The following is a 130,903-nucleotide window of genomic DNA, read 5'->3' on the forward strand; positions in this document are numbered from 1 at the left end:
TCACTGTCGATTGTGCTATATTTTGATCACTGTTGGTTGCGCTATTATGATGACTGTTGGTTGCGCTCTTTTATGATGTCAGTTGTGCTGTTATGACTGTCGGTTGCGCTCTTTTATGATCACTGTCGGTTGCGCTTTATTATGATGACTTTTGGTTGCGCTGTTATGATGACTGTTGGTTGCGCTCTTTTATGATCACTGTTGGTTGCGCTCTGTTATGACTGTTGGTTGCGCTCTTTTATGATCACTGTTGGTTGCACTCTTTTATGACTGTCGGTTGTGCTGTGATGATTGTTGGTTGCACCCTTTTATGACTGTTGGTTGCGCTCTGTTATGATTGTTGGTTGCGCTCTTTTATGACTGTTGGATGAGCTCTTTTATGATCACTGTCGGTTGCGCTCTGTTATGACCGTTGGTTGCGCTCTTTTATGATCACTGTCGGTTGCGCTTTATTATGATCACTGTTGGTTGCACTCTTTTATGACTGTCAGTTGTGCTGTTATGATTGTTGGTTGCACCCTTTTATGACTGTTGGTTGCGCTCTGTTATGACTGTTGGTTGCGCTCTTTTATGACTGTTGGATGAGCTCTATTATGATCACTGTCGGTTGCGCTCTGTTATGACTGTTGGTTGCGCTCTTTTATGATCACTGTCGGTTGCGCTTTATTATGATCACTGTTGGTGGACTCTTATGATCACTGTTGGTTGCGCTCTTTTATGACTGTCGGTTGCGCTCTGTTATGATTAAATCTGACAGGGAGAAGGACTTGGGGATCCTAGTTAATGATAAACTTACCTGGAGCAGCCAGTGCCAGGCAGCAGCTGCCAAGGCAAACAGGATCATGGGGTGCATTAAAAGAGGTCTGGATACACATGATGAGAGCATTATACTGCCTCTGTACAAATCCCTAGTTAGACCGCACATGGAGTACTGTGTCCAGTTTTGGGCACCGGTGCTCAGGAAGGATATAATGGAACTAGAGAGAGTACAAAGGAGGGCAACAAAATTAATAAAGGGGATGGGAGAACTACAATACCCAGATAGATTAGCGAAATTAGGATTATTTAGTCTAGAAAAAAGACGACTGAGGGGCGATCTAATAACCATGTATAAGTATATAAGGGGACAATACAAATATCTCGCTGAGGATCTGTTTATACCAAGGAAGGTGACGGGCACAAGGGGGCATTCTTTGCGTCTGGAGGAGAGAAGGTTTTTCCACCAACATAGAAGAGGATTCTTTACTGTTAGGGCAGTGAGAATCTGGAATTGCTTGCCTGAGGAGGTGGTGATGGCGAACTCAGTCGGGGGGTTCAAGAGAGGCCTGGATGTCTTCCTGGAGCAGAACAATATTGTATCATACAATTAGGTTCTGTAGAAGGACGTAGATCTGGGGATTTATTGTGATGGAATATAGGCTGAACTGGATGGACAAATGTCTTTTTTCGGCCTTACTAACTATGTTACTATGTTACTATGATTGTTGGTTGTGCCCTTTTATGACTGTTGGTTGCGCTATGTTATGATTGTCGGTTGTGCTCTGTTATGATTGTTGGTTGTGCCCTTTTATGACTGTTGGTTCCGCTCTGTTATGAATGTTGGTTGCACTCTTTTATAACTGTCGGTTGCGCTCTTCTATGATCACTGTCAGTTGCACTTTATTATGATGACTGTCGGTTGCGCTCTGTTATGATTGTTGGTTGTGCTCTTTTATGATCACTGTCGGTTGCGCTGTTATCACTGTTGGTTGCGCTCTTTTATGATCACTGTCGGTTGTGCTCTGTTATCACTGTTGGTTGCGCTCTTTTATAATGACTGATGGTTGCGCTTTATTATGACTGTCGGTTGCGCTTTATTATGATGACTGTCGGTTGCGCTCTTTTATGATCACTGTCGGTTGCACTTTATTATGATCACTGTTGGTTGCACTCTTTTATGACTGTCGGTTGCGCTGTTATGATTATTGGTTGCGCCCGTTTATGACTGTTGGTTGCGTTCTGTTATGATTGTCGGTTGCGCTCTTTTATGACTGTCGGTTGCGCTGTTATGAATGTTGGTTACGCTCTTTTATGATCACTGTCAGTTGCGCTCTGTTATCACTGTTGGTTGCGCTCTTTTATGATGACTGTCGGTTGCGCTTTATTATGATGACTGTTGGTTGCGCTCTTTTATGATCACTGTCAATTGCACTATATTATGATCACTGTTGCTTGCGCTGTTATGATGACTGTTGGTTGCGCCCTTTTATGATCACTGTCAATTGCACTATATTTTGATCACCGTTGGTTGCGCTATTATGATGACTGTTGGTTGCGCACTTTTATGATGTCAGTTGCGCTGTTATGACTGTCGGTTGTGCTCTGTTATCACTGTTGGTTGCGCTCTCTTATAATGACTGTTGGTTGCGCTTTATTATGATGACTGTCGGTTGCACTTTATTATGATCCCTGTTGGTTGCGCTCTTTTATGACTGTCGGTTGCGCTCTTTTATGATCACTGTCAGTTGCACTTTATTATGATGACTGTCGGTTGCGCTCTGTTATGATTGGTTGCGCTCGTTTATGATCACTCTCGGTTGCGCTGTTATCACTGTTGGTTGCGCTCTTTTATGATCACTGTCGGTTGCGCTGTTATCACTGTTGGTTGCGCTCTTTTATGATCACTGTTGGTTGCACTCTTTTATGATCACTGTCGGTTGCGCTGTTATCACTGTTGGTTGCGCTCTTTTATGATCACTGTTGGTTGCGCTGTTATCACTGTTGGTTGCGCTCTTTTATGATCACTGTTGGTTGCGCTCTTTTATGATCACTGTCGGTTGCGCTGTTATCACTGTTGGTTGCGCTCTTTTATGATCACTGTTGGTTGCGCTGTTATCACTGTTGGTTGCGCTCTTTTATGATCACTGTTGGTTGCGCTGTTATCACTGTCGGTTCCACTGTTATGACTGTCGGTTGCGCTCTGTTATGATTGGTTGTGCTCGTTTATGATCACTGTTGGTTGCGCTGTTATCACTGTCGGTTGCGCTCTTTTATGATCACTGTTGGTTGCGCTGTTATCACTGTTGGTTCCACTGTTATGACTGTCGGTTGCGCTCTGTTATGATGACTGTCGGTTGCGCTCTGTTATGATTGGTTGTGCTCGTTTATGATCACTCTCGGTTGCGCTGTTATCACTGTTGGTTGCGCTCTTTTATGATCACTCTCGGTTGCGCTGTTATCACTGTCGGTTGCGCTCTTTTATGATCACTGTCAGTTGCGCTGTTATCACTGTCGGTTCCACTGTTATGACTGTCGGTTGCGCTCTGTTATGATGACTGTCGGTTGCTTGTCTCCCAACGAATCTCTGCCCACTGTTCAAAAACGTCACTGCTGTGGACAGGACTGGTGACAGACGGGAAAAGCCACATTCTGGCAAACCTGAACAATCAGCGCTGAGTGTAAATATTTATATTACAAAAAGCCACAAAAAAAATGTCATGAGTTGATTTTTTTGAGCATCTCACTGTAGCCACCTCAGCACTCAAGGGATTAGGCCGGAGTTGTTAAAATGAGGTCCTCAAAAAATCAACTCCGATCTAGACGCAACCGTAACTCAGCGCCACCACTTCCGTCACACACAGCACAGTACACACAGCCGACAGCCGAGCCCACTAGGCCCAGGGCGGACAATCCAGCGCCGACGTCATCGCTCCACGCGTCTGTCTGAGTGTGCGCAGTATCGGCGCTCGGTTACTCAGGTCTGGTTCCGGGAGTTGGTATCAGCGGCTGGCTGTGTTACACGTGACTTGGTGGCAGGGACTGGCGAGGGTGGCTGAGGGATGCTGCCCGTCCTGCCATGCTGCTCAACTCCGTGCTGAAACTCCTGCAGAGACAGACCTACACCTGCCTGTCCCACAGGTATGGCCTCTACCTCTGCTTTGGGGGCATGGTGCTGATGATCGTCTCGGCTCTGCAGTTTGGAGAGGTGGGTAACCCTTTCCTTGACAGCTGTGTGTGTATATGCGTGTGTGTGTATATATATATATATATATATATATATATATATATATATATATATATGTGTGTCTGTCTGTCGTCTTGTAAACTTGCAGTATGTGTATAATATATATATATCACAGCTAAAATGAGTTCATACAGTATGTTGCTGTCCCCAGTACTTGCAGATAATATATATATATATATATATATATATATATATATATATATATATATATATACATTATATTTGGGTGGAGGTGTTGTGAGCAGCTCCTGCTGTGTGATCTCATTTCTTGCGGTCCGTCTCGTCCTTTCCGCCGCCGATGCCACTTGCTGTTGACCTGTGCTCCATTTGCTGAATATTGCGTTTCTTTGCTCGGGATGACTACCGACCACCTTTAGATGTTTTTCTCTGCAGTTGAGTAGGTCTGACCCCATTTTAGTGTTTCTGCAATGATCTGCCATATGGAGCAGCGCGAGATGATGATTTCTGGCCGGTTCTCACGGGAAAGTAGTCTTTATTGTTTCCTGTTCGGTGGGAAATTCAGCAGAAGCGGCAGATTTATTAGGGGCTTTATCCTGATCTGTTGTCATCGTGAGCCTCCGTGGATGACGGGCGCTGGATCCTCATTTTCAGTGCAGGGATGGGGCTTTTATTCCTTTGGTTCACCCACCGATCCTCCGGAGGTGCAAGGATATCTAGGGCGTCCACCCCTGATTATTGTGTGGTATTGTCGTGTTCAGCGTGAGGTTCTCCTGCTGTCTTACAACGGCCATTGGTGCAGCCTGTATTCTGTATGTGGCAGCTAGCAGAAAGGGTGTTCTGTAGTCTGTGCGTATAGGGAGCATCATTGCATGATTGCGTCAGTATATATCCAACCTAAGACTCCGACACATCATACCCAATGGCACTTTTTTTTCTTTTGCTGACAGATTGTCGGCAAAAATAATATGAATGTCAATGCAAGCTTGAGTTTGGTCTGATTTGCATACCAAACATTGACTGTGATGTTAATGGACAACACATGGATGCCAATAAGGGCTGGGAGTCAGAGTCATAGTTGAGTTGAAAGTGGTATGAAATGGACCAACTCCTGAGGGTACGTCCCCACGGTCAGTGAATGCTGCGTCCAGATGTTACAGCACAGTGGATGGGATTTCAAGAAATCCCATGCCCACTATGCGTGCACCGACGCCAGGGGATCACCCACAAAGACAGACATGCCGCGCATTTTCCCTGACCGCAGCATCTGTATTTATCTTGTGGATACGCAAGTCTCCGTAAGATAAATATCACAGTCAAATGTATTGGGCGCGTTGTTTCCGCACGTTCAGTGATCACATGCAGATTCACCTGTGAAGCGCTTTGGAAGTAGCGAACATGTGCTGCATCCAAAGCGCTGCCTAGTACTAAACCTGTGCACACGGCCTAAGATACAGTTGTGGCCAAAAGTATTGACATCCCTGCAATTCTGTCAGATAATAGTCAGTGTCTTACTGAAAATGATTGCAATCACAAATTATGTTATTATCTTCATTTAATTTGTCTTAAATGAGAAAGCACAAAAGAGAATGAAGCAAAAAGCAAAACATTGATCATTTCACACAAAACTCCAAAAATGGGCCAGACAAAAGTATTGGCACCCTCAGCCTAAGGCTGCCGTCACACTAGCAGTATTTGGTCAGTATTTTACATCAGTATTTGTAAGCCAAAACCAGGAATGGGTGATAAATGCAGAAGTGGTGCATATGTTTCTTTTATACTTTTCCCCTAATTGTTCCACTCCTGGTTTTGGCTTACAAATACTGATGTAAAATACTGACCAAATACTGATAGTGTGACGGCAGCCTAATACTTGGTTGCACAACCTTTAGCCAAAATAACTGTGACCAACCGCTTCCTGTAACCATCAATGAGTTTCTTACAATGCTCTGCTGGAATTTTAGAGCATTCTTCTTTGGCAAACTGCTCCAGGTCCCTTATATTTTGAAGTGTGACTTCTCCAAACTGCCATTTGTAGATCTCTCCACAGGTGATCTATGGGATTCAGACTCATTGCTGGCCACCTTAGAAGTCTCCAGTGCTTTCTCTCAAACCATTTTCTAGTGCTTTTTGAAGTGTGTTTTGGGTCATTGTCCTGCTGAAAGACCCATGACCTCTGAGGGACACCCAGCTTTCTCATACTAGGCCCTACATTATGCTGCAAAATTTGTTGGTAGTCTTCAGACTTCATAATGCCATGCACACGGTCAAGCAGTCCAGTTCCAGAGGCAGCAAAGCAACCCCAAAACATCAGGGAACCTCCGCCATGTTTGACTGTAGGGACCGTGTTCTTTTCTTTGAATGCCTCTTTTTTTCTCCTGTAAACTCTATGTTGATGCCTTTGTCCAAAAAGCTCTACTTTTGTCTCATCTGACCAGAGAACATTCTTCCAAAACGATTTAGGCTTTTTCAGGTAAGTTTTGGCAAACTCCAGCCTGGCTTTTTTATGTCTCGGGGTAAGAAGTGGGGTCTTCCTGGGTCTCCTACCATACAGTCCCTTTTTATTCAGACGCCGACGGATAGTACGGGTTGAAACTGTTGTACCCTCGGACTGCAGAGCAGCTTGAACTTGTTTGGATGTTAGTCGAGGTTCTTTATCCAACATCGGCACAATCTTGCGTTGAAATCTCTTGTCAATTTTTCTTTTGCCGTCCACATCTAGGGAGGTTAGCCACAGTGCCATGGGCTTTAAACTTCGTGATGACACTGCGCACGGTAGACACAGGAACATTCAGGTCTTTGGAGATGGACTTGTAGCCTTGAGATTGCTCATGCTTCTTCACAATTTGGTTTCTCAAGTCCTCAGACAGTTCTTTGGTCTTCTTTCTTTTCTCCATGCTCAATGTGGTACACACAAGGACACAGGACAGAGGTTGAGTCAACTTTAATCCATGTCAACTGGCTGCAAGTGTGATTTAGTTATTGCCAACACCTGTTAGGTGCCACAGGTAAGTTACAGGTGCTGTTAATTACACAAATTAGAGAAGCATCACATGATTTTTCGAACAGTGCCAATACTTTTGTCCACCCCTTTTTTATGTTTGGTGTGGAATTATATCCAATTTGGCTTTAGGACAATTCTTTTTGTGTTTTTTCATTTAAGACAAATTAAATGAAGATAATAATATCAAAGAATTTGTGGTTGCAATCACTTTCAGGAAGAAACTGAGCATTATCTGACAGAATTGCAGGGGTGTCAATGATTTTGGCCACAGCTGTATATAATAAATTGGGTGCAGTAGTTCAGTTAAGGATGTTCTGTAAATGTTTTCATATTTGGGAAAGTTATGAAATGTCCTATCAATGTCTGTTCTGTTCCTGATATAAGGATTTCGGCTTTTAGTGGAGTTGAATGTGTGCTGTACTTTATATACAGTGGGGCAAAAAAGTATTTAGTCAGTCAGCAATAGTGCAAGTTCCACCACTTAAAAAGATGAGAGGCGTCTGTAATTTACATCATAGGTAGACCTCAACTATGGGAGACAAACTGAGAAAAAAAAATCCAGAAAATCACATTGTCTGTTTTTTTAACATTTTATTTGCATATTATGGTGGAAAATAAGTATTTGGTCAGAAACAAACAATCAAGATTTCTGGCTCTCACAGACCTGTAACTTCTTCTTTAAGAGTCTCCTCTTTCCTCCACTCATTACCTGTAGTAATGGCACCTGTTTAAACTTGTTATCAGTATAAAAAGACACCTGTGCACACCCTCAAACAGTCTGACTCCAAACTCCAATATGGTGAAGACCAAAGAGCTGTCAAAGGACACCAGAAACAAAATTGTAGCCCTGCACCAGGCTGGGAAGACTGAATCTGCAAGAGCCAACCAGCTTGGAGTGAAGAAATCAACAGTGGGAGCAATAATTAGAAAATGGAAGACATACAAGACCACTGATAATCTCCCTCGATCTGGGGCTCCACGCAAAATCCCACCCCGTGGGGTCAGAATGATCACAAGAACGGTGAGCAAAAATCCCAGAACCACGCGGGGGGACCTAGTGAATGAACTGCAGAGAGCTGGGACCAATGTAACAAGGCCTACCATAAGTAACACACTACGCCACCATGGACTCAGATCCTGCAGTGCCAGACGTGTCCCACTGCTTAAGCCAGTACATGTCCGGGCCCGTCTGAAGTTTGCTAGAGAGCATTTGGATGATCCAGAGGAGTTTTGGGAGAATGTCCTATGGTCTGATGAAACCAAACTGGAACTGTTTGGTAGAAACACAACTTGTTGTGTTTGGAGGAAAAAGAATACTGAGTTGCATCCATCAAACACCATACCTACTGTAAAGCATGGTGGTGGAAACATCATGCTTTGGGGCTGCTTCTCTGCAAAGGGGCCAGGACGACTGATCCGGGTACATGATAGAATGAATTGGGCCATGTATCGTGAGATTTTGAGTGCAAACCTCCTTCCATCAGCAAGGGCATTGAAGATGAAACGTGGCTGGGTCTTTCAACATGACAATGATCCAAAGCACACCGCCAGGGCAACGAAGGAGTGGCTTCATAAGAAGCATTTCAAGGTCCTGGAGTGGCCTAGCCAGTCTCCAGATCTCAACCCTATAGAAAACCTTTGGAGGGAGTTGAAAGTCCGTGTTGCCAAGCGAAAAGCCAAAAACATCACTGCTCTAGAGGAGATCTGCATGGAGGAATGGGCCAACATACCAACAACAGTGTGTGGCAACCTTGTGAAGACTTACAGAAAACGTTTGACCTCTGTCATTGCCAACAAAGGATATATTACAAAGTATTGAGATGAAATTTTGTTTCTGACCAAATACTTATTTTCCACCATAATATGCAAATAAAATGTTAAAAAACAGACAATGTGATTTTCTGGATTTTTTCTTCTCAGTTTGTCTCCCATAGTTGAGGTCTACCTATGATGTAAATTACAGACGCCTCTCATCTTTTTAAGTGGTGGAACTTGCACTATTGCTGACTGACTAAATACTTTTTTGCCCCACTGTACATGTTCAGTAGTGAGGCTGGGCTATGGAGTCAGGTGAGATGAATCTGTGCTGCACTTTATATACATGTTCAGTAGTGAGGCTGGGCTATGGAGTCAGGTGAGATGAATCTGTGCTGCACTTTATATACATGTTCAGTAGTGAGGCTGGGCTATGGAGTCAGGTGAGATGAATCTGTGCTGCACTTTATATACATGTTCAGTAGTGAGGCTGGGCTATGGAGTCAGGTGAGATGAATCTGTGCTGCACTTTATATACATGTTCAGTAGTGAGGCTGGGCTATGGAGTCAGGTGAGATGAATCTGTGCTGCACTTTATATACATGTTCAGTAGTGAGGCTGGGCTATGGAGTCAGGTGAGATGAATCTGTGCTGCACTTTATATACATGTTCAGTAGTGAGGCTGGGCTATGGAGTCAGGTGAGATGAATCTGTGCTGCACTTTATATACATGTTCAGTAGTGAGGCTGGGCTATGGAGTCAGGTGAGATGAATCTGTGCTGCACTTTATGTACATGTTCAGTAGTGAGGCTGGGCTATGGAGTCAGGTGAGATGAATCTGTGCTGCACTTTATGTACATGCTCAGTAGTGAGGCTGGGCTATGGAGTCAGGTGAGATGAATCTGTGCTGCACTTTATGTACATGTTCAGTAGTGAGGCTGGGCTATGGAGTCAGGTGAGATGAATCTGTGCTGCACTTTATATACATGTTCAGTAGTGAGGCTGGGCTATGGAGTCAGGTGAGATGAATCTGTGCTGCACTTTATATACATGTTCAGTAGTGAGGCTGGGCTATGGAGTCAGGTGAGATGAATCTGTGCTGCACTTTATATACATGTTCAGTAGTGAGGCTGGGCTATGGAGTCAGGTGAGATGAATCTGTGCTGCACTTTATGTACATGTTCAGTAGTGAGGCTGGGCTATGGAGTCAGGTGAGATGAATCTGTGCTGCACTTTATGTACATGCTCAGTAGTGAGACCATTCTGTGGAGTTGGAGCTGTGGATTCGGAGTCAGGGAAATTGAGGAGTCGGAGTGAGAGGTCTGGCTTACTGACTGCACAGCCCTGGTGCCAATATACACAAACACAATGTGTCAGCATGCTGCAAGTAATCAATACACAAACTTTTTGTAAATGTTAACCCCTTCATGACCTTGGGATTTTTCGTTTTTCCGTGTTCGTTTTTCACTCTCCTCCTTCCCAGAGCCATAACTTTTTTATTTTTCCGTCAATTTGGCCATTTGAGGGCTTATTTTTTGCGGGACGAGTTGTACTTTTGAACGACATCATTGGTTTTAGCATGTCGTGTACTTGAAAACGGGAAAAAAATTCCAAGTGCGGTGAAATTGCAAAAAAAGTGCAGTCCCACACTTGTTTTTTGTTTGGCTTTTTTGCTAGGTTCACTAAATGCTAAAACTGACCTGACATTATGATTCTCCAGGTCATTACGAGTTCATAGACACCTAACATGACTAAGTTATTTTTTACCTAAGTGGTGAAAAAAAATTCCAAACTTTGCTAAAAAAAAAAAAAAAAAAATTGCTCCATTTTCCGATACTCGTAGCGTCTCCATTTTTCATGATCTGGGGTCGGGTGAGGGCTTATTTTTTGCGTGCCGAGATGACGTTTTTAATGATAGCATGTTGGTGCAGATACGTTCTTTTCATCGCCCGTTATTGCATTTTAATGCAATGTCGCGGCGACCAAAAAAACGTAATTCTGGCATTTCGAATTTTTTTCTCGCTACGCTGTTTAGCGATCAGGTTAATGCTTTTTTTTAATTGGGCGATTCTGAACGCGGCGACACCAAATATGTGTAGATTTGATTTTTTTTTTTATTGATTTATTTTGATTGGGGCGAAAGGGGGGTGATTTAAACTTTTATATATTTTTTTTTTTTCACATTTTTTTTTACTTTTTTTTTTTTTTTTTACTTTTGCCATGCTTCAATAGCCTCCATGGGAGGCTAGAAGCAGGCACAGCACGATCGGCTCTGCTACATAGCAGCGATCTGCTGTTCTTTGCTATGTAGCAGAAAATCAGGTGTGCTGTGAGCACCGACCACAGGGTGGCGCTCACAGCTGCCGGCGATCAGTAACCATAGAGGTCTCAAGGACCTCTATGGTTACAATACTGAAGCATCGCCGACCCCCGATCATGTGACGGGGGTCGGAGATGCCGTCATTTCCGACCGCCCGGTTGGATGCGGTAGTTAAATGCCGCTGTCTGCGTTTGACATCAAAGCGGGGTTTCTGACCTCGGACGTAGGTCAGAAAGGGGTTAAAAACACAAGGTACTTAACATTTTTTGATCAAAAAGCGCAAACGTAACCCTCTAAAAACAGTAATATTTTATTTATATTCATTAAGAAAAACACCATTACTTGTGTAATGTGGATGAAAAAATTACAAGAGAAGGATCACCGTGTTATTAGTAATATTGACAGAAGTCCTTCACTTTAAACAATACAGCTGAACAACAATATTCCTATAATTCCCTATTCTTTGCCTCAACTGACACTGCCTATCACGGAGGTTGTCATTCTTGTATAGGTGGATAGGCGCCCCCGCTTGTCGGCGGCCGTTTCTCACTCTTCTTATGCCCTGATATCGGTAGGTAAAACAGAGAACAGGTAACAAATCTAATACAGAGACCTTTCTCACAATAAATCATCAAACAAGACTTGGCGTTGGTTGTGGAAACTGCCTCAGCGCGTTTCGCCGTCTATTCGGTTCATCAGGAGGCTCGATATATGGATGGTATGTACAATAGCTGCAGGTCCATGATCAACAGTCACAGGCTAAGATGGACCATTTAGCTTTATTGTTGAAGGTGAAGGACTCCTGTCGATATTATTAATACATCCAAAAAGAAAACAGGAGAAAGCTATAGCCTTAAAATAATTAACATACTTTATTTCAGACAATTAGTAAACAAAAGAAATAATTCAGATTAAAATAACTAAGCGGAAACAAGGTGCAACTGATATAATCGAACCAGGCTAAGGACAGGCAATGCAAAGGGTCATCAGATATCAAGTATCAAGTATCAAATATGTAAAGTGCGAAGTGCAGATGAAAGCGAGACAATGCTGCTGTTAGCTAGAAAAAATGTTGATGTGCCTCGGTGCACAAATATCAAGCACCAAAAAGGGGCTGGCAATGGATGGACTACAACGCTACACCTAAGTGGAAGTAATCTATGCAGTAGAGTGCGGCCTAAGCTAGGCTCCAGGAGGGTGAGCAGGTCCGAATATAACAAGCATAGGAGATGGCCCTAATATAAATGAAGCACAGTGGCAGAGACATTACCTGTAGCCGTGGAACGATTCCCCGACGCGCGTTTCGCATGTAGCTTTTTCTAGGGGTGAGGTGCGGCGATAGCGTGTGTGCAGCTTTTATCATAAGCGGACAGGATGGGCAGCGGCTGAGGCGGCGCTCCCGCCGGGGGAATCCGCCGACGTCACTGGGCCTCGGCGTCACGTGGCAACGGCGCACCTCCCCGCTCGACGCGTCAGAGCGTGGAGGCGGCACCGCGCCACAAGAGACGCGTTGCCCCAGCAACGCCAGAGCAAGAAGCCCAGCGGGAGCGCACACCGCTGCAAGAGCGGCTTAGGACCATAAGGAGATGTGCGCAGCGGACAGCGATCATGGGGTTGGAAAGGAAATAATGCTGCCTAATGTGCAAAGTTCTGTCAACGGAGGCCAGATAAAGTGGGTGGATTAAGAGTCCACGGGTGGGCCTATGATAGGTTTAAAGTGCATGATATCAAAAGGGAAGGGGTGACGTGGGTGGGACGTGTGTATCTTGAGGGAGGCAGACCTATAAATAAAGAACTGCAAAGGGACACTAGATGAGGTGTAAGGTATAGGGAAGATATTATTAATAATAACAACACGGTAATCCTTCTTCCTTTGTTACCATTTGCATGTTATTTTTTCGTTTACATTACATGTCTTTTTTTTAATGAATATAAATAAAATATTACTGTTTTTAGAGGGTTTCAATTTTATTCTAGTCAAAAAGCACAAAAGCCATGCAACCACATCAAGGTGTGCCTAAATACGGATGGACCCTTTTGCCAAACCAGGCCTCATCTGAATGGGGAGTGAAAGAAATCCAGGCACAGCTCACAATTTACATCTTGAGAAGGAATGATGGGGTGGATAAGGGTGCCGTCTGTTTGGAACATGGACATACAGTGGGGCAAAAAAGTATTTAGTCAGTCAGCAATAGTGCAAGTTCCACCACTTAAAAAGATGAGAGGCGTCTGTAATTTACATCATAGGTAGACCGCAACTATGGGAGACAAACTGAGAAAAAAAAATCCAGAAAATCACTGTCTGTTTTTTTTAACATTTTATTTGCATATTATGGTGGAAAATAAGTATTTGGTCAGAAACAAAATTTCATCTCAATACTTTGTAATATATCCTTTGTTGGCAATGACAGAGGTCAAACGTTTTCTGTAAGTCTTCACAAGGTTGCCACACACTGTTGTTGGTATGTTGGCCCATTCCTCCATGCAGATCTCCTCTAGAGCAGTGATGTTTTTGGCTTTTCGCTTGGCAACACGGACTTTCAACTCCCTCCAAAGGTTTTCTATAGGGTTGAGATCTGGAGACTGGCTAGGCCACTCCAGGACCTTGAAATGCTTCTTACGAAGCCACTCCTTCGTTGCCCTGGCGGTGTGCTTTGGATCATTGTCATGTTGAAAGACCCAGCCACGTTTCATCTTCAATGCCCTTGCTGATGGAAGGAGGTTTGCACTCAAAATCTCACGATACATGGCCCAATTCATTCTTTCATGTACCCGGATCAGTCGTCCTGGCCCCTTTGCAGAGAAACAGCCCCAAAGCATGATGTTTCCACCACCATGCTTTACAGTAGGTATGGTGTTTGATGGATGCAACTCTGTATTCTTTTTCCTCCAAACACAACAAGTTGTGTTTCTACCAAACAGTTCCAGTTTGGTTTCATCAGACCATAGGACATTCTCCCAAAACTCCTCTGGATCATCCAAATGCTCTCTAGCAAACTTCAGACGGGCCCGGACATGTACTGGCTTAAGCAGTGGGAAACGTCTGGCACTGCAGGATCTGAGTCCATGGTGGCGTAGTGTGTTACTTATGGTAGGCCTTGTTACATTGGTCCCAGCTCTCTGCAGTTCATTCACTAGGTCCCCCCGCGTGGTTCTGGGATTTTTGCTCACCGTTCTTGTGATCATTCTGACCCCACGGGGTGGGATTTTGCGTGGAGCCCCAGATCGAGGGAGATTATCAGTGGTCTTGTATGTCTTCCATTTTCTAATTATTGCTCCCACTGTTGATTTCTTCACTCCAAGCTGGTTGGCTATTGCAGATTCAGTCTTCCCAACCTGGTGCAGGGCTACAATTTTGTTTCTGGTGTCCTTTGACAGCTCTTTGGTCTTCACCATAGTGGAGTTTGGAGTCAGACTGTTTGAGGGTGTGCACAGGTGTCTTTTTATACTGATAACAAGTTTAAACAGGTGCCATTACTACAGGTAATGAGTGGAGGAAAGAGGAAACTCTTAAAGAAGAAGTTACAGGTCTGTGAGAGCCAGAAATCTTGATTGTTTGTTTCTGACCAAATACTTATTTTCCACCATAAAATGCAAAAAAAATGTTAAAAAAACAGACAATGTGATTTTCTGGATTTTTTTTTCTCAGTTTGTCTCCCATAGTTGAGGTCTACCTATGATGTAAATTACAGACGCCTCTCATCTTTTTAAGTGGTGGAACTTGCACTATTGCTGACTGACTAAATACTTTTTTGCCCCACTGTATGTAATGCTTGTTGCATTTGTGCAGTTAGCTGAACATATAAGCCTGGAAAGAGGAATACTTTAACTTTGCCATAGGCTCTTGTTCGTCAAACAGGGGTTATAGATTGTCCTTTTGGCCTCTGTTTCATCTGTTTTTGTCTTTCTACTATTTATACAACAAATGGCATTGTCCTGTACAGAGAGCCCTCTTTAGAAGAGATAGAACGAGTGGCATACTTCCTTTTTCTCCCCACCACATCCATGTAGACTATAGGCACCGTCCGACATAAATGTTGGGCTGTGGCCGCTAACTCCTTGTGCATTAGCTGTACACAGTGATACAAATGTTTCTGCTTTTTCCATTGTTTTTGGAAGATTTTTTGTTTTAAGGGGGCTGTGCCTTGGAAAAAAAAAATCCTGCATCCAGGGAGATCTTGATATAAACATCCAACTTTATTTACCGTAAATCATGTTAAAATCCACATGGAGCCAGTGTGTATGGTCTAGTCGAAATGTTTTGGATGGTATCAGTAATGAATGAAACATGTCGGCTAGACCAAACACGAGCTCCTTGGATGCTGGATTATCTGTTTTTTTTCAGTTTGTCATCTTTATCTCAGGTTTTCCATGCATGAGAGGAACTCTCCTGTCAAGTTTTATCCAGAGAAGAGGCCTTTGCCACCCAATAATCACTTTATACTACTTAAAGGGAACTTGTCAGTAGGATTGTGCTCAGTAACCACAGTGTTATGTCGGCGCTGTTATACTGATTACAATGATACCTTGGTTGATGAAATCCGTCTTGTGGTTGTTCTTTAACCTGAAGTTTCAGTTAATGATATGCCCGTGCTTCGGGGTGGCCTGTGAGGGGTCTTCATATGGTGCTCGGATTAGGTATTTATCTGTATGGCTTCTGACTGATCCCTCACTGACCTTCCCCCTAGTTTACATAATGAGTATATGTACATACTGGAGAAAAAAAAGAAAAACCCTTCTGCAGGGAGGCTGACAAGTTCCCTTTAAGCAGGCCATACACATATTTGAAAACTTGTCTGGACCACCAATATTGATGAAATTAATTAACAAAGATGTGTAGGAAGTCATAATGACTGTCTGCCATTGGCAGATGTTAGCTGATAGAGGTGTATAGGTTTTGACTTGCCCAGTTTTTTGTTCCCTCACCTTTTGTGGCTTTTCCCACTCACTCCATTAATTTGAACTAGATATTCTCATCTACATGTACACGTTAGGGTATGTTTCCACAGTATTGGCAGCAGCACATGTTCACTTTGTCCGTTCGCTGCCGGCTTTTGTGCACACGGTGATTCCGCATTTGTTCATTGAACACCGCGCCCAATACATTGGATGGTGATAATTATCTTGCGGAGATGGAGCGTCTCCACAAGATAAATAGACATGCTGCGGTCTTGAAAGACGCGCCGCATGTGAATATACGCAGGGTTGCCAGAGGTGTCCCTGCACACATAGTGGAGATGGGATTTCATAAAATCCCATCCACTATGCTGTAACATCTGGCCGCTGCATATGAACGTAGCATCCAATCCGCAGCGTTTACTGACTGTGGGAACATATCCTAAGTGGATGGACCAGCAGTTTACGCTTTCTGATCACCTGTGATTCCAGCAGCTGGATCAGATCAAATTCAGATTTGACTGCCGCTTAAAAAGTTTAAAGGGACACTGTCACCTGAATTTGGAGGGAACAATCTTCAGCCATGGAGGCGGGGTTTTTGTGTGTTTGATTCACCCTTTCCTTACCCGCTGGCTGCATGCTGGCTGCATGCTGGCTGCAATATTGGATTGAAGTTCATTCTCTGTCCTCCATAGTACACGCCTGTGCAAGGCAAGATTGCACCTTATGCAGGCTTGTACTACGGAGGACAGAGAATGAACTTCAATCCAATATTGCAGCCAGCATGCAGCCAGCAGGTAAGGAAAGGGTGAATCAAAAACACAAAAACCCCGCCTCCATGGCTGAAGATTGTTCCCTCCAAATTCAGGTGACAGTGTCCCTTTAACCAAAGTTACAGGAAAGAAATATATCTTGGTACCATGTTAGCCAGTAGATAGAAAAATATTTAGAATTGAGAGTCCTCAGTGGATGATACCTTTTAATGGCTAACTGAAAAGATGGTAATAAATTGCAAGCTTTGGAGACTACGCAGGTCTCTTCATCAGGCAGAGACTTGTCTTTGCCTGATGAAGAGACCTGAGTAGTCTCCAAAGCTTGCAATTTGTTACCATCTTTTCAGTTAGCCATTAAAAGGTATCAACCACTGAGGACTCTCAATTCTAAATATTTTTCTAACCAAAGTTACAATTTCTAAAAATGCAGAAAGGAAAAATGTGGCCCTAAGCGAATGCATGGGCAAAGTGCTCCATGACTGGGTTTGTAGGGCAAGCAGGGGTTAAAATGAATATGGTTTGAAGCGCGGGCTCAGAGGGTTCAAAAATTTAGAGGGGTTGGACGTAAAGGTGGGGGTGTTTACAGTTGAATAAGGTTTATCTGTCTGAGAAAGGATTGGGGCTATCAATCGGCACGAGGCACCAAGAGCAATGGTCCCGCCCTCCCGCCCTTTAATTTAGGGGTGCAAGTTTGCTAAAATTATCAAAATGTTGGATGATGTTTTCATTGGGTCATATCGGCGAGCGGCGGTGGGGTTTTTTGGAGTTGGTGGCAAAATTGTGGTGGGGGGTTGTACATCAGGTGGATGGTAACCTCCCCTTTATGTTTGGATTTGGGTTAATTGCCTGCCGGATTTTGGGGCTCTACAGGGTGGGGTCCCTGAGAGTCGGTGTTTATGGAAAAGCTTTTCTGGCAACAAAGGTGCTCCGAGCCCGTGGTCGCGGCTGGGGGTAATGCTGGATCTTTCATTATTATTTACTGCTTTCTGCCAGGTTTTGGAGCTCCAATAACCTCCTTACAAAGAACTTATTTATTATAATCTTTGTTAATAAAAGGTCGATTTGGCCAATTTTATCCAAAGAAAAAGGTGTACGAGTGTTCATTTTGGGGGGAAGGGGCGTTCCGTGGGAGCAGAGTTGTTAAATTGTGGGGTTAATGTAGAAAGGAGTCAATTGGAAGAAAGCATCTACAATACCACAGTCATGTAGTGTTTAAAGGTCAGAAATAATATGATGTAGCAACTTTGGGGCCAGAAACACAGCATGCATCACATATTTTGCGCCATCTAAATGGCAGGAACACCGACGGACCATAAACAAGTCAATTTGTTGACCTTGTATGAAGCATCAGCACAGTGTTGTGGCTTCCATCATAAACTGAAGCCACCGCTAAAATGTGAGCAAAGCCTTGGGAAAGAAAATCACTGGTGTTCTCTCCATGTCACATACACGCACAGAGGCAGTATGATTGTAAGGGGCTGTGGGGACGTCTTAAAGGGAACCTGTCACCCCCAAAAAGGTGAGCTAAGCCCACCAGCATCAGGGGCTTATCTACAGCATTCTGGAATGCTGTAGATAAGCCCCTGATGTAACCTGAAAGGTAAGAAAAAAGAGGTTAGATTATACTCACCCTGGGGCGGTCCCAGTTCTGTTCGGGTCCGATGGGCGTCGCGGTCCGGCGCCTCCCATCTTCTTTGGATGATGTCCTCTTGTCTTCACGCTGCGGCTCCGGCGCAGGCGTACTTTGTCTGCCCTGTTGAGGGCAGAGCAAAGTACTGCAGTGTGCAGGTGCCGGGAAAGGTCAGAGAGGCCCGGCACCTGCGCACTCAACAGGGCAGACAAAGTACGCCTGCGTGAGAGCCGCAGCGTGAAGACAAGAAGAGGACGTCATCCTATGAAGATGGGAGGCGCGGGACCGTGACTCCTATCGGACCCGAACAGAACCGGGACCCCCCCCCCCCCCCAGGTGAGTATAATCTAACCTCTTTTTCTCATCTTTCAGGATACATTGGGGGCTTATCTACCTGCCCAAATGACCAGCACTTCTTCTGATTTGCAGGCCTGATGTCATCATTGTCGCGTGACTTATATGTGATGATGTACTGGGCTTGTTAATCAGAAGAGGTACTGTGAATACTGGAAACGAGGAGGAGGCTCACAGGTCTTCCATCCGGCAGTCAGTGATTACTTTTGTGCCTACTGGATCGGGGTCCTGCAAATAGATTTACTCATCTAGCTTGTCTATATTCTCTAAGGTGACCTTACATTTTAGAAGTAGAAAGCTTGCAGTTTATTGCTTATATATTGTGGGGGTTTAGCATCTGGCATTCTTATCAAGCAGCAGTTTTCTTTTGGTCTCTCTTAACATTGTCAGATGGCCAGATAGATACGGTAATCTGTTTATCAGCTTAAAGCAGGCTTGTGATTTGTCAGTATGTATATGAGATCTATCAGAAGTGTTAAACGAAAAAATAAACGGTTTTATTAAAGAGGTTCTGCACGAGTGTAATATTGCTGACTTTGTGGTTATGGATTTTTACACCATTTACATATGGCCAGTGCTGATAACAACAGATCAGTGCCAGGTAATGGGCCCCACTGATCTGATATTGATTAATATCACAGTTCTAGACAAATACATTTTTAAAGTCATATGTCTCTTTTCATCTATCGATTTTTACAGTTACAGACCCAAAGATTGCATACCCATAACACATGAACGATCTCAGTGTTATCTTATGGGAAGAAAATTAACTGCACAGCCGCAAGGGTTTCAGCAGAATGAAAACTTTTGTGATCATCACTTCCAGCTACCGTATTTCCTTCAATGTTCCCCTGTTGAGCGCTAGACAAATATTTTTTTTTTTTCAACCCCCCTACCAGAATTCTGGTACAGATGCCATGATGCACATTTATTAACAGGAATCTGTCAGTAGGATCAACCCTCCTAAGGCCGGGTTCACACTTGTCTACCGGGGCTTTGCGGAGGGCCACGTACTTCCTCCATTAAGCTGCGCCCACTTCCGCACATCTTCCGTTTAGCTTCGCCTATTTCTGCCTATCTTTAACATTGGGTACGCAGGACATGCGGATGTATGCGGATGCGTCGTTTTGATGCTCCCGCCGTCTGCACAAAACTCAACAAGTTGCGTTCCCGTGCGGTCGGTGGGCGCGTCAAAACAACGCATCTGCATACATCTGCTTCAATCCATCAAATCAAATCCTTTATTTCATGATTAAAATTTGCCTAGGTATGATTTGGAGTAAGGTGTGTATTTCGTGGCTGCAGGACGTGAGACCTACGAACCGCCTCCCACCTGCTGTTCTCCACGCTCTTCCTATGGTTAGTCGGCCTGGTGTGACGTCTTTATTGTAGGGTGTCACACACATGGCTATCCATTAGAGGTGCTGGGATGTTGGTACTTACGGACAGTTTGTAGGGCTCCCGTCCAGAAGCCACAAAATACTGACCTGGCTGCTGGACCATGGTTCTGTAAACTTGTTCGCTAATCTCTAGACATTAACTTTGGATTGCTAGCCCATTACAGTCTTATTACATGATATTTATGATACATACTAGGAGATACTATGTGGTCAATAGATTCAAGGCAGAGCACACAATCTTTTATTCTTACATTTTTTCTTTCGAGTTATATATTTATCATTCTAATATACCCATGCTTTAATTGTGCTTTTCCTGAAGGAAAGAGTTGTCTGGTCAGATATTGATGACAGGTTATCAATATCTGATCGGTGGGGGTCTGACGCCCCAACTTTTGCAAGCTCTGGAGGTGACCGGATGTAAGCACATTGAATGGAGCTGCACAGTGTAGTGGCCACTGCTGGGTACTGCAGAACAGCTTCCATTCTTCCAAATTTGATCTTATTTGAAGTACCCAGAAGCAGCCACTTTATACTAAATGTTAGCTACATAGTGCAGCTCCATTCAATGTTATTGCAACTGCCCATCGCCTGAACTTGGAACAGCTAAAAGGTGGGGTGCCAGGTGTCAGACCCCCGACCAATCTGATATTGAAGACATATCCTAATGATAGGTCACCAATTAGTGATAAGTAAATGTGCTCGAATAAGGTATTATCTGAGCATGCTCTTGTGTTATCCAATTATTTTGGGCGTGCTCGAAAAATATGTTTGAGTTCCCGCGGATGCATGTCTCGCGGCTGTTAGACAGGGATTGCTCAACAAGCAGACAATCTCTGCATGTGTTTCGGCTGTCTAAGCTGTGAGACATTCAGCTGCAGGGACTCGAGCATAGTTTTCGAGCACGCCGAAGTCCCTCTGTTAGCACACGGATAATGCCTTATCCAAGCACGTCATCACTATCACCAATATAGCCTGACTGAACAATGTAGCTAATGTATATTCTTAATTGGACATATACTCTGCTGCTGTAATATATGCCAGTTATATAATTAGGAAGTTATACAGTACATGCAGTTACCTAATCTGTTGTGAAAAATATTTCTCCACGTTCAGTTTTGTCATTTCCTACCATTCTGGACATAAGATAGTTACTTGTCCAGCATTAAACTCCTGCTCTTGATGTACCATATGCTAATTTATATATCTGGGTAAAATAACTTGTATTGTCATTTTTGCATATACCGATTATCTGGGACAAGTCTGGCAGGGTGTAACCTTCACAGTTTAGTCCAGGTTCACAGTCCCTAATCGACGGACCTTCTCGAAACTGCAGTCAGCAAAGATGATGATGATGATGTGGGCAATCTCAAGCATTTTAGGTGACTGCAATGTGGAGAATGTTAGTCAGTTTGGGACTGTGAAGCTGGACTAGTCTGTGAAAGCAATACCTTGAGTAGTCCAAGATTATAAGCATATCTGAGTCAGGATGATAAGTTATGATTGTGAAAATGAAATGTTTTTAATTGCATGCCAAGTCAAATCTAGCTTTAGATCATTGTGGGACAGTTTGGAAGTCTTGGGGGGACCTGACAGATGCTTTTCTGGCTCCTCCATTCTTCCGCAGGCTTGTAGAAGAGCCATGTAGGACATTCTGGCTTGGAAATTTATTTTCGAACATCGCCAATGTTGCCCCGTAAAATCTTAACATTGCAAGCAATCTCACGTGTGCAACATTTTTGTTTCAGTTGGTGTTGGAGTGGAGTCGAGATCAGTATCATGTTTTATTTGATACGTATCGGGACAACATTGCTGGAAAGTCATTTCAGAACAGGTAATGTACACTTGAGATAAAAACGCAAATTACCTTTAAAAAAATTAAAATAAAAACCAATACATATTTGTAGAAATTCACAATTAAATATTCATAAATTGTACAATACATGGAAAGAGTAGTGTTCAGTCCTCAGAGTTATCAGCCTCCAAAACTGTGAAACAGTCACATCCAGTTGTATACACAGTGTCTGTTGTTCATGCAATGGTTCTTCTTGTTCTTATTGGAATGGGCACATTGTAGATTAAGACTGAAGGGAGCAAAACCACAAAAGAAGACATTTGGAAATAAGGAATAAAGGAACATTTCACAAACTTTTAGTTTTCTCAAAATATCGCTTTTCACTCAGATAACAGGTTTATACACCCTTTGTAGTCTCTCAAACAGAGTTATCAGGTAGTTACCTGGAATGGCTTCCAAGAAACAGGCATGACTTGTCTGGAGTTCATGTGTGGAATCAACATCCTTCAGAAAGGTTTCGTGACGATCAGCTGTGTTTTCTATAGTCAGTGTTAATACACAGTTCCATACAGTGCAGAACCCTTTTTCAGTATGTTCTAAGCCAGAATATTGCAAGAACCACTCAGCTAAATAAAGAAAAACAGCCCATCATTACTTTAAGACATGAAGGTCAGTCAATTGGGAAGATTGCTAGAACCTAGAAGTCTAAGGGGGAACGTTTCTTCTTATGGAGAGTGCTAAGCTGGCGTAAGGAGACTTATAGGCCATTCAATGCTCCTGTGTGAATTTAAAAATGTAAATATTTTTTTGTTAAAAGAGCATAAGATTTCAACTCTAGGGCCACCTATTGGAAGTAGCAATTCTAAGTCAATCTCGTCCCGTTAACAAACCTTGCTATATATGTCTTAGGATAAGAATTCAAACCAAACCCTCCATTTACAGACTCGTGTTATGAGAAGACCCCGAAACGTGTGTATGCTTATGTAATGTTTGATTTGGTATCCTAAGGCTACTTTCACACTGGCGTTTTTTGCCAGACGTCGCAATGCGTCGTTTATGGCAAAAAACGCATCCTGCAAAGTTGTTTGCAGGATGCGTTTTTGCCCCATAGATTAACATTAGCGACGCATTGCAACGCTTTGCCACACGTCGCAACCATCTTGCGACGGTTGCGCCGTGTTGTGGCAGACCGCCGGGAGCAAAATACGTTACATGTAACGTTTTTTGCTCCTGACGGACCGCTTTTTCCGACCGCGCATGCGTGGCCGGAACTCCGCCCCCACCTCCCCGCACCTCACAATAGGGCAGCGGATGCGCCGGAGAAATGCATCCACTGCACCCATTGTGCAGTGCGTCAAACGCTAGCGTCGGAATCTCTGCCCGACGCATTGCGACGGGGAGATTCCGACGCTAGTGTGAAAGTAGCCTAAGTCATGTGGCAAGGCTTGCTAACCCCTTCATGAACTTGCGATTTTCCATGTTTTCATTTTTGTTTTCTCCTTTTTTTCCAAAAGCCATAACATTTTTATTTTTCTATCAATATAGCTGTATGAGGGCTTGTTTTTTTTTTTTTTGTTTTTTCAGGACGAGTTGTACTTTTGAATGACACCATTTATTTTGTCGTGATGAACTGGAAAGAAGGGAAAAAAAGTCAAGTGCATTGAAATTGCAAAAAAGTGCAATTCCACAATTGTGTGTTTTTTTATTTTTTTTATTTACCGTGTTCACTATATGATAACACTGACCTGGCAATGTGAATCTCCTGGTCAGTACATGTACGCAAATACCAAAGATGTATAGATTTTTTTCTTTTTCCTTCACTCATGACAGCACCACCTGAGAGGACCCACCCCTCCAGGGTAGGAAACCCACTGAAATAAAAGGGTGGCACCTCTCTCACATCAATTTGTTTCCCTGTCCTTGATTCGAGCCCTCAAGATGGAGAGGAGTGGCTGAATATAAGGTTCAAGGCCTGACTCTGTGGCTGGAGGAGCGGCTTACCTGGCCGTTGCACCAGTGTATTCGGTCCTGGAAGCGCCATCACAGAGTTTGAAAGCTAGTTTGGTTACGCAAGCAAAAGCAGCAGAGGCCTCGGCATGATCTCCAGCCACTGCAGCTGCTTGGACGCATGTCGTGCCACGAGATGGTGCACCAAGTGAAGTGGACGAAATTGAGAGGGCTCCAGCTGCGCATGTGCACAGCTCAACACAAACATAAAAAAATGATATACATGAGTTATTTCTATAATCGTACTAACTCGAAGAATAAAACTGCTTTATCAATTTTACCACACGCGGAACGGTATAAACGCCCCCCCAAAAGAAATTCATGAATTGCTGTTTTTTGTTCATTCTGCCTCAAAAAAATCATAATAAAAAGCGATCAAAAAATGTCATGTGCCAGAAAGTGTTACCAATAAAAACGTCAACTCGTCCCGCAAAAAACAAGACCTCACATGACTCTGTGGGCGAAAGTATGGAAAAATTATGGCTCTCAAAATGTGGTGATGCAAAAAGTATTTTTTGCAATAAAAAGTATCTTTTAGTGTGTGACAGCTGCCAAACATAAAAACCCGCTATAAATAGTAAATCAAACTCCCCTTCATTACCTCCTTAGTTAGGGAAAAATAATAAAATTAAAGTCTTTATTTCCATTTTCCCATGAGGGTTAGGGTTGGGGCTAAAGTTAGGGTCCAATTACTCCTGTTACCCTTGTGAAAATAAAAATTTGGGGGCAAAAAAATCATTTTGTGGAAAAAAAAAAAAAAAAAATAAAAAATAAAAAAAATGATTTTTTATATTTACGGCTCTACGTTATCAACTTCTGTAAAGCACTTGGGGGTTCAAAGTGCTCAACACGCATCTAGAGAAGTTCCTTATGGGGTCTAGTTTCCAATATGGGGTCACTTTTGGGGGCGCTCCTTCCCTTCCAAGCTCTGCCATGTGCCCAAACAGTGGTTCCTCCCACATACGGGGTACCAGTGTACTCAGGACAAATTGACAACTTTTGGGGTCAATTCTCTTGTTACCCTTGGGAAAATAAAAAAAAAAATTGGATCAGAAGTATATTTTTGTGAAAAAAAAAAAAAAACATTTAAAACATTCCAAAAATTCCTGTGAAGCACCTGAAGGGTTGATAAACTTCTTGAATATGGTTTTGAGAACCTTGAGGGGTGCAGTTGTTAGAAAATACCCAAGTGTAACACCATTCTATCATATAGACCCCTCAAAGTGACTTCAAATGAGATATGGTCCCTAAAAAAAATGGTGTTGTAAAAATGAGAAATTGCTGGTCATCTTTTAACCCTTATAACTCCCTAACAAAAAAAATTATTGGTTCCAAAATTATGCTGATGTAAAGTAGACATGTGGGAAATGTTATTTATTACCGTAAGTATTTTGTGTGACATATCTCTGTGATTTAAGGGCATGAAAATTCAAAGTTGGAAAATTCCGAAATTTTCAAAATTTTCACAAAAATTCTGTTTTTCTTCACAAATAAACGCAAGTCATATCAAAGAAATTTTACCACTAACGTGAAGTAAAATATGTCACGAGAAAACAGTTTCAGAATCACCGGGATCCATGGAAGCGGTCCAGAGTTATTGCCTCATAAAGGGACAGTGGTCAGAATTGTAAAAATTGGCCCGGTCATTAAAGGGAATCTGTCACCCCAAAAATCGTATATGAGCTAAGGCCACCGGCATCAGGGGCTTATCTACAACATTCTTTTATGCTGTAGATAAGCCCCTGATGTAACCTGAAAGGTAAGAAAAACAGGTTATTATACTCACCCAGGGGCGGTCCTGCTGCGGTCCGGTCCGATGGGTGTCGCGGTCCGGGGCCTCCTATCTTCATAGGATGACGTCCTCTTCTTGTCTTCCTGCCGTGGCTCCGTCGCAGGCGTAATTTGTCTGCCCTGTTGAGGAGTGTACCGTATATCTCTGTTGTCTGAGGTGTGTCTTGTTTTGTATTTTTCCAAGATGTTGGGTATGTTTTACTGGTGCCATATGACTTTTTGATCGCTTTACTGTTGTTTTTCTTTTTCTTCTGGCCTGATGAATAAAAACAGTCCTTTTGGCCATTCACTGTTTGGGATACATTTTGTAATATTGTATAATCTTGGTCTATGATTCCGGCTGTTGCAGCAAAAGCCCAGTTATATATACTTCTGGCTCCTGCGGCATCACCCTCCACCGTACATTTACATCGTGGTGCAGGTGGTCACTTCTCACAAAGATGTTTGGCATTTCCTTGATTTTTACGTTGCTCTTTTAGAAGAGATATTGAATAATAAGTCAACCTTTTAAATAGTTTCTGCTCATTCATAATTCTTTTTATGTTTGCCTGGGCTTCATACAGGCTTTGTCTCCCCATGCCCATAGATGTTGTATATACCTGGGTTAATGGCACTGATCCAGAGCTTGTAAAGCAGCTACGAGATGTTCGAGAACAAATGGAAGAAGAGCAAAGGGCTTTGAGGTACCCTTTTAAGCAATAATTTAACAGAAATTTTTAGTAGGAAATGATACTGTATGTAAAATTGTTGCTTGATACTGCATTGTGCATTTTACTGGCATGCTTTAATTTTCAGTATTGTTTCTAGTGTTCTTCTAGCCTATATAATATTTGTGACTTTTCTATTGTGTGCAAAGTATTAATTATTTCATAATCTCTATCAAGGGAACTTATTGGAAGTAACAGGACAGAGCCAACAAAGAGAGTGTAAGTATATATGAGTTTTATTAATTTTTAATCCTCAGATGTCTCCAGATCTGGTAGCTTCTTAGATTGCAACAGTGGCAGACAACTGGTTGATGAAAAATGTCATGTAGATCCAACAATTTGTGTAACAAATGGTTTATTCGTTATACTCCCAAACATAAGTAAAATAGCGCTTTGATAACACTTTGAACGTCAATTTCACAGTTACATTGTAGCAATGCAGATTGATTAGCCTGACCAGGGTTTCGCCACAATTCTGGCTTCTTCCAGGGCATCGGTCTATACAGTGGGGGAAATAACTATTTGATCCCTTGCTGATTTTGTAAGTTTGCCCACTGACAAAGACATGAAGAGTCTATAATTTTAAGGGTAGGTTAATTTTAACATTGAAAGATAGAATATGAAAAATAAAACCCAGAAAATCACATTGTGTAACTTATATAAATTTATTTGCATTTTGCAGTGAGGAATAAGTATTTCATTTCTCTGGCAAACAAGACTTAATACTTGGTGGCAAAACCCTTGTTGGCAAGCACAGCAGTCGGATGTTTTTTGTAGTTGAGCCCACATCTTTCCTGGCACATGTCCGCTGTCAACTATTAACCCGTTAAATGCGCTGTCAAACTCTGACAATGGCATTTAACGTGCTTCCGGCCATCGAACCGGAAATCCGCTCATCGGTGACCCCCGTCGCATGATCGCGGGTCACCGGTGGTTTGGCATGACAACCAGAGGTCTCCTGGAGACCCCTATGGTTGTCACTGCTGGATTGCTATGAGCGCCACCTGGTGGTCTGCGCTTATAGCAAGTCAGTAAATCTACATACAGGTGATCTGATCAGGTTATGGCAGCCTATAGTCTCCCATGGAGGCTATTAAAGCATGCCAAAAAAAAAGTGTTTAAAAATATAAAAAAAAAATATAAATTAAATAATAATATAAATAAGTTTAAATCCTATGTTTATTGATGTTTTCTCAAATAAAAACTATTGAAACTAAAATAAAACAGTAAAAAGAAACCAAACCTATACATATTTGGTACCTCTGTGTTCAGAATCTCCCAATGTCAATTGCTGCTCACTTTCCCCAGTCCCACATACTCGGTGCCGCTGGGTGATCCTCGACTCTGCCCTCTCTTTTAAGCCACATATCCAAGCCTTTGCCTCCTCCTGCCGGCTCAAACTCAAAAATATTTCCTGGATCCGTGCATTCCTTGACCATGAAACCACAAAAACACTAGTGCACGCCCTTATCATCTCCCGCCTCGACTACTGCAACCTCCTACTCTCTGGCCTCCACTCTAGAACTCTGGCACCACTCCAATCCATCCTACACTCTGCTGCCCGACTCTACCTGTTTCCCCATTAGGCTGGAGTCACACTCAGCGTAAGACAATACGGTCCGTATATTACGGCCGTAATACGCTGAAAAGTCCCCAAAAAAGTGGTCCGTAGCTCCTCCGTAGGCAGGGTGTGTCAGCGTATTTTGCGCATGGCATCCTCCGTATGTAATCCGTATGGCATCCGTACTACGTGTTTTTCTCGCAGGCTTGCAAAACCAACACACGGCTATACAAGGGATCCATGTGTTAAAAAAAAATAATTATATATATATTTATCGGTCGTCCATGACAGCACTACGGCTACGGAGAGAGGGGATCCGCCCTTCAGGAACAGGAAACCTACAGATACATAAGGGCGGCACCTCTCCCACGCATCAGTTGGTTTCCTGTTCCTGGAGGACAGCATTCAGATACGACGACTTCGTTCACCTATCAACACCCAGGCCGGCTAGCCGACCCAGGTAACGAGGGGGTCTCCTACCTCGGGCAGTGCGGGTCCCTGGAAGTGCCACGGTGGGTCCGGGTAGGACTCCACGACAGTGAGCGGTGCAGGCTGGAGCGACGTCCGGAGGAGGTCCGTCCCCAATGGCAGCAAGGTGAGTATGTCCCCCCCAGGGCGGTTCACCCTCCTGGGCCTCGGTCTTTCCCACCTCTGGCCCCTGTCAGTACAGTGCAGTGCAGGCTTTCCGGGAGCGCCCTGTGCGCTCCTTTCAGTTCGGGGGCGGGACCGGAGCCGGGGGTCGGGCGCTGGCTTCTGCCGCGATCGCCGCTGTGCTGCGGCCGTGAGCGGCGGTAGTGTAGCGGCGGGCGGCTGGGGGGTCCGGCGGAGCCGTCCCCGGCTTCTGGGAGCGTCCCTGAGCTCTCTGCCCGAAACCGGAAGTGACGCACAGGGGGCGGGGCCTAAACCGGAAGTGAAACGCCAGCCGTTTTTTTGCTTACAGCGCCGCTGTCCTGCATGCGGCGGGGGAGGGGCGATTGGGGGTGGGGGAGCGTTCTGCACGTGGGGGGGTTGATTCGGCCACACAGCTGCACATGTTCCGGATCCGGGGGAAGGGCTATTTGTAGCCGAACAGAACGCTGCAGGGCTGCTTGTGTGCCCATCTGCAGCTATGGATGAGCCGAAAGCTGCCGTCGGTCTGCTGGAGCAGGAGCAGGACAGATCCTCGGAGAAGTCCCATGCGAACCCCCAGCCGAAGACCCACGGACGCAGTAATCAGCCCAGTCGCAGATCTAGACAACCGGATCTGGACCGACCCCCCCAGTGATCCGGTACCTACCGCTACTGCCTGGGTAAGAGATCGTCGTGAACGTACCCTGATGCAGTCTTTTCCTATGTTTATTTCCTTAGGGGGAAAAATGCACTGGTAAAGTAAAAAACAGAGTGCGCGCTATGCGCTTGCCCTTTGCCAGACGCCTACCCTAAGAGACTTTGTCAGTCGTGTGTGCGGCAGATGGTAGGAAATAAATTGATGGGAACACGGTTTAGCGGTAGCACCGGGGTAAAATTACATAGCCTTTTTCTCCGCTCCCATAGGTGGCGGAAGAGTCTCCTGATTTTACATCAAACCTTAGGGAGATTATCAGGAAGGAGGTGAAAGATTCCCTAAAATCCCTGTCCCGGGGGAAAACTTCCAAAAGAAGAAGGGAGCCTAGCGCCTCAGATTCGGATTCGTCCGCTGGCCCTAGAAAGGAGAATGATTCAGACACTTCTGTTTCTTCAGCGTCCTCTTCAGAAGAGGATTCTAATCGTTTCTGTTTCCCGCTGGACCAGATGGACAAGCTGATCAAATCAGTTAGATCCACCATGGGGGTGGCTGACGAAAGGCCAGAACTTTCAGCGCAGGATCTAATGTTTGGCGGTCTAGACCCAAAAAAGTGTAGGTCTTTTCCGCTTAATGACAAGGTTCAGAACCTTATCAAAAGGGAATGGAAAAAGCCAGAGAAGAAAGGCTCCTTTCCACCGGCCTTTAAACGCAGATATCCCTTTGAGGACCCCCTGGTGAATACGTGGGATAAAGCACCAAAATTGGACGCAGCAGTAGCTAAGGCATCTAAAAGATCATCTATCCCCTTTGACGACATGGCTTCCCTAAGAGATCCCCTTGATAAGAAGGCTGACTCTTTTCTTAAAGGGACATGGGAGATGTCGGCGGGTGCCCTAAGACCTGCAGTAGCGGCGACATGTGCAGCCAGATCAATGATGGTTTGGCTGGATCAGCTAGGATCCAAATTGGAAGAGGGAGTCTCCAGGGATTCTATGTTAAAATTCCTGCCAACAATTCAGAACGCCGCTGCCTTTCTCGCGGACGCATCTGCAGATTCGGCAAGGATGGCGGCCAGAGTGGCTGGATTATCAAATGCGGCACGCAGGGCCCTGTGGCTGAAATGTTGGCCGGGTGACCTTCAATCGAGATCCCGTCTGTGCTCTATCCCATGCGAAGGGGAATACCTGTTTGGTCCAGTCCTGGATGAACTGCTGGAGAAAGCCGGAGACGAGAAGAAAAAATTTCCCAGTCTACCGACCACTTCTTACAGGCGTCCCTTCGCAGGGAAAAGGTTCTTCCGAAGGAGACCGGCTAGAGACCAGAGCAGATGGGACGATAAAAGGATGAAAGGTACTGGATTTATGTTTGGAGGTGGGGGACGTCAGGAACCATCCCGGGAAGTCAAAAAACCACCCCAATGACTAGTCGCCCCGGTGGGAGGTAGACTTTCTGCCTTCTACCCGGCCTGGTCTAAAATCTCCAGTAGCGATTGGATTTTGGGAATAATAGCTACGGGTCTGCGGCTAGAGTTCTCCTCTATCCCTCAGAATTGCTTCAGAATTATGCCACTCAGGTCCTCTCCAGCAGAACAGGCGGCCCTGGAAATGGAAGTTCGCGACCTGCTCGTTAAGAATGTCCTATCAGAGGTTCCGGAAGGAGAACAGGGTAGAGGGTTCTACTCTCCTCTATTCCTGATACGTAAACCTGACGGCTCCTTTAGAACTATTATTAATCTTAGGGCTCTTAACAATTTCCTGACCGTACAGTCATTTAAAATGGAGACTATTAACACCGCAATAAAGCTACTGTTTAAAAACTGCTTTATGGTAGTATTGGATTTAAAGGACGCCTATTACCATATCCCCATTTATGCAGGACACCAACGATTCCTGAGGGTGGAGGTGCGGTTGGATGGGGTAGTCAGACATTTTCAGTATAGGGCCCTCCCTTTTGGTATATCAGTCGCCCCTCGGGTGTTTACCAAGGTAATGGCTGAGGTTATGGCACACCTACATGAGTCTGACATTCTAATAATCCCCTACCTGGACCATCTCCTTATCGTGGGTAAAACGGCGGATCACTGTCTGGAACAATTACATAAAGTGATATCTGCTCTGGAGCGTCTGGGGTGGATGCTAAATGTTAAAAAATCTCGGTTACAGTCCATGACGGTGCAGCGATTTTTAGGCCTGACCCTGGATTCTCAGGTTCAGGAATGCCGTCTGCCTCTCGATAAAATTGATCGCCTGCACCTTCAGGTGCTGAATGCCTCTAAAAACCCCACCATGTCCCTTAGAAGAGCCATGTCTCTGTTAGGCTCTCTCTCGTCCTGTATTCCAGCGGTCCGATGGGCCCAGTATCATACGAGGATACTTCAGGGCGAGGTGCTGTCACAACAAAAAAGGTTGGGGGGATGTCTGGAGAGCCTGCTGACCCTATCCCAAGACGCTATTGTATCCCTCGAATGGTGGCTAGACCGAGAGAACCTGTCCACGGGGGTCCCCTGGGAATATAATGTAACCCGTATAGTCACCTCAGACGCTAGCCCTTCTGGGTGGGGGGCTCACATGGGGGATATATTGGTACAGGGGCGTTGGGATCAGTGTCAGATGGAAATGTCCTCCAACCTGAAGGAGTTAACGGCAGTGGAACAGGCTGTTAAATCACTCCTTATCTATCTACAGGGCCACCACGTGCGGGTTTTCTCGGACAATCGGGTCACCGTGGCATATATAAACCACCAAGGCGGGACCCGTTCCAAATCCCTAATGTGCGTAGCAGATCGTCTGTTCCAGCTAGCAGAGCAACATCTCCTCTCATTGTAGGCTCTTCACATAAGAGGAGCAGAAAACACTATGGCGGATTTCTTAAGCCGCAACACATTAAAGCAGGGAGAGTGGTCCCTGAACGGCTCCATCTTCAACCTCATCGTGGAAAGGTGGGGTCAACCAGAGGTAGACCTGTTCGCCACAAAAGAAAACAGAAGAGTGACTCAATTCTGCTCTCTGAACCCGAGAGAAAATCCCCTGTCAGTAGACGCCCTCCTCATAGACTGGAACTTCAGGCTAGCTTACGCCTTTCCTCCCCTGTCTCTAATTCCTCTGGTGGTGTGGAAAATCAGGAAGGACAAAGCCACAGTGATTTTAATTGCCCCCTCCTGGCCCAGAAGGACGTGGTTTCCATGCCTAAGGGCTATGTCGATATCCGACCCATGGGTCTTGCCAGACATCCCGGATCTCCTATCCCAGGGCCCAGTCTACCATCCTCGAGCGGTTGGCCTTCATCTGACGGCGTGGATTTTGAGCGGGCGCTGTTAAGATAGGGGGTTCTCTCCGGGCCTCATTAACACTCTGCTGAAGAGCAGAAAAATAATCACCACAAAAATTTATGTCCGGATCTGGAAGAGATTTCTTCAGAACTCAGGGGTAATAGCTGGTCAGTCAATACCGATAAACCAGATTTTGGAATTCCTACAGAAGGGGTTAGATATGGGGTTATCCCCAAATACTCTTAAAGTGCAGGTATCAGCCTTAGGGGCCCTCTTTGGCTGTAATATGGCTGAGAATCACTGGGTCAGCAGATTCATCAGGGCGACAAAACGGTCTAGGCCAATGGTAAAGAATAGGGTCATGCCATGGGACCTGAACCTAGTCCTCTCAGCCATGACAGAGGCCCCATTTGAGCCGATTACTTCAGCCTCTATTAAAAATCTATCCCTTAAAGTAGCCTTCCTGGTGGCCATAACATCGGCGCGTAGGATAGGTGACATACAAGCATTATCCAGGGTTCCCCCTTACATGCAGCTTAGGGATGATAGTGATACTGTCCCCTGATCCAGCATATCTTCCTAAGGTAGTGTCCAGATTCCACAGAACACAGGAAATAGTTCTTCCATCTTTCCTCCCTAATCCTACTAATGATAAAGAAAGGAAACTACACACTTTAGATATAAAAAGATGTATCCTGGAGTATTTAGCGGTAACTGATCCCTGGAAGATGGATAACGCCCTATTCGTGTACTATCAGGGTAGTAGGAAAGGGTATAAAGCATCGAAATTTACTTTAGCTAGATGGATCAGGGAGGCTATCTTGCTGGCATACGTCTCAAAGGGCAAGCCGGCGCCTGAAGGTCTTAAAGCGCATTCCACTAGAGCTATGGCGGCTTCGTGGGCGGAAAGATTGGAGGTTTTGATCGACCAGATTTGTAAGGCTGCTACTTGGTCTTCCCCAAACACATTCTATAACCACTATAGATTGAACCTGGGTGCCTCTTTTGACCTCTCTTTTGGTGTAAGGGTGCTGCAAGCTGTAGTCCCTCCCTAGTTAGTTACTCTCTGTAATTCTCTCCGTAGTGCTGTCATGGACGACCGATAAAGTCTTAGTTACTCACCGGTTAACGGTGTTTCTCGGAGTCCATGACAGCACCTGTACATACCCTCCCGTCTTCTTAAGTTCTGGGTGTACACCTCTTCCTTTGTTTATATAATTCACGGGTAGTGAATAGTTAATATTGTATTATTCTTTTTTATGTATGCTATTATCCTTGGTGGTCCTCTTGTGCTCTGTAAACCAACTGATGCGTGGGAGAGGTGCCGCCCTTATGTATCTGTAGGTTTCCTGTTCCTGAAGGGCGGATCCCCTCTCTCCGTAGCCGTAGTGCTGTCATGGACTCCGAGAAACACCGTTAACCGGTGAGTAACTAAGACTATATATATATATATATATATATATATATATATATATATATATATATATATATATATATATATATATATATATATATATATATTTTGCCGGCTTTTGCTATCTCCTTCCTAAACCCGACATGATTTGTGACATGGTTTACATACAGTAAACCATCTCATATCACTTTTTTTTTTTTGCATATTCCACACTACTAATGTTAGTAGTGTGTATATGCAAAATGTGGCCGTTCTATCTACTAAATTAAAGGGTTAAATGGCGGAAAAAATTGGCGTGGGCTCCCGCGCAATTTTCTCCGCCAGAGTAGTAAAGCCAGTGACTGAGGGCAGATATTAATAGCCTTGAGCGGTTCCACGGTTATTGCCCCCCCCCCCCCCCCCCCGGCTAAAAACACCTGCCCCCAGCCACCCCAGAAAAGGCACAATTGGAAGATGCGCCTATTCTGGCACTTGGCCACTCTCTTCCCATTCCCGTGTAGCGGTGGGATATGGGGTAATGAAGGGTTAATGCCACCTTGCTATTGTAAGGTGACATTAAGCCAAATTAATAATGGAGAGGCGTCAATTATGACACCTATCCATTATTAATCCAATAGTAGTAAAGGGTTAAAAAAAACACAAACACATTATTAAAAATTATTTTAATGAAATAAACACAAAGGTTGTTGTAATATTTTATTCAACGCCCAATCCAGTCACTGAAGACCCTCGTTCTGTAACAAAAAAAAAATAATAAACCAACAATATCCTTACCTTCCGAAGATCTGTAATGTCCAACGATGTAAATCCATCTGAAGGGGTTAAAATATTTTGCAGCCACGAGCTTTGCTAATGCAACGTTGTTCGTGGCTGCAAAACCCCGGGGAATGAAGGTAAAGTAGGTCAATGACCTATATTTACCTTCATTTGCGGTGAGGCGCCCTCTGCTGGTTGCCCCTAGATCGTGGGAACTTTCCTAGAAAGCTCCCAGGCTCGAGTTCATATGAGGACAACCAGCAGAGGGCGCCTCTTATGAACTCGAGCCTGGGAGCTTTCTAGGAAAGTTCCCACGATCTAGGGACAACCAGCAGAGGGTGCCTCACCGCAAATGAAGGTAAATATAGGTCATTGACCTACTTTACCTTCATTCCCGGAGTTTTGCAGCCACGAACAACGTTGCATTAGCAAAGCTCGTGGCTGCAAAATATTTTAACCCCTTCAGATGGATTTACATCGTTGGACATTACAGATCTTCGGTAGGTAAGGATATTGTTGGTTTATTATTTTTTTTTTTTGTTACAGAACGAGGGTCTTCAGTGACTGGATTGGGCGTTGAATAAAATATTACAACAACCTTTGTGTTTATTTCATTAAAATAATTTTTAATAATGTGTTTGTGTTTTTTTTAACCCTTTACTACTATTGGATTAATAATGGATAGGTGTCATAATTGACACCTCTCCATTATTAATTTGGCTTAATGTCACCTTACAATAGCAAGGTGGCATTAACCCTTCATTACCCCATATCCCACCACTACACGGGAATGGGAAGAGAGTGGCCAAGTGCCAGAATAGGCGCATCTTCCAGATGTGCCTTTTCTGGGGTGGCTGGGGGCAGGTGTTTTTAGCCAAGGGGTGGGGGGCAATAACCGTGGACCCTCTCCAGGCTATTAATATCTGCCCTCAGTCACTGGCTTTACTACTCTGGCAGAGAAAATTGCGCGGGAGCCCACGCCAATTTTTTCCGCCATTTAACCCTTTAATTTAGTAGATAGAACGGACAAATTTTGCATATACACACTACTAACAGTAGTGTGGAATATGCAAAAAAAATGGTGATATGAGATGGTTTACTGTATGTAAACCAGGTGTCATATCATGTCAGGTTTAGGAAGGAGATAGCTTTAAAGCCGTTAATTCAATTGCCGGCTTTTGCTATCTAGCGCTGTATGAAGTAATAATATATATTCATATATGTGTCTCGATATATATATATATATATATATATATATATATATATATATATATATATATATATATATATATATATATATATATATATATATATATACACCTATTCTATGTGTACACACTTATTCTACCTATTCTACTGTAAGCTGTCAGTGTGATTTTACTGTACACCGCACTGAATTGCCGGCTTTTCTCTCTAACACCGCTGCGTTTTTCTCGCAAGTTACACTGCTGGTCTGTGTGTGATCCGTATTTTTCTGGCTTCCATAGACGTTCATTGGCGTATTTTTTGTGCAGTTCGGTGACAAACGCAGCATGCTGCGATTTTCTACGGCCGTAGAAGCCAGTATAATACGGATCAGTAAAATACGGCAGATAGGAGCAGGGGCATAGAGAATAATTGTGCCGTTTGTTTGGCGAGTTTTACGGATGTATTTTCTGCGCTCTTACGTCCGTAAAACTCGCTAGTGTGACTCCAGCCTTATTCCTCAGCCTCTCCTCTCTGCCAAGCCCTTCACTGGCTTCCTATTGTCCAGAGGCTACAGTTCAAAACCCTTACCATGACATACAAAGCCATCCACAACCTGTCTCCTCCATACATCTGTGACATGGTCTCCTGGTACTTACCCACACGCAACCTTCGATCCTCTCAAGATCTTCTCTACTCCCCTCTTATCTCTTCTTCCCACCGCCGCATACAAGATTTCTCCCGTGCTTCCCCCATAATCTGGAACCCTCTACCCCAACACATCAGACTCTCACCTACCATAGAAACCTTCAAAAAGAACCTGAAGACTCACCTCTTCCGACAAGCCTACAACCTGCAGTGATCCTTAGTCTGCTGAACCACCGCACGACCAGCTCTACCCTTTACTTGTGTATCCTCAACAATCCCCTGTAGACTGTGAGCCCTCGTGGGCAGGGTCCTCTCTCCCTCTGTACTTGTGTGCCTTGTTTTGTTCACGTTTATTAGACTTGTCTATAATTGCCCCTTCCACGTGTAAAGCACCATGGAATAAATGGTGCTATAAAAAGGAATAATAATAATAAATCAATAAAAAAAAGTGTTAACCTGATCGCTAAATGGCATATCGAGAAATAAAGTCAAAACACCAGAATTACTTTTTTTTTGGTCGCGGCAACATTACATTAAATGCAGTAACAGGTGATCAAAAGATTGTATCTGCACCAAAATGGTATAATTAAAAACGTCAGCTCGGCACGCAAAAAATAAGCCCTCACCCAACCCGAGATCACGAAAAATGGAGACGTTACGGGTATCGGAAAATGGACAATTTTTTTTTTTCACCACTTATATAAGAAAGAACCTAGACATATTTGGTGTCTATGAACTCGTAATGACCTGGAGAATCATTTTATCAGGTCAGTTTTAGCATTTAATGAACGTAGTAAAAAAGCCAAACAAAAAAACAAGTGTGGGATTGAACTTTTTTTGCAATTTAACCGCACTTGGAAATTTTTTCCCGTTTTCTATTACACCGCATGGTAAAGCTAATGGTGTCGTTCAAAAGTACAACTCGTCCCTCAAAAAATAAGCCTTCACATGGCCATATTGACCAAAAAATAAAAAAGTTATGGTTCTGAGAAGGGGAGTAAAAAATGAAAAATACAAAACCAAAAATACCTTTGGTCGTTAAGGGGTTAAAGTCCCATAGAGGACCTTTAGTAAAAAAAAATAAAATTGTAAAAATATTTAACAGTAAGGGTGTGTGCACACGTTGTGGAATTTTCTGTGCAGATTCTTCCTCTATCATTAAACGCAGGAAACATCCGTGCGGATTTGATGCGGTTTTCATGCTTTTTTGATGCGGATTTTCATGCGGATTTGTATGTGTTTTTGTAAACTAAAGATCTACTATTTAACGAAAAAAAAATTGTGATGTCATTTCTTTGTCCAACCTCTTCTTTTACATACTCCATTGAATACCATAATATCACATACCATGCTCACATATGTTTACGCACACAAAGCAAATGTTAGTGAATATCTATAGATAGAATAAATCTGCGTTAGGCCGGGGTCACACTTGTGAGAAACTCGCAGGAGTCTCGCACCTCAATACCCGGGTATAGGGTAATTCTATACTCCCTCCCCTATACAACCAATAGTGTTGGCTGTGTGTAATGGTTTTAATTATACCAATTTTTTTAAGCTAGATTCATTAAAAATGTTTTAAACCTTGTTATTTGTAATATATAGTGCTTAAATCGGTGATTCCAAATGCCCCCTTCCTTCTGAGCCCCAGTGATGGCTCGCTTAATTTTTGGATGCGTTTCTGCAGTAGCATGAGCTGGACATAGTGTACCGGGCACTATATTGTACTGGTCGCTTACAAATTTGCAATGTTCACTCCGCAACATCCCTTGCTGCTTGTTGCTGGAATACACATATGGAGACAAAATCATCACTACACCTGTGGATAAATTCCCAGAGTGGTGTAATTTCTAAAATGGGGTCACTTCAGGGGGGATTCTGCTCTTCTGGCACTTAGGGGCTCTGTATATGGAGTCAGCAAATTGTCCAATGATGACTTGTTCTCCAAGAGTCTAATAGCACTCTTTCCTTTCCGTGTGGCTAAGCAGTACAAAGCAGCCACAGATGGGGTATTACCACGTTAAGAAGAAATTGTGACAAATTTTGGTGCCATTTTTACACACTTGCCTGAAAAGAAAACATTTGGGGCTAAAACAACATTTTTTGCGGTAAAAATGTTTTTTTTCTTCACTACCATATGGTATATAATTTTTTGACAGGTCTGTGGTGTCAAGATGATCACTTCACCCTTGGATGAATTCAATGAGAGGTGTAGTTTGTAAAATGAGGTCACTTATGGGGGGGATTCTGCTGTTCTGGCACCTTGGTTGCTCTTCCAGTGGGTCATGGCACCCGCAAACCAACCGTAACATTCCCCCAATTAGGCATCAGAAGCCGGCTGTCAATCAGCATGACACCAGTAGTCCCGCCCTGTCAACCGGAAGAGAAACTGCTGATCTGTTGACAGGGAGTAGCTGAATCTCTGGCAGGAGCGGTCAATAAATGGCGCCAGGTACAACAGGTAGTTAGTTGCCTCTGTTAGCAACTACATGCCTTTTTTCTAAAGTCCCGGATATCCTCTTTAATAATGATGATGTGCATACGGCATGTGACAACTTGAGCACATCACAAGCCATAGAAATAATGCCATTAATCTGGCATACATGTGATAAGTGACAGTCACATGATCACTTCTAGCGTGTAAACAGACTGGCTGGGTACCATTGGAGCATTGTAATAGCGGTGGGAAATTAGAGCAACCTAATGAGTTCAGAGCTGATGGAAAACCTTAGACTGTTAAAATGTGTATAAAACTTATCAGGGTTACATAAGTTATTCATCATCCATATTACTGCAGCTATTAATATTGTATTTCATGTCTTTTAGTTCTAGTGACAAGATGCTGGAGTGTCTCCTTACACATTGCATTCGTGTCCCAATGATTGTGTTAGACCCAGCCCTTCCTGCCAACACCACTGTGAAGGACTTGTTGGCCATGCCATACTATCATGCTGCCATATCAATATTTCATGTTGCAAAACCCAAGAACCCATCAACCAATGTCACTGTGATAGTCTTTGAATCTCAGCAGGATGGTAAGCATTTTATTGAACATACGTAATTTGACATTTATTGGATAAATCAAATTATTCTAGTCACTTTCACAAGGCATTGTCTCCCAATGTATATTTTATTTGTAAGCCTGGTGCAGAATGTCTCTGTTAAGGTCTTCTTGCTTCTTTCAATTACATGTCTTCTTTTTGTAAAGTAAAGTTCATTTGGTTTGCTATTTGGGACATCTGGATTAAAATGTAATTGTAGTTAGTAAAGTCACAATTTAACTAAGAACACAGATGAGTCACTTCTTAAAGAGGTTGTTCACTACATTAGCAATGATGACCTATCCTTAAGAGAGGTCATCAGTGTCTGATCGGTCGGTGTCCGACACCCAGTATCCCTGTCAATCAGCTGCCATCAGTGTCAGCGGCAGCCGCCGGCTGGATAGTGGACGCCGCAGGGTACTGCACATCTGCCTCCTTCTGAATAGGAGGCGGTTGTATAGTACCAAGCCCTGGTCACTATCAGAAGATGGCAAGCTCTGCAAGTGAGTACTTCCGGCTGGTGGCTGACGCTGCGCCGACCGCAGCAAAATGCAACATGTTGCATTCGGCGCAGCGTCAAAACGACGCATGCGGAGGTATCCGCATACATTCGCATGGCCTGCGTACCAAATGTTAAAGATAGGTACGCAGGAAGAATGCTGACGTAGGCAGAGCTGAATGGAAGAGGTGCGGCAGTGGGTTGGGCTTAACAGAAGAACTACACAGCCCTCCGCAGCTCTGCCCAACGCAAGTGTGAAACCATCCTAAGAGGATTGGCATTAGTTAGGTCCGAGAAACGACTTAAGTGGCTTCCAGGTATACATGAATTGTCCAATTTGTGTGCTAAGCTTTCTCAATTTTTTAGTTTTTTATTCGCTCCGTTTTGTTATTGAACTAAGTTTAACATCCTCAATAATCCAAACTTCCCACTCCCCTCTCCAAGACTTCTCGTGTGCTGCGCCAATTCTTTGGAATGCACTACCCAGGACAATTTGATTAATCCCCAATACCCACAGTTTAAGCGTGCCCTAAAAACGCATTTCTTCAGACTGGACCACTGCCTCAACATATTTTTCTAACTATTCCTGTGTTGCCCATTCAAAATTTTCTTCAAAATCAGGACCCTCGTATCATGTTCTCACATGCTTTATGCATTTAACTAGATGGTGGCCCGATTCTAACGCAATAGCCCTCTGTGTCTGTACTCTTACACATACCGGTTGGTTACCGGTTCATGCAGCATCACATGAACACCCTATTTATTACATTGATGGCTGGACCGTACAATGTACCATATGTACCATCCACCTCTCGTGTCTCCCCAACTTCCTCATAGGCTGTAAGCTTGCGAGCAGGACCCTCAATCCTCTTGGTATCTGTTGTTTTATGTGATTATTGTTATTCTGTAATGTCTTTTATTGTCTGTACAAGTCCCGTTTAGAATGTATAGTGCTGCGGAATATGTTGTCGCTATACAAATAAAATGATTATTAATTATTATTATTGTTGTTGAGACAAGTATTTTGACTCTCAGTAAAAGAAACAAGGGATCTGAAACAATGCACCATATCCTATAAAGATATATTTTTTAAATTAATTGGCACAGAATGACCTATAAAGATACGAAGGCTGTAAATAAGGCGTTTACTTTAAGAGAAATTTCATGTTATGTCTCTTCTGGTTTTGAAAATATCAAGCAGGAGAATGTAATATACCTGTTACACTTAGGCGATTCCTTCTAGAAGCATAAATAAGAGTATTTCTTCAGTGCTAGTACTTCAGCTTGGTACCTTCCAGGAGGCATGTAGTGGGACAATGTATCTTGATAATTAGCTGTCTGATGCATATGGATGAGTGATTTCTTTTATGACATTTTAAGGGTTTGGAAAGATCTTCAATGACCAGTCATTTCAGGCTTTTTTTGAGGCATGAAGTGCATAGCTCTTTACTCTCTCCCTTTATTTCATCTGTATTATTTTTTTGCCTTGCAGCCGAAACTGCACAAGTGAATGCGCTATTTGACGCCAGAAAGGAAACGATTTGGCGAGCTTATATGGTAAGTTAATTATACAGTGGTGACCATATATATATATGAAGATGGTTATTTCTGAACTTGTTTCTCAGTCTTTTATTACATTGCTGTCCATACACATTCAATAATGAAATTATAGTGTTCTGCTAAGTTATTTCACTCAACTCTGCTGTAGACTTATTGACTTGGCCAAGCACATCATTATCTTTTGGGGACCCAGTTCCTAGGCCCCAGTAATGTGATTCCTTCTTCTCATTGAAGTCATTCATTAGCATTTCAATACTAAATATATTTTCAAGGTGCTTTCTCATCTTGTGTTGTGGAGCACACTCCTCCTCCTCTTCTTCACAGTGCCTTTCTTGTCATGAGTTGGTTAACTCCTGTTCAAATTTCGAACCATAGTCACCATCACGCTGCGGGCCCAAAGTGAGTATTTTCCAATGCTGCAAGCAGAGGCAACTTTGCCTATACGTCACCAAAGGTGCATAGTTGCACTGAACTTGGCTAGATCAGGAGCAAACAGTAAAGTTGAGCAATCTGACCAGCTTCAGCAGTGCTTACATTGTCTCTCCCTTGTCTCTCTCCTCGCCCTTCTGTCTCTCTCTCCTCGCCCTTCTGTCTCTCTCTCCTCGCCCTTCTGTCTCTCTCTCCTCGCCCTTCTGTCTCTCTCTCCTCGCCCTTCTGTCTCTCTCTCCTCGCCCTTCTGTCTCGCTCTCCTCGCCCTTCTGTCTCGCTCTCCTCGCCCTTCTGTCTCGCTCTCCTCGCCCTTCTGTCTCGCTCTCCTCGCCCTTCTGTCTCGCTCTCCTCGCCCTTCTGTCTCGCTCTCCTTCGCCCTTCTGTCTCGCTCTCCTTCGCCCTTCTGTCTCGCTCTCTCCTTCGCCCTTCTGTCTCGCTCTCCTTCGCCCTTCTGTCTCTCGCTCTCCTTCGACCTTCTGTCTCTCGCTCTCCTTCGCCCTTCTGTCTCCCGCTCTCCTTCGCCCTTCTCTCTCCCGCTCTCCTTCGCCCTTGTCTCTCTCGCTCTCCTTCGCCCTTCTCTCTCTCGCTCTCCTTCGCCCTTCTCTCTCTCGCTCTCCTTCGCCCTTCTCTCTCTCGCTCTCCTTCGCCCTTCTCTCTCTCGCTCTCCTTCGCCCTTCTCTCTCTCGCTCTCCTTCGCCCTTCTCTCTCCCGCTCTCCTTCGCCCTTCTCTCTCCCGCTCTCCTTCGCCCTTCTCTCTCTCGCTCTCCTTCGCCCTTCTCTCTCTCTCGCTCTCCTTCGCCCTTCTCTCTCTCTCTCGCTCTCCTTCGCCCTTCTCTCTCTCTCTCGCTCTCACTCACCGCTCTCCTCTTTCCTTCCTCTCCCCTCTTTGCAGTTTTAACTATTAATGAGAATAACACTTTACATTGTACGTACTGCTGTTCATTTACATACTGTTCATTATAGACTTGAAGCCCTTCCAATCACCAAATAGTCAGAGTTGCTGTATTTTATTGTATTTTATCTTTAGTTGGACAGAAAAACTATTATATATAAATGAGGGCTCCCTGGTGCATCCCCTCAATCAATATGCCACTTGCCTCCCCTTAGTATTTGCTTGCCCAGGTACAGCAGAAGTTTATCTCTCTGTCTTGTCTTCAGCACCCACTCTCTCAATATAGGATCACACAGTGCCTACTCACTTGTATGTAATCCTTCCTTGTTAAGGGTGCATATTTAGAATATTGTGTACAATTTTGGACTCCAGTGTATAATAACAATATAGCTGAACTAGAGCCGGTGCAGAGAAGAGGGAATGAATGTTGACTGCAGTACCAGGGTAGGTTATCAAACTTAGGCTTATTCACTTTGGAAAAATGAAGGCTAAGAGGTGATCTTGTTACACTGTGCAAATATCTTAAAGGGATTCTGGCTGTCACCCCCAAAATCGAAGATGAGCTAAGCCCACCAGCATCAGGGGCTTATCTACAGCATTCTGGAATGTTTAAGATAAGCCCCCGATGTATCCTGAAAGATGAGAAAAAGAGGTTAGATTATACTCACGTGGGTGGTCCGATCCGATGGGTGTCGCGGTCCGGTCCGGGGCCTCCTATCTTCTTAAGATGATGTCCTCTTCTTGTCTTCAGGCTGCTGCTCCGGCGCAGGTGTACTTTGTCTGCCCTGTTGAGGGCAGAGCAAAGTACTGTAGTGGGCAGGCGCCGGGCCTCTCTGACCTTTCCCGGCGCCTGAGCACTGCAGTACTTTGCTCTGCCCTCAACAGGGCAGACAAAGTACGCCTGCGCCGGAGCCGCAGCGTGAAGAATAGAAGAGGACGTCATCCTATGAAGAAAGGAGGCTCTGGGACCCGGACCACGACGCCCATCGGACCGGACCGCAGCGGGACCGCCCCTGGGTGAGTATAATCTGACCTCTTTTTCTTATCTTTCAGGATACATCGTGGGCTTATCTACAGCATTCTGGAATGCTGTAGATAAGCCCCTGATGCTGGTGGGCTTAGCTCACCTTCGATTTTGGGGGTGACAGGTTCCCTTTAAGGGACAGCACAGAGATCTTTCTAGTGATATTTTGATAGCTAGGCCTGTATTGATGACAAGGGGGCATCCTCTACATGTAGAAGAAAGATTCATACATGGCGATCCTTCACTGTAAGAGCAGTGAGACTATGGAACTCTCTGCCACATGATGTTGTAATGGTTGATTCACTAAAAAAGTGTTAGTAAGACTTGAATGCCTTGATTAATATGATATTACAGAGATTAAGAGTACTAGATTGAGTGATGGGACGTTGATCCAGGGAACTATTCATATTGCCGTATTGCTTCAATCGGATAATATGGAGCAATTCGCATCTGACTCATGGGGTTTTTGTATCTTCTGGATCAACACATTACGCTATAGGTTGAACTTTATGGACTTGTGTCTACTTTCAACCTTAAAAACTATAAAACTAAATCGTTGTCTACATATATAGTGACGTTTTTCAATTACCTATTATAAACTATATGTATACATTATACCAGTTGACATTTTTTTTTTTTTTTCAGACCACTGACAAAGATTCTCCGGGGATGGTACTCATGCAGGACCTGGTTTTCCTTAGTGGATTTTCCTCATCTTTCAAAGACACAAATCAACTAAAGTCAAAACTACCAGAAAATCTGTCCTCTAAGATTAAACGGGTAAAAAAATCTATTCAGTTTTTATGTGTGACTTCTCATTTACTACTTAACCCCTTCACGACATTTGACATAAGCTTACGTTATGGTTGGGAAGTGGTGTAAATTTATGTCGTAGCGATCATGTGGGCACTGGAGCTGTGCCTGCACGTTCAACTGGGAGCTTGGCGTGAGTTATAGCACGCACCGCCTCTGGCCTTTTAACCCCTGAAATGCTGCGATTGTGGCATTTAGAAGGCTGGAAGAGGAAGGAGGGTGGCTCTCCCGTGCGATTGGCATCCCAGTGACGTCAACACGAGGACCCGATCGTTTTGATCATTGCCATGGTCTGCCAGCTATGGAGGCCTGTTTAGACCATGGTGCCCGGAGGCTTCTGGCAGCGCAGCAGAGACGGGTATAATGCATTATAATGCAATTGCATTGCATTATACTACTAATCAGAGTAATAAAAGTTTGTATCAGAGAGAGATTTAGTAATTATGTAAAAAAAAAATTGTACAAATGTAAAAAAATAAATATAGCATTAATAAAAAAATGGAAAAAAAATATTAAACCAATAAATACATATATGTATGTAAAAAACACCACATACTTGGTATCACCGCGTCCGAAACGACCTGACCTATAAGACTGTCACACTATTTAACCAATTCTTCACCTAATGTTGATTTGTTAATTCTGCCTCCTAAAGATCGCAGTAAAGCTCTGCTCACATCTATCCTTGGTTTCTGTGTAAATCTCTGAAATACGTGATTCAGATGGTATCTGTGGCAGAACATTCCCTATAATGAGGCAAATGGAGGCACTGTGGATGCCATCTGGCCTATGATCCAGTGGTGTCCTTTAAGTGTGCATAAAAGCACGTTCGGCCACAGTTTTGTGCACCTCCGAAAAGTAGAACAACACTGAACAGAGGCCAGACGGAGTCCAGAGTAGCTTTGCTACCTCATAGTGAGTGGCTCCCATGGGGGTTTCATCTAAATCATTTCACTCAGAGATTTATATGTAAACCCCAAAGTAAAGTGCTCAGAGTAGAGTGCCGGATAAATGTGATCCCAAATGTTATGTAAAATGTTCCCAATAAAAGCTTCAACTCAATCCACAACAAAAAGTTCCCACTCAAGTCTGTCATCTGTTAATGTTAATACAAAAGCTATGGAAAAGCTTCTCACCCTCTCAAAAGAATTCCAGCCAATCCTGCTCTCCCAAATTCCTTCCTCCCTTCAGAGCCCCACAGTGTGCCTAAACCACATTTAGTGTCCACATTCTGTAAGGAGTCTGCAAACTATTCTACGATAATTTGGTCTCCAGCCACGAATCATATAGTGTTTTTTCCCTCCCGAGTGTCGCCGTTGGGCTAAGCTGTACTGTACAGCCACATTTGAGGTATTGCCACGTTCAGCAGAAATTGTATGACAAATATTGGTGCTATTTTTACCTCTTTCCCCATGTGACAATGTACAATTTAGGGCTAAAACTAAATGTTGTGGTAAAAATGTAATTTTTTTTCTTCACTGCTCAATTTTATTAAACTCTGACACACTCATGGTGTCAATATGATCACTGCACCCACATATGAATAAATTGAGAGGTGTAGTTTGTAAAATGAGGTCACTTATGGGGGGGTTCTGCTGTTCTGACAACTCAGGGCCTCTGCCAATGTGACATAGCACCCGCAAAACATTCCAGAAAAACCTAAATTCCAATATGGCTCTCCTTCCCTTCTGAGCTTTCTACTGTGCCTCAAAAGTTGTGTGGTTTTTTTTTTTACCACATATAAGGTATTGGCATACTCAAGAGAAATTGTGTACAAAATTGTACTGTTCATTTTCTCCTATTATCCCTTTTGAAACTTAAAAAATTGGGGCCAAAGCAACGTGTTAGTAGAAAAAAATGGTAATTTTCCATTTACTCAGCCTCATGTTATATAATTCTGTGAATCACCTGAAGGATAAAAATGATCATTACACCTCTAGATGAATTCCTCAAGAGGTGTAGTTTCCAAAATGCAGTCACTTGTGTGGTTTCTGCTGTTTTGGTGTGTCACTTGCTCTTCAAATGTCAGGTGGCATTCACAATCTATTCCAGCCAAATTTTAGCTGAGCTCTAGAATTCATTTGCCGCTCGTTCCCTTCCGAGCCCTGCCATGCATCCAAACGGTAGTTTTACACCACATATCGGGCATAGGTGTACTCAGGAGATATTGCAAAACAAATTATATGGTCCATTTCCTCTTGTTACTCTTGTGAAAATGAAAAATTTGGTGCAAAACCAACATATTTTTTGCTGCAAAATTTTTTTTTAAATTATCACTGCTTAACATTATAAAATTCTGTCAAGCATCTGTGGGTTCAAGGTGCTCACCACTAAAGATGAATGAACATCGCCGGCTCCCTCCTTTTTCGGCTTGTTAATAGAGCTTACCGAATAGTTGTAGCGGGAACCAAGATACCTGGATCGCTCCCGATAGTCAGGTGTCCGGCACCGCTGCTGCATGGGTCGCGGCTGTGTGACAGTCACAGTACACGCATGCTGAGCCTGTGTGTTGTGAGTGTCACACGGCGGCGACACATGCAGCTACGGCGCCGGACACCTGATTATGGGGAGCGCTCCAGGTATCCAGGTTCCCGTTGCAGCTATTATGTCAGCTCTATTAGCAAGCTTAATAAGGAGGGAGCCGACGTTGTTAGCTCATATCTACTCACCACACCTCTAGATAAGTTAACTGTGGGGTATAGCTTTCAAAATGGGGTCACTTGTGGGGAGTTTCCACTGTTTAGGCACATTAGGGGCTCTCCAAACGCAACAGACAATATTCCAGACAATTTTGCAGTCCAAAAGTCAAAAGGTGCTCCTTCCCTTCTGAGCCCTGCTGTCTGCCCAAACAGTTGTTTTCCCACCGCATACGGGGTATTGGAATACTCTAAAGAAATGGCACAACAAATTGTTTAGTCCTGTTACCCTTGTGATGATGCAAAATTTGGGTCTAAATCAACATTTTTGCGTGAAAAGTAAAATTAACATTTTCTTCTTTCCACATTTGCTTTAATTCCTATGAAGCACCTGAAGGGTTAAAAAAACATATTTAGTGTGTTTTTGGGCACTATGAGGGGTGCAGTTTTTTAAATAGTGTCATTTTGGGAGTATTTTCTCTCATAGGCCCCTCAAAATCACATCAAATGAGATGTGGTCCCTAAAAAAAAGAGAAAAAAATTGGTTTTGTAAATTTTGTTTGAAAAACTGAGAAATCGCTGATCAATTTTTCCCCATATAACTTTAAAACAAAATAAAATGGTTTCAAAAATTGTGCTGATGTGAAGTAGACATGTGGGAAATGTTATTTAGTAACTACCGTATTTTGTGTGACATGACTGATTTACGGGCATAAAAATTTCCACATTTTCACCTAATTTCTCATGTTTTCAGCACCAACTAACAGTATCAGCGCTGCCGGCCGACCTCTGTGACCCTGTCCGCATCTCAGTACCACTTTGCAGTCCCCAAAGGCTCCGCACTGTGACCCTAAAACTCCTTTATCCTTATCCATTTGCAAGCGCCCAGGAGGGGAGGAGAGGAGACATCACACACATGATCAGACCTCGTCCACTTTCACTGCAGTCGTCAGAGGAGTAAGCAGTACACTAGATTTTCATGGCAAATTTCAGCACCTGCTCCCCAAAGTGTTCAAAAGTGGAAATATCAAACCTTTTTAAAGGGAATGTGTCATCCCCAGACGATTTTGAGCTATTACTATGGGCAGTGAGAAGCCATGCCCCCACACTTCTTACGGCAGCTCCAATTAACTGCTCCTGTTCTTGAAATTAAATATCCCAATGATAGAGAAACACCATCTTCTCTGCTACATCCCCTGAAATGTAGTGTTAGTGGCTGAAATTTACCACATCCGCAGCTGCACCGTCAATGGGCCAAGACGCTGAATAGGTGTCCTGAGACAAGTGTGTTTCTTGCTTTGACCACTAGGTGGGGCTCTTTACCTACGTCTATAGCCACAATGGCTTCTGCAAGGGCTTTGAAGATTTTAAAATAAAAACTGAAGGGAGATGTCTAGCCACATAAGGATACAAACATTCTGCATCATGGCTAATCTTCAGACACCTACTTTGTCCATGTTCTGCCAGTAATGAGGGTTATGTAGTATATCGGCACTCTATAGTGCAGAGTAACACGGGTTCCCTTCATGTCAGATTGTTGCATTTGCGGATTGATGGCATTTACAAGCTGATGGACATATAACGTATGATTTGTACAATTTAGGTTTTTCTGTTCGTTTGTCCTTTTAGCTTAAACCCTTCCTGTGATTTCTGACATTGCCGTACGGCTGCAATGTCTCTGTTGTACGTGCGGCTACGGAGTGATCCGCAACTTAAAAAAAAAACCTTTTCTGCTTTCAGTCATGGACAACCATACGCTGGTATATGATGTTCGTGAAACCACTTTAAACTGGTGCTATAGAGTTACTTTATTGAAGGTTTAGTGATCAGAGCTGTGAAGTAAATCTAGTCCTAAGCCGTTATGGACGTTGGACACGGTAGATTTAAAGTAGACCTGTTACCAGATTTCACTAAACATACTGCTTTTATTCATAGATCATTTACACTTGATGGTACTGGTGTATTTACTTTGAAAATCCAAGTCAGGATTGTTGTCTAATCCTGATATTAAGATGAGCATGTTAGGAGTCCAGCTGGAATGGACTAGCTAATGAGTCTAAGTGTATTAAATCGCCACCTACCAAGAGTTTTCTATAAGGCTAGATGGAAAGAGATTACCGTAAGTAAAATTTTCATACAGCATTCTACAACATTCTGCTTGGATTTTCATGGTAAGTACACCACCCTCGTCAGGACTGATGAGATTTACTTATTAAAGGTGTTGTCTAGTAATTTAATGTTAGTGGCCTACCCTTAGGATAGGTCATCAATACCTGATAAGTGGAGGTGCTTGGGCCAGCAGCTGTCTTTTGCTGGTCCTTTAATTTCTTCTTGCTTTGCGCACGCATGCAGTGTACACTACTGAATGCTCAGACGCACGCAGTGTACACTACTGACCACTCAGGTGCACGCAGTGTACACTACTGACCACTCAGGTGCACACAGTGTACACTACTGACCACTCAGGTGCACGCAGTGTACACTACGGAATGCTCTTGTGCAAGCAGTGTACACTACTGAACGCTCCGGCTCAAGCAGTGTACACTACTGAAAGCTCAGGCGAAAGCAGTGTACACTACTTAATGCTCAGACGCACGCAGTGTACACTACTGAACGCTCAGGCACCAAACGCAGTGTATACTACTGAACGCTCAGGCGCACGCAGTGTACACTACTGACCGCTCAGGTGCACGCAGTGTACACTACTGACCGCTCAGGTGCATGCAGTGTACACTACTGACCGCTCAGGTGCACGCAGTGTACACTACGGACCGCTCAGGTGCACGCAGTGTACACTACGGAACGCTCAGGCACACGCAGTGTACACTACTGACCGCTCAGGTGCAGGCAGTGTATACTACGGAACGCTCTTGTGCACGTGTAGTGTACACTACTGAATGCTCAGGCGCAAGCAGTGTGCACTCAGTGAATGCTACTGATGCCTCAGGTGCATAACAAAAAAGAAGAGGAAACAGGCAGCCATATGGTCCCATAAAAGATAAATATTTATTATAACATATTAAAAACACCAGACAAAATACAGGGATACAGAAGGGGATGGAAGTACACTCCTAATGGCCATAGAAAACGGGCCTGAAAGCCAACCCACAGACCGTGCTGCTATAGTGGCGTAATGTTGCAACGCACTCCCCCATGCCGAATAATAAATAATCGGATAAGTATAGGGCAAGTGCCCTCGCATGGGAAGTATAACATGTAATACTAATAAATCAACATACCCACAGCAGGCACCACGGATCCAAAGAGCAGGCCCGACCCCGACGCGCGATTCGGAGCAAGCAGCTCCTTCATCTCCTTTTGATCTCTCAAGCGTATGCAATGAAAGATTGCATCCTGACACCAGTGCCAGCGTCAGGACGAACTTTGTGGGCAGAGTTAGCAATTTGTACGACCCCCGAAGGATGGTATAAATATCCAAATGGCTCTTGGCAGGAAAATAATTGCCCAGCCCTGACCTTGAGTATTAGCTAAACGTATGCATAGCCCCCTATTATCAAAACGAAGGCCAAAAGTGTGAGCATTCTGCTTGGTAAATATGACTGTGTTTTTCTTTCACTGACTAGGGAAGCCAAGTGTGCTGCACCTTCTGTATACTAGACTGTGGTATCGGCTGCATATGCCAAACGTAACGGGAAAACCTGGTGTGAACTGGCCCTTATTTGTTGTGTGAAATGCTGCTGCATCTTCATGCATTAATGGCCATACCAGTGGAGAATGTGCGCACAGACAACGTAGCTGACTGTGAGACACACTTATTAGCACCAAGTACAAATTCTGTAATATTAGTTCATGGTCCGCTGCTATCTGTGTGCTCTGCAGTAACTTGAAATGTAATCTGCGCCTGTCCAGTCTTTGCCTGCCCAGTTGCTCTTCCTGGATAGCAGAAGCGTCCGTGCCAGATATCGGGAACATTACACCGCGGGCAGCTGCTTCCCCACGTATTGTCTGCTCGTCTCAGCGCCAATGTTATGCTGTTTTTAGAAGGCTTTTGGATGCCGCTTTTCCCTGCCCTACTTCCATGAGAGAATCTGTCCGTGTCAGATGACAGTCACAATTCTGCTCTTTTTATAGCTTTTTTTTTTTTTAATCTTAAAAGTCTAAAATCTTGGCGTTTGTTGGAAGCGGTGTGGTTTGGATCATGGAAACAGAATTTCACCGAACGGAACCGGAAAAATCCTGCCACTCTGATCGGCCAACAACAATCTAATGTATGTCGGGTTTTCGAGGACACTTTTACAACCATTTTTATGGGTTCAGTTCTTGAATTATAAGAAAGGTTGAAATTATTATTCATTAACCTAGCCTGCTGTTTTGTGTATGCAGCTCCAGTGCAGACAATTGTCTCCTTGTTTATAGATCATATACTTTGTGGAAAATTTATTACAGCTTTTTCATTTTTTTTTTTAATTGTCAGATTGTCACAAACTTTGTCACATGCCATTTTTGCCCCAACGTTTAGGACTTATTGCTATTTTCTCTGTTCTCACCACTTTTGAAGAGTGGGTCTTGTTGGCTTTGTAAATAGTTAGACTAGATTTATGAGTTGTAACTTTATTTTTTCTTGGTTGCTAACTCTTTCCAGTAGGGTCGATAGTATGAAAAGTCAAAAAAACAACTCTAGACTGAAGTTTTATATCTAAAAATACACCAGTACTGTTCTACATTTTGATAAATGTGGCAAAATAATGACAACACCGTCACATGTAAAACTACAGTAACTTCAAAAATGTCTCCTGATGAATTTTCCCCTTGGTGTTTAGTGTGATCTTACAGCCGTGAGTTACCTCTCCTCCAAAGGAACCGGTTATACTGTCTGTCGGACAGCAGCATTACATGGAGGCGAGAGGATGGAGGGAGAAATGACTGCATTTCTCAGATACTTTGGCCTCACCATGTAGTGGGTCAGTGGCACATGGATCATCCAAAAGCACGTGATAGAAATCGGTGGCGTCTATGGCGAGCCGAATGTTGTCAGATACTAGGAGTTATGGACTCATGGGACAGGGACATGACACTTACATGCTTATTTTTTTAAATATGAAAATACTTGTGTAAAGCCTGATCCACACGTGCCAAAATGGCCTTGCTTTCTTCTATCTAGATCAAATAGAGCAGATTTCTGAAATGTTTACCCTTCCCTCTTCCTTTCCTTCATATCCCCTCCCATTTTCAGTCATACGAAGTCTTTGTCTTCCCAATGTCCTTACAATATTAGTTCGCTTTTAATGGGATTGTCCTGTTTAAATGATGTTAGTTCTTTGTCTCTCAGAGATCATAACTGAAGTGAGTCGTGACTTCAAAGCAGTAGCGGAGGGACATCGCTGTACTGGGGAGATTGAATAACCTCGTAGCTCATTATCTTATAAGTCTATGAGCCTATGGACTAACACATTTGAAACAGGACAACCCCTTTAAAAATGACTTCATAAATTTTAGCACATTGAGTCCTCTCGTATAGGGTCCCAGCTTTATCTGCGGAGGGGTGTTTTCAGGGCTCATGATATGTCACCCATCACTTTTTCAATGTTTTTCCCTTGCTAGATTTTCGCGTTTTAGTTTTATGTCTCCTGTGTCCCTCGTGATATTGCACTTTCCGCTCCTATTTCCCTCTTTATTGACTTCTACAGTGCTGTAATAAACCGTGTGAAAGAATAAACTGCCCACGTTTTTTTTTTGTAGTCTGAAATCACAGACTCCCTTTATAGGCGTTTTCCCAGACATTGATATTGTTGACAAGTGATAAAAATATATGTATGTGACATCAACCTTCTGTTCACATCAATCCATGGATGTAGCATGTCATAAAAGTATATGATCATAAAACCCATTAAGAGGACCTTTCACTGGATTTTTTTTTTACTTTAAACCGAGTACCTGCTCCAATTGGTGCACAAATATATATGCGTCTTTCCCCCTCCCGTAACCAAGCCCCCTGACAAAGCAGGGCGAAACATACGTTGGGGCACAGGACAATAACTTCATACAAGAGCAAAGTATGGGACACTGCATCTGTAGTAATTCCTGCTTAGTTAGCGTTATGTATTAGTTGAGGCTTTCTTCTGAGATATTTGTATATACCAATTCCAGGAGACACATTTTGTCTGTAGGTTAGGCCCAATTATGTGCATGATCACATATATGCAGGAATTTCTTTGGCACCATCAACAATACTACCTCTTTATCTACATGTGCAATTTCATACATCTGGATCTCCATAATTGTTGACATTTGTTTTTTGGACACATGTTGTATGTCTGTTGGGTGTATACAGATTAAATATATTACAGTTAGTGTTCGCATCGGCAATTGTTTACATTTGTTTTCTTGTCATACGTCTTTTGTGAGTGTGTATATATTTGTATATGAAATCTATCAGTTAGTGATTTTATTAATATTTTACTTGCTACTTTTAGAACATCATTTATTTTGTACAAACAAGTTATTCATAGAATTTTTTTCCACTCACTTAGCCTAATGTGGCTATCAATGCTTTAAGTTTTGTATTGGGTACATGTGTATAAAAAAAAAGGTATTAGAAATATCTCTATCTATCTATCTATCTATCTATCTATCTATCCTATATATATATGAATGTGTGTATATGATATATATATATATATATATATATATATATATATATATATATATATATATCTACTATATACAGTAATTGTCTAAGGGTCACTTCCGCCTGTCTGTCTGTCACGGATATTCATTGGTCGCGGCCTCTGTCTGTCATGGAAATCCAAGTCGCTGATTGGTTGTGGCAAAACGCCCACGACCATTGCCACGACCAATCAGCGATGGCCATAGTCTGGCAGTGAAATGGCCGCTGCTTTACTGCCCTGCAGTCAGTGCTGAGCAATCACACAGGGTTAATGCCAGTGTTACCGGACCGCGGTGTAACGCACTCCGTTGCCGCAGCTATTAACCCTGTGTGACCAACTTTTTACTATTGATGCTGCGTATGCAGCATCAATTGTAAAAAGATCTAATGTTGCAAATAATAATAATAAAAAAAAAGGTTATTCTCACCCTCTGACGTCGCGCTGTCCTCGGCAGTGCAAGCGGCAGGTTCCGGTGCCAAGGATGCTATGCGAGAAGGACCTGCCATGACGTCATGGTCATGTGACCGCGACATCATCACAGGTCCTGCGCTCATACCAATCCTGGGACCGGAAGCTGCCGAGTGCACCGCACACAGGCGCCAGGTCTTCAAGGGGTCTTCGGAAGGTGAGTATATGTTTATTTTTTATTTTAAGTCTTTTTTAGCCACGCATATAGTGCCCACATTGATATATACTACGTGGGCTGTGTTACATTCTGCGTGGGCTCTGTTATATACTACATCTCTGCTATATACTGTGTAGCTGTGCAATATACAACGTGGCTGTGCAATATACAACGTGGCTGTGCAATATACTACGTGCTCTGTGTTATATACTATGTAGCTGTGCAAAATATACTACATGGCTCTGTTATATACTACGTGGCTGTGCAATATACTATGTAGCTATGCAATATACTACGTGCCTCTACAATATACTACGTGACTATGTTCTATACTACGTGGCTCTGCTATATACTACGTCACTGACCAATATACTATGTGGCTGTGCAATACACTACGTGACTGTGTTATATACAACGTGGCTGTGCAGTATACTAAGTGCCTGTGCAATATACTACGTGGCTCTACAATATACTACGTGGCTGGGCAATATACTACGTGGCTGACCAATATACTACATACCTGTGCAATACACTACGTGGCTATGTTATATACTACGTGGCTGTGTTATATACTACGTAGCTATGTTAAATACTATGTTAGTTGTCTTATATACTACGTCACTGTGCAATATAGTACATAGCCTGTGCTGTATACTACCTACATATTCGAGAATACCCGATACGTTAACGTTAGAATCGGGCCACCATCTAGTATATATGTGTGTGTGTATATATATGTGTGTATATGTGTGTGTGTATGTATATATATATATATATATATATATATATATATATATATATATATATATATATATATATATATATATATATATATATATATATATATATATATATATATATATATATATATATATATATTTATTAGATTGTGGCCCGATTCTAACGCATCGGGTATTCTAGAATATGCATGTCCCCGTAGTATATGGACAATGATGATTCTAGAATTCGCGGCAGACTGTGCCCGTCGCTGATTGGTCGAGGCAACCTTTATGACATCGTCGCCATGGCAACCATTATGACATCTACGTCGATACTGTGCCCGTCGCTGATTGGTCGAGGCGAATTCGCGGCAGACTGTGCCCGTCGCTGATTGGTCGAGGCAAACTTTGACATCATCGTCGCCATGGCAACCATTATGACATCATCGTCGCTGTGCCCGTCGCTGATTGGTGGAGGCAACCTTTATGACATCATCGTCGCCATGGCAACCATTATGACATCATCGTCGCTGTGCCCGTCGCTGATTGGTCGAGGCAACCTTTATGACATCATCGTCGCCATGGCAACCATTATGACCTCATCGTCGCTGATTGGTCGAGGCAACCTTTATGACATCATCGTCGCCATGGCAACCATTATGACATCATCGTCGCTATGCCCGTCGCTGATTGGTCGAGGCAACCTTTATGACATCATCGTCGCCATGGCAACCATTATGACATCATCGTCGCTGTGCCCGTCACTGATTGGTCGAGGCAACCTTTATGACATCATCGTCGCCATGGCAACCATTATGACATTGTCGCTGTGCCCGTCGCTGATTGGTCGAGGCAACCTTTATGACATCGTCGCCATGGCAACCATTATGACATCGTCGCTGTGCCCGTCGCTGATTGGTCGAGGCAACCTTTATGACATCATCGTCGCCATGGCAACCATTATGACATCATCGCCGCTGTGCCCGTCGCTGATTGGTCGAGGCCTGGCGGCCTCGACCAATCAGAGACGCGGGATGTCTACGTCCTTTGACATCATCGTCGCTGTGCCCGTCGCTGATTGGTCGAGGCCTGGCGGCCTCGACCTATCAGAGACGCGGGATTTCCAGGACAGACAGACAGACGGAAAAACCCTTAGACAATTATATATATAGATATATGTATATATATATTGTAGTGTGGCTAAAGGTTGGATAGTCAACGGGAGGTATGTATCACAGAGAAGGCTTGTTGCTGTGATGTGACCCAGAGTGTTTTCTGTAATGCTCATAAAGCAATAAGAAATTGTTTAGTATGTTTGGGTCCGGGTTACGGATAGCTATGAGAGATGGGTGGGTCTGGCTACCCATATACCTCACCCCTGGGTAAGGGGCATAACCGTGTCTATCTATGTTTGTTTCAGGACCTGTGGTGATGTCAGAACCACATGTCTAATCATGTGATGGGTTCCTGGGTGTGGTTTCAGGCTACATAATGGAGATGTGTAGCACATAGAGAGAGAGTGTTTGGGAGTCTGTCAGGGTGGACACACTTCCATGTGTCCTGGCTGGACACTGCAGAGTGGCCTGTGTGTTGGACGGTTCCAAGTGGGGACAGACGTCCTGAACAGCACACAGAGACCATATTTAGGCTGGAGAGCCTACGTGCTGGACATGGCACAGCCTGTATGCCTACAGGTCTGAGAGAGAGCGGAGCTCTAATATGGGCATTGAGGATTCAACTGTCTCAAGTAAAGGTACCGTCACACTGAACGATATCGCTAGCGATCCGTGACGTTGCAGCGTCCTGGCTAGCGATATCGTTCAGTTTGACACACCGCAGCGATCAGAATCCTGCTGTGATGTCGTTGGTCGCTGCAGAAAGTCCAGCACTTTATTTCGTCGCTGGACTTCCTGCTGACATCGCTGAATCGGCGTGTGTGATGCCGATTCAGCGATGTCTTAGCTGGTAACCAGGGTAAACATCGGGTTACTAAGCGCAGGGCCGCGCTTAGTAACCCGATGTTTACCCTGGTTACCGGCATAGTTGGTCGCTGGAGAGCTGTGTGTGTGACAGCTCTCCAGCGACCAAACAGCGACGCTGCAGCGATCCGGATCGTTGTCGGTATCGCTGCAGCGTCGCTTAGTGTGACGGTACCTTAAGACTGTTTACCTGTTGTTCATGCTGCTATGTGGTTTATGGAGCAATAAACCTGTGAACTTTTAATGAAACGTGCCTCCAGAGTGTCATCCGCCGCACCTGAGCGAGTACAGTCCCTACAATTGGTGTTTCAAATGCGGGCAGCGATCCAAGGAGCACATGTTGCAGCGATGGCTGGTCTGAGCCAGAAGAGTGGACGGTCTTGACAACCGTGAGTAATGCTGATCGGGATCAGTGAGAACTGCTGTATACGGGATACCTCTGTGGAGAAGAGGGATCCGGGAACCTGTGTGGCTGCCACCAACAGGTAACGGATGGAGATCCGTGTTATGCTGATTGGGATCAGTGAGAAAATGTGTTTGGGCTGTAAAGCTGAAAACGGATGGAGATCCGTGTTGTGCTGACCGGGGTCAGTGTGAAACAAAGAAAGAGACATTGTGTCTGGGGCACCTCTGAGGCCAAGAGGTGTCCAGGAACCTGTCAAGGTTGCCAGCGGGTAACGGTCTGAAAACCGTGTATTGTGCTGATTGGGATCAGTGATTTTTTTTTTTTGTAACAGACAGGAGTCTGTGCTATGCTGACCAGAGGTCACTGAGAGACTGTGTTTTTTTTTCTATAAGCACATGTGCAAGTGCTTGCTGTGGACCGGCGAGTCCGTGTATTTCTTTTTTTCTTCTGTGATCGACTTGCTGTGGCTCAGCGGGGCCACGAAGACTGAAGGCGTCTGGCGGTAACTCGGCGGGGTTACGAAGTTTTGCTGTGGAACGGCGGATCCACGAAGTCCGCGGTGCAGAGCCTTGTGAAGTGCAGTTGCAGCAAAAGAGAGAAAAAAATAATTATGGTTGGCCAAAAAGGGGCTGCGTCTCAAAAGGGGGTAGTTGCCCAAAAGGGGGTGGAGTCCCTAAAAGGGGAGGTGACCCTAAAGGAGAAAATGGTCCACAAGGGGGTGGTAACCCAAAAGGGGGTGGAGTCCAAAAAGGGAGCGGCGACCCAAATAGGGGTGGTGGCTCAAAAAGGGGCGGCGGCGAATTCGCTGATAAACTGTTGCCGAATTCAGTGTTCGAACAGCGCATGTCCAGAATATTGTACTGACTTTCTATCTGACAAGATGTCACAGAGCGGTTCTGTAGAAGTCAATGGAGTGTGTGTAACTGTACTTCTGGACTCAGGGAACCTGGTGACGCTGGTGAGCGCCACACTCCCAATCTGATTCCCGGAAGGAAGATGAAAGTTCACTGCATTCATGGGGTCGCTAGGGATTATTCGGTGTCCAGGGTAATCATTGAGACGCCCACGTTTATTGCCAGCCATGATGTACCTGTAGTCCCAGACTTACCATTCCCTGTTGTAATAGGCCAGGACTTTGAAAGGTTTTGGAACTTGTGGGAGGAAAGGGGAGTGTCTGATTGCTCAGAACGGAGTCGGAATGACTCTGAGGGAGCCCCACCACAACAGGCGGCTGTAGTGATTCCGAGTGGTGTGATGTGTGAAAAGGAGATAGCGACATCTAAGGTCGATAGTCCAGAGTTCCGGGTGACTGGAAGAAAGTGTGGGTCTGACACGTGTTTAAATGGGGAATTGCTGTTCCAGAATGACAGAGTGAGAGGGGGTGACTCCTATTCAGACTGTGACTCGAGCACAAAGGGAAAGGAGTGCAGTAAGGAGGAGCCGAGTAAAAATCACAGATTTTCATCTCGTCGCGGGGGACGCAAAAAGGCGGGACAAGTTATACCCTCTGAGAAGAAAGATGATGAGGAAGAGACAGGGTCAGGTGCAGATAACGTTATTGTCCTTGATGAGGGGGTCACTTTATCGCTGACAAACCCTAGCACTGAGGTGGTTAGTGACAGGCTGGGGTTAGAACAGATCTGTAGTAGACCCACATCTGCAATGCCCGGAAAGACTGAACTGGCTCAGTATGATGAAGTACCTGATGCTGAAGTTAAATAAATAAGGCAGCACACTGCAGCGCTAGAACATACAAACTTGAAATACGAAATTTGAACTGCATTACTGCACTAGAAATATGAAAAATGAGAGCGTTTAGCGCATAAAAATGGCCAATTTTATGTGTACCTGGTAGCCACTTTACGGCATCTCTCTTATACCAGGTCCTACGCTTGCCTTACCTCACTGAGAATAAACGTCTCCATCTGAATGGGTACATGTGAAACCTCTTCCTAGACTAAAATTCTCTCTCTCTATGGAGGGGTATTGGACCTGCTGTAATTTTTTAAATGAATAGGGCCATATTGAAAGATATGGATGTGCTCAGATGGCTCAAGAAAAGCATCAGCAGGAGCTTCTCCAGAGAGAGGAGGAACGTTGCTGCCTGGCAGAGGAGTTGCCAATGCCCATCTTGGCGAAGGCTCAAGCGGAAGAAAAGACTGAGTTAGAGTTTGTGCTAAAAGCGGAACAAGAGAGTCACCCGGTTGTGGCAGATGTCCGTGAAGATGAGACCCCGCTTTTCAAGAGCATAATAGAAGTACCCGAAGACATGCAAGAAGTGTGCGCCAAGAAGGGTGTGCATGAAGCATTTAGAAAGGCAGTAGAGGCTTGTAGTGTGCACTGGGCGCCTGAGACTCAGTAATTGGTCATACTGTCGACTAGGGAAGTCACAGTGAAGCGGGTGGCTGTCCTGAGGGATATGCACCTACACTGCCTCCGTACAAAGCAGAAGATCATTCTGAAGAATGATGAAGCCGTTCGACGTTTGGAGCGTGAAAGTAAAGCTCTTAGTCGGCTGGGCTTAGTGGAAGACACAGTCCAAGTACCTAAAGGCCTGGTGGCGAAAGTCATTGGGAAACTTGGGAGAGTGATGCAGGAGATGGTGGATAAATCCGGTCTGAAGAGACTGAGGATACCCGCTGATGAAGAGGTCCAGGTCATGGGTGAAGATGGGATGGTTCCATTCCCGGTTGTCGGATCCAGAGAGAGTCTCAGGAATATCCGCATGCTCCTGGAATATCGCATGGCATACCTAAGGGAGGTAGAGCAGCTGAGACTTGAGAGACGGCAAGTTAATAAACAGCTGCCAGAGAGGCGAAGAAGTTTGCGTAAGACCAGAAGTCCTCAAGCTGAAGCTAACAGAGGACATAGACAAAAGTGGATGGATTGCTCTCCAGGCAATAAAAACCATGGGAGAAGGTGGCTTGATGAAACGGGTAGAAGCAGTGATGCCTCAGTTAGCTCAGGGTTAAGTGACCTAAGCAAGAGATTCTGTAGCAGACGAGATGACAAGGGGTCATCGTTATCAAAGGATGTGACGGAAAGGGATGACGAATGCCGACGAAAGGATTCAATAACAGGCCCTGACTTAGACAGACGGTTTGACTGTCAGGGACGACTGAGAGGGGTCTCTAGTCGGTTTAGGACAAGTGCCAAGCCCCACGGCTTTAGGCAGAGGGGGGAGGTATGTAGCGTGGCTAAAGGTTGGATAGTCAACGGGAGGTATGTATCACAGAGAAGGCTTGTTGCTGTGATGTGACCCGGAGTGTTTTCTGTAATGCACATAAAGCAATAAGAAATTGTTTAGTATGTTTGGGTCCGGGTTACGGGTAGCTATGAGAGATGGGAGGGTCTGGCTACCCATATACCTCACCCCTGGGTAAGGGGCATAACCGTGTCTATGTTTGTTTCAGGACCTGTGGTGATGTCAGAACCACATGTCTAATCATGTGATGGGTTCCTGGGTGTGGTTTCAGGCTACATAATGGAGATGTGTAGCACATAGAGAGAGAGTGTTTGGGAGTCTGTCAGGGTGGACACACTTCCATGTGTCCTGGCTGGACACTGCAGAGTGGCCTGTGTGTTGGACGGTTCCAAGTGGGGACAGACGTCCTGAACAGCACACAGAGACCATATTTAGGCTGGAGAGCCTACGTGCTGGACATGGCACAGCCTGTATGCCTACAGGTCTGAGAGAGAGCGGAGCTCTAATATGGACATTGAGGATTCAACTGTCTGAAGTAAGACTGTTTACCTGTTGTTCATGCTGCTATGTGGTTTATGGAGCAATAAACCTGTGAACTTTTAATGAAACGTGCGTGCCTCCAGAGTGTCATCCGCCGCACCTGAGCGAGTACAATTCCTACAATATATATAATATATGTGTGTGTATATATATATATATATATATATATATATATATATATATATATATATATATATATATATATTGCATTCTTTTATATATCAAGTGTTTTCCCAGTTATTGGTGTTTGGATCCGATGTAGGCTTTCTTTGTGTTGTATCTTGTTTAAATAGATATATTTATGGCAAGTAATTCTGTCCGAGTATTCTCTGTGTTTTCACTATTTTGTGGCTCAAAGATGTAAAAAACAAACAAACTATGCAACGGAGCTTGGTTGCAGAATTTTTACAACACTTAATCTTGTGAAAAAGAAAAGTTGCGCACGATTAAGGGTGGAAAACTAACATCAATTAGTAGTGATGAGCGAGTATACTCGTTGTTCGGGTTTTCCCGAGCACGCTCGGGTGTTCTCCGAGTATTTATGACTGCTCGGAGATTTAGTTTTCCTAACCGCAGCTGCATGATTTGCAGCTGCTAGACAGCTTGAATACATGTGGGGATTCCCTAGCACCCAGGCAACCCCCACATGTACTCAGACTGTCTAGCAGCCGTAAATCATGCAGCTGAGTCGACAAAAACTAAATCTCCGAACACTAACAAATACTCAGAGATCACCCGAGCATGCTCAGGCAAACCCGAGCAACGAGTATACTCGCTCATCACTATTAATTAGTAATCTTTTCTTAATTCTCACTATTTTCACTTTTCTGCAGATACAACTATACTCTGAAGCAAGTGTTGCACTTTTACAGCTGAACAATCCCAAAGATTTCCAGGAACTCAACATACAAACAAAGAAAAACATGACTATAGAAGGGAAAGAGATGACATTGAGTCCAGCGTATTTACTCTGGGATCTTAGTGCTATCAGTCAGGTATGCAATTGACCATCTTCTTAGGGTTGGGAATTTAGAAGTCTACATGTCTGAATTCTAAGTAACATCACTTGGTAATTGACAACTACTTTGAATATAATTGGGGCTCAAAGGTCGCAGCTAATTTTTCATGCCTGGCAAAGTCAGCCAGCTGGTGGTGGTAGAGTGGGCTGTGTAACTTGTATGCTTTAAGCCCAGCTGAAATGTTCATGATTAGGGGTCATATGAGCAGTCATCAAGTCATTTTAACATATAGAACTAATATAGGCTACCGTGCGCACAACTATAATAAGGGTGCCTGGGTAGGTTCCCACACCATAAGTATATATTAAAGGGAACCTGTCTCCCTCGTTTTTTCAGATTGAGATAAAAATACTGTTAAATAGGGCCTGAGCTGTGCGTTACTATAGTGCATTTTGTGTACCCTGATTCCCCACCTATGCTGCCGAAATACCTTACCAAAGTCGCCGTTTTCGCCTGTCAATCAGGCTGGTCAGGTCATATGGGCGTGGCAACATCGCTGTTTCTTTATCGCCTCTCATTGGGGGACACAGGAACCACGGGTGTATGCTGCTGCCACTAGGAGGCTGACACTATGCAAATAAAAAAAGTTAGCTCCTCCTCTGCAGTGTACACCCCACCGACTGGCATTATACTCTTCAGTTTAGCTTAGTGTCAGTAGGAGGTGGACACGGGTCTTTCATTAGACCCTTATCTACCTCAATGTGCGTCGTTTCTTTTCAGGTTTCCGGAGGGATACAGGGTGAGCAGTCACACCTGTAGTCCCACAATGCGGACTATGAGTACGGCGTGTACTGCCACCCCGTATCCTCATAGATCCCTCTCCAGGACCAAGAGCCTAGCACACAAGCGTGCTTAGAAGTCCGGTCCTGGCTCCGTCCCCCACCCACTCGCCTTCCAGAGCCTGTCGGTTGGAGGAGACGAGGACGTCCGTCTCCAGCTCCACGGACGTCTAATACTTTCTACGCTTTAAGGTTAGTACCGGACGGCGTGGGATTTTAGGTGAGTATTTTTTTCCCCTAATCAGCTCTCCCACGGCGCCTTACAAGCGGATTCCTTCCTTTCCTGCGGTTGCATCTTTACTGTGCGGTGCGGTGCCTTACAGGCAGCCGCGCTGCTATTTCTGCGGCCGCACTTCTATTACTGCGGGCACTTTTCCTGGCATATCCTTTACCCTGATGTCCGGCAGCTTCCCCTCGGTGGCCGCACTTTTACAGGCAGACACACTGCCTTGTCTGCGGCCGCACCCTTTCACCCTGCGGCGCGGCTATCTGGGGGGGCCGTACCTTTTAGGAGCCTGCTCGCGGCCCGCCGTTCTCTCCAGCGGCCGCCGCCGCCTTCTAATATAGACCCCCTTTCTATGCGGCGGCTGCCGTGCATCTTAGCCGGGCAGCGCCCGCCCCGCTGTTTACCTCCAGCGGCCGCCGGCTTCTAATCTAGGCCCCGGCTTTTCCGGGGCCTGCTTCCGGCGTCGGCGGCAGCGCTCCCCTTTCCATGCGGCGGCTGCCGCGCCTCTTAGCCGGGCTGTGCCCGCACCGCTGATTACTTCCGGCGGTCGCCGGCTTATAATTTAGGCCCCGGCGCTTCCCGGGGCCTACCTCCGGTGCCGCGCTCCGCCCACTTCCGTTTTAATCGGGCGGGCTTTCTCCCGCCCGACAATCTGTCCGGCGCTATCTCAGCTGACTCCTCCCCTTCCTCTACGCCGCTGCTCGGCATCTGGATTTTAACTCATCGCGCTCCGCACCTTCCTGAGCGCACATCATGCCCGTCCTTCCAGCGGTCACCATCTGCGCGAATTGCAGCAGGGGCTCGTCTTCTCTCCGGAGATCCACCGCAGCTGGACAGCTTCCTCTACCTGGTATCCGTTTTCTCATCTGCCGTGAGTATCTGCACTGCAGACTGACACCCCCCTCTGCTCCGCTGTCCCCTAACCCTCTGGCTTTTCTTCAGATCTCCGCTCTGTCAGGCCTGCAGCAACACAATTATTCCTACCGTCCGAGAGTGATATGCCTCATCTCTGTCACAATCGGTGGCCGATCTAACACGGGTGTCTCAAATTTTGGTGTCCGTGCTGGATTGATTACCTCTGCAGACCCCCGCAGTAGCCAGCGGGTCACAGGAGCCTCCGTCCGAGCCCTTCTTGATAAGCCACAAAAGGTCCAGACAGGAACGTCGGTCTGAGTCCTCTTCTCGCTCCATCTCGCCACACGGTTCTCCTCTGCGTTAGGCGTTGTCCTCCCCTGAGTCAGGCAAGGCGTTCTCTGGGAAGGTGCCCTTTCTTATGCGCCCTCGGATGATATTTCGGAGCTGGATTCTAACCAAATCGCCACTATGAGGGATATGGTTCAGAATCATTGGAGCTATAAACCAAACCTGTGGCATCAAGGATCCCTCTACGGAACCCGCAGATCAGGCGGTTTCGTTTAGACGGGCTAAACCACCTTCCAAGTTTTTTGCTCCTCATCCTGAATTCGAGAAAATCATGAACAGAGAAAGAGCAAACCCGACCAGTCGTTTTCAGAGTGGAAAACGCCTTGGTGTTTTGTATCCTTTTTCTCCAGAACCTTCCGCCAATTGGACGGTCTCGGTGGATCCCCCGGTTTCCAGGGTGTTCACAAACACGGTGCCTCCACTGTCCGGTGGAGCATCTCTGAAGGATTCTAACGACAGAGTTATAGAATCCTTCGCGAAATCTGCCTTGGAAGCGGCTTCAGCGGCTCTATGTCCAGCTTTTGCTTCCACTTGGGCCTCAAAATCCATCTCAAAATGGGCCAAGGATCTACGGCGAGGTATCCTGGACGGGGCGCCTCCCGCGCAATTAGCGGAACTTGCCAACCAGATTTCCCACGCCGGTGAATACCTGGTCTCCGCCTCCCTGGATGTCGCGTCTTGTGCGGCTCAGGCTTCCAGCAATGCCGTTGCCATCCGCCGGACTGTTTGGCTCAAGGCCTGGCAGGCGGACTTGTCTTCCAAAAGTCCCTCACTAGTCTGCCCTTCCAGGGCTCTCGTCTCTTTGGTTCCCAGCTGGACCAAATCATTAAGGACGCCACCGGGGGTACAAGTTCTCTTCTCCCCCAGGCTAAGCCTCGTCGCCCTCCTCCTAGATGGCACTTTTGCTCTTTTCGGCCTTTTCGTCGCTTTGCTGCGTCAAGCTCCCATTCCCAGCAGCAACAGAGGCCACAGGCACGTCAAGAGAAGAATGCGGTGGCCTTTAGGCCCACTCCGTCCTGGCGTCCTCGCTACTCCCAGGGTAGATCCTCCAGACCCAGGACTGGAAGATCCACCTCCGCATGACTCTTGGCAAGACTCCAGCCCAACTCCCAGGTTGGGCGGCCGTCTTCTCCTTTTCAGGGACGTCTGGCTTTCCGCAGTAGAGAACGCAGGGGTCATTGAAGTTGTATCCTCGGGATACAAGATAGAGTTCACCTCCTGACCCAGGGATCGTTTCTTCCAATCCCGTCCTCCAAGAGATCCCGCTCTAGTTCCGGGCTTCTTCGCAGCCATCGCTTCTCTGCTCAAATCCAGGGTAATCGTTCCCGTCCCAGAGAAAGAACGGTTCACGGGTTTCTACTCGAACCTTTTTGTGGTACCGAAAAAAGACGGCAAGGTTCGCCCCATTCTGGACCTCAAATTGCTGAACAGGAGAGTTCGCCTGAGACACTTCAAGATGGAATCCCTTCGTTCGATAATTGCTTCCATGGAGGCCCAGGAATTTCTAGGCTCAATAGATATCCAGGACGCCTACCTCCATGTCCCGATATTTCCCGGACATCACCGTCTCCTGCGCTTCGCAGTGCAACGAGAACACTTTCAATTCGTCGCCCTGCCGTTCGGTCTCGCAACAGCGCCAAGGGTGTTCACGAAGATCATGGCGGCGCTGATGGCCATCTTGAGAGTCAGAGGCTTGGTCCTATGTCCATACCTCGACGACATCCTCCTCAAGGCTCCGTCCTTTGCTCAGGCTCACGAAAGCCTGTCTATTGTTCTCGACACCTTAGCCCGTTTCGGGTGGCTGGTCAACCGGAAGAAGTCCTGCCTTATTCCTTCTCAGCGCATCATCTTTCTGGGCATGCTTTTCGACACTCGTCAGACCAGAGTCTTCCTTCCCAAAGACAAGAGATCCACTCTTTGTCGGGACATACGCTTGCTCCAGGGTCCTCGGCCTCCCTCCCTCCGATCGGCCATGAAGGTTCTGGGGAGGATGGTAGCTACATTGGAAGCGATTTCTTCGCCCAATTTCATTCGCGACCTTTTCAGCAAGCCATTCTGTCTCAGTGGGACAGGTCTGTCTTCTCCCTGGATCGGCCAAACAGACTCTTTTCTCGGGTCAAGCGGTCCCTCAACTGGTGGCTGACGTCACCTCTCATCTCCCAGGGCAGGTCCTTCCTTCCAGTTCACTGGCAGGTGGTTACAACGGACGCCAGCCTGTTCGGCTGGGGTGCAGTTTTTCGCCACCTGACGGTTCAGGGCCGTTGGTCGTCGCAGGAGTCATCTCTGCCAATCAATGTCCTCGAAATTCGGGCCATCTTTCTGTCCCTCCGCCACTGGGAAAGGATCCTCAGTGGCCTTCCAGTCCGGATCCAGACGGACAACGCCACGGCTGTGGCATATGTCAACCATCAGGGGGGGACCCGGAGCTCCTTGGCCCTTGCCGAGGTATCCAAGATCCTCCTCTGGGCAGAGGCAACGGTTCCGGTGATATCCGCGGTGCATATCCCCGGCGTGGACAACTGGGCCGCCGACTTCCTCAGCCGCAAGGGCCTCGCGGCAGGGGAATGGTCCTTGCATCCGGAGGTCTTCCATCAGATTGGTCTTTGATGGGGCACTCCGGACGTGGATCTCACGGCGTCTCGAATCAACAGGAAGGTTCCGCAGTTCGTCTCCAGGTCCTGTGATCCTCTCGCAGTGGGCGTCGATGCTCTGGCCATTCCTTGGTCTCAGTTCGAGCTGCCCTACCTGTTCCCACCCCTTCCATTTCTTCCCAAACGGTTGAAGATCAAAGCGGAAGGGGTGTCGGTCATCCTGATCGCCCCGGATTGGCCCAGGAGAGCTTGGTTCGCGGAGCTCGTCAACCTTCTCGCGGACACTCCCTGGCGCCTTCCAGACAGGCTCGATCTGCTGTCCCAGGGTCCGATCTGCCACCCGAATTCTCGGTCGCTCAGTTTAACGGCGTGGCTGTTGAGACCGCGGTTCTAAGAGCGTCCGGCCTTTCAGTCCGGGTGATTCACACCATGATTTAGGCTCGGAAGCCTTCGTCTTCCAGGATCTACTACCGTACCTGGAAGGCTTACTTCCGTTGGTGCGAATCCAACCGCGTTCCGCCTATGGTTTTTTCCCTGCCTTCTCTTTTAGCCTTCCTTCAGGCAGGACTGGATTCGGGCCTGGCTCTTAGCTCTCTAAAGGGCCAGGTTTCTGCGCTTGCCATCCGCTTTCAGAAGAACTTGGCCTCTCGGCCACAGGTTAAGACCTTCTTTCCAGGAGTAGCCCACGCTGTCCCGCCGTACAGAGCCCTTGTGGACGCAGAGGACTTAAACCTGGTACTGGACGTTCTGAGGGTTTCCCCCTTTGAACCTCTTAGGGAGATTCCTCTATCGGTTTTATCTTGGAAGGTGCCCTTTCTTGTGGCCATCACGTCTATTCACGGCGTTTCCGAGCTGGCGGCCCTGTCTTGCCGTCCTCCGTTTTTGGTCATTCGCCAGGACAAGGTGGTCTTCCGGCCTCCACCTTCTTTTCTTCCTAAGGTGGTTTCCACCTTCCACCTCAACGAGGACATCGTTCTACCTTCCTTTTGTCCAGCTCCGACTCATCCTCTGGAGCGATCGTTGAACAAGCTGGACCTCGTCAGGGCAGTGAGGATCTATCTGGACAGAACGTCCACTTTCCGGAAGACGGATTCTTTTTTTTTTTCCGTCATTCCTGATGGCACGCGCAGAGGCCAACCGGCTTCTAAAGCGACTATTGCTCGCTGGATCAGAATGGCAAATTTGGAGGCTTACCGGGTCAAGAACAGAGTGCCCCCTCCTGGGATTAAGGCTCACTCTACCCGGGCAGTCGGCGCCTCCTGGGCGGTGCACCACAGGGCTTCCGCCCTACAGCTTTGCAAAGCGGCAACTTGGTGTTCCATCCACACGTTCGCCAAATTTTACAAGGGCCATACCTATGCTTCGGCGGACGCCGGCCTAGGCAGAAGGATCCTGCAGGCAGCAGGGGTGAGTCCTCTGGCCTGATGGAAGTCTGTTTTTCCCGCCCTAGGGACTGCTTTGGGACGTCCCATGGTTCCTGTGTCCCCCAATGAGAGGCGATAAAGAAAACAGGATTTTTGGTTGCTTACCGTAAAATCTGTTTCTTGGAGCCTCCATTGGGGGACACAGCTCCCTCCCAATGTTTCTCAATTTCTATGTTCTATGACTGTTCTCACGTTTACAGTTCTCAAGTTTCTGGTTATGGTTTTCAACCTTGTTATTTATCTCCTACTGCTTTCTCACTAACTGAAGAGTATAATGCCAGTCGGTGGGGTGTACACTGCAGAGGAGGAGCTAACTTTTTTTATTTGCATAGTGTCAGCCTCCTAGTGGCAGCAGCATACACCCGTGGTTCCTGTGTCCCCCAATGGAGGCTCCAAGAAACAGATTTTACGGTAAGCAACCAAAAATCCTGTTTTCTTCCCCCAGATCTTGCATATATTTCCGTTGGTGGCGTAGTGGTTTGCACATGCCCATCTTCTGAATCCACTGGGCAGGAGAAGAAAAAACGTGCGATCGGCGCTATTTCCCTGGTGATCTGTGGGGGGGCGGCCATCTTCCTGAGGCCGCGCGTGCGCATATGGAGTCCTCTGCTGCCCGGGGCTTCAGGAAAATGGCCGCGGGATGCCGCGCGTGCGCAGATGGAGATCGCGGCGGCCATTTTCCTGAAGCCGAGATCCCTTTAAGTAAACCCAGCACTCAACTTAAGTGATCAAACAGGATTTTTAATGTTATTCACTGTAGTAAAACGTTTCGGTCTTGCTTCAGACCTTCATCGGTTAGAGTGTGAAATGATTCAAATTCACTGAGAGCGACAGTGGTACTCAGTAAGATCACTAGATCAGAAGCTCTTTTAGAGGGGAGATACAGCGGTGTTTAAGCCTGATTTCAAATGTCACAGTAGCGCAAACGAACGTGGTGTCCACTGCTGTGCCGTGCTCTCTCTCCATTGGACCAGCTGTGGACAAAGCGTTCGCTAGCACCACTGTGACATGCAGCGCTATTCCTGAAATCAGGCTTAAACACCGCAGTATCTCCCCTCTAAAAGCGCTTCTGATCTAGTGATCTTACTGAATACCACTGTCGCTCTCAGTGAATTTGAATCATTTCACACTGTAACTGACAAAACGCGTGTAGGGGTCACACGTGCGACGGGCACCACAACTATGGGTAAGAATTATTGAACTTATGTGATTTTTAGTGGATGCCATGTGGTAATATGATCAGCTTTACATGTTTACTATATGTCATACTGACCACACTATGTCTTGACATGGCTACCCCTATCATCACCACTTAATTTTGTAGATACTTGAAGGACTGTCACTTTATTTGAAAGGGTATATCTTCTTAAATGATCTTGCTTGGTTGTGTTTGGTTGCATGTGTTCTGCTGTACCTGAATCTTTGTCTTGTAAAAACTCTGTTAATGATATGATCATGTTTCATGTTATTTTGGTTCTTTATATCTATTAGTAAATAAAATTATCTTGATTTTACTTCTTGTTCTGGATCCTACTACTCTAATTTTTCGTTTGTATGCAAAGGTGTTTTATGTCTGTATACTTTTATTGATATTTTGACTATTTCATTTCCTTATTAATAGAAACTGTAGAATTCTGGTATTGCTATCATACATCTATTAAGACATTGTTTACATTTTGCAGTGTGTAGAGTTTTTATACATAATAGGTATATTTAGCTTTGCAACCCTTTTTCTTGTTCTTTGTTTTTATATATTTTTTTTTTCCTTACCAAACATGACTATATTGAATATTCACTATGGTCTGCAGTATGCGGATAGCCCTCCCCCACCCACAACCCCGATCAACCAGCAACTCCTTTTCCTCATTACCAAGTGCCCGCCAATTTTTTTCTATATATCCAAGATACGACAGTGTTGCTTGTACTATAGTTTTTGTTTTATGTATTATTTATGCTATTACATGTCTTTTCTCTCAAAGCCTTTTGTTTTTTGTTTTAGAATCTTTGGTGACTTTACACTTGTATGACATTAGAATCATGATGCAACTTCTGTACAACCTGGCATAAGCCTATTTTATAGTATTCTTCTAGGCCAGTAACATAAAGCTAATTCAAATCTTCCTGAAATCCTCTGTGTTCTGCAGCCAGGGTAGATGTGGCACTCAGGAGATTGAGGACATTAATGTAAACCAGGGGTGTCAAACTGCATTCCTCAAGGGCTGCAACCAGGTCATGTTTTCAGGATTTCCTTGTACTGCACAGGTGATAATTTAATCACCTACACACATAATGATTGCAGCACCTTGTGCAATGCTAAGGAAATCTTGAAAACACGCATGGTTTGCGGCCCTCGAGGAATGCAGTTTGACACCCCTGATGTAAACTGCATTGGAGTTCTAAAATGAATATCCAGCTAATAAAATGGGTTTTAAGAGGATCCACATAATTCATTTAGTTTCTCTACCACTAAACAAATTAATCTTAATGGATCCAGAGTGATGTAACAAAACAAAAATTTTTTTTACAACCGCAAACCTATTCTCTCCTGTACTGAAGCTACTTCTCAGCTCTTTTTAATGTATTCCCATGTGGACTCCTGTCTACTTTATCCAGCGGGAGAACTGCAGCCGGTTATCAGTCCTTGGTCGGCTAACAGTTGGCTAAAACAGAAAGAAATGGTTTACATATAACCACATATCTGCTGCAGCATTGGTGAGTCGTCTGTAGAGTTTGTAGAGTTTAATGTTTCTATTACCCATCTGGAACTATGTGGCACAATGAAACGGTTGCAAACACCAGAAATTATTTGTAGTTCAACTTTTGGGTATTAGATTCATTTTTTGCAGCAACTAACTCTTTATATGCTGTGTTTAATAGCAACTTCTCTATGTAAAGAGTGTGACAGAATGAGATAACTCCCTGTATCACACAATTGGCTCCCTGCAGTGCGATCGCAGGAAGTTGATGATTACTATGGCAGTTGTGTTGGAGGCCTAGCCATGGCCTCCGATGTGTCATTGATCAAAACCTAAATGGTCGTGCAAGATTCACAGTTAGGTAGCCTGATCGTTGAAAACTGACAAAGCTTGATAATGCTCTATACTGTAAAAGAAGTTCAAGATATTTATGCAGTTAAAGGATTGCGTGTTCAAGCCTCCTTGTCGAACTAGTACGGTAAATATTGTAAAAAAAAGTGTGACTATAAAAGTCAAATTAGGCTTGCTACTTAAAGGGAGTCTGTCAGCAAGGTTTTGCTATGGATCTGAGAGCAAGCATGATGGAGGGGAAAAAACCTGATTCCAGTGATGTCGCTTACTGGACTGCTAGGTTCAGTTTTTATAAAATCCCCGTTTTCTCTGCTGCAGATGTATATTATGACAGCTGTGTATACACCGCCCACATGCTCCCTGTGTACTCTGCACATTGTTAGCAAGCTGCTAATAAGTGGTGGGGGCAGGGATACACAGATTAGCTGGACTACTTGGCACGCAAAATCTAGTCTTCTACTGATAATCTCCTACTTATAAAACACTGAGTATATTGAAACTACCCCAAGCTGCTGAGCAAGTGACACATCATTGGATTCAGGTTCTCTGCCCCCATATTATGCTGAATGAAATTGTAAAACTGGAGATACAAAAAGGTTCACAAAGGTGAATCATTGTGGTTTGGTCCTGATGAAGAGGTTTGAAAACTTTGAAACGTGTTGACGAAATAAACCTCCTTCATTCTTCACCTTTTTTTTTTTTTATTTAAATAGATTTTTATTAACAATATAAAGAAGAACATCAGAATGCCATTTACATTGCATTATATCACATACACATTTTCTTGTTTTAATAAACCCCAACATTACCCCAACTACCCCCCTCCCCCCTACGACAGCTCAGTCTCAATCTTCACCCCACTGAGGCCTTCTCTGCCTCGTGTAATTTATCCTCATCCAGGTCTTAGGAAACTCGACGACTATACTCCTCAATCCAAATCAAGCCAAGGAGACCATATTTTATTAAACATTTCTATTTTCCCCCTTTTTTTGTACACCCCCTTTTCCAATTTTAGATCATGCTGAACATATTGGAGAAATTCCCTTCTCACAGGTGGTTCCGCATTTATCCAATTTCGTGCTATTACTTTCCTGGCCATGTAGAGTAGCCTAGCGATTGCAATCTTCCAAGTATTGTCAACTCCAATTTCTTCCACATATCCCAGCACGCACGCATACTATCGGGTCTCTAAGAACTCTGCACTTATACGCTGCTTCAACTCGGCTCAAAACCACCACCCAATAGGTAGCCAGTCTCGGACACATCCACATCATGTGATATATTCCTGCATTCTCACTCGCACACCTCGGACACTCAGAATTGGCACGCAATCCCGCTTTGTATAGCACGTCCGGAGATTTATATACCCTATGCAGAATGTATAGCTGCGAGATCCTATATGGTTCACTCAAGGATAGTCGCGGAACCCACTCCATCACCGATTCCCAGGTTTCATTTTCCATCGGTCCCACTTCTCTCTCCCACTTAGCTCTCGCCTTTATAGGGAAATCTAGCAGGAACGTGTGCATAAGGTCCTTATACAGAGTGGAAATAACTCCCCTTGTAGTTCCGTCACCACACACATACTCCAACACTATATCATCTTGAACCCTGATATCAGCCTTCTTATTCTGAGCTCTAAAGGCATGTCTCATCTGCGCATACTGATATTCTCCTGTGGATCGCAAACCAAATTCTTCCTGCAATTGGGAGAAGGACTTCAGTTCCTGTCACTGGATTATCTGGTGAACAAAGCAAATTCCCTTATTCTGCCATTCCAATATTCCTCCCAAGGCCTCAAATTCCTTTAAATCGTGGTTAGACCATATCGGTGTGAATTTAGTCAGCCCTTTAACCCCACGAATATGCCTTAGTCTATTCCACAATTTACGAATCAGGAACAGGGTTGGGTATACTTTCCCCAGAGCGCTCAAAGAGCCATCTTCCAAACACCTAGCCATCGGTCGTCGGTCCGTCACCTCTTCCATTAGCTGTTGTACTGCACTGGATGACGCCCCTCGCGCCCAGCCCTTCAAATGCTGGCTCTGGGCCGCAAGGAAGTATATTTCCGGGTTGGGCAAAGCCAAACCACCATCTTCCTTGGGTCGCTGAAGCGTCTCCAGGCTAATACGTGGATATTGTCTTCCCCATATCAAACTTCTAAAAAGGGCGTTAATCTGCCTGAACTTCCCCCGCGGGATCCAAATTGGTGCGTTATGTAGAACATAAAGAATTTTAGGCATCAGGACCATTTTAATAAGATTTACCCTACCGACGACCGATAGATGTAGCTTATTCCAGGCATCTACCTTTGCCTTGAGTACCCCCATAACAGGAGTCAAATTTCTTTGCAGGAACTCCGCAATTGGCACCGAAATCCATATTCCGAGGTATTTAAATTGGGAAACCACCTTCAGCCTCTCATCCCCAACATCCTCACTCACATTCTCTCCTACGTCATCCACTCTAAAAAGAACCGTCTTATCCCAATTAATTGTTAGTCCCGACACAGTACCAAATCTCTCAACGATTTCAACGGCCCCTCTTAGTGAATCGTCTGGATCCGCCAGGAACAGCAAAACATCATCCGCGTATAACGCTATTTTTTCCTCTACTTTCCCATACCTAAACCCAGGGACCCCATCCGCCTGCCGAATCTTAGCAGCAAGAGGTTCTACAGCCAACGCGAACAGGAGGGGTGAAAGCGGGCATCCCTGCCTAGTCCCCCTAGCCAGCCCTATAGGTCGAGATAGCTCCCCGTTTACTCTAATTCTAGCGGACGGTAATGAGTACAACAGCTGTATCCAGGCCACAAACTGCGGACCAAACCCCATACATTCCAGCACCTGCCAGAGGTACCCCCATTCGACACTGTCAAACGCCTTATGTGCATCCAGCGATACAATCACTCTTCGACCACAGTTGTCAGACTCTACCTGCAAATTTACATATAACCTCCGCAAATTGATCGCCGTTGATCTATCCGGCATAAAGCCAGATTGGTCCGAATGCACCAGACTCGCAATAACACTAGAGAGGCGGAGAGCCAACACCTTGGCCAGAAGCTTGACATCAATAGTTAGTAAAGAAATTGGGCGGTTCATTCTTCACCTTTGTGTGTCATCATATCTTTGAACCTTGGGCAGCGCGGACTCTGAACCACCATCTTCCTCATTTATTGCAGCGTTTATTATGCTGCTCTCAAATTAAATCTCAAAATCCTGCTGACAGATTCCATTAAATAGCAAAAAATTACAGCAGACTCAGTTTTCACACTTAATTTTTACTTTTATTTTAAAAGCTCAAGGAGGATGGGGACGTCTCCGCCAGTCGTTTCGAGGATAATGAAGAATTACGGTACTCTTTAAGATCTATTGAGAAACACGCTCCTTGGGTTCGGCATGTTTTTATTGTGACAAACGGCCAAATCCCATCCTGGCTGAACCTTGATAATCCACGTGTCACTATTGTATCTCATCAAGTAAGAATTGCCATGTTTGTATTTTGCTTTTCCTAATCCTGTGACTTATTATTACTGAACATGTAGGGTTGTCAGGGAGAATATACTCTCTAAACTAGTCAATGCTGTATTGCTGTAATGGGTTGTGGAAGTATCACTCATACTTGTTGAGCTCAGTGTGTCTTGGTGACAGACATGAGGCTTGTGAATTCTTGTCTTAGAACCTCTACCAATTCTTAGGCTCACATTTCTGATTTTGCCCTCAGTGCCAAGCAGACTATCATGCCCAGTTCAGCACCAAGGCTTTTAAACCAAAACTATTGGGGGTAGAGTTTCTCCTTGAGGAGAGCACCAAATTGACCTATAGAGACACTTTCAACCACTTAGCCCCCCGTTGGATACCGATGCAATTTTTCAAACCTAACGAATGAACTTCCTTTACTCTGCAGATGATTTTCTCCCGTTCAGCAGCCCTAACATTCAGAAACCGATCTTGCCAACCACCTATGGTCCTAGTGACGCCATGTGGGTCTAAAATAGTTTGGGTCTTCACACCATGATCAAGACCTCTCTCCCGTGAGCGCCATCACTGGCTGTCTTAGAGCGCTCACAGGAGAGAGGGCTTTTCTGTTAAATTAATGGACTAATGGGGTAGCACTTGCTATTTTGCATGCCATTTGATGGCAGCGGTTGTGCATGTAAACAGCACCATCAACAAGTTAGAGCTGTTATGCAGACCAACATGTACAGAAATATTATTTCCTTGTCTGTTGACTTCCTAGATAGAGCACTAATATGAAACAAAAATGGCGGTTTTGTTCTTGTATCACTACACTGCTGTCATATGTTAGTCAATATAAACCATAGTTGGCATCACTATGCACAGGGCAATTGGGGGATTCATTTTTTAAGTAAATGTGGATTGAGCCAAAGGCCTTAGAAAGACGCAGAATAAAAAAAGAAAAGGTGTATTTATTTCCTGTTTACTGTAAAATAAAAAGGATATTCACTCCAATTTCCATAAATTGCAAAGACCTTTGCATCCCCCCTCCCCCACCATAAAAAAATATGTATGTCTAAGTGTATACGTGCTTGCAGAGAAGGTAAACCGAGACACTGTTTGGGCATGGGTGGTTGTTGTATTCATGTACATGTCTGCATCACCTAAGGAATCGCAAATGAGTTATTGTAACCTCTGTGTCATGAGGGCCATAAATTTATGTGCAAATGATTCTTTATGTGCCGCCTTTCACTTAAAAGAAGAGATGGAGCTATATAAATCCTAACTTCCACCAATAAAATACCATTTAATGGGAACCTGTCACCTCCCCCCCCCCCCAGGCATTTGTAACTAAAAGAGCCATCTTGTGCAGCACTAATGTTGCATTCTGACAAGGTGACTCTTTAGTTCTTGTTCCTAGCACTGCTGAAATGATCGTTTTTTAAATTTGTCCCCCACACCTTGAAATCGCCACGAGGGCAGGTCTTTCCCTCCCTAATCCAGACGCCTCACAGCCGTCACTCATGGCCTCTGCACGCGCGCCGCCTCCTCTTCCTTCAGTAGCGTTCCCACCGCCTGCGCTGTTGTTTTTTTTTTCGGGCATGCGCAGTTGCGCTGCCCTTCAAACTTACAGCGCAGGCGCCGGGAACGCTAATGAAGAAGAGGAGGCGGCGCCCAGTGGCCATGAGTGACAGCTGTGGTGCGTCTGGATTAGGGGGGGAAAGACCTGCCCCCTTGGCGACCGATTTCAAGGTATAAGGGACAAATTTCAAAGACGATTATTTCAGCAGTGCCAGGAACAAGAACTAAAAGAGCCACCTTGTCAGAATGCAGCATTAGTGCTGCACAAGGTGGCTCTTTTAGTTACAAATGCCTGGGGGGGTGACAGGTTCCCTTTAAAGGAACAATCGCTTTACATTCACCTTGTTGGTCAATATGTTAAGAAATCAGGAAAGATAATTTGAGTGATGTTTGTTTTTTTGCATAGGATATCTTTTTGAACACCAGCCATCTACCCACCTTTAGTTCTCCTGCCATTGAAAGTCACATCCACAGAATACCAGGACTATCCCAAAAATTCATATACATGAATGATGATGTAATGTTTGGAACACATGTCTGGCCTGATGACTTCTTTAGCCATTCAAAAGGACAAAAGGTAACTAACTGTTCCTGCAGCTTATATGTGTAATGCACAGCAATATGCCATCAATGTCGTAACACAGTATGTGGTTTTACACACATTTTAAGGTTTACTTGACTTGGCCTGTTCCCAACTGTGCAGAGGGATGTCCAGGATCATGGATCAAGGATGGTTACTGTGACAAAGCATGTAATAATTCTGCATGTGACTGGGATGGTGGTGATTGCCTTGGTGAGCTTATTCATTAGTGTGCATTGTACTCAATGATAAGATATCTTGGCTACTTACTTACTTCACTGCCTTTTCTGCATCTGCTTAGCTTGGATGATAATGACTTTTTTGTATCTCTACAGGAAACAATGCCGCCGGTCGTTTCGCTCCAGCAATGGCTGGTGCAGGTCTTCTTAATGGACAAGCTTGGCAGCCTGGAGTTGGAATAAGTGGTATATCATACTGCAACCAGGGCTGTGCCAATTCATGGCTCGCTGATAAGTTCTGTGACCAGGCTTGCAACGTGCTCAGTTGTGGGTTTGATTCAGGAGATTGTGGGCAAGGTACGGCATTTAGAGTTGGTGTCAGGTTCTTAGCATCTTTCTCTAGACTGAATGTGAAATATAATTTTTTTTTGTAAATTAGTATTTCAGTAGCCTTTGCTGTGTTTGTCAAGATTGTGAAAAATGACAAAGGATCTTTGGAGCCAAAATGTTGCTTTTTTTTTTTTTTTTTGCACAAATGGCAATCTTAAAGTTTGTACATATTGCTGTATTCTAGTTTTGAGGGGCAAGTCTGCAATTATTGCTCATATTAGCCACTTTCTCTCTTCCTAGATCATTTTGGAGAATTACACAAGTTGAATTTGCTTCTAAATGAAACCCATTATGTGGTTCCAAAAGGGGAATATTTGCCGTACTTCAGCTTTGCTAATATAGCTAAGAAGGCAGTGGATGGAGTCTACAGTGATAACCCAATTATTCGTCACTCCTCTATTGCTAACAAGTGGAAAACCATCCACCTCATTATGTATCCTGGAATGAATGCCACTGTGATACACTTCAATATTACATTTCAGGATCAAAATGACAAGGTTTTCAAAATGCAGATTTCCATAGATGTTGACACAGCAGAAGACTATAAACGCAACAATACAAGACCCACAGAAAGGCAGAAAGACACGGTCGTTACTACTCCAACACCAGAAGCAGAAATCCTTTTTGAGGACATCCCAGAAGAAGACCGGTTTCCAAAGCTGAAGAAACAGAAACCAGATGACCATCACAATTTACTTGTCCAAATCCAGTATGTGAATGTGTCCTCCCTTCCTAACCAAGCCCAGATGGCTCTTCATAATCTTGACCTTCAACTAAGCAATGGTGATATCACATTGAAGGGATATAACCTATCAAAAGTGGCTCTGCTTGAACCTTTTGTCACATTATCTCCACACAAAAAAGAACATTTAAATGTTAAAGAGTTGAAGGAACCAGCACCTACACCTAAAGATAAAATCACGTCAAAAAATAAGGACAATCCTGAAAAAAACACATTTGATTCAAAAGTATCAGAGCTGGGAAATGGTAAAGTTTCTGTCAGAGGTGATTCCACACTTAATAGGATTGGAGAACAGGGTTCAAAGCCGGAAAAAGGAATGAATTACTTAGGTACTTTGGCAAGAAATAGAGAGGAGAGCATTGTTCCTGGGAGAAAACTACAATACCAGCCAAATTATGAAGGATTCCTGCCATGGGAAAGAAAAAAGTACTTTAAAGACCTGTTGGATGTGAGTATCTAATTTTTGGCTCAATACAGCTTTAAAGGGACTCAGTTTGAACAGTCATTCTGTGCTGACAGTCACGCCGCTCGGTGCTTCTTGGCGTTGCCAATCATTTCTATACACCTTGCCACATGCTTGCTTTTGCTTTATTTCCACCTCCATGTCTCTGATTGACAGCTCTGGTGTCATAGACTGAGAGAATGGTAGACATAGATGGAAACCAGGCGGGTGGGAAGGTGTATATAAATGATTGGCTCCGCCAATTTTTTGAGAGTGACGGCTATTAGCATAGAACACTGACAGCCGATTCTACACTGATGCATTGCTGAGCCGGCTGTCAGTTAGTGGCGGAGCCACTGCTCTCATTGTTTGTAGTGGTGACTGTAATTGCTCTGTACACACCTGCATGATTGAAAGCTGGCGGCTCCTAGGAGACATAGTTAATTTTCTCCTGGGCGCCCCACGTTCAGTACTGCTGCTGGACACCTTCATAACCCTATATCTGCAGGTTAATAGCATTATCAGACCTGACAGGTTCCCTTTAAGTTGTAGTTTGAATGTCAGTGACCCCAATCATTTTACTATAAAAACTGTGTAATGTAAATTAGGGAAAAAATCCAAGTAGGGTGGAATTTCTCATATAGTAATAGGAACGTTTTAGGCTAGGGTCACATTGCGTTAGTGCAATCCGTTTAGCGCTAGCAGATTGCTCTAACGCAATGTTTTTACCGGGGCCGCGTTCCGGGGTCGCGGTAACGTCCCCGCTCTCGCAGATCCCCGATCTGCGAGAGCGGGGAACGGACCGCGGGCGCGCCTCGGACGCTGCAAGCAGCGTCCGCGGTGCGCCACAAAACACTAGCGCGTGTCGAACGTGGCACGCGCTGGTGCTGCGCATTCCCATTGCCGAGAATGGGCGCGCTAACGGACGCGTTGCACGGCGTTAATTTCGCCGTGCAACGCTGTCCGTTAGCGTGTTCCCATTAACGCAATGGGAACCAAGCCTTAGCCATGTAATTTTAACATTTTACTTAAAATCACAGTTTTGTATAAAATAGTATTGCAGATTTCTGGGACCGATTAATACTACGAATACGGTTTTACTTCATCAATCTTTTTGGCTAATCTAATGTTTCAGGTTTGTAAGCAAACCAGACAGTGTGATCATAGTCTTTTTTTTGTCAGGAAGGAGATGCATTGCGGCGTGAGATTTCTTACATGACTGATGGCAAGAAAATTGGCAGAAAGCTCCAAGACACATTTGCGGATTCCCTACGCTATGTGAATAAGCTCCTTAATAGTAAATTTGGCTTTGCATCGCGGAAAGTTCCTGCTCACATGCCACACATGATTGACCGTATCGTCATGCAGGATCTCCAGGATTTGTGAGTATACTTTATCACCAGGTGCTTGGCTTTGATATGTTGTCTATAAGCTGGAAGAACTGCTGCTAGTGTGCCAAGTATTGCAAAGCTCAAGCATCACACACACCTCATGCCTTTTGAGCCCGATCATTCATCGTTACAAATACAGTGTTTGTCAGATATGTTGTCATTTTTATATAGACCAAAAAAACGCAGCACAGCTTAGTCGGGTATGAAAATTCTCCAAGGATAACCAGATCAGGACCCTAACTTCCCAATATCCAATTAGACGAAAACCCTGAAAATGATCCTTTATTCACCCACACCCGCTAAGTTTCCACTCTCTAAGAAGCCTTTTTCAAGCACTGCTAATTTTTTTTTTAACAGATCTACAAAAGTGAGGTAGCACATCGAATCAGATGAAAAAAAGTGAAAACAATCCTTCATTCACCTTCATTTCAGCTTTTGTAAATCTATAGTTAAAAAAGAAATGGCAGTAGAACTGGAAATCTACTATGGGACAACACTTCATTAATGAGTCCCTGGAGGTGAAAAAAAAACTGCTAACTCTCGTCCCGGATCGGTGCTGCTCCTCAGTAGTCAATGATGTGTGCCTGGTCTGCTGAGATCATCAGTAGGTGTGAGCATCACATGAGCGCTGCAGTCAGTGGCTGCTGATTGGCGGAAGCGTTCACAGAGCTGAAGAAACTTAAGAAATGCTCTAGTTATCTAAAGCAGAGAATGGCATCTTGAATTGAACTATTTACATTAATATAAATTAAGTATGGGGGTCATAATTACATTTATTGATCTTTGACTTTTTTTTTACCATAAGCAAAACTAAAAGGAATGCCCAGGTGTAATTGAAATACTGTTAAGCTTAGTGCAGGACCTGAAGAAGAGGTACATGGTACAAGGTTAAAGCAACACATAGCAGAGCAGATTTACTAATCCTTATCTAGACCGCATAAACATACATGAGGCAGTCAGAAATGTGCCAAATCCATCAGACTGGTGCATGTGGTTTGATTTGGGACACGTCAAACTCTTTCCTTTTTTACATTAGCTCTTATGTGGTATACTTTGCGCCTAAAAGGTGAAGCACATTGGTAACTAATTTGGCACAGCTAAACAAAATTGGGGGATCTTTTCTTCTGGCTGCCCCTTGCCAGAATTATCATTCCAGTCAGGAACTAGAGTAGCATGTCTGGCGTAAGAAATGCTGGCACTGTTGATGAATGTGAAAGTCAGGCGTAGCCACACCCTACCCCACCCCAGCTTCGCCCTAGTTTCGTCCATTTTGGCTGAGCTGCTTCAAACTAGTGTGAAAGCAGCAAAAGTGGCAAATATTGTATGTTTTTCAAAGTTTTACACCAGTTTTCAGGCATAAAAGCTTTGCTGAATCTTGCTCTAAGTGTTTGGCAAGACACCAACAACAGCTTATTTTTCTGCACCAGCATTTTGGCACAACTTATACTTTAAATGGGTTGTCGGGCCTAAGGCTACAAGAGTGCAATCACTTTGTGTTGGGATTCTTAGGCATCAGGAGTAGGCGGTCATGTGGCCATAACCATGTGATTTGCATACTTTCGGCCACATTCCAACTAGACTGTGTCCGGCCTTGCTTAAAGGGAAGGTACCGCATTTGTAGGTCATTAATAAATCACTGTAATGTAGCATAACATGCTGCTATAAGCAAGTTTGAAATGCATGTGAAACAGATTTCATGTGTTATATGAGTTTAAAGAATGCACTGGGGGCTGACATCTTGGTTTTGCAGCAGTAGCAGGGCACTATCAGTGTCAGATTACGGCATCCCTTGGTCTATTATCTCCTATCTGTAACATTGCAGCAGCATTAGCATTGAGCTGGGCGCGCCTCTGTGGGCTGCACAACTCACTGCTGTAGGTGTGACTAGCTGCCATTTTATTATAGCCCTGTGCTATCTGCCGAGCTCCACTTACTCTCTATCGCAGGACAGAAGAAGCCCTCACTGCTCCTCTGTACTCCAAGCAGGCAGACACCCTCTGCTCCTCACACGCTGCCCTGTGTGCTTCTCCTGCTGTGTCTCTGCCTCACACACAGTCCCTGTGATCTCTGGTAAGCTGCACTCACAGCCTGCAGAGAGGAAGGTGACACCTGGAGAGAGAGAGCAGGGCAGCTGACAGGACAGGGATTAAGGTGGGGGAAGGGGGATGGCAAGAATGTTATTCACAAAAAATGCTGCTGAGTCCACTGTGTTCTGCTCCTCTGTAAACAAGCTGTGCCTCTGATGCAGTAACTGCTGGTGATAGCAGGTCACAGGGCAGTCACACACAAAATGGTGCTGCCCTGTGATGCTGCTCTTCATTCTTACTGTTGGGGCAGTAACTGCTGACATCACCATTTCCCTCCCCTTTTGGGTGGTCTAATATCCCTGGGGCAGAGCTGCTAAATCTTACTATAGTTGCTTGCGGAAAATGCTCCCCCTAGTGGTAAATATGTATATTTGTAGAAAAATATATAATATTTTTCATATAGAAATGTGTGCAAACATTGCATTAATACATTTTAATTACTATTTTAAGCTTAATTTCACAAAAAAACAAAATACAAGAAAACTGGTGGCACCTTCCCTTTAATACACTTGCAATGAGGGAAGCCTCGCCCATCTAGTCGGCATGTGGCCACATGTATGCAAATCACGATGTGAAGATTCACAATTCTATGGTCACATAGAGTGACTGTAGACTTGTAGCCTATGGCCCGACAACCCCATTAACTTTGGCATTACATTAATAGTAAATCTGCCCCGGTGTTTGTTTTTGCCTCGTGCGTTCCTTCAAAAAGTTAATAAAGATGTGGTGCAAACGTTGACAGCAGCTTCCGTGCATTCTCCTTTGTATTTGATATGTTCTTTGCAGGTATCCAGCGGAATTTGACAAGACGTCTGCCCATAAAGTGCGTCATTCAGAAGATATGCAGTTCGCCTTTTCTTTTTTCTATTATTTAATGAGTGCAATCCAGCCACTAAACATCTCCCAAATTTTCTATGAAGTAGACACTGATGGGTCAGGAATTCTATCCGATAGAGAAATCCGAACGCTGGCTACAAGGATACATCAGTTACCTTTAAGTTTGCAGGTATTTTTAGATATGTATGAACTATTTTGTCATTTTTGGACAGATCTACCATTGGACATGTGATCATAGCCTAACACGTTCACATTTTTTGTGATTCTGGATTATTATCATACAATTGTGTGTTCTAGGATCTGACTGGCTTGGAACATATGCTTATTAACTGCTCTAAAACACTCCAGCTGAACAGCACAGGGGAATCCGTAGCTCCAGCAACACAAGAATCTTATTACGATCCAAATTTGGTAAAAAATATTTTTCTTCTTGTATGTTTTTTTAAATAGTATTCATTAATTTCATTTAATCAGTGACAAGAATATTAATATTAATAAGAACAACCATCACCATAATAAAATAAGGACGTGAATGTAAAAATCCTAGTAAAATCCCAATTATAGGTTATCTATTAATTGTTAATATGTTGCACTGCAAGCAATGAAGCCATGATCGTTTTTCAGAGGTCAGTGGTCTCAAAGGATTTTTACACATGGGGCATTTTTTAGTTAAATTGATATATTTTGGGTTGAAAAGCATTTTTGCAGTAGAGTTTCATTAAAAATGTTGGACTAGTTGCTTCTATAGACTGTGTATCACAGGACATAGATTGCAGAATAAGTTAAAAGTTGAATTTATCAGTGAGCGGATCCTTACAGCTCGGGTCAGTAACCCATATTTCTCTTTCCCTGAGCAATCTTCTAAGATGAATTGTGACCACATCAAAGATGAACTTTCAACAGGTCACAAATCAGCTTAGAAGATGGTTCAAAAGAAAGATAAGAATTACCGACATAGCAATCAGAACAAGCTCACTGACTGATTCACTGTTAACTTGTTCTATTTTCTTTGATTATTGCAAAAAAAATCATTTTTCAGAAACGTGCATTAAATTAAAAAATGCTCAGCTTTCTTTATGCATTGTTATTTCTATTCACTAAAACATAAAAATAACTGAAATGCACAATTTTAAAGGACTTTAACAGTGAAAGTAAATAATCACTGTGACGATCCGGCATATCTGTGCTATAGATTGACATTCCATTAATTTGAATAGGTAATGTGTAATGATTCATTTATCCTGCCTCTTAATTCAACTTTCCTGACTGGGTCTACCAATCAGTGGGACTCTGTACTGCAAGCCAATAACTACGATAAGCTGTTCATGCAGAGTCAACATGTATCACAAATCATCAGCTTGAACATGTATATGTCACTCCAAGGTAAAAAAAAAAAAAAAAAAAAAGGGTATTCAGGAGTGGCGATCCAATCCAGCCAATGTGTTCTATTATTGCACCGATGGCTATTGTAACCATCAGCTGTGGAAAACTGCAAAATGGAAAAAATGTAGTCTTCTACTTGGGATTCTTAGCTTGAATTGAATGTACATTTTTATCACAACGCCTTCCTTATGTGTAAGGTGGTCCGGAATCAGCTTGTATATATCAGCTTGTATATATACAAGACGTGATATATCTTGATTTTTCCAAAGCGTTTGATACCGTGCCACACAAGAGGTTGGTACACAAAATGAGAATGCTTGGTCTGGGGGAAAATGTGTGTAAATGGGTTAGTAACTGGCTTAGTGATAGAAAGCAGAGGGTGGTTATAAATGGTATAGTCTCTAACTGGGTCGCTGTGACCAGTGGGGTACCGCAGAGGTCGGTGTTTGGACCTATTCTCTTCAACATATTTATTACCGATCTGGTAGAAGGTTTACACAGTAAAATATCAATATTTGCAGATGATACAAAACTATGTAAAGCAGTTAATACGAGAGAAGATAGTATTCTGCTACAGATGGATCTGGATAAGTTGGAAACTTGGGCCAAAAGGTGGCAGATGCAGTTTAACAACGATAAATGTAAGGTTATACACATGGGAAGAAGGAATCAAAATCACCATTACACACTGAACGGGAAACCACTGGGTAAATCTGACAGGGAGAAGGACTTGGGGATCCTAGTTAATGAAAACCTTACCTGAGCAGCCAGTGCCAGGTAGCGGCTGCCAAGGCACACAGGATCATGGGGTGCATTAAAAGAGGTCTGGATATACATGATGAGAGCATTATACTGTCTCTGTACAAATCTCTGGTTAGACCGCACATGGAGTACTGTGTACAGTTTTGGTCATCGGTGCTCAGGAAGGATATAATGGAACTAGAGCGAGTACAAAGGAGGGAAACAAAATTAATAAAGGGGATGGGAGAACTACAATACCCAGATAGATTAGCGAAATTAGGATTATTTAGTCTAAAAAAAAAAGAAGACTGAAGTGTGATCTAATAACCATGTATAAGTATATAAGGGGACAAAACAAATATCTCTCCGAGGATCTGTTTATACCAAGGAAGGTGACGGTCACAAGGGGGCATTCTCTGCGTCTGGAGGAGAGAAGGTTTTTCTACAAACATAGAAGAGGATTCTTTACTGTTGGGGCAGTGAAAATCTGGAATTCCTTGCCTGAGGAGGTGGTGATGGCGAACTCAGTCGAGGGGTTCAAGAGAGGCCTGGATGTCTTCCTGGAGTGTAGCAATATTGTATCTTACAGTTACTAGGTTCTTTAGAAGGACGTAGATCTGGGGATTTATTCTGACGGAATATAGGCTGAACTGGATGGACAAATGTCTTTTTTCCGCCTTGCTAACTATGCTACTATGTGATTATTGGTTTACTATTTATATTGAGTTCATGTATGCTTTCATGTTTGTGAATGTTATCAATTTTTTTTTTTATAGCCTCCGGTGACCAAACAGCTAGTGGTTAATTGTAAACCGGTTACTGATCTGATAAGAAAGGCATACAAAGATAAGAATAAATACAGGTAAGGGACATTTGTCAATTTTACATCTAGATTAGTGATGAGCGAGCGTGCTTGGATAAGGTTTTATCCGAGCATGCTCTTGTCTTAATTGAGTAATTTCAGCATGCTCGAAAAAATGCTTGTGTCGCCAAGGCTGCATGTCCCACGGTTGTTTGACAGCTGCCATACATGCAGGGATTGCCTAGCAAACTTATCTTACTTAACGACCTTGGATGTATGGGTACGTCATGGCGATCGCCAGCATACGGGCTGTGCGTTAGCAATCGCTGCCAGGTGTCAGCTGATTTTGCACCGCTTCCAGCACTTTACCTAAATGCTGCAAGCCCCCTCTGCCATTATATCAGCGCCCCCATAACGTCGCGGGGGGGAGGGGGCATAATTGCTATGGTGACCCGATGTCGTTGCCATAGCTAGCAAACTTGCTGGATCTCCCTCAATGCATGATGAAACAAGTTTGTCAGTGCAGTGCTGTAAAGCATAGGACTCCTGTAATGCTCTTGCATTCCTATGCCTTGCAAGCGATCAACCGGAAAAAGTGAAAGTCCCATCGTGGGATAAAATTAAAAAAATTGTAAAAATGTAAATATATACACTGCTCAAAAATATAAAGGGAACACTTAGACAACAGAATATAACTCCAAGAAAAGCTACTTTCACACTAGCGTGAACTGCAATCCGTCACAATGCGTCGTTTTACAGAAAAAAACGCATCCTGCAAAAGTGCTTGCAGGATGCGTTTTTTCCCCATAGACTTGTATTGACGACGCATTGCGACGGATTGCCACACGTCGCATCCGTCGTGCGACGGATGCGTCGTGCTTTGGCGGACCGTCGGGAGCATAAAACGCATGTAACGTTTTTTGCTCCTGACGGACCGCTTTTTCCGACCGCGCATGCGCGGCCGGAACTCCGCCCCCACCTCCCCGCACCTCACAATGGGGCAGCGGATGCGCCGGAGAAATGCATCCGCTGCCTCCGTTGTGCAGTGCGTTAAACGCTAGCGTCTGAATCTCTGCCTGACGCATTGCGATGGGGAGATTCCGACGCTATAGTGTGAAAGTAGCCTAAATCAAACTTCTGTGAAATCAAACTGTCCACTTAGGAAGCAACACTGTTTGACAATCAATTTCACATGCTGTTGTGCAAATTAAATAGACAACAGATGGAAATTATTGGCAATTATCAAGACACACTCAATAAAGGAGTGGTTCTGCAGGTGGGGACCACAGACCACATCTCAGTACCAATGCTTTCTGGCTGATGTTTTGGTCACTTTTGAATGTTGGTTGTGCTTTCACACTCGTAGTAGCATGAGACGGACTCTATAACCCACACAAGTGGCTCAGGTAGTGCAGCTCATCCAGGATGAGGATGGCACATCAATACGAGCCGTGGCAAGAAGGTTTGCTGTGTCTTGTCAGTGTATTGTCCAGAGGCTGGAGGCGCTACCAGGAGACAGGCCAGTACACCAGGAGACGTGGAAGGGGCTGTAGGAGGGCAACACTCCAGCAGCAGGACCGCTACCTCGGCCTTTGTGCAAGGAGGAGCACTGCCAGGGCCCTTCAAAATGACCTCCAGCAGGCCACAAATGCGCATGTGTCTGCACAAACGGTTAGAAACCGACTCCATGAGGATGGTCTGATTGCCTGATGTCCACAGATGGGGTTATTCTCACAGCCCAACACCGTGCAGGATGCTTGGCATTTGCCACAGGACATCAGGATTGGCAAATTCGCCACTGGCGCCCTGTGGTCTTCACAGATGAAAGCAGGTTCACACTGAGCATATGTGACAGAGTCTGGAAACGCCGTGGAGAGCGATCTGCCTGCAACATCCTTCAGCATTGACGGTTTGGCAGTGGGTCAGTAATGGTGTGGGGTGGCATTTCTTTGAAGGGCTGCACAGCCCTCCATGTGCTCGCCAAAGGTAGCCTGAGAGCCATTAGGTACCGAGATGAGATCCTCAGACCACTTGTGAGACCATATACTGGTGCGGTTGGCCCTGGGTTTATCCTAATGCAGGACAATGCCAGACCTCATGTGGCTGGAGTCTGTCAGCAGTTCCTGCAAGATGAAGGCGTTGAAGCAATGGACTGGCCCGCCCGTTCCCCAGACCTGAATCCAATTGAGCACATCTGGGACATCATGTCTCTCACCATCCACCAACGTCACGTTGCACCACAGACTGTCCAGGAGTTGGCGGATGCTTTAATCCAGGTCTGGGAGGTGATCCCTCAGGAGACCATCCGCCACCTCATCAGGAGCATGCAGGGAGATCATACAGGCACGTGGAGGCCACACACACTACTGAGTATCATTTCCTTGTCTTGAGGCATTTCCTCTGAAGTTGGATCAGCCTGTAACTTCATTTTCCACTTTGATTTTGAGCAGCATTCCAACTACAGACCTTCGTAGGATATTAGTTCTGAATTACATTGATCATTTTTAAGTTTTATTGTTTTCAACACATTCCACTATGTAATGAATAAAGATTTACAACTGGAATATTTCATTCAGTGATAGCTAGGATGTGGGATTTTAGTGCTCCGTTTATTTTTTTGAGCAGTGTATATATCTCCCATAAATATTTTTATGAGAAAATAAATAAACAAAAAAGTACGCATATTTGGTAGCTCCGCATCTGGAACGACCTGACTAATAAAACTGTCCCACTAGTTTAACCCCTTTAGTGAACACCGTAAAAAATAAACAATGCTTTGTCATACCACCAAACAAAAAGTTTATAAAACATGATAAAAAAGATGAATGTAAATAATTATTATGTAAATTATTATGGTCCGCTGAAAACGTCATTTTGTCTTGCAAAAAACCATACAGCTTCATCAGCAGAAAAATTAATAAGTTATAGCTCTAAGAATAAAGCAGTGCAAAAATAGTACCTTATTTTCCGATGCATAAGACGACTTTTTAACCCCTGAAAATCTTCTCAAAAGTAGGGGGTCGTCTTATACGCCGGGTACAGCATGTGCGGAGCTCTGAGGTCGCCGCATATGGTGCAGGGAGCGGTCCCAGATGGTTCCCAGGGTCTGAAGGAGAGGAGACTCTCCTTCAGGCCCTGGGTTACATATTCGTGTAAAAAAAAAATATATATATATATATATATATATATATATATATATATATATATATATATATATATATATATATATATATACTTACCTTCCGACGGCCCCCGGAGTTTTCCTGGTTCTCAGCGGTGCATCCGGGACCGCTCCCTGTACACGCCGTATAAGATGACCCCCGAAAAGTTGGGGGTCGTCTTATACTCTGAAAAATACGGTAATTGTTTCCGTAAAATAGTTTTATTGTAAAAGTGCCAAAACATAAAAACTGACCCGAAGAATAAAGCTGCCTCATCAATTTTACCACATGCAGAACGGCATAAAAAAAATTCCTGAATTTCTGATGTTTGTTCATTCGTTCTGCCAAAAATCGGAATAAAAAGCCATCAAAAATTGTCATGTGCCTGAACATGTCACAAATAAAAACGACGACTCATTCCGCAAAAAATAAGCCATCACATGACTGTTGGACAAAATATGGAAAAATCATAACTTTCAAAATATGGCGATACAAAAACAACGTCTTTTAATGTGTGTCAGCAACCAAACAAAGAAAACTATGTAAATCTGGTATTGCAGTACCACACCGACCCGAAGAATAATGTCAGTAATCACTTATACCGCACGAGGAATGGCGTGAAAAATAAATAATACGAATTCTTTACCTGCTGTTGATTTGGTCATTCTGCCTCCCAAAGATTGCAGTAGGGTTTGGCTCACATTTATCCTGTGCTGAGCACTTACACCAGGAGTTTCCATATAAATCTCTGAAAAACATAATTCAGACAGAACCACCAGCGGTAGATTCTTATAATGAGGCAGTCTGGATGCCATCTGACCTGTGATCCGGCTGTGTTCACCTTTATAGGGATGCATAAAAGTGCAGTCAGCCACAGTTTTGTACACTTTTGAAAAGAAGGACAACGGTGAACAGTGACCAGATGGAGTCCACAGTAACTCTACTGACTCATTATAGTAAATAGACCCTTCGGGTGTTTTATCTGAATCACGTCACTCAGAGTTATAGATGTAAACCCCGATTATAAGTGCTCAGCATAGAGCGCCGAATAAATGTGATCCCAAATGTTATGTAAAATGTTCCAAACCAAAGCTTCAACTCAAGCCACAAAAGAAGTAAGTCCCTATTCAGATCCAAAATCTGTCAATAGAAATATATCCAGTGAATTCTAAGCTCTCCTCCCTTCTGAGCATCACAGTGTGCCTAAACCTTAGCGTCCATATGTTTGCCATTTCTGTAGAGAGGAGAGCTCGCCTAATTTACGGGAGCATGTCTACAGAAGCACAAGCTGAGTACAATGTGCTGGTCACTACAATGTACTGGTCACTACAACAGCAGTTTGCAATTTTCCCTCATCAACATCCACTGCTGCTTGTTTCTGGAAAACACCCATGAAGTCAAAATCGTCACTACACCTGTAGATAAATTCCCAAAGAGGCATAATTTCCAAAATGAGGTCACTTGAAGGGGGATTCTGCTATTCTAGCACTTAGGGGCTGTGTATATGGAATTCACAAACTATTCTAGGATAATTTGCACTCCAGATGTTTTTTTTATTTATTTTTTATACTATACCTATCGCTCATCGGTCCTTACCCAGAAGCAAGACATTGACCCCCCTGATTACTTCAACTAAATACATTTGCTCCATGGAATGGTACCTTCCCCTGACACTCTGCACCATAGCACCTTTTTTTTTTCTTCCCTCTTTCCCTTTCTGGGTAGATTGCGGGGCATGTGCAAATTTGTAATAGACACTGGTTGCAGCACCTTCATGCCTCAGGTGGGATACAGCTTATCTGGTTTTGGCACGGTCTTATGAATTATGTTACATGTACATTTTGATACAAATACATATATAGATATGATTGCCTGACCTAGTGCCTTTTTGACCCGTATTGGTGCATTGAAATAATAATACCGAATCCATGTGATTGTTTGATATCATATGCGAGTGCATGGTCATACAACTATAGACAGTGACCTCAATATTTCTGTGTTTCCCTGAATGTGGTTTTTGTATTGTGATGGTTTTTATACATATATCTTTTGATAGACAAAATTACAAAAAATTTTTATATGCACTTATGTACTCCGTGTCCTCCTATTTTGTTAGGTACTAACCATGCAGGATGTCCAAACTTTTGCATCTGCCCATTTTCTTTTTTTGCAATATTTAAAATGTAAATGATGAAAGTTTTGGGTTTTTTTTTGCCTAAAATACAAAGGAAATGTAACTTTGTTAACTTTAACCCTTTTAGAGATCATTTCATCTTCAACTTGCTTAACTGTGCACAATAACAGTAATTTTGACTGGTGCCCAGCCTTTTAACTCCTTAACGACCTCTGATACGCCTTTTAACGGCGGCAGTTAAGGGTACTTATGCCACTGCGCCGCTTTTTAACGGCTTTGAAGAATAAGGGTATAGCACCCCCCAGAGTCGTAATTTCTCCGGGGATAGCTGAGACACCAGAGAACATGATTCGGGTCGGTTTTTACCGACCCCGGTGTTGCAATCGCCATTATTAACGGTATAACAGTGACCGCAAAAAAAGAAAGTCAGATTTTCCATTTAATTTCTCTCTTATGTGATTGCTCATCAGAGGAGAGAGAATTAGGGTCCCCCGATCACCCCCCAGTACCTCCATTGTCCCTGCAACCCCCCATGAAGTCCCGCCGGCATCTTCCAGGAGAAAATGGCAGGCACATGCACAGTGCGCACGCCGAGATGGCACCCGGCAACAATAGGAAATTTTTCCTATTGGTTCATTTTGATCACTGTGATATTTCCTATTACAGTGATCAAAATAAAAAATAGTAAATCAAACCCCCCTTTATCACCCAGCTAAAAATAATAAAATAAGTGTTTTTCACCTTCGCCTCATTGGGGGCCGCAGACCGTGGGTGTATGCTGCTGCCACTAGGAGGCTGACGCTAAGTGATACAAAGAAAGTTAGCTCCTCCCCTGCAGTATACACCCTCCTGCTGGCTCTCAGCTAACCAGTTCTTGCTTAGTGTCCGTAGGAGGCACATGGATGGGTCTGCTATTGAGACCCAAAACTCTTATTATTTTATTTTTACCTTTTTACATTTTTAATTTTACTTTTTACAATGAAGGGGCGACGGATCTTTTCAAGGCTCCGATCTTCCCGAACCATCAATAGGCGAGCACGGAGAGTGTCGCCTCTCCATACCCTCTCCTGCGACGTGCCACGCCTGAGCTGATTCTTAGGAGCGACAGGTCCCTTCAAGGGCACAGATCTCTCCACTCCCTGTACGGACGAGCACATGGAGTGTCGCCTCCACGTACCCTCTTCCCCAGCCAGGCCTTTTGCCGGACAACTGGCCCTGTCCACCCGGGGGCTGAACTCCGTGGATGTACAGAGGCACCCTCTCTTCGGCGTCCGAGCAGCCCCCACTGTCCCACCACTGTTAAAGCGGATGGCATAAGGAGGCGGACGGTTCCTCTCCACCTCCCTAACAAAGGGATGGTGGATTGAGGTTTATCCCTCTATCCCTGCACCGTCCACGCTGCAATACCTGACCTGCAGCAGAACAGTAGAGTGCGCGCACTTTTCTCGGTGCTGAAACCCAGTCTTCCGCGGCGGCTCCATGCCGGGACGCGCAACGATGGTGAGTGGATCCAGTCAGTGGTGGGCCTCTGCAGTGGGATATTCACATGCTGACAGGCAGTCTCAGCCATGGCTTCCCAGTGGCCCACATCCCTGAAGTAACGCTCCGGCCGGCCCCCGGCTTCGACCGATGTGTAAGCTGCATCCCAGAAGCCGCGCCCACACTATGGCATGCTAAAGCAGCTCCGCCCATCTTTCCTGGCGCTTCTCACCTAGCACGGGAACGCTCGCTTCTCTCGACCAACCAGCAACGTCCCTATATTCTACCCCTGGTATTGCTCCTGCCGGCTGCACAAATTTAGGCCCCGGCTTGGGCCTATTCTTGGAAGTCACGGGCGATGGTTTGCATTGAAGAGGCACATGCAACCGGGTAAGAAAGTACTGCTCTCCTCCCCTGCATCTTCGCTCTGTGCTTAAAGGCACATGACCAGTATTCCCTAGTCTTAAAGGAACATGACCAGTATTCCTGGTCTTAAAGGCTCATGACCAATATTTCCTGTCTTAAAGGCACATGACCAGTCACTGGTCACCCTAAATGAGCTCAGGAGCCCTCCGCCGCCGATCCCAGCTTATCCCAGAGTACCTAGTTCCCTGAGTGGGCTTTGTCACTGCTGTAGCCGAAATCCATGGCTTCTCTGACCAAGAGATTGAATCCCTCCGTGAACCGTCTGTGGCTTGGAGTGCTCGCAGGACCGATATAGATGATCCCTCTCCTTCATGCGAGCCATCGGCTAGCACGGGCCGCAAGTATTCTAGAAACGTACAGACGTCTAGAAAACGGAAGTTTCATTTCCTGATTCCACACCAATGATTTGCTGAGAACAAGACTCTGAATATGGATTGGATATTGCTTTGGTTCTGGACTCACCAGAACTTCGGAAAAGGATGGATTCGCCTATTGACATCATCAACCAATGTCTGTAGATTGACGAGGACTTCGGTTCTACTCTAGATCACGCAGTGTCCCTCATAAGGAGACTAAACTCACAGCAGAGCATTTGCCATTCACCCGGACAGGGAGCGTCCGGAAAAGCGATTCACTGGACAGAAGCCTCTGCAAGCTCGGTTTCCTTTTTCAGCTAATATGCGAACACGTGGGGTGTCCCCTCTATGTATACCCCCCTAGGACGTGGGAATGTCATGCCTGGTCTGATTCTTAGGGGCAATGGGTCCTTTTAAAGGGCACCAATCTCCCCACACCATCAATAGACGAGGAGTGTCACCTCCATGTATCCTCTTCTGCCTAACACCGGACAACCAGCCCTGTCCACCCAGTGACCTGAACTTTGTGGATGTACAGAGGCACCCTTTTTGGCGTCCGAACGTCCCCCTCTGCATCACCACTATTCAGCAGATGATGCAAGAAGGCGGACGATCCCTCTCCACTTCCCTGTTAAGAGGATGGTGGATTGAAGGTTCATCATTTTAACTCCGCACTGTCAAGAGAGTGGCGATTGCAAGAGACTGCTATCCTGACCTTCCTGATGCAGCCGTGCATTCTGCCACTTGGCATATTAACCGGGTAGAATCTCCTGTGGTATACCTTCCAGTATCCCTGCCCGATGGGTCATCAATTAAAAATACAGCGGACTGTCAGATAGCAAATCTGGTTAGTTCTGTCTTGCGGCCTCGGGTTCAGCTCTGTACTCTTCCTTAGCCGCCACAGGGGTTGCTACAGCAATGGTCTCCTGGTCGGAGACCTTTAACTTCCTTGATTCACAGCAGTAACCTTCTCCCGAAGACAGTACAGCTGGTCAATCAAATTTCTTGAGTGGGAGACTAGCTGCTTCACTCCTCTCGGATGCGGCTATTTGCGCGGCGCTGTCAGCAGCAAATGCCATTACACTCAGAAGGACTTTATAGCTCAGAGAATGGAAGTGTACTCTGCGTACAAAAAGCCTCTGACATCACTCCCTTACCAGGGTGATCGGTTATTCGGTGAGAAGTTGGGAGCGTTCCCCACACAGGAACAAAGGCTTGCATGTTTCCTATAGACCCAACCAGCAGTGGATGAGTTGACCAGGACGGTCTAGAGCTAAGGCTAGGGTCACATTGCGTTAGTGCAATCCGTTTAGCGCTAGCGGATTGCGTTAACGCAATGTTTTCTATGGGGCTGCGGTCGGGGTCGCGGTAACGTCCCCGCTCTCGCAGATCCCCGATCTGCGAGAGCGGGGAACGGACCGCGGGCGCGCCCCGGACGCTGCTTGCAGCGTCCGCGGCGCGCCAGGAAACACCGGCGCGTCGCTAGCGCGTGCCGAACATGGCACGCGCTAGTGAAGCACGTTCCCATTGCCTTCAATGGGCGCGTTAACGGACGCGTTGCACGGCGTTAATTTCGCCGTGCAACACTGTCCGTTAAACGCGGTCCCATAACGCAATGGGAACCCAGCCTAAGAGATCTTGGTTCCAAAAAGGGGACCGAAAAGTAAGACCGATCCTGGACCTCAAACTTCTACCAAGCTTGACAAGGTTCCCCTTCTTCGGATGGACTTCCTCCGCTCAGCCACTACTTCACCAGACAAAGTTGGACTTTTTGGCATCCACTGACATTCGGGATGCTTACCTTCACATTCCTATTTTTTCCCTCTTCAAAAATTCCTTCGCTTTTCCATTCGAGAACAGCATTTTCAAATCACGACCTTGTCCTTCGGCCTTGCTACCGCACCCATAGTGTTCGCAAGGGTTATGGCGGCTGTCATGTTCCTCTTGCACCCTAGAGGCATGGTCATCCTCCGTATCTGGTCGACTTTTTAGCCGCTCTTCCAGGACTGCGCTGAGTCGTCTAGATCTCTTGCGATACCCTTTCTCACATGGGCTGGCAGCTAATCTTAGACAAGTTTTTTCTCATTTCGAGCCCAGCAGATATCTATCTATATTTTTCAAGATGATCCTGGACACTTCCAGAAGATTGGTAATTCTCCCTTGATACAAGGTCATGGCCCTTCAACAGGGAGCTCGCACACTTGTTCACACATCCCTTCATTCCATTCGATTTGCTAGGAGGGTTCCGAGGGAAAATGGTGACGACAATGGAAGCTGGTTCCTTTACTCCTCTCATTTTCTGCAGGTCAAACAGGATTTCAGAGGGTAGTCTCTGAGCTCCTTCCTCATCCAGGGGAGATCCTTTCTCCCGGTTCAATGGTTATTAGTGACTACTGATGCCAGTCCTCTTCTGATCATTGTTCTGGGGATCTGAACGGTATGGCTAATTCTAAAGCAAGTCCACTGCCTTCTGGCAGGTCACCCCATCCGAATTCAATAGGACAATGCCACGGCTGTGCCATACGTCAATCATCTAGCAGGTACCCACAGTCAGGCGTCATGGTCGAGGTACCTCACATTCTCTGATGGGTCGAGATCTATCATTCAGGTGATCTCGGCGCTGCACATCCCAGAAGTAGAGCTCTAGACGGCAGACGCCGTTAGAGTCCCGCCTCAAGTGAGTTGGAACTTCACCCGGAAGTCTTCCATCAGATCTGCGTTCTCTGGAACACTCCAGATGTAGTCGGATGGCGTCCAGACTGAACGCCAATGTACTCTAGTTCATGGTTTGGCCTTGAGATCCAAAAGCCATCGCAGTGCATGCTCTGGTTCTTCCATGGTACCAGTTTCCTTAACCCCTCTTCCACTACTTCCGAGAGCCTTTCGGAAGCAGGAAGGGCCCCAGTGATCCTGGGAGATCCGCACTGACCACGTCCGTTTTTTTTGTTTTTGTTTGCGTAATTAGTATTTTTCCATCTTATTGCAACAAAACTGTAAGTAGGGACTTCCTCGCAGGGAGTTTTCACATGTGGTTCATCCCTACCGCATACCGTTAGATCTTTGGGACCTTAATGGTCCTGGGAATCTTACAGTAGACTCCTTTTGATCCGGACAGACTTTACGATCAGGGAAGGTCACCCTTTTTTCTCTGCGATCTCGTCATCCGGGCGACTCTTTGCAGCTAGCTGCTCTGTTCTTTCGGACTTTTTTTCCCTTATTACCTTCAAGGCAAGGTTGTCCTCAGGCCATCCCTGTCCCTTGTTACCAAGGTGGTATTGTATTCCCACTGTTATGAGGGCATCGTTCTTCCCTCATCTCTTTTGGCACCAGTCGACAAAGCAAAATGGATTCCCCATATTCTGGACGAAGTGAGTTCTCTGAGTAGGTACGTCTCGAGGACGGCATCCTTCCGAAGGTTGGACGCTTTTATTTGGGCTTCCTGACGATAAGAAGAAGGCTTCCTGACGGTCACAGGAAGGATTTAGCCATTTCATCGGCCTTGTTGGCCTGCTGGATTCGTTACACCATCCAGGAGTCCTTCCGTGTTAGGCCGGCGTCACACTAGCGAGTTTTACGGACGTATGAGCGCATAAAATACGTCCGTAAAACTCACCTAACAAACGTCCCAATTATTCTCTATGCCCCTGCTCCTATCTGCCGTATTTTACTGATCAGTATTATACGGCTTTCTACGGCCGTAGAAAATCGCAGAATGCTGCGTTTGGCACCGTATTGCGCAAAAAAAAACACCAATGAAAGTCTATGGAAGCCCCAAAAATACGGATTACACACGGACCAGCAGTGTGACTTGCGAGAAATACGCAGCGGTGTTAAAGAGAAAAGCCGGCAATTCAGTGCGGTGTACAGTAAAATCACACTGACAGCTTACAATAGAATCGGTAGAATAAATGTGTACACATAGAATAGGTATATATATATATATATATATATATATATATATATATATATATATATATATATATATATATATATATATATATATATATATATATATATATATAATTAGTCAGTAGACACATATATGTATATATATTATTTATTTCATACAGCGCTAGATAGCTTTAAGGCCGGTAATTCAATTGCCGGCTTTTGCTATCTCCTTCCTAAACCCGACATGATATGAGACATGGTTTACATACAGTAAACCATTTCATATCCCCATTTTTTTTGCATATTCCACACTACTAATGTTAGTAGTGTGTATGTGCAAAATTTGGCCGTTCTAGCTATTAAATTAAAGGGTTAAATGGCGGAAAAAATTGGCGTGGGCTCCCGCGCAATTTTCTCCGAACACGGAAAAACGAAAAATCCCCCGGTCGTGAAGGGGTTAACCCTTCATTACCCCATATCCCACCGCTACACGGGAATGGGAAGAGAGTGGCCAAGTGCCAGAATAGGCGCATCTTCCAGATGTGCCTTTTCTGGGGTGGCTGGGGGCAGATGTTTTTAGCCAGGGGGGGAGCGGGGCAATAACCATGGACCCTCTCCAGGCTATTAATATCTGCCCTCAGTCACTGGCTTTACTACTCTGGCGGAGAAAATTGCGCGGGAGCCCACGCCAATTTTTTCCGCCATTTAACCCTTTAATTTAATAGCTAGAACGGCCAAATTTTGCACATACACACTACTAACATTAGTAGTGTGGAATATGCAAAAAAAAATGGTGATATGAGATGGTTTACTGTATGTAAACCATGTGTCATATCATGTCGGGTTTAGGAAGGAGATAGCAAAAGCCGGTAATTGAATTACTGGCATTAAAGCTATCTAGCGCTGTATGAAGTAATAATATATATATGTGTCCACTGACATACACACACACACACACACACACACACACACACACATATATGTTTTTTTTTTTTTTTTTTACACATGGATCCCTTGTATAGCCGTATGTCGGTTTTGCAAGCCTGCGAGAAAAACACGCAGTACAGATGCCATACGGATTACATACGGAGGATGCCATGCACAAAATACGCTGACACACCCTGCCTACAGAGGAGCTACGGAGCACTATTTTGGGGACTTTTCAGCGTATTACGGCCGTAATATACGGACCGTATTGTCTTACGCCGAGTGTGACTCCAGCCTTAGATGTCGGCCTATCTCCCTATCGAGGTTTCTTGAGTTCTAGGCACCAGGCGTACACGCGTGCGCAGTGCAATCTCGCCTTGCGCACGTGCAGTATGCTTTGCCCAACTGCGGGCAAAGCCAAAAAACATTAGTGCACATGTGCCGGCGCACTATGTCCCGGAAGTATTTTGCTGTGTTCCGGGACATAGTGCGCCGGCACATGCGCATTAATGCTTTTCGGCTTTGCCCGCAGTTGGGCAAAGCATACTGCGCGTGCGCAAGGCGAGATTGCACTGCGCACACGTGTACTACGGAGGAAACCTAATCAAATTCAAGACAATATTGCGGCCAGCGGGAAAGGAAGGGGTGCATGAAAGAACAGAAAACACCGCCCATCTGACCATTAACAGAGCCCGCCAAATTCAGGTGACAGAGTCTCTTTAAGTACCAAATTGGCTCTGTCACTAAGGGGTTAAGTGCCATTGTAACGATTACAATCATTTATCTTACCCACTGAGAGTGTACTGATGTTTGCAAAATTTTTGCTAAATAATAACTTTTACATGCAAATGCCGATTTGAAAATAGTAATGTGAATCATGGCTTATATAATGTGGTAATTAATACACTCTTTATTTAATCTTTATTTAAGGTTTGAAATTATGGGGGAAGAAGACATTGCATTCAAAATGATTCGTACTAATGTATCCCATGTGGTCGGCCAGTTAGATGATATAAGGAAAAACCCCAGGTAAGAATTTTTAAGGAGCTCTAAGAAAAGTATAAAAGGAGTTGTTCAGGAATCTATATACATAATTGTCTAAGGGGTACTTCCGTCTGTCTGTCCTTCTGTCACGGATATTCATTGGTCCTGGCCTCTGTCTATCTTGGAAATCCAAGTCGCTGATTGGTCGCCGCAAAACAGCCACGACCAATCAGCGATGGGCACAGTCTGGAAGAAAATGGCCGCTCCATACTCCCCGCAGTCACTGTCCCCGGCGCTCCGCTCCCTGCAGTCGGTGTCCCCGGTGCTCCGCTCCCCGCAGTCAGTGCCCGACGCCCGCTCCCCGCAGTCACTGTCCCCGGCGCTCCGCTCCCCGCACTGTGTCCCCGGCGCTCCGCTCCCCGCACGCTCCATACTCCCCTCCGGTCACCGCTAACACAGGGTTAATGCCGGCGGTAACGCATTCCGTTACCGCCGCTATTAACCCTGTGTCCCCAACCTTTTACTATTGATGCTGCCTATGCGGCATCAATAGTAACAGAAAGTAATGTTAAAAATAGTACAAAAACAAAAAAACCTGCTATACTCACCCTCCGTTGTCCGCTCAACCGCTCGCGCCTGCCGACATCTTCCTTTCCCGGCGAAGCTTTGCGAAATTACCCATAAGACCTAGCGGTCTCGCGAGACCGCTAAGTCATATGGGTAATTTTGCAAAGCATCGTGGGAACGCAAGATGGCAGCAGCCGCGCGCCCATCTGCACAGGATCCCAGGAGGCGGAGAGATGGGATGCTGAGGAGCAGCGACAAGAATGGTGAGTAGGGTTGAGCGAAACGGATCGTTCATTTTCAAAAGTCGCCGACTTTTGGCAAAGTTGGGTTTCATGAAACCCGACCCGATTCCTGTGTGGGGTCGGCCATGCGGTACGCGACTTTCGTGCCAAAGTCGCGTTTCGTATGACGCGCTTGGCGCCATTTTTTTCAGCCAATGAAGGGAGAGAGAGAGAGAGAGAGAGAGAGAGGAAAAAAAAAAAAAAAAAATATTCCCATTGGTTTTGCATTGGTTGGGTTTCGTGTTTCGGTCGATCCTCGACTTTTCGCCATAATCGGCCGATTTCACTCGACTCGACTTTTGAGATAGTCGAAACCCAGCTCGACCCTAAAAAAGTCAAGGTCGCTTAACCCTAATGGTGAGTATGTTCAACTACAAGGGGCCCTCGGATCGTTAGGTGAGTATGTTTATTTTTTTATTTTTTTAACCTGTGACATACGTGGCTCGGTAATATAGTACGTCACTGGGCAATATCCTACGTGCCACTGTGCTGTATACTACAAGGCTGGGCAATATACTACGGGGCTGGACAATATACTACGTCGCTGGGCAATATACTACGTCGCTGGGCAATATACTACGTGACTGGGCAATATACTACGTCGCTGGGCAATATACTACGTGACTGGGCAATATACTACGTCGCTGGGCAATATACTACGTCGCTGGGCAATATACTACGTCGCTGGGCAATATACTACGTGGACATGCATATTCTAGAATACCCGATGCTTTAGAATCGGGCCACCATCTAGTGTGTGTATATGTGTGTGTGTGTGTTAAATATATATATTTATATATATACACATATGCACACTAGATTGTGGCCCGATTCATAGTTCTGATGCCTTCAGTGTGAATGTACAATTTTCATAGAAGGTGTGTCCTAACACTTGGTCTGTACTGTGTGTGTGTGTTATATTATATATATAATATATTATATATAATATAACAGACACACACACAGTAGAGACCAAGTGTTTGGACACACCTTCTATGAAAATTGTACATTCACACTGAAGGCATCAGAACTATGAATTAACACATGTGGAATTATATACTTAACCAAAAAGTGTGAAACTACTGAAATTATGTCTTATATTCTAGGTTCTTCAAAGCAGTCACCTTTTGCTTTGATGACTGCTTTGCACACTCTTGGCATTCTCTTGATGAGCTTCAAGAGGCAGTCACCGGGAATGGTTTTCACTTCCCAGGTCTGCCCTGTCAGGTTAAATAAGTTGTGTTGTGCAGAAGTCTGGTGGATACACAGCTGATAGTCCTACTGAATAGACTGTTAGCTGCTTTTTTCTTGCCATAATACAAATTCTAAGTAAAGAAAAACGAGTGGCCATCATTAGTTTAAGAAATGAAGGTCAGTCAGTCTGAAAAATTGGGAAAACTTTGAAAGTGCCCCCAAAGTGCAGTGGCAAAAACCATCAAACACTACAAACAAACTGGCTCACATGAGGACCGCCCCAGGAAAGGAAGACCAAGAGTCACCTCTGCTTCGGAGGATAAGTTTATCAGAGTCACTAGCCTCTGAAATCGCAGGTTAACAGCAGCTCAGATTAGAGACCAGGTCAGTGCCACACAGAGTTCTAGCAGCAGACACATCTCTACAACAACTGTTAAGAGGAGACTTTGTGCAGCAGGCCTTCATGGTAAAATAGCTGCTAGGAAACCACTGCTAAGGACAGGCAACAAGCAGAAGAGACTTGTTTGGGCTAAAGAACACATGGAATAGACATTAGACCAGTGGAAATCTGTGCTTTGGTCTGATGAGTCCAAATTTGAGATCTTTGGTTCCAACCACCGTGTCTTTGTGCGATGCAGAAAAGGTGAACAGATGGACTTTACATGCGTGGTTCCCATTGTGAAGCATGGAGGAGGAGGTGTGATGGTGCTTTGCTGATGACACTGTTGGGGATTTATTCAAAATTGAAGGCATACTGAACCAGTATGGCTACCACAGCATCTTGCAGCGGCATGCTATTCCATCCTGTTTGTGTTTAGTTGGACCATCATTTATTTTTCAACAGGACAGTGACCCCAAACACACCTCCAGGCAGTGTAAGGGCTATTTGACCAAGAAGGAGAGTGATGTGGTGCTACGCCAGATGACCTGGCCTCCACAGTCACCAGACCTGAACCCAATCGAGATAGATGGTTTGGGGTGAGCTGGACTGCAGAGTGAAGGCAAAAGGGCCAACAAGTGCTAAGCATCTCTGGGAACTCCTTCAAGATTGTTGGAAGACCATTCCTGGTGACTACCTCTTGAAGCTCATCAAGAGATTGGCAAGAGTGTGCAAAGCAGTCATCAAAGCAAAAGGTGGCTACTTTGAAGAACCTAGAATAGAAGACATAATTTCAGTTGTTTCTCACTTTTTTGTTAAGTATATAATTCCACATGTGTTAATTCATAGTTTTGATGCCTTCAGTGTGAATGTACAATTTACATAGTCATGAAAATACAGAAAAATCTTTAAATGAGGTGTGTCCAAAGTTTTGGTCTGTACTATATATATGTATATATATATATTTTTTTTATATTATGGGCCTGAAAATTAACAAGCCCTTGAACTACCCTCTGGCTCAGAGCGGTCACTGACCCTCCTGCTTGCAATTTAGCTGCTCTATGTTAATGGCGCATGACTTTCAGCATCATGCTGATTTACAGCTGGCTGTCAATCATAATAACCTCGGCATTCAAGCCCCGTCAACATAGCAGAAGAGAAGCCACTATTTTGTCAATGTTACGTCAGTGGAAGCCACAGAACCGTCTGCATGAGCGTTCTGTAACAACATGCAGGTGACCCCAAATTAAATAGTCTCGGATAACCCCTTTTAACTGTTCTTTTTGTTCCATATAAAAATTTTAAATTGTGTTTTGTTTTTTTTTTTATTTACATTTTAGAATGATTATTGCCAAGACATGAAAATCTCTCAGTAGCGCAGTCTTGTACATTGAGAATTACCCAATTAGATGCATATATGTTCTAACAAACATTTGGACTCTTACAGAAAATTCATCTGTTTGAATGATAACATTAATCACAATCATAAGGATGCCCAAACAGTGAAGGCTGTCCTCCGAGACTTCTACGAATCAATGTTTCCAATCCCATCTCAGTTTGAATTGCCAAGAGAATATCGCAACCGCTTTTTACACATGCACGAGTTACAGGAATGGTAAACTGCTTTTATTTATTTTAACATTAAAGGGAACCTGGTGTCATATTCATGCTGCCCAAACCATAGGAAGCATGAACCTGATGTAGACTGTGCGATTATGGTCAGGTATGCTGCAGTCTACGGTCTAAAATGCTGCAGTGTTTCAGAGAAAACGTAGTTTGATCAACATTCTTGAGGCTCTTTGCTTCAGGTGACTAGTCTTGGGCAGATACCTGGTAGCTTCTCCCAGACTGACAGGAGTCTTCTTATGTGAGTGTATAGGGAAATACCTGTGAATCAAAGGTATTGGGGCAGGGAGAAGCTGGCTACGGACTTGTTTAAGAGTAGTCGACCAAGTCACAGTTGCTGTCCGGCTTTCCAAAGAATATTTACACTGAAACACTGTAGCGTTGCAGAGAAAAGCATACCTGACTAATTGCACAGGTTCCCTTTAACTGTGAACAAAGAAATGCACAGATAATGACCATTTGTTGCTATATTTTTAAGGAGGAGTTATAGAGACAAGTTGAAGTTTTGGACTCATTGTGTCCTGGGAACATTGATTGTATTTACAGTCATCTCTTTCTTTGCTGAACAGGTAACTACTGCAGGTACACTTCATTTTTGTTTTGTTTTTTTTCTAGGCATTTTCTCTATTTTCTTCAAATGGGTAAACTGCAATTAAACAACACAAGTGTGAGCAGCTTTTACGTGTTTCTTTACTGCCATTTTGCACTTGCAGATTTTCTAAGCCAAACAAGCATTTATTGCTGCCTGTTAGGCAAACTGCGGGGACTTGAACATATTACTCGAACACGCCGGAGATACTCAGATAACACTCGAGCACGGTTGAGTAATAGGATATCCGAGCACGCTCACTCATCACTAATGAAGAGGCATCAGCCTCTTCATGAATCAGGAGCGCCGGACAAGTGGCATACGCCTCTACCCCTACTCCAATCCCTGCTGGAGTGACATTTGAGCTTTAGGAAACGCTGCCACTTGTCATGAGTTTTACAAGTGGCAGATGCCACTCCTGTCCCACCCAGCCCACTTTGTTGGATCTCAGTAAAAAATTACGTGAGAACACTGAAAGTCACATAGTTTTAATGCAGCCACAAGTTGCGCCAACATTATGCAACTCTTCAAAGCTTTTTATGCCAGAATACCTAAAACTTTTGCACAGTACTGTATAGTGAAACCTCTCAATCAATATTATAGCAATGTAACTTATTTCATCCAATTTGCTTTAGTTGCATCCATACAGTCCCGGTGGGCTCCAGTCTGCCACCTAGTTTAGTATATGATCATACGTAGAAACAGGTCACTCTTTCTGCCACTCTGTATGTCCTTCCACACAACTAAAGATATCACTTCTTTGTTTTATTAGCAGATTATCACTCCTGGACTAGATAACACATGCCAGGCAGTCCAGCTAATATGTGTAATCCCGCCTCTACCACGGATTGGCAGCTTGCTGGTGTGGGTGGGGTTAGACACAGCTTAGTGTTTTGACCACTGCTACATCGACAGGAGAGAAAACAAGGATTCTATCAAGCGGTCCAGTGAAACATCCCTGGGAATCAGGCCCACGGCCTTGCCCCTACGCTATGCTGCTCTCAGATTTCATAACACAAACCTGTTGACAGATTCACTTCAGTGTATTTCTATGAGATGAAGCTAAAATTTGACAGGGAAAGAGAGTATGATCACACATGATACAGAGACGGGGCAGTATGAAGATATATCACAAAGTATATACTGAGACTCTGCTGCATGCAGCTATATCACAGATTCACTAAAAGGCTGTGTGCACACGTTGCGGATTTGATTGCAGATCCGCAGCGTTTTTTGCCGCACGGAATTGCATCAAATTCGCAATGTAGTGCACAACCAATGTAAGTCTGTGGGAGCCGCAGACTTGTTGTGCACATGCTGCGGAAAAAGCTGCACCGAAAAGCAGCTTTTTTTCCCCCGCAGCATGTCACACTCTTGGGTGCGAAACTGCAGCATTTCTGCACCCATAGACTTGCATTGAGTCGGGCACATCCGCAGCAAGACCACAGATGTAAAAAAAAGATCTGTGGTTTAGCTGCAATATATCTATAGGGTATGTGTCCACGGGCCGGATTGCCGGCGCTTTGGACGGAGCCCTTCTGTACGCGCGGAGATTCCGGATGTGTTCATAGCACACATCCGTAATCTCCGCACCCCATACATAGGACCCTGTGATTTACCTTGTGGCGACGGAGCATCGCCGCAAGGTAAACAGACATGCTGCGTTCTAAAAAGATGCGCAGCATGTCCGTAAACGCAGGGCCGCCGGATGCGTGTTCGCACGCATAGTCGAGACGGGATTTCATAAAATCCCCTCCACTATGTGGTAACATCTGGACACTGCGGGTTGAACGCTGTGGCTGTACGCAGGGTTAAATCGACAGTTAATCCGGATGTAATCCTGAACGTGGACACATACCCTACACTATCCCTACATCTATCCATAGATATATCTATCCAGATATATCTATAGATAGATCTATAAATGCATACATCTATAAATTAATATATCTATCCATCTCATTCCTTCTATCCATCCATCTATCTATTTATCTGTGTGTGTAATGGAGTGTTGGGTTGGACAAATGTAAAAGAGGAGGTTGGACAATAATGACATCACAAATCTTTTTTTTTTTTTTGTTCAATAATGCATCTTTATTTAGCTTTCAAAAATGCATACAAAAACGCATTAAAAACCACATAAAAATGCACCAAAAACTGCATCAGAACTGCACAGGAGATGCAGATTTTGTGCAGAAACTTCTGCACCCAAATAAGCAACGTGTGCACACAGCCAAACTGTGTTCTGAAGCTGCTCACAAAGAATATACTGAGACTCGTATAAACCCAGAACCAATCAAGGAACAAGGAGTGTATATATAAAATCGATAAAGTTTATTTGCAAAAAGTACATAAAATTATACAAGTATATATTGGATGCCTCAAGCCAAACTAGAAGACCAGTGAATGATGACACACCAAACTTCTATAGCATTCAATTAAGAAAAATCAGTATTATTGGTCTTCTAGTTTGGCTTGAGGCATCCAATATATACTTGTATAATTTTATGTACTTTTTGCAAATAAACTTTATTGATTTTATATATACACTCCTTGTTCCTTGATTGGTTTTGGGTTTATGTGATATATACGGAGTGTGACCTATGGATGATTAGGTTGTTTTTGAGGACTAAGGGCTCATACTCGAGAGAAACGCAGATGAATTTCGCATGTCAATACCCCGCGCTGCTGCCGGCACTAAGGCTAGGGTCACATTGCGTTAGTGCAACCCGTTTAGCGCTAGCGGGTTGCGCTAACGCAATGTTTTTAATGTGGCCGCGTCCCGGGGTCGCGGTAACGTCCCCGCTCTCGCAGATCCCTGATCTGCGAGAGCGGGGAACGGACCGCGGGCGCGCCTCGGACGCTGCGAGCAGCGTCCGCGGCGCGCCAGGAAACACCGGCGCGTCACTAGCGCGTGCCGAACATGGCACGCGCTAGTGCTGCGCGTTCCCATTGCCGTGAATGGGCGCGCTAACGGACGCGTTGCACGGCGTTAATTTCGCCGTGCAACGCTGTCCGTTAGCGCTTTCCCATTAACGCAATGGGAACCAAGCGTAAGATTGGAGCGTGCAGCCGCATAGCAATACATCCAGCCGCATGCTCCGCTCCGGAGTGCAGGGTGCAGTGCCGGGTATTAACATGCGAGACTCATCCGAGTTTCTCACAAGTGAGTATGAGCCCTAATATGTATATACTGAGACTCTGTAGTATGCAACAGGGGATCGCAGTTCTAAATCACTGATTTATCTCGCTGCCATTAGATAGGAGCAACAGCAATGTGATAAGACTTTGCTCTATCTGCAAAGCCAGAGGTGGGAAAAGTACTTTGCATTAGGGCAGCCATATTAGAGGGAGGAGGGAATCAAGATTGAAAACAAATGCAATCAGACACAAAACCTCTACACTTTTTTTCAAATAGCCCAAGCTGCACTATAGAAAATGCTTTTTTAAGACCTACTATTTCTGCATATAAAGTAAAAATCCACTTTTCAATAACATTTCACATCTGAATTAGAAGTAACCATTTGAGTAACTCTTGAAAACACATCTCTTTACTATGAGGTTTGTTTTTTTTTTTACTTGCCCAACATGTCTTCACCCCTTTCAACCATGTGCATCTCTCGCCAGATGTGAGGTACGAGTGGTCTGAGGAGCTGAGCCTGCACCAAACTTGGCAGATGCTGGGTGTTTTACAGCCAGCATCTACCTGTAACGACCGAGAATGGACCTAAGCCAAGCTGCATTTCCTTCCGTTACTTCATTAAATACCGCTGTCAATTAAGGTGTACAGTCACAGAGACTCATCATTCCATGTGCCCATCACCTCACTCAGCAATGCGATCTCGGTACCAGAGGATTGCAATGGCAACCAGGGTCTTGTTGAAGGCCCACATGGATGCCATATTGCCAGTACTGTGAAGCTCAGCCATGGCCTGGACTTCTTTGAAGACAATACTTTTAGCTATATACTGCCGCATACCAAACAAAAGATCAGAGGAAGATCACAGGCTCAAAAGTTTTATACAGCATTAAAAAATGCATACAAATTCAAAACACCCTCCTCTTTTTTTTTACCATTAAAAATAAAGACTTTTTTTTTTAATGACAGCATTCTGTATCTCTGTGGTCCCAAGTCTGTGCTATCAAAATTATTTAAACTGTACAATAGATGTTGCGAAGCATTTAGAAATTCCAGAATTGCCATTCTTTTGTCATCGTACCTCCCCTAAAAATGCAATATATAGCCAATCAAAGCTCCCCAAAATTGTTTAAAAAAATGTCAGCTTGCTAAAGAGAGAACTCCATTGACTGAAAAGTAAAAAATTTTTTTTCACTGCTAAAATAAAGTTTAGTATCACAATAATCTTGCTGACCTACACAATCATGTTGTCAGATCATATCTACCGCACAGTGAATTCAGTAACAATGGCAGTAATGCATTATTTGCCCCTACACTGAACTTGGGAGTATGTTCCTGTTTTACAGGGTATACTATAATAAAACTATAAAGTCAATGAAAAATGAAAGGTAAAAAAAAAATCAACATTGGCCATGGCAGAGAGAGGTTGAAGGTCACCTTTCAGCTGCCATGGCGCCCCATAACCTGCCACCTTGTATTTAGTGCATCCTATTTCTACATTTTAAACAGACCCTTTTTGTGACTTACTAATAGGATTGATCAACTTAAAAACAGCAGTCACGCTATACAATTATGGGGTATCTAGTTGGAGGGAGGGGAGAGTGGATGACATTGATTTCTCACTGCACATGCCCAATGAGGCAGAACGTCATGATTATTGCAAAGAGGCGGCGTTGACCTAGCTCTTGCAAATCTTGACAGTCATGCACATGAGGGTGTGCTTACAGGATACGAGGGAGGTTTAGCCCAAGAAAATCGACACCCCTCACCCCTGACTAGTCATTTTATAAATTGCATAGTGCAACCATGGTTTTAAATAGAAAATCTGGTGCAATGAAGACAGGTGGCAGTTTAGCGGGGCTAGGCCACCTGACAGGTTCCCTCTAAACAGCTTTATTGTAACTGAATATTTTTCTGCTCCACAGTTAATTGCACTTAAAAGAAAGATTTTTCCCAGAAGAAGAATGCAGATTGAAATCAGCCCAGGAAGAAGTAAAGTGTAAGACAGGAATTGCTGCTTCTACGACTACCTCATTACAAAGTATGTGACTGTCAGAATCTCAGCAAGACAGAAGATGAAACAAATGTTCTATGGCACAAAATGAGAGGGGCTGAGAGTTCTGGCTGCGATTAGGTGGTTTGACTTAATGGGTATTATCTCATGAAGGGAACATCCTGCACAGGCATTCTGCAAGGGGCACGGATGATGGGAATGTAGCATGTCCTAGCCACTGGAATATAATATGTGTGAATCTGCTAGCAGTCACGGCTATGCTTTGAACTTCTCAGTTTTAAAACCAAAGGATTATGAAACGACAACAACACTTTTATGGTTGGTGCTGTAAAAGTGGCAGTCCAGTCATGGCATTTTGACAGACATTTTGATAACTTAAAAGAAAATGAACTACTTACACTCCAGTTTGTACTGCTCTGCTTCTCTTCCACAAAAACGGCATCTGTATTAAAGTTGTGACCAATGTCCAATTGTGTGACATAGGAATGTATTTGTTTTGCCTATGTAAATACAAGTCAAGTGCCTGTGTACAGATAATAATCTTTTGTCATCTTCGTGACTTAACTGTAATGTATTATAATGAAGAATTCGAGACCTTGATTTGCACTCCAATGTAATGGTTTTGCTCACACAAACTGAGCTTTTATTGTACAGAAGGCACGCTGCAGTTTTGTGCATGTATGGATGTTAAAACCATTCTTTCGCCACATCTCTATTTGTGACTCTTTGCAATATGATAGTGGGAGACATTTAGGCTATGTGCACACGTTCAGGTTTTTTCGCGTTTTTTTCGCGATAAAAATGCTATAAAAGCTCAATAAAAACGCATACATTATGCATCCTATCATTTTGAATGCATTCTGCATGTTTTGTGCACATGATGCGTTTTTTTCCGCGAAAAAAAACGCATCGCGGTAAAAAGAAAAAAGCAGCATGTTCATTAATTTTGCAGATTTTTTGTGTTTTTCCCGCTATTCTATGCATTTGGGGAAAAAACGCACCAAAAACGTGTCAAAAACGCATGCGGATTTCTGGCAGAAATGTCCGGTTTTTGTCAAAATTTCTGCAAGAAATCCTGACGTGTGCACATACCCTTACTTTAATTAAAATAGCCTTTCTGTAAGGGGATAATAAAGTTATACTGTTAGCATATACATTTAATTGGCTGTCTACATGTAAATAATTTTGGAAATCAGTGTTTTTAATTATTGTGAAATAAAATGTCAAAAAATCCTAATTTTTTACATACTGTTTAACATTGTGAGAATAATAATTGAAACTACTAGATCTAATGTCTGTGTTACAGCTGCAACATTGGTTTCTGTTGTTAATTTACAAAAGAAAACACTGATAGGCTGCTGATCATTAATGGGGTTGTCTGATACCTCTTATCCCCTTTATTAATATCTATTGTTCAGCTCTAACATGTTGTTCTATGCTTTGGTAAAAAAAATTCCCTACATAGCTAATCCCATATACAGTGCCTTGCGAAAGTATTCGGTTCCCTGGAACTTTTCAACCTTTTCCCACATATTATGCTGCAAACATAAAGATACCAAATGTACATTTTTGGTGAAGAATCAACAAGTGGAACACAATTGTGAAAATGAACGAAATTTATTGGTTATTTTAAATTTTTGTGGAAAATCAAAAGCTGAAAAGTGGGGCGTGCAATATTACTTGGCCCCTTTAACTTAATACTTTGTTGCTCCACCTTTTGCTGCGATTACAGCTGCAAGTCGCTTGGGTTATGTCTCTATCAATTTTGAACATTGAGAGACTAAAATTCTTGCCCATTCTTCCTTGGCAAACAGCTCGAGGTGAGGTTTGATGGAGATCGTTTGTGAACAGCAGTTTTCAGCTTTCCACAGATTCTGGATTGGATTGAGGTCTGGACTTTGACTTGGCCATTCTAACACCTGGATACGTTTGTGAACCATTCCATTGTAGATTTTGCTTTATGTTTGGGATCATTGTCTTGTTGAAAGACAAATCTCCGTCCCAGTCTCAGGTCTTTTAAAGACTCCCAACAGGTTTTCTTCATGAATGGTCCTGTATTTGCCTCCATCCATCTTCCCGTCAATTTTAACCATCTTCCCTGTCCCTGCTGAAGAAAAGCAGGCCCAAACCATGATGCTGCCACCACCATGTTTGACAGTGGGAATGGTGTGTTCAGGGTGATGAGCTGTGTTGCCTTTACGCCAAACATATCGTTTGGCATTGTTGCCAAAAAGTTCGATTTTGGTTTCATCTGACCAGAGCACCTTCTTCCACATGTTTGGTGTGTCTCCCAGGTGGCTTGTTGCAAACTTTAAACAACAATTTTTATGGCTATCTTTGAGAAATGGCTTTCTTCTTGCCACTCTTTCATAAAGGCCAGATTTGTGCAGTGTACGACTGATTGTTGTCCTATGGACAGACTGTCCCACCTCAGTTGTAGATCTCTACAGTTCATCCAGAGTGATCGTGGGTCTCTTGGCTGCATCTCTGATCAGTCTTCTCCTTGTTTGAGATGAAAGTTTAGAGGGACGGCCGGGTCTTGGTAGATTTGCAGTGGTATGATACTCCTTCCATTTCAATATGATCGCTTGCACAGTGCTCCTTGGAATGTTTAAAGTTTTGGAAATCATTTTGTATCCAAATCCAGCTTTAAACTTCTCCACAACAGTATCACGGACCTGCCTATTGTGTTCCTTGGTCTTCATGATTAGTGGTGAGCGAGTATACTCGTTACTCAAGATTTCCCGAGCATGCTTGGGTGTCCTCCGAGTATTTTTTAGTGCTCGGAGATTTAGTTTTCATCGCCGCAGCTGAATGATTCGCATCTGTTAGCCAGCTTGATTACATGTGGGGATTCCCTAGCAACCAGGCAACCCCCACATGTACTTATGCTGGCTAGCAGCTGTAAATCATGCAGCTGCGTCAACAAAAACTAAATCTTCAAGCACTTACAAATACTTGGAGACTCCCCCGAGCATGCGCGGGAAATCTCGAGCAACGAGTATACTCCCTCATCACTATTCATGATGCTTTCTGTGCTTCAACAGAACCCTGAGACTATCACAGAGCAGGTGCATTTATATGGAGACTTGATTACACACCGGTGGATTATATTATCATCATTATGCATTTAGGACAACATTCGATCATTCAGAGATCCACAATGAACTTCTGGAGTGAGTTTGCAGCACTGAAAGTAAAGGGGCCGAATAATATTGCACGCCTCACTTTTCAGTTTTTGAATTTTTACAAAAATGTAAAATAACCAATAAATTTCGTTCAACTTCACAATTGTGTTCCACTTGCTGTTGATTCTTCACCAAAAATTTACATTTGGTATCTTTATGTTTGAAGCATATGTGGGAAAAGGTTGAAAAATTCCAGGGGGCCGAATACTTTCGCAAGGCAGTGTATGTGCTTTTTTGCTTTTCTTCTTGTGACATTTAGTTTGATGGGATTCTCAAACGAAATGTCACAGGAGGATAGCCCAGCCAGCTTTAACACCCCCCTGAACAGGACGCCATCAGAGGGTGGCATGACCGTCATTTAATACAGCTTCCGTTACTGCCGACCCCGGACTACATCCTGTCTCGAGGAGTGATGGAGAAGCGACCTGTTTGCAGCTTCTATCCCCACTGCCTGCTTTTCCTGTGGCTGGCAGCTTACGAACCGTCATTAGGGGTGACTTTACTGTCACTCACCCTGCTTCTATCACCGTACCCTGATGACTTTTCATTTCAGGGGGCAGTGATAGAATCTCTGTAGCAGTGCATTGTCACTGACACTGCTTCTATCTCTGCCCCCTGACTATTTGTTTCAGGGAAGGAGCCAGCAGTATCAGAAGCAGTGACTGTGGCTGCAGGGACAGAAGAAGTGCGGCCACTGAAGAGGTGGACGGCAGTGGGGATAATCTCTCTGGTCACTTTCCAATTATATCCAAAAATGAACATCATCAGGGACAGTGGTAACAGAAGGTGTGGTAAGTGACAGCGCCAACCCCTGATGACATCCTGTTTCAGGGGGAGTGATGGAAGCTGCAGAGAAGTGAGTGTAGGACCATCCTCCTGTGACATATTTTTGAGATTCCTCTCAAACGAAATATCACAGGAAGTAAAGGGGGAAAAAAAGCAGCTACAGGGAGAATGGTAAGAAATTTTACAATAAAGCAAATTACAAAAGTGGTATATTAAAATGCATTATAGTTATCGTACCACCCCTTTAAGACTACTTTATTCTCTGATTAATGTAGTCAGTGATATCTTACTGTACTGGTAGAATAATTTAAAATAAAATTCTCCCAACTGCTTCATAGGCATTAATGCTTAGCCGATCATATGTTCATCTTGGCAGCAGCTTATCTCTGAATATAGCAAAATAGGTGGGTGTTTGAACTGAATCTACCCAATTCTTAGAACCCTCCGTTGTTAAGGAACATGTCTGTGGCAAACACTTCTCAGTATGACACACTATTCTTGCTGTCAAAAATGCTGCAACTTTGGTAACCACCATAGAAGTGTTTTCCATTTCTCTTCCTTGGAAACTTCTTAAAAACTGATTTTGTGTTACTTCCATTAGATTGCTAAAAACTAACAAATATATGAACATAACATTTATAGCTGACCTGAAATATTACATAAATTATCTCCCACATCTTTACTTGAACCAACATCTAGGGTATCACTCGCATTCAGTCAGTAACAGCCTGGAGCACAGCCATGGTTCTTCTGACAGAACTTTATCTTGTAAGCTTAACTCATTCTTATTAATAGACACGTTTGAAAAATGATCAAATAACACCAGGGGTCTGGCTGCTTGTGACTGTCCAAAGCAAAGCCACTGGTGTGTCCCACAAGCTGATCTCAACTGCTACGTGACTGGTAAAAATGTCAAACCGCTTATTTTTAAATGCATAAACTCCTATCCTATGGCTAATAAAAAAAAGTTTCCTTGCCTAATTAAATGATGGCATTTCTTATATTAACAATGGTGTCTGTATGAGATGTCTGCGTTACATAGTTTAAGCACATTCAATACTTGGAACAAATAGTTTTTCATGTTAAGTTCAAAGTTCCTGGAAGTGGTAAGTTATCAATATGGCCTGTTTTCCTTGTACACTCTGCAAATTGATACCCCTCTGTCAGTGATCTTTTTCTGCTGTGCAGGCAGCACAACCCTAAGGCCGAATTCAGACATCTGTGTATCACAGTCTTAGTACAGACAGGCTCTCTGGTTTCCAGACCCAAACTTGACAACTTCATGTATGCCTATGAGCCTATCAAGTTTGAGTCAGGAAACCACTGGTCAGTCTGTGCCTCGTGCGCTGTACCGTAATACACAGTTGTCTGAATGAGCCCTATGAGTGACCCTGCTTGTGTCACTCAAAACTGATGTTCATAGAGCCGAGCAGTAGACAAGACAAAATGGTTAATCTCATGGTCCTTAATTATATATACAGTTAGGTCCATATATATATATCTGGACAGAGACAACATTTTTCTAATTTTGGTTATAGACATTACCACAATGAACTTTAAACAAAACAATTCAGATGCAGTTGAAGTTCAGACTTTCAGCTTTCATTTGAGGGTATCCACATTAAAATTGGATGAAGGGTTTAGGAGTTTCAGCTCCTTAACATGTGCCACCCTGTTTTTAAAGGGACCAAAAGTAATTGGACAGATTAAATAATTTTAAATAAAATGTTCATTTCTAGTACTTGGTTAAAAACCCTTTGTTGGCCTGAAGTCTTGAACTCATGGACATCACCAGACGCTGTGTTTCCTCCTTTTTGATGCTCTGCCAGGCCTTCACTGCGGTGGTTTTCAGTTGCTGATTGTTTGTGGACCTTTCTGTCTGAAGTTTAGTCTTTAACAAGTGAAATGCACGCTCAATTGGGTTGCGATCAGGTGACTGACTTGGCCATTCAAGAATATTCCACTTCTTTACTTTAATAAACTCCTGGGTTGCTTTGGCTTTATGTTTTGGGTCATTGTCCATCTGTAGTATGAAACGACGACCAATCAGTTTTGCTGCATTTGTCTGGATCTGAGCACACAGTTTGGCTCTGAATACCTCAGAATTCATTCGGCTGCTTCTGTCCTGTGTCACATCATCAATAAACACTAGTGACCCAGTGCCACTGGCAGCCATGCATGCCCAAGCCATCACACTGCCTCTGCCGTGTTTTACAGATGATGGGGTATGCTTTGAATCATGAGCTGTACCACGCCTTCACCATACTTTTCTCTTTCCATCATTCTGGTAGAGGTTGATCTTGGTTTCATGTGTCCAAAGAATGTTCTTCCAGAACTGTGCTGTCTTTTTTAGATGTTTTGTAGCAAAGTCCAGTCTTGCCTTTTTATTCTTGATGCTTATGAGTGGCTTGCACCGTGCAGTGAACCCTCTGTATTTACTTTCATGCAGTCTTCTCTTTATGGTAGATTTGGATATTAATTCGCCTACCTCCTGGAGAGTGTTGTTCACTTGGTTGGCTGTTGTGAACGGGTTTCTCTTCACCATGGAGATTATTCTGCGATCATCCACCACTGTTGTCTTCCGTGGGCGCCCAGGTCTTTTTGCATTGATGAGTTCACCAGTGCTTTCTTTCTTTCTCAGGATGTACCAAACTGTAGATTTTGCCACTCCTAATATTGTAGCAATTTCTCGGATGGGTTTGTTTCTGTTTTCGCAGCTTAACCCCTCTGTGACCTTAGACGTACTATCCCGTCGAGGTGCCCTGGGCTTATCTGACCCTGGACGGGATAGTACGTCATAGCGATCAGCGCTCACGGGGGGAGCGCCGCCGATCGCGGCCGGGTGTCAGCTGCTTATCGCAGCTGACATCCGGCACTATGTGCCAGGAGCGGTCACGGACCGCCCCCGGCACATTAACCCCTGGCACACCGCGATCAAACATGATCGCGATGTGCCGGCGGTGCAGGGAAGCACCGCGCAGGGAGGGGGCTCCCTGCGGGCTTCCCTGAGCCCCCCGCAGCAACGCGATGTGATCGCGTTGCTGCGAGGGTCTCCTCACCTCCCTCCCTGCTCGAGCCCCGGATCCAAGATGGCCGCGGATCCGGGTCCTGCAGGGAGGGAGGTGGCTTCACAGAGCCTGCTCAGAGCAGGCACTGTGAAGCCTGCAGCGCTGCTAGTCAGATCAGTGATCTGACAGAGTGCTGTGCAAACTGTCAGATCACTGATCTGTGATGTCCCCCCCTGGGACAAAGTAAAAAAGTTAAAAAAAAATTTTTCCAAATGTGTAAAAAAAAAAATTATTCCAAAATAATGAAAAAAAAAAAAATATTATTCCCATAAATACATTTCTTCATCTAAATAAAAAAAAAACAATAAAAGTACATATATTTAGTATCGCCGCGTCCGTAACGACCCGACCTATAAAACTGTCCCACTAGTTAACCCCTTCAGTAAACACCGTAAGAAAAAAAAAAAAAAAACGAGGCAAAAAACCGCTTTATTATCATACCGCCAAACAAAAAGTGGAATAACACGCGATCAAAAAGACAGATATAAATAACCATGGTACCGCTGAAAACGTCATCTTGTCCCGCAAAAAACGAGCAACCATACAGCATCATCAGCAAAAAAATAAAAAAGTTATAGTCCTGAGAATAAAGCGATGCCAAAATAATTATTTTTTCTGTAAAATAGTTTTTATCGTATAAAAGCGCCAAAACATAAAAAAATGATATAAATGAGGTGTCGCTGTAATCGTACTGACCCGAAGAATAAAACTGCTTTATCAATTTTACCAAACGCGGAACGGTATAAACGCCTCCCCCAAAAGAAATTCATGAATTGCTGGTTTTTGGTCATTCTTCCTCACAAAAATCGGAATAAAAAGCGATCAAAAAATGTCACGTGCCCGAAAATGTTTTCAATAAAAACGTCAACTCGTCCCGCAAAAAACAAGACCTCACATGACTCTGTGGACCAAAATATGGAAAAATTATAGCTCTCAAAATGTGGTATTGCAAAAAATATTATTTGCAATAAAAAGCGTCTTTCAGTGTGTGACGGCTGCCAATCATAAAAATCCGCTAAAAAACCCACTATAAAAGTAAATCAAACCCCCCTTCATCACCCCCTTAGTTAGGGAAAAATAAAAAAAATGTATTTATTTCCATTTTCCCATTAGGGTTAGGGCTAGGGTTAGGGCTAGGATTAGGGCTAGGGTTAGGGTTGGGGCTACAGTTAGGGTTGGGGCTAAAGTTAGGGTTAGGGTTTAGATTACATTTACAGTTGGGAATAGGGTTGGGATTAGGGTTAGGGGTGTGTCAGGGTTAGAGGTGTGGTTAGGGTTACCGTTGGAATTAGGGTTAGGGGTGTGTTTAGATTAGGGTTTCAGTTATAATTGGGGGGTTTCCACTGTTTCGGCACATCAGGGGCTCTCCAAACACGACATGGCGTCCGATCTCAATTCCAGCCAATTCTGCGTTGAAAAAGTAAAACAGTGCTCCTTCCCTTCCGAGCTCTCCCGTGTGCCCAAACAGGGGTTTACCCCAACATATGGGGTATCAGCGTACTCAGGACAAATAGGACAACAACCTTTGTGGTCCAATTTCGCCTGTTACCCTTGGGAAAATACAAAACTGGGGGCTAAAAAATAATTTTTGTGGGAAAAAAAAAAGATTTTTTATTTTCACGGCTCTGCGTTATAAACTGTAGTGAAACACTTGGGGGTTCAAAGTTCTCACAACAAATCTAGATAAGTTCATTGAGGGGTCTAGTTTCCAATATGGGGTCACTTGTGGGGGGTTTCTACTGTTTAGGTACATTAGGGGCTCTGCAAACGCAATGTGACGCCTGCAGACCAATCCATCTAAGTCTGCATTCCAAATGATGCTCCTTCCCTTCCGAGCCCTCCCATGCGCCCAAACGGTGGTTCCCCCCCACATATCGGGTATTAGCGTACTCAGGACAAATTGGACAACAACATTTAGGTCCAATTTCTCCTGCTAACCTTGGAAAAATACAAAACTGGGGGCTAAAATATAATTTTTGTGGGGAAAAAAAATATTTTTTATTTGCACGGCTCTGCGTTATAAACTGTAGTGAAATACTTGGGGGTTCAAAGCTCTCACAACACATCAAGATGAGTTCCTTAGGGGGTCTACTTTCCAAAATGGTGTCACTTGTGGGGGGTTTCTACTGTTTAGGTACATTAGGGGCTCTGCAAACGCAATGTGACGCCTGCAGACCATTCCATCTAAGTCTGCATTCCAAATGGCGCTCCTTCCCTTCCGAGCCCTCCCATGCGCCCAAACGGTGGTTCCCCCCCCCCACATATGGGGTATCAGCGTACTCAGGACAAATTGGACAGCAACTTTTGGGGTCCAATTTCTCCTGTTACCCTAGGGAAAATACAAAACTGGGGGCTAAAAAATAATTTTTGTGGGAAAAAAATTTTGTTTTATTTTTATGGCTCTGCATTATAAACTTCTGTGAAGCCCTTGCTGGGTCAAAGTGCTCACCACACATCCAGATAAGTTCCTTAGGGGGTCTAATTTCCAAAATGGTGTCACTTGTGGGGGGTTTAAATGTTTAGGCACATCAGTGGCTCTCCAACCGCAACATGGCGTCCCATCTCAATTCCTGTCAATTTTGCATTGAAAAGTCAAACGGCGCTCCTTCCCTTCCGAGCTCTCCCATGCGCCCAAACAGTGGTTTACTGCCACATATGGGGTATCGGCATACTCAGGACAAATTGGACAACAACTTTTGAGGTCCAATTTCTTCTCTTACCCTTGGAAAAATAAAAAATTGGGGGCAAAAATATAATTTTTGTGAAAAAATGATTTTTTATTTTTACGGTTCTGCATTATAAACTTCTGTGAAGCACTTGGTGGGTCAAAGTGCTCACCACACATCCAGATAAGTTCCTTAGGGGGTCTACTTTCCAAAATGGTGTCACTTGTGGGGGGTTTCAATGTTTAGGCACATCAGTGGCTCTCCAAACACGACATGGCGTCCCATCTCAATTCCTGTCAATTTTGCATTGAAAAGTCAAACGGCGCTCCTTCCCTTCCGAGCTCTCCCGTGCGCCCAAACAGTGGTTTACTGCCACATATGGGGTATCAGCGTACTCAGGACAAATTGGACAACAACTTTTGGGGTCCATTTTCTCCTGTTACCCTTGGTAAAATAAAACAAATTGGAGCTGAAGTAAATTTTTTGTGTAAAAAAGTTAAATGTTCATTTTTATTTAAACATTCCAAAAATTCCTATTAAATACCTGAAGGGTTAATAAACTTCTTGAATGTGGTTTTGAGCACCTTGAGGGGTGCAGTTTTTAGAATGGTGTCACACTTGGGTATTTTCTATCATATAGACCCCTCAAAATGACTTCAAATGAGATGTGGTCCCTAAAAAAAAAAATGGTGTTGTAAAAATTAGAAATTGCTGGTCAACTTTTAACCCTTATAACTCCCTAACAAAAAAAAAATTTGGTTCCAAAATTATGCTGATGTAAAGGAGACATGTGGGAAATGTTACTTATTAAGTATTTTGTGTGACATATCTCTGTGATTTGATTGCATAAAAATTCAAAGTTTGAAAATTGCGAAATTTTCAAAATTTTCGCCAAATTTCCATTTTTTCCACAAATAAACGCAGGTACTATCAAAGAAATTTTACCACTATCATGAAGTACAATATGTCACGAGAAAACAATGTCAGAATCACCAGGATCCGTTGAAGCGTTCCAGAGTTATAACCTCATAAAGGGACAGTGGTCAGAATTATAAAAATTGGCCTGGTCATTGACGTGCAAACCACCCTTGGGGGTAAAGGGGTTAAGGATGGCTTGTTTCACCTGCATTGAAAGCTCCTTTGACCGCATGTTTACTTCACAGCAAAACCTTCCAAATGCAAGCACCACACCTAAAATCAACTCCAGGCTTTTTATCTGCTTAATTGAGAATGACATAACGAAGGGATTGCCCACACCTGTCCATGAAATAGCCTTGGAGTCAATTGTCCAATTACTTTTGGTCCCTGTAAAAACAGGGTGGCACATGTTAAGGAGCTGAAACTCCTAAACCCTTCATTCAATTTTAATGTGGATACCCTCAAATGAAAGCTGAAAGTCTGAGCTTCAACTGCATCTGAATTGTTTTGTTTAAAATTCATTGTGGTAATGTCTATAATCAAAATTAGAAAAATGTCACTGTCCAAATATATATGGACTTAACTGTATGTAGGTGAGTGGTCACTTAGATACTTAGTTCAACATATTTCACAATGGTATACCATGCGAAAAAATGAAGGGAGATCAAGAGGTTAAATAAAATTAATATCTTTATTGGTAACATTAGCATATAAAATTAATTAAAAAGACAGGATAATGAGCCTCCAAATTGGAGGGGGTAATCCAACAGCAGAAATTATATTTACATGTATGCACATAAATCCAAATTAGCCGTACAAGGAATACAGCAACCTGCCAGAGGAATAATAGGCCACTTGGTGGAGACTATCAGTGTGGTGATTTCTAACCAAGTTTTGCAAAAAGCAATATTGAATGCCGTTCATAAGAAAAAGTAATAGGCATGTTAACCTATTGGTGTATTAGCCAATATTGGTGGCACAAATGGAATCAGTAGGTGCTAAAAGAGAGATCCATCCCATAAGTAAAGAAAAATATATGCGTCTGTATTGCATGTTAGCAATCAATTTACCTTATATTGGATGGATATCTGGGATAGTGTTGCGATGGCAGTATAAGGGATTAGCTGCTGCAGGAGTAGTCCCCTCGTCTGACGAGTGCCGTTTTGCTGTATAGCTTCTTCCGGGGGCGTTGCTCTATTCCTTTATGGCTAATTTGGATTTATGTGCATACATGTAAATATAATTTCTGCTGTTGGATTACCCCCTCCAATTTGGAGACTCATTACCCTGTCTTTTAAATTAATTTTATATGTTAATGTTACCAATAAAGATATTAATTTTATTTCACCTCTTGATCTTCCTTCACTTCATTCTTCTGCATGGTATACCATTGTAAAATATGTTCAACCAGACAAAATGGTTGCAGAACAATCATCATCACAAAATTTTAAAATATAAAATCACAACCGGAAAAAAGTCAAACTAGCCAATCTGTTTTAAATAAGTAAAAATCTATGAGATGCATCAAATGAAACCAAACACTCATGTTGTAAATGCCTTAGCTATTTAAATTCAGTAGATTTGGGCAGCAGATATACTCTGCACATATCTATTAACCCCTTCATGACCCAGCCTATTTTGACCTTAAAGACCTTACCGTTTTTTGCAATTCTGACCAGTGTCCCTTTATGAGGTAATAACTCAGGAACGCTTCAATGGATCCTAGCGGTTCTGAGATTGTTTTTTCGTGACATATTGGGCTTCGTGTTAGTGGTAAATTTAGGTCAATAAATTCTGTGTTTATTTGTGATAAAAACGGAAATTTGGCGAAAATTTTGAAAATTTCGCAATTTTCACATTTTGAATTTTTATTCTGTTAAACCAGAGAGTTTTGTGACACAAAATAGTTAATAAATAACATTTCCCACATGTATACTTTACATCAGCACAATTTTGGAAACAAAATTTTTTTTTGCTAGGAAGTTATAAGGGTTAAAATTTGACCAGCGATTTCTCATTTTTACAACGAAATTTACAAAACCATTTTTTTGAGTGACCACCTCACATTTGAAGTCAGTTTGAGGGGTCTATATGGCTGAAAATACCCAAAAGTGACACCATTCTAAAAACTGCACCCCTCAAGGTGCACAAAACCACATTCAAGAAGTTTATTAACCCTTCAGGTGCTTCACAGCAGCAGAAGCAACATGGAAGGAAAAAATGAACATTTAACTTTTTAGTCACAAAATTGATTTTTCAGCAACAATTTTTTTATTTTCCCAATGGTAAAAGGAGAAACTGAACAACGAAAGTTGTTGTCCAATTTCTCCCGAGTACGCCGATACCTCATATGTGGGGGTAAACCACTGTTTGGGCACACGGCAGGGCTCGGAAGGGAAGGCGCGCCTTTCGACTTTTTGAATGGAAAATTAGCTCCAATTGTTAGCGGACACCATGTCGCGTTTGGAGAGCCCCTGTGTGCCTAAACATTGGAGCTCCCCCACAAGTGACCCCATTTTGGAAACTAGACCCCCCAAGGAACTTATCTAGATGCATACTGAGCACTTTAAACCCCCAGGTGCTTCACAGAAGTTTATAATGCAGAGCCATGAAAATCAAAAATAATTTTTCTTTTCTCAAAAATGATTTTTTAGCCTGGAATTTCCTATTTTGCCAATGGTAATAGGAGAAATTGGACCACAAATGTTGTCCAGTTTGTCCTGAGTACGCAGATACCCCATATGTGGGGGTAAACCACTGTTTGGGCGCACGGCAGGGCTCAGAAGGGAAGGCACGCCATTTGGCTTTTTAAATGGAAAATTAGCTCCAATCATTAGCGGACACCATGTCGCTTTTGGAGAGCCCCTGTGTGCCTAAACATTGGAGATCCCCCACAAATGACCCCATTTTGGAAACTAGACCCCCAAAGGAACTAATCTAGATGTGTGATGAGCACTTTGAACCCTCAAGTGCTTCACAGAAGTTTATAACGCAGAGCCATGAAAATAAAAATAAAAAATTCTTTTCTCAAAAATGATTTTTTAGCCCGCAATTTTTTATTTTCCCAATGGTAACAGGAGAAATTTGACCCCAAAAGTTGTTGTCCAGTTTCTCCTGAGTACGCTGATACCCAATATGTGGGGGTAAACCACTGTTTAGGCACATGCTGGGGCTCGGAAGTGAAGTAGTGACGTTTTGAAATGCAGACTTTGATGGAATGCTCTGCGGGCGTCACGTTGCGTTTGCAGAGCCCCTGATGTGGCTAAACAGTAGAAACCCCCCACAAGTGACCCCATTTTGGAAACTAGACCCCCCAAGGAACTTATCTAGATGTGAGGTGAGCACTTTGAACCCCCAAGTGCTTCACAGAAGTTTATAACGCAGAGCCGTGAAAATAATAAATATGTTTTCTTTCCTCAAAAATAATATTTTAGCCCAGAATTTTTTATTTTCCCAAGGGTTACAGGAGATATTTGACCCCAAAAGTTGTTGTCCAGTTTCTCCTGAGTACGCTGATACCCCATGTGTGGGGGTAAACCACTGTTTGGGCACACGTCGGGGCTCAGAAGGGAAGTAGTGACTTTTGAAATGCAGACTTTGATGGAATGGTCTGCGGACGTCTTGTTGCGTTTGCAGAGCCCCTGGTGTGCCTAAACAGTAGAAACCCCCCACAAGTGACCCCATTTTGGAAACTAGACCCCCCAAGGAACTTATCTAGATATGTGGTGAGCACTTTGAACCCCCAAGTGCTTCACAGACGTTTACAACGCAGAGCCGTGAAAATAAAAAAATCATTTTTCTTTCCTCAAAAATGATGTTTTAGCAAGCAATTTTTTATTTTCTCAAGGGTAACAGGAGAAATTGGACCCCAATAATTGTTGCGCAGTTTGTCCTGAGTATGCTGGTACCCCATATGTGGGGGTAAACCACTGTTTGGGCGCACGTCGGGGCTCGGAAGTGAGGGAGCACCATTTGACCTTTTGAATACAAGATTGGCTGGAATCAATGGTGGCGCCATGTTGCGTTTGGAGACCCCCTGATGTGCCTAAACAGTGGAAACCCCTCAATTCTAACTCCAACACACCCCTAACCCTTATCCCAACTGTAGCCGTAACCCTAATCACAACCCTAACCCCAACACACCCCTAACCACAATCCTAACCCCAACACACCCCTAACCCTAACCACAACCCTAATTCCAACCCTAACCCTAAGGCTATGTGCCAACGTTGCGGATTCGTATGAGATTTTTCAGCACCATTTTTGAAAAATCTGCGGGTAAAAGGCACTGCGTTTTACCTGCGGATTTACCGCGGATTGCCAGTGTTTTTTGTGTGGATTTCACCTGCGGATTCCTATTGAGGAACAGGTGTAAAACGCTGCGGAATCCGCACAAAGAATTGACATGCTGCGGAAAATACAATGCAGCGTTTCCGCGTGGTATTTTCCGCACCATGGGCACAGCGGATTTAGTTTTCCATATGTTTACATGGTACTGTAAACCTGATGGAACACTGCTGCGGATCCGCAGCCAAATCCGCACCGTGTGCACATAGCCTAATTCTAAAGGTATGTGCACATGCTGCAGAAAACGCTGCGGATCCGCAGCAGTTTCCCATGAGTTTACAGTTCAATGTAAACCTATGGGAAACAAAAATCGCTGTACACATGCTGCGGAAAAACTGCACGGAAACGCAGCGGTTTACATTCCGCAGCATGTCACTTCTTTGTGCGGATTCCGCAGCGGTTTTACAACTGCTCCAATAGAAAATCGCAGTTGTAAAACCGCAGTGAAATGCGCAGAAAAACCGCGGTAAATCTGCGATAAATCCGCAGCGGTTTAGCACTGCGGATTTATCAAATCCTCTGCGGAAAAATCCGCAGAGGACCAGAATACGTGTGCACATACCGAAACCCTACCCCTAACCCTAGTTCTTACCCCAACATTAGTGGAACAAAAAAAAAAAATTCTTTATTTTTTTTTATTGTCCCTACCTATGGGGGTGACAAAGGAGGGGGGGGTCATTTACTGTTTTTTTTATTTTGATCACTGAGATAGGTTATATCTCAGTGATCAAAACTCACATTGGAATGAATCTGCCGGCCGGCAGATTCGGCGGGCGCACTGCACATGCGCCCGCCATTTTGGAAGATTGCGGCGCCCAGCAAAGAAGACGGACGGACCCCGGGAGGCTAGGTAAGTATAAGGGGGGGGAGATCAGGGCACGGGGGGGGCATCGGAGCACGGGGGGGTGGATCGGAACACGGGGTGGATTGGAGCACGGGGGGGTGGATCGGAACACGGGGTGGGGGATTGGAGCACGGGGTGGGGGATCGCTGTGCGGGGGGGTGGATCGGAGCACGGGGGGGAATCGCTGTGCGGGGGGGATCGGAGTGCGGGGGGGTTTGATTGGATCACGGGGGGTGTGATTGGAGCACGGGGGGAGCGGACAGGAGGACGGGGGAGCGGAGCACAGGACGGAGGGGAGCGGACCACAGATCGGGGGGCTGGGGGGCGATCGGTGGGGTGGGGTGGGGTGGGTGCACATAAGTGTTTCCAGCCATGGCCGATGATATTGCAGCATCGGCCATGGCTGGATTGTAATATTTCACCAGTTTTTTAGGTGAAATATTACAAATCGCTCTGATTGGCAGTTTCACTTTCAACAGCCAATCAGAGCGATCGTAGCCACGGGGGGGTGAAGCCACCCCCCCTGGGCTAAACTACCACTCCCCCTGTCCCTGCAGGCTGGGTGAAATGGGAGTTAACCCTTTCACCCGATCTGCAGGGACGCGATCATTCTGTGACACAGCATATGCGTCACAGGTCGGATTGGCACCGACTTTCATGACGCATACGCTGTGTCACAGGTCGGGAAGGGGTTAAAGGGTTTATTTCACTTTATAGCGCATCTGTCAGTAGTATCTGTCTGTGATTCGATGTCTTATTTCCGAGAAATCCACTTTTTCTTAATCTGTTATTGAGCAGTTAAGATCTATTGGCTGGACATAGATCTCCCTGAAAATCTGCCTCCAGAACTTATTTTAAATGACCTGGTAAATGCCAAGGTCAATCTCTGACAGCATGTCATTACATGCACCCATCAGTGTGACTGTGACATAATCGTAGGGCGCTGATAGGTTGCCATGCCTACTGGAGGGTCTGCTGAAGACCTTCGTTCTTGTCATGGTGATTCTTATGTGAAAGCCAGCCTGTAGCTGGCGTACATAGGAGATCGTGTTTTTCACTATACTATGTGTAGTACAAGCAATTGGATGATCACAGCTTCAAATATTTAATACAGTAAAGTAAAAAAAAGTTGTTTTTTAAATAAACACGAAAGTTCAAATCGCCCCCATTAGAAGTAAAACAAACAAAAAATTAAAAAACCACATTTGATATTGCTGAATTTGTAAAAGTCCAGTAAAATTATAAAATAATCTACGGTAATCTGTAAACGGCATAATGAGAGAAAAATATGTCAGAATAAGGCCACGTGCACACATAGAGTATTTGGTGAGTGTTTTTTTTTACCTCCGTATTTGTAAGACAAAAACTAGGAGGGGGTGATAAATACAGAAGTGGTGACGTGTTTTTATTATGTTTTTTCTATTGGTGAAATTTCTCTCGCAGAGACCAGCGTCTCTGCAAGGGAAATAGACATGCTGCGGTCTGGAGAGACACTCCACATGTCAGTCTCTGCAGGTGATCCGTGGGCGTCTCAGGATGCATAGTTAATGGGATTTCTTGAAATCCCATCCATTATGCTGTATAACAGCTGGATGCTGCGGGTTTGACGCTGCATAAATATGCAGCAGTTCCTGATCGTGGGAGACTAGTGTCTCTGCAACAAAAAACTGACATGCTGCACCGTGGGTGAGTTTACGCAGCGTCAAATAGAAGCACAGTGGGCATGGGATTTCTATAAATCCCATTTACTGTGCTTTCTAATGTAGAACACAGAGTTTTTGGCCTCCACAACATTGCAATAAAATGCAAAACCTAGTATCTACCCCAAAATGGTATCAGTAAAAAACATAAGCTTAGGGTGCAAAAAAATAAAAGCACAAAAAAAATCTCAAAACACGATATCCTGAATATTGAAAGCATTACAGGTCTTGGAAAATCACAACACAAGCAAAATCTTTTTTGTTTTTTCGTTTAGTTTTTTTTTCCCGTTCACTTAAAAATAAAAAAAGGTATGCATGTTTGGTATCTGTAATCGTACCAACCTGTCGAATAATATTTTCAGGACAGTTTTGCCATATAGTGAACTGTAAATTAAAAAAAAAAATTGTGAAATTGTATTTTTTTTGCAATTTCAATGCACTTGGAATTTTTCTCCCACTTTCCAGTGCATCACATGATAAAACGAATGGTGTCATTCAAAAGTACAACTTGTCTAGCAAAAAAAATCAAGCTCTCATATGTAGTTGTGGATGGAAAAAAAGTTATGGATCTTGGAAGAAGGGGAGGAAAAATTGAAAGCGGAAATTTGCCCTGACGTGAAGGGTTTAAAATGAGCTCTGGAGGCAGATTTCAGAGAGAGTTAGGTTTTCATCATTCTATTAAATTAATTTACATATCAGAAACAGTATGGATAACTCTGGACACAAGTGCGCTCCCTGCACTTTAACTCCCGAAATGCGATCAAATAGGATTGCAGCATTCTGTGTGCCGGCAGAGGACTGACAGCCCCTCTGCCTTTAGATCGGAGACCCAGCGGCGTGACGTGGGGTCCCGATTGTTGCCATAGTGACCGGATGGCATCACCAGAGCTAGGAAACATGCTGATCATACGCAGTGCATGATCAGCGAGTCTCTCTATCAGTGCAGAGCTGACGGCTTCTATGATATGTAGATGCTGCATCTCCATGCTGTAGAAGCAATCGGCCTGCAAAAAATTATTGACCCATAGTGGGACAAAGTAAAAAAAAAGTTTAAAAAAAAAAGTTTAAAAAAAAAAGTAAAAACTTTTTTTAAATAATTGTAAAAATATTTTTTTTAAATCAAAAATACAAAAAAATCAGATATTATATCTACAAAAAATATTTTAATGAAAAGAATATATAAACAAAAAAAGTATACACATTTGGTATTGCCACATCCACAATGACCCAATCTATAAAGTTGTCCTTGTAGTTAAAACCTTTAGTCAACACCATAAAAACAAGGCAAAAAACAATGGTTTATCATCATACCACTGAACAAAAATCAAAATAAAACGTGTTAAAAAAGACGGCTTTAAATAATCATGGTACCGCTTAAAATGTAATTTTGTCCTGCAAAAACAAGCCGCCATACAGCTCCATCAGCGAAAAAATAAAAAAGTTATAGCTCTCACAATAAAGGGATGCAAAAATAATTTTTTTTTTAGAAAAGTTTTTGTGTAAAAGCGCCGAAAGATAATAAAACTATATAAATGAGGTATCGCTGTAATTGTACTAACCCGAAGAATGAAACTGCCTTATCAATTTCACCACACACGGAGCGGTATAAACCCCCTCTTCCAAAAAAAAAAAAAAAAAAAAATCCTCAATTGCTGTTTTTTTTTCTCCCTACCCCCCCCCCCCATGACCGTACCACTGAAACATGGGATCCGCCCTTCAGGGACAGGAAACCTACAGATAAAGGGGCGGTGCCTAGCCCTCACATCAGTTGGTTTCCTGTCCTTGACGGGGAAACTTCAGTTTGGCGTACCTGAAGATTGAAGATCAGGATGACATTGGTCCAGGCCTGGCCAGACCGGTACAGGCAGCGGGGAGGCCCCTGACGTGTCTGGTGTGTCCTGAAGCTGCCACCGATGGGTCTTGCAGGGTGAGCCGGGGAGAGCGCAGCCGCCGCACCATATTCCTGTCAAGGTTTCCCGGCAGGCACATGCCTCCCAAAAATCATAATTGAAAGCGATCAAAAATATGTCATGTGCCCGAAAATGGTACCAATAAAAACGTCAACTCATCCTGCACAAAACAAGCCCTCACGTCACTCTGTGGTGCTAGTGGGAATCTCACTGAGGTCACCGCAGTTCATCCCGGCTGGAAACTGTGCCTCAGTGACATCACCGCTAGTCACTGATGCTGCGCTCGCTGCTGTTCATTCACCAGTGGTTCTCAGCCTGGACGGTCGCATCTTTGCACCGTCCAGGTTGAAAGCTAATTATCCCCCAGACATGGATTACGGCGTGGGACAGAACGACGTACAGGTATAGTTGTTATTTTATTTTATTTTCGGTTTATTACAGGAGAACGTGGGCTTCGGTGGAATTAGACAGGTTGTAAATATGGTTTGAGATTATTAAGAGTCTGTCATTCTTTCAATTAAAGGACTTTATTCTTGATGTCTGTGTTTACTTACAATGTGACTATGGGGTTAGTAATGGGGCCGTCTTATTGACGCCTCTCCATTACTAACCTTGGGGCTTGATGTCACCTATCACCCCACTTCCACCGCTACAGGGCAAGTGGGAACAGCCGGGCAAAGCGCCAGAATTGGCACATCTAATAGATATGCCTTTTCTGGGCAGCTCCGAGCTGCTATTTTTAGGCTGGGGGGCAATATCCATGACTGCTTACTAGCCTGGGAATACCAGCCCCCAGCTGTCTGTTTTAGCAAGGTTGGTTGTCAAAAATGGGGGGACCCCTCTATTCTTGATAGCTAGCCTTGCTGAAGCTGAGGGTTGCAGCCCCAAGCTGTGAGTTTAATTATTTACAGTACAGGAAGGATTGACTAATACTCACATCCGCAGCTCCTGCTCTTGCTGTTATTAGCAGCTGCAGATGTTAGATGATGGGAGCAGTTGTCCCAACAGCTGACACCAGTGACCGGAGGTAAACTTTATACCTCCAATCACAGCTGAGCCCTCACACTTTTTTTGACAGCGTGGGAACCATGGATCTCTGATGGGCGGGGCTGATTTCACCGCCTATCAGAAGCCGTGGCTGCCACGCTGTCATGCTCATGACAGCACAACAAACACCTGGTGTTGGGGCAGCTGAACCCAAACAGTAGCACGGATTCCTTGGTAAAGTCCGTGTTAGGTGTCCATGCCCGAACAGTAGGTGTTCAGTATGGATGCCGAACTTTACTGGTCGAGTTCACCCATCTCTATTCAGGATGCAAAGAAAAACCCACAAATAACATGAGCTGAAATACTGGACTCTCTGAAAACTAGCTGTGTGGCTGTTTCAAGATGCACAATAAGGAAGCACTTGAAAACAAATGGGCTGCATGGTCAAGTCGCCAGAAGAAAGCCATTACTGCACAAAAGCCACAAAGTATCTCCCCTACAATACACAAAACAGCACCGAAACAAGCCTCAGAACTTCTAGAACAAGGTCATTTGGAGTGATGGCCACAATCATAAATGTTACATTTATGATTGTTATAATAGCCGAACGCCTGAATCAAAACACCGATCAGGTGTTTACTGCATACACTCGTCCGCTCTGCACATGGCGGGACTTTTTATAATATTTATATTTACCACTGTGCTATACTTGTTCATTTAAATATTGTCTGATGATGTGCACTTTATAGCATAGACTTGTCCGCTCTTCATGGGGAGGGATTCTGATTTGTATTTTCACTACACATTTACCTGGTTCAGACACATCCCCTTGTTCTTGGTCACCTGATCGGTGTTTTGATTCAGGCATTCGGCTCCGTGACTCTGACTGTCGTCATCTCCGGTCATGTGACGCGCTCCATGGAGACGCGTCCCTGGCTCCCGGAAGATGACGGC

At 44.1% G+C, this 130,903-nt stretch overlaps 1 protein-coding gene across 2 annotated transcripts; it reads left to right on the forward strand.

Annotated features, from left to right (window-relative positions):
• The first annotated feature begins 3,708 nt into the window (after positions 1-3,708).
• GNPTAB (N-acetylglucosamine-1-phosphate transferase subunits alpha and beta) lies at positions 3,709-110,559 on the forward strand. Of its 2 annotated transcripts, none has more exons than XM_069764278.1 (21): positions 3,709-3,964; positions 21,839-21,924; positions 26,247-26,366; positions 26,568-26,609; positions 39,313-39,521; positions 41,519-41,583; positions 44,577-44,711; positions 62,317-62,478; positions 75,074-75,253; positions 77,221-77,391; positions 77,484-77,607; positions 77,730-77,930; positions 78,204-79,153; positions 80,330-80,529; positions 83,412-83,631; positions 83,760-83,873; positions 86,363-86,448; positions 99,693-99,791; positions 103,615-103,782; positions 104,272-104,375; positions 109,447-110,559. In XM_069764278.1, exons 1-21 carry the CDS (start codon positions 3,836-3,838, stop codon positions 109,458-109,460), a joined length of 3,579 nt encoding a protein of 1,192 aa, XP_069620379.1. In that variant the 5' UTR covers positions 3,709-3,835; the 3' UTR covers positions 109,461-110,559. The 2 variants fall into 2 exon arrangements, with proteins under 2 accessions (XP_069620379.1, XP_069620378.1); XM_069764277.1 differs by having other exon boundaries at positions 104,272-104,362.
• The last annotated feature ends 20,344 nt before the right edge of the window (positions 110,560-130,903 follow it).

Source organism: Ranitomeya imitator, chromosome 4, assembly GCF_032444005.1.
Source record: "Ranitomeya imitator isolate aRanImi1 chromosome 4, aRanImi1.pri, whole genome shotgun sequence".
Lineage (NCBI taxonomy): Eukaryota > Metazoa > Chordata > Amphibia > Anura > Dendrobatidae > Ranitomeya > Ranitomeya imitator.

Coding starts and splice junctions, on each gene's coding strand:
- GNPTAB (XM_069764277.1), top strand. CDS start 3,836: ATGCTGCTCAACTCCGTGCTGAAACTCCTGCAGAGACAGACCTACACC. Junction 41,584..44,576: donor CGATTTGGCGAGCTTATATG/GTAAGTTAATTA, acceptor TTTTTTTTTCAG/ACCACTGACAAAGATTCTCC. Junction 62,479..75,073: donor ATCTTAGTGCTATCAGTCAG/GTATGCAATTGA, acceptor TTATTTTAAAAG/CTCAAGGAGGATGGGGACGT.